General features: G+C 44.4%; 1 protein-coding gene across 1 annotated transcript; it reads right to left on the bottom strand.

Annotated features, from left to right (window-relative positions):
- Positions 1 to 57204: 57204 nt before the first annotated feature.
- GRHL2 (grainyhead like transcription factor 2) lies at positions 57205 to 100056 on the bottom strand. The gene is made up of 15 exons (XM_075828000.1): positions 99991 to 100056; positions 99201 to 99268; positions 97396 to 97783; positions 95337 to 95389; positions 95060 to 95213; positions 86732 to 86843; positions 84910 to 85004; positions 74684 to 74842; positions 73357 to 73414; positions 70753 to 70895; positions 69720 to 69751; positions 65600 to 65688; positions 64094 to 64179; positions 61288 to 61352; positions 57205 to 57322 (listed from the first exon to the last, which is right to left on the bottom strand). Exons 1-15 carry the CDS (start codon positions 100054 to 100056, stop codon positions 57205 to 57207), a joined length of 1686 nt encoding a protein of 561 aa, XP_075684115.1.
- Positions 100057 to 144179: the final 44123 nt, after the last annotated feature.

The following is a 144179-nucleotide window of genomic DNA, read 5'->3' on the forward strand; positions in this document are numbered from 1 at the left end:
ACTATTATATTCAGGGCACAGTGTATAGTACTATTATATTCAGGGCACAGTGTATGGTACTATTATATTCAGGAGTACAGTGTATAATACTATTATATTCAGGGCACAGTGTATAATACTATTATATTCAGGAGCACAGTGTATAGTACTATTATTTTCAGGAGTACAGTGCATAGTACTATTATATTCAGGGGCACAGTGTATAGTACTATTATATTCAGGAGCACAGTGTATAGTACTATTATATTCAGGGGCACAGTGTATAATACTATTATATTCAGGAGTACAGTGTATAGTAGTATTATATTCAGGAGTACAGTGTATAATACTATTATATTCAGGGCACAGTGTATAATACTATTATATTCAGGGCACAGTGTATAGTACTATTATATTCAGGAGTACAGTGCATAGTACTATTAGGCTGGGTTCACACGACCTATTTTCAGACGTAAACGAAGCGTATTATGCCTCGTTTTACGTCTGAAAATAGGGCTACAATACGTCGGCAAACATCTGCCCATTCATTTGCTGACGTACTGTGCAGACAACCTGTCATTTACGCGACGCGTAAAATGACTGCCTCGGCAAAGAAGTGCAGGACACTTCTTTGCAACGTAATTTGAGCCGTTCTTCATTGAAGTCAATGAAGAGCAGCCCAAGATTACAGGCGTCAAAGACGCCTCGCAAAATGCGAGGAGGAGCTTTTACGACTCAAACGACGCAGCTGTTTTCTCCTGAAAACAGTCTGTCTTTTCAAACGTAAAAGCCACTTATCGTGTGCACATACCCTTATATTCAGGGGCACTGTTTATGATAAAGCATAGAGTGTGGCATCATGAGAAATGTAATCTTCATTTATAGATGCGGACACGTTGGAAAAGTGAGGGGCTGAAGAAATCTGAGCTGCAAACTGAAGAAATGGGACGTGCCCGGAAGAAGTCTGGACCGGATGGAGAAAAAAAGAGAAAAAGTACGAAAAAGAATCTGAGACATCACCTGTGAGTCACTCAGTGTAAATGTTTATTCTCCCTGTGATTGATCAGTACTGTAGTCACTGTCTGATCTGCAGCGAGATGACGGATGGTAGCTTTCTTTTTTGTTAAATAGCAACTCCCAACATATCCTAACCATTGTTCAGGCTATACTGGGAGCTGTTTTATGTCGTACAAATTTATACAGCAGGGGTTAAACTGAATTTGCAAATGATCTCTGTACTGAACTGTATTTGTTCTGGTGCTGTATATATGTACTGAGCTCGGTTCTGTTGCTGCATATATGTACTGAGCTTGGTTCTGGGTCTGTATATTTGTACTGAACTTTGTTCTGGGGCTGTATATATGTACTGAGCTTTGTTCTGGTGTGGTATATATGTACTGAGCTTGGTTCTGGTGTGGTATATATGTACTGAGCTTGGTTCTGGGGATGTATTTATGTACTGAGCTTGGTTCTGGGTCTGAGAAGGTAAATATATACACTAAAAACTAAACCCACAAAACCATGGAGGAATCTCAGTTTTTTCCAACTCACCCATTATATGGTACTTTAACCCCTTAAGGACACGGCCAATTTTGGCCTTGAGGACAGAGCAATTTTTTTAGATTTCGCCCTTTGCATCCCGACGCTCATAATTCTTTTATTTTTTGTACGACGTAGTTGTATGAGACTATGGTTTTTGCGTGACGAGTTGTTCTTTATGTAGGTACCATTTTTGGTACAAATACATTATCGTTTAATTTCTATAAATTTTTATTTGGGCGAAATTGCAGAAAAAAAGCAGTTCCGCTGAAGTTGTAATATTTATTTTTTTACACCATACACCGATCATCATAAATAATGTTATACATTTGTTGTACAGGTTGTTACGGTCGTGGCGATACCAAATATGTCTATATTATTTCATGTTTTGGGACTTATATTTTAAAAAGTTTCTGTGTATTTTTTTACTTTTTATTTATTTATTTAGCATACATTTTTTTTACATTCATAAAGGGATTTATCATTTTGATTTTGATTTTGTAACTATAATGTACTGGCATAGATCTATATGCCAGTACATTAGCCTGTTACTGATTGTACACAGGCAGTTGTTAGGGTATACCTCAGTATGCCCTAACAACAGGAAATATGTTCAGACAGCCCTGGGGTCCTTCAATGGACCCTTAGCTGTCTTGCCATATGAGTTGTGGGCTTTGATCGCGTCACAGTTATCTTCTGTGACGCGATCAAAGTGCAGTCCCCCCTCCTTGAACGCCGCGATCAGCTTTCATCGCTGCGTTCAAAGGGTTAACGGCGGAGAGAAGATGTTTCTCTCCTCTCCGCTGTCAGAGCGGGGTCGTGGCTGCGTATTACAGCCATTGTCCCGCTCTCGATCGCGAGCACAGACGGCTGTCACACAGGTCGAGAATGCTCGTCCTAATGCGCGAAGTACTCGCCGCTCAGGACGAGCATTCTCGTCCTGTGTCAGCAACCAGTTAAATGGTGCCAATAAAAACGACAACTCCTCCCGCAAAAAAGTAATCCTTCACACACCACTCCATTGACGCAAAAATAAAAATGTCATAAAGCTCCTGACGACTTTAGTGTCTCAAAATATTCTGCTTTCTCTCTTCTGTATGGCTCATTCTGCTTTTACAGCTAATTCAAAACCGTGCCAGACCTGTGGCCGCCTAAACAAAAATCTGCAAATATATACGGTACAGCGTCTTCAAAGTTCTGTCTTCAGAGTTCGGGGAGGGGCCCAGACTTGAAAAAATGCCCGGGGCCCATGGTACCCTTAATCCGCCCCTGACAGCAAGTGTAATAGCCAGGGATGATATCACTATGGATTTAATGCCCTGAAATGAGAAATGCTCTGGGACGTGGTGAATATCTTAAAGAGGCTCTGTCACCACATTATAAGTGCCCTGTCTCCTATATAAGGAGATCAGCGCTGTAATGTAGGTGACAATAATGCTTTTTATTTTGAAAAACTATCTATTTTAAACCACTTTATGAGCGATTTTTATGCTAATGAGTTTCTTAATGTCCAAGTGGGCGTGTTTTACTTTAGACCAAGTGGGCGTTTTACAGAGGAGTGTATGACGCTGACCAATCAGCATCATGCACTTCTCTCCATTCATTTACACTGCACTAGCGATATAGTTATTTCACTATGTGCAGCTACATACACAAACCCTAACATTACTACAGTGTCCTGATAATGAATACACATGACCATCCAGCCTGGACGTCATGTGTATTCAGAATCGTGTCATGTGACACTTCTGAATCTTGTCTGTGAGATTCCAGCAAGGCAAGCGTAATCTCGCGAGATTACGATGTAACCTGTCATTTCAAACGAGATTACGCTTGCCTTGCTGGAATCTCACAGAAAAGATTCAGTGACTTTTTTTTATCATACAGTGACTACAGTACTGATTAGAGGCAGAATAAACATTTACATTAAGTGACTCACCGGTGACTATCTCAGATTCTAGTTCTTTTTCTCCATCCGGTTCAGACCTCCATGATGAGCCCATTTCTGCAGTGTGCCGCTCAGATGTCTTCAGCTTCTCACTTTTCAAACATTTCTACACCTATAAAAAAAGATAAAGTTCTAATTATACCACACACTACGCCCCTAAATATAATAGCACCATACACTGTGTCCGACACACACACACACACACACACACACACACACACACACACACACACACACACACACCGTGCCCCCTGTAGCTAGTGCCTGCCATAGAGCCCCCTGTAGATAGTGCTCCACATATAGCCCACCCCTGTATATAGTGCTCTACAGATAGCCCACCCCTGTATATAGCCCCCTGTAGATATAGCCCCCCTATATATAGTGCTCCACATATAGCCCACCCCTGTATATAGTGTTTCACATATAGCCCACCCCAGTATATAGCCCCCCGTAGATAGAGCCCCCCGTAGATAAAGCCCCCCCATAGATAAAGCCCCCTGTAGATAAAACCACCCACCGTAGATAATGCCACACACTTTTTTATTAGGATAAAAAAAAAAAATATACAAACTCACCTTAATCCCGTTCCCGCGCCGTCCAGTGGCAATGGAGTTCTGCCCTCTTCTGCGCAGGTCTCCTGGGGTTGAACGACGCAAGCAGGGGGTGACGTGATTGCGCCGCTTGCGTCTATGAAAGGCCGCTGATTGGCAGGGCAGAATGACTAGTATTGTGCTGCTTCACTCGTAGAAAGGTGCTGAATAGCGGAAGGTACCCGGCCATTCATTTCTTTGAATTGTACCTGTGTCCTTTAGACGCCGGTACAATTATAGTGCAGAAGGGGGTGGCGGTGGCTGGTTTCGGTGGCGCCGCCAACCCCTCAGAGAGGCAGCAGGCCGCTGTCATGGACGGTGTGGCCCTGGCGTCCCCCACTAACTTGCGCCCCGGGCACATGACCCGCCTGCCCCCCTAGCTACGCCCCTGCATTATGTATTGTATCACCTGATGGTGGGCACTGCTATGCCGCCTCTTACTCGCACCACTGTGGCAGCAAGAGATAACAGAGCAAGTGAATGCTGTCAGTGAACACTGCTGCAATTAAATGATTGTACTGCTGGATTAAGAAGCAGAACCTAACATTTGGACACGTTAAAACTAAAAACTGCACTTTTCTCCGGCATTTCCAGCTTTTTCTATGGGTGGCAACCGCCGATTTGACAGCCCTTAAATAGGTCAAAATTTGATTGACAGCCTCAAGGGCCAATAGGATTACAATCAAAAGAATACTATCTTTCAGTGTGTTAAAACAAATCTCGTTTTCTACATAGCTTTGTGAGAGGCTCAAAATTATGAAAACTGATCAAAGGAAACAGTGGAATGTAACTGAAATTTACAAGTGTTTTAAATATAAGAATTCAAAGAATTTAAAGAATTGCAAAGCTAGTGCAGATAAGAGAGATATGTGACTATTATTTAATACGATTATGAATATTTATACTGCACTAAATTCAATTTTGTTCTCTCTATATCTAAATTCATTGGATTACGTTTTAAAGAAAAATAAGCCATGGGAGAAATACTTACAACAAAAGTCAGTTGTAAGAAGAGTATTAAATATTATAATTTGTCCCTTGACATATACAAATTCACAGCTAGACGTTATTCAAACCTTGAGTGGAAAGTATAAGACCAATACGACATGTTATAAATCGTCTCACTGATACTGAGAGGTTACTAATACGGGACAAAGTGTTAAAGGGAGATTGGAAGGAGAGGAATAAAAAGGAGAGATTGAGAATTATATGCCATGGCCATTATGGTTGATGGGAAGAAATAAAAGATCGAAGATGGATAATTTGAGCAAATGAATTTGGGAGGACTACTTACAGAAAGCATCCAAAATTGAAACTCTCATTAAGGCCATGAGAATTGATGGAATTCTTCTGAAAGATCCATTGTCTCTCCCTCTTGAGGAGAGCCTCATCCAGACTTCCTCCCCTCATCCCCAATTTGAGTTGACAGATTGCCCAACATCTGAGACTTGTCCAGTCAAGGTGATGACTGTGCTTATAATGACTAGCAATTGGAGTTGGAGTAAAAGTTTTTTTCTGGGCCTGACTTTCTCTCTCATTTTTGTCAAAATTTGTGATGGAGCCAATGTGCACTCTAATCCGAATCCTAAGTTCCCTTGTGGTCTTGCCTACATTTCTGATGCCACATGGGCACTCTGGGCAATACATTACACCTTCTGATGTGCATCTAATATGCTCTCATATGTTTTCCCAGAGCCATGTAAAAACTCTTTTGTAGTTTTAAGGATTCTACAAGACTTGCATAATTTGCACAGAAAGAATCCTGGGGTTGAAGTTGTTACATTAGTATTTGTACAGGAATAATGACTGGAGATAAGAAGGTCAGATATGCTCTTCCCTTTACAATAACCCGAGGGACACTACCTCCCAAGATTTTATTAAGGTCTACATCCGTTTTCAAGACATGCCAGTGTTTATTAAAGATGTTTAACATTACATTCCAGTCATCATGATAGTCTGTAATGAATCCTGGTTAGTTCTTATGGTTATGTTATATGCCTCAGAAGCTGAGCCAGCGCCATCACCGCCGGTTATCGGCTGTCCGACACCCCACTGTAACGGCCAGGACTGGAGCTGGGCTCCGATCAGGCCGATTAACTCCTTAGATGCAGCTATCAAAGCGATCGCTGCATCGAAGTGTCTTCTAGCCTGTCGGCAACCATGATGTCACAGCTGACATCGTGCTCTAACGGCCAGGACCGGAGCTAGGCTCCGATCCGGCCAATTAACCCCTTAGATGCAGCTATCGCTATAGATTTTAAATTTCACGGCATAATTCTCATAAATTCTGCAAAAACCGTGTGGGATCAAAATGCTAACTATACCCCTAGAAATATTCCTTGAGGGCTGTAGTTTAAAAAATGGGTAAGTTTTGGGGGGTTTCCGCTGTTTTAGCCTTAAAGGTCTAGAATTTATTCAAACTTGCATAGAAAAGAGCATTTCTAGGTAGCTTCAAGGGCTGCTATTGGGAGGGTCTTGACGTAATTTGGTATTCAAATGTATTGTCTGTATGGCAGGGTGTGTTCTTTATAGTACCTGTATAAAGACTGGCGGCAATTTAACAATCCCTTATGAAATATGTGGCCAGCATAATAAAGTTACAACGTAATATTTGTAATAATAATAACAAACACACTCTTTAGTAAGTGGGGGTTGGCCAAAATTTTATCAAAAAGATATGGATAACCTTGCCCAATCAATTAAGTTGTATACAACTTGTCGCCATGTATGCCTGACCACTGCAGCCACGGTGTGCATGTCTTTCTTGGTCCAACAGGTGACAAGCATGCTCTTATTCACTGACAATCGAAATGGGACAAGATCCTGCCATGCGAGTACTGTCACACCTAATATGAAAACAAATATATATTAAATTGTGTACCTACAAGTCCCGATCTTCCAAAAGCAAAACATAGGAACCAATCAAATATATTAGAAGAACTACAATAAAAACTAAACTTTAGTGTCAATTGGCTATGGAGGGGTCTAAAGAGGAAGGGACCTCCTCTTCATCTCCAACATAAAGCCCACAGCATGGGACCTTAAGCCAATAGAGCTGCGGAACACAAAAATGCTCCCACTCCCCTCCTTAAAGTACCACAATGCCACAAGTCAAAGGCTCCCCGTTTTAAAAAAAATCTGAAATCTTGCACTTTTCGCTCTGGCCACTCACAATAGACTCACACTTCCTGTTCTGTAGAGATCACTTCTCAGCAGTTATCACATTATCATCACAATAGACACACTTCCTGTTCTGTAGAGATCACTTCTCAGCAGTCATCTCATTATGATCACAATAGACACACTTCCTGTTCTGTAGAGATCACTTCTCAGCAGTCATCTCATTATGATCACAATAGACTGACCCTTGCTGTTCTGTAGAGATCACTTCTCAGCAGACATCTCATTATTATCACAGACAGGATTACAATGAAAGATAACACCTCTATATAAATAACACAGGATCCATCATCGACTATAGGTGATGGACACAGCTGCCCTCCTCCCCCTCCCTGCACAATGACCTCTTCACAGGTCACAGAGCATGCTCACAACACTCTCCCATAAAAGACAATGGGTCAGTTTCAGCTTATTGCTTCCTATGGTTCACGTGGCTGCTGTAAAGCATAACTCTAAATGCTGCAGCTCAGGCAAGATGGCTGCCTTTATAGTCATATACAGAAAACAGACAAAAAAAATCTACAATAAGACAAAAATAAAAACAGATTAGATAAACAGAGTTTGTTTCACAAACTGGTTTTAATTAGTAAAAAAATATATAGGTGATACATTTCCTTTAAGCAACCAGGGATCCCAGCAGTGGCGTAGCTATAGGGGTCGCAGCGGTCGCAGTTGCGACCGGGCCCCTAAGCTTGGGGGGCCCACGGGCCCCCGTTGCCATACAGCATGTTTCCTAACAATCTTCTGTGCCGTGAAGCCGGCACTTCCTGGCTACGGTCACATGGTGTACCATGTGTACCATAGTGTACCATGTGACCGTGTTGTCACGTGACACGACTTCCAGACGGAGCAGAAGAGTCGGTGCGGAGGACTCAAGGTAAGCTGCAGTGTAATGTAATGTAATGTAATGTTATGTATTGTAATGTAATGTATTGTGTTGTGATGCCTTGTGATGTATTGTGTTATTTGCGGTGGAGAGGGGGGGGGGCGTTAAATCACAGCCCCCCCCCCCCCCTCCTCCACCGCAAACGGCACAATACAGTATAGTACACATGACGATGAGAGCGGGGCTGCGGCTGTGTAATACAGTCACTGCCCCGCTCCTGAGTCCTGACATGTGCGCGCCGTCAGGATGATGCGATGCGGCCAGCGTTGCACTAATGATCTGCGGCACTGAAGACAGAACATGGCGGGCGCTCTACAAAACACCCCCATGTTCTGTCTTCAGTGCCTGCACCGCCGGCCGCATCACCTCATGCTGACCGCGCGTGCACTTGTTGTCAGGAGCGGGGCAATGACTGTATCACACAGCCGCAGCCCCGCTCTATAACGGCGTAGATCAGAGAAACCTCTCATCTCCGCCGCTATTCTCCTGAATGCTGCGATCAAAGCTGACTGCAGCATTCAGGGGAAAATGAGAAGGGGGGATGCCCCTGGATCGCGTCACAGGGAATTCCTGTGACGCGATTGAGGGACATACCATATATGGGCAGACAGCCCAGGGTCTATTGACGGACCCCAGGGCTGTCTTACCATATTTCATGTTGTTAGGGCATACTGAGGTATGTCCTAACAACTGCCTGTGTACTATACATACAAAGGCTAATGTACTGGCCTATAGCTATAGGCCAGTACATTGAAGTTTAATAATAAAGTAAAAACAAAGTAATGTTAAATAAAAAAAATACACATTCACCTTTTTTACAATAAACATTAAAAAAAGTCTCAATACATAAAACATACACATAATCGGTATTGGCGCGGCCGTAATAACCTGCACAACTATTTTTTTGCATCATTTATGTGTACTCTGTAAAAAAATAAAATAAAAATTGCTTTCTATCATTTAGGCCCCATTCACACGACCGTGCCCGCAATCACGGCCTGCGATTGCGGGCACGGCCGGCCGCCGACTGCCACCCGCATTTTCGGGCCATGCTCCCATACAAAGTATGGGAGCACGGCCGCAAAATCCAAATGGACGGACATGTTCAATAATTTTCGGAACATCTCTACGGCACGGTCACCCATCCATAGCGCTACGGAAATGTGTCTGCGCTCAATGAAAGTGAATGGGTCCATTTTTGCAGACCGCAATTGCGGTCCGCAAAAACGGAGGTTATCTACGGCCGTGTGCATGGGGCCTAATTGTGAGACGCGAGGTGCGATGATGAATTTAACCTCCATGTGCCTCACATTAATAGTAATTAACCCCATCATGTACCTTACACATTAACCCATTATGACTGAGAAACATGATGGGGTTAATTACTATTAATGTGAGACATTCAAAATTCATCATCACACCTTGTGCCTAACATTAGAAAACGAAAGAACTTTTTTTTTTTTTATTACTGTTGGCAAAGTAAACGAAGTATCGGTATCGATGTCCAAATTTTGGTATCGGGACATCCCTACACTGTGGGTCGCGTCCCCCTGGGGGTTGCGAGTCACTCACCGAGGTCCCGGTTCCAATCAATGCTGGAGCAAGGAGCTGACATCTCCATGATCTAGCATTCCTTGTGCCCTGAGCGGCTCGACGCAGGCAGGCGGGATGTAGCGACATCATCGCGCCTGCCTGCGCTGAGTCACTCATACCACACACTGGAGGAGGCGAAGGATCCTCCACTCGACGTGGGAACGGGGATAGGTAAGTAATTATGCACATATGGGGGCATTATACTGTATGGGGGGCTGATATGTGGAGCATTATACGGTATGGGGCTGTTATGGGGGGGCATTATACTGTGTGGGGGCAGCTATGGGAGCATTAACTGTGTGGGGGCATTATACTATGGGGGCTGTTGGGCACGGCGTCTGGGCATAGGAGCGCGCAGGGGTCTGATGATGATGGTGGTGCTGGGGAGGGGTAGGGGGGCCCAAGCTGAATTCTTGCACCCGGGCCCATGAGCTTTTAGCTACGCCCCTGGATCCCAGCATGAGAGTTAGGCCCCATGCACACGACCGTGCCCGCAATCACGTCCCGCGATTGCGGGCACGGCTGGCCGCTGACTGACAGCCGCATTTTCGGGCCGTGCTCCCATACAAAGTATGGGAGCACGGCCCGCAAAATGCGAAAGAACAGACATGTTCCATAATTCCCGGAACATTTCCACGTCACTGACACCCTTCCGTAGTGCTACGGAAAGGTGTCAGTGTTCAATGAAAGTGAATGGCTCCGTTTTTGCGGACCGCAGTTGCGGTCCGCAAAAACTGAGGTTTTTTGCTGTCGTGTGCATGGGGCCTTAATGAGCAGAAAAGTATATACTTTCAATATACTATAGTGTCCAGAAAGGGATGGAGCATTGCCTCTCTCCACACACCAAGGAGTGACAGGGAGGATTCATATAAACCTACGAAAATAATGACAAAAAACCCGCTATATGACTGCGATGTGTGAATATAGCCTTATAGTTACTTAATTACTTACTGTATGTTGAAAAAAACCCATAAAATTCAACCTTTCTCATATCTAACTCTTTGATCCAGAGTGTGTATAATGCAAAGTGTTGCTGTCATGAAATCCCCCGACCTCTAATGAATTTGAGATAAACCTGCTGACCCTGTCCCAGCATACACATCAAAGCTGAAAGTGACAGAAAACAGGAAATGTCAGGCTATTGTGTCCGATCCAGTGGCCAACGGGAAAAATGTAACATATCCTGTTTTGGATATTCAGTCATTAGTTTGTATTGCATGCAAATTAGTGAAAATAATAACAGTAAGATTCCACATGTAGCAGTTCTATCGTAATTTTGCTGCGATTTTCCTAAAAATTTGTCAAGACTGCAGCATTTTAGCCGCAATTTTCCCAAAATCGAGGCAAACAACTGAAATAAAACCTCAACACTTGACCTCACCTTAAGGGCTTATTCAGACGAACGCGGCGTTTTGCGCGCGTAAAAAAACCACTTGACAGCTCCGTGTGTCATCCGTGTATGATGCCCGGCTGCGTGATTTTCGCGCAGCCGCCATCATAGAGATGAGTCTAGTCGACGTCAGTCACTGTCCAGGGTGCTGAAAGAGTTAACTGATCGGCAGTTAACTCTTTCAGCACCCTCGACAGTGAATGCCGATCACAATATCGAGAAACCTGTTAAAAAAAAAGAAAAAGTTCGTACTTACCGAGAACTTCCCTCCCGGCCGTTGCCTTGGTAACGCGTCCTTGGTGACGCGCCTCTCTTGACATCTGGCCCCACCTCCCTGGATGACGCCGCAGTCCATGTGACTGCTGCAGCCTGTGCTTGGCCTGTGATTGGCTGGAGCTGTCACTTGGACTGAATTGTCATCCCGGGAGGTCAGACTGGAGGAAGAAGCCGGGAGTTATCGGTAAGTCAGAACTTCTTTTTTATTTTACACGTTCATGTATATTGGGATCGGAAGTCACTGTCCAGGGTGCTGAAACAGTTTAACTCTTTCAGCACCCTGGACAGTGACTATCTCCTGACGTCGCGTACCGGAAATTTTTTTGCCGGGTTCGGCCAAAACGAGTTCGGCCGAACCCGGTGAAGTTCGGTTGTCCGGGTTCGCTCATCTCAAAGACACTCCGTTTGGATGTTTGTAAACAGAAAAGCACGTGGTGCTTTTCTGTTTACATTCATCCTTTTGACAGCTGGTGCGCGAAACAGGCAGTTCGCACGGAAGTGCTTCCGTGCGACCTGCGTGGTTTTCACGCACCCATTGACTTCAATGGGTGCGTGATGCGCGAAATACGCGGAGATATTGACCATGTCGCGCTTTTTGCGCAGCGGACAAACGCTGCGCAAAAAGCACGGACTGTCTGTACTGCCCCATAGACTTGTATTGGTCTGTGTGTGGCGCGTGAAAACCACGCGGCCCGCACGGACCCAATACACGTTCGTGTGAATCCACCCTAATAAACATGGATTACCGAACTTCTGATGAGTGGAGTGACGGGTGAACAGTATAGTAAGTATATTCTCTCCCTTAGTAAACAAAGTGTTAGGTAAAAACTCTCTCTCTCCCAACCCCCTTCCTCTAACACTTTGTCAGTTTGCCTGTAGGGATTAAATTAAAATTCAATTTCCCTTTCTGAAAGAGTGAACAAATTGAAGTGCCACTTATACTTAACTGCGTGTGCTTCCAAATGTGGAGCACAGAGCAAGGAAGAAACCCACGTTTCACATTCAATAACTCAGACGGCAGGAAAATGCAAAAATAAATACTTTTGTCTGTATTATAACACAAACGCTTCGGAAAAAACAGGATATTTAAAGTGAGAGGACTACCCACTATAAGATTCCTATGTCCCGCATTTATCTCTTTTTCATTATATACTCCATGTGCAACGGTGTAGATGCCAAAGAGACAGACCATGCGTCTCTACCACTGCAACCAATATACTTATATCATGATCCATAATAGAACTTTGGTTTTCTTTCTTCAGATTCTAAAACTGTAAGAAAGAATCAAACAATAACAGCAGAAGATCTTATTTTATCTTGTGGCTCTACATAAAAAAAACAGGGTATATTCAGATGCTGGATATGGTTTCCTCCTTGGTTTTTACAGCATCCAACTAAAGTAATAATCGACGGCCATCCTCAAGTGTTGCCGCTGTATTACTATATTCATGGTATAGAATTTATTAACGGGATTGTCTCATCAGACATATCCCTATTGTTATTGGAGACAGAAATAGGTGATTTTGCGTGAGGAAGCCAAGGCCAGATAGGAATTTCCCCTGTAGCGGATCACTGCAGGTGAAATGTGGTATTACATGGCGGCCATTCAGATTATTGGCCGAACATCTATTACATAGACGGCTGAAATTTGCCAGAATGGGAGCTGCCTTATAGAGGAGGAGTCCTGAGTTGGGGACGCTGCTTTATAAAGTCCAATAGTCCTTATAGGGTATATGGACAGGGGTTGTCTTGATGAGAAAAGTCAATTAAATAAAGGTTGTACTCAAGTCAGGGGGGTACAGAGAGATCAGGAGGACCCTTAGCAAAGATTAAAATTGGGCCCTCTTCCAGTGCTGGTTAAGACCACCACACCTCTAACCACCTCAGACAGGAGAACACGATGCTTTTTTGTCCTACCCCATTAACGTGGGTTAATTCTCGAAACACTTGTTTGTTAACCATGTAGAGCCTCTGGACACTCTCCTCAGTGGCCTCATATCGGACATGGGCTGACATTATTCCTCGTGCACTATCCTTCTAAAGCATTCCTCCAGAAATAGAATATCTTACTCAAAAGAGTTCAGTCATGCAAGGCAGAATTCACATTCACTGATTTTGCATCTGTAAATCTTAATAATTCTGCATAAGTCCCCAAGAGCATGACCTCTGTAATACAAAAAATTATGTCCAGGACTCAAAGTCAATCACAGAAGCAGGATATCATCGTTATTCAGTGACATCAAACTTACAGATCATATTGAAAGCTGTATATTGCCTACCTATTTTTTTATGCACTTGGTGTGACTGATCTTTGAAGGCTTTCATTGATGCCGTCATTGCTCTCCAGAGGGCCCGGACTCAGAGCTAGGGGGAAGCCAACATGACAAGTTTGTTATAGGGAAATGGAGAGAATAAAAAGTCTATGGGTGGGCTTTTTGAGGCCATAGTGAGGGGGATTAAGGAATAAAAGTGTGGAGAGTAGAAGGGTCTGGAGCCATCATGTGTACCAGCCCCATAGTGAAGAACCTCTCTTGTTTTTAATTTGGTTCGGTTACAGGACGTGGTTAAACATTTGAGTAAAGATGGCAGTCATAGGTGTTGGTCGTTGGGCCCTATCAAAGTTGGAAAGGGGAGAAAGAGCAAGAAACCACGGCACCACTTGGTGTGGATCAAAGAAGGTGGAGGTGAGGAATAAACGGTATATAAATGCTCACCGTGAGGTTAGGAGAGTTGAAGGGTCCACGAAATAGCTGCTGCCAGATCCGGGCCGGTTACCGAGGTGACCGCTTGGGTATGATGAGTGCAAGTGGAGAAAGTTTGGATCTATAATGGCGCTGCTGCGTGGTGTAGACAGGATAAAATCCAGAGGCCAGGTAAACGTAAATGTCTTATTGCTATGCAACGCGTTTCAACGCCGAACTGGCGTTTTCGTCAGGCATTGAAACGCGTTGCATAGCAATAAAACATTTACGTTTACCTGGCCTCTGGATTTTATCCTGTCTACACCACGCAGCAGCGCCATTATAGATCCAAACTTTCTCCACTTGCACTCATCAAAGTTGGAAAGGAAAATAATGGTTTAGAGGTTGAGGGAGGAAGCCACTAAGGGTCTGGGCTGACTCCACGTGATGATGTTTAGCTTTGGATATGGTGGAGGTTGGGCCTAAAGGTCTAGCGGGAGAGGTAATAACCTGGAGACACACAAGGTCGTGCACTAGGTGCTTTCGAGTCAGAGATTAGTGTCCGAAGGTAATTAGACCGAGTGAGGGGTTGAATTTTACTGCCAGTGTTGTGGGCTTCGAGGTCCCTCCCTTGTCTTCTTATTTTTTTTACAGTATTGGTTCATATATGGAATGTTATTGTATGTTTGGGAAATGTTGGGATTGTGGTTGGGTTGTAAAGATCTCATGGAAAAGTGGTCATATGTTAACTATTATGTTATGTATTTAATAAAATGGCTGCTGTGGCCAATTCATTCCATTCAGTAGTTGTGTCATTATTTATGGGGTGACGGGCTGTGAGATGTAAGGAATCAACAATACCCATGTCATGCTTTTATAATGGACATTAGTGGACTTTTTTAGGCATAGAAGCTGCATGTAGAAAGTACTTAGCAAATCAGTGATGGAATCAAAAGCAAAACACAAGGATCTGTTCATTTCTTTACACAAACATTTTCCTGCACCTGTGACTACTAAGAAATGTGAAGCGCAGTGCGTCTAGAGAGTCAAGAAGACACGAATCACTTCCTCCGGCCCCTGATTGGAATTTTGATAGGGCATCTTATACTCTAAGGCTAGGGCTACACGGCAACCTTGGCCCCGTTTTGACCTGCGGGATGCCACCACCGCAACACAACAGATGCAAAAAATCTAGCAGTTTCGGATTTCTCATTTGTCACGGTTGTGGCAACCTGTGGGTCACAACGCGGCCACATTGACTTTCATTACCTGCGATGCAGATGGGGCGACACAGTGATCTTTGGCTGCGTGACCTGTGTATCGGCCAAAGTCACCCTGTAGCCATAGCCTAAAGGCTGTCCATCTGAATGACTACTTTTCTTAAAACGAATGTCCACCTTTAATTGCCATTTAATTTTTTATAATATTTGCTATATTTTATCTATACCTCCGATGGGGGGAAAAAACGCAATGTGGACTGGGCATTAATGATATTTGAAATGTGATAGGGTATATTGAGTAATATTACCTGGTGCCCCCAAGTTACGACCCTCTGCTGTGAATCTGCCATTTTAGGGTTCCCCAAGTGTTGTTCCAAAATGGCCACAGCGCTTCCCACAAACACTTCCTCTGTTGGCCAGAGTAGTCAGAGAAGTGCTGTGGCCATTTTGGGAAAACACAGAGGGGACCCTAAAACGATAGATCAATGGCAGAGGGGTGCATCTGAAGGGTACCAGGTAATATTACTCAATATACCGCATCACATTTAAATTTTTATGCCACGACCAGAGGGTCTCTTTAAGATGGAGATACTGGTGGAGCTATGTCTTTCCTCTTATGACTCAGCGGGTGTGAATCACATACTAGGGCACATTGAGCTCTCCTGTCACCCATATGGGGCATCAGTCAGGCAGCGTGAGGAGGGTGAACATCTCTCAATGTATTGCAGAATTTCTGAAGAGAAGCGTTTACACACAAAGTGATGGACAGGGACCACGCCGACATGAAAATCCAGTACTCTGGATAAAAGGATTCTGCGGCTTATAAAATCTTAGTGAGACTGCGTTGTATGTGAGCAGTGAAAATTCATTTACTGGCAGATTTTCCCTCCAGGGCTCAGCTTTTTAAGCATATTTTATTAATGCATGGCTTCAGAAAATAGTTTAGGGGAAAGGGTTTGGTAAACTGCATGGTTCGTCTGATTTACAGCTCTAGAGAACCACAACTTCCTATTCATAAAGTGATAAATATTTGCACAAGTCATTGTCATTGTATGGTTGTATGCATTAAGAAGGATCAATGGATATACAAATGTTATGTTGTGTAACCCCTTAAGGACGCGGCCTAGTTTGGGCCTTAAAGACGCAGTGATTTATTTCATTTCCTCATTTCAAAATCCATAACTTTATTATTTTTCCGTTGACTTAGGCCCCATTCGCATCACGTTTGTGCTACCCGAGCGTATAGTTTTTTTTCTAAAAACGTGGACCTCTGAAAATGTGTACAAACGTGTACCATTTTCTGTTTACGTCTGTGTTTTTTATAGCGTGTACGTTTAGCGTATACTCATACGTCGGTATACATTTCCATCCATTTACGTTTTTTTTTAAAGTGAACACTGATAGAAAAAAAAAAAAAAAAACGGAAAGATTTACTGTATGTTACAAACGTATAGCATTACGTTTGCATACGTCGTCCATTGAGATCAATGCTAAAAAAGAAACGTTACGTTGCGAATAGTGTAGCAGACTAAGCTTTTCAGTACTTTCAAAAAAGAGTATCCCAATGTAAACCATGGCAAACATAGACCAAACGGATGCTATTTTGGTGTACTTCTGACCCATTATAGTCTATGTATACGCCGAGCTATACGTTTCAATACTTTTTTAGTGTTTAAAAACAAATACGATCGGCGGATAGCACAAACGCAATGTTAATGGGGCCTTAGCTGTATGATGACATATTTTTGGGACGAGTTGTATTTTTTAATGGTACTATTTTGGGCTACATATAATATATAGAATAACATTTTTTGGGGGTGGGCGGACCAGCAGTATTACCATTGTTTTTTTGGGATTTGCTATTACAGCATTTATTGTGCGGTATAAACACAATAACTTTTTTCTGTGTGTCGATACGATTATGGTGATACCATATTTGTAAGTTATTTTTTTTTTTACTGCTTTTGCACAATAAAAACCCTTTTCGAGTCTTAGGGTATGTGCACACGCACTAATTACGTCCGGAATTGACGGACGTATTTCGGCCGCAAGTAGTTTACCGAACACAGTGCAGGGAGCCGGGCTCCTAGCATCATACTTATGTACGATGCTAGGAGTCCCTGCCTCTCCGTGGAACTACTGTCCCGTACTGAAAACATGATTACAGTACGGGACAGTTGTCCTGTAGAGAGGCAGGGACTCCTAGCATCGTATATAACTATGATGCTAGGAGCCCGGCTCCCTGCACTGTGTTCGGTCCGGGACTTGCAGCCGAAATACGTCCGTCAATTACGGACGTAATTAGTGTGTGTGCACATACCCTTAATGTTTTTCTTTTTCCATCGATGGAGCTTCAGGAGGACTTTTGTTGTGCATTGAAAACAGATAAAAAACACGGCGCCAGAAACTGCAAAATAACGATAAAAAGCCCCAGGGGCAAAGTATGGTAAACTGCTCACCTAGGAAGGTGGACACCGGTTAGGATGTCATAAAGGTAGGGGAGCTGCTGCCAGGTCCAAACACAAACAAACCAGTTTGTTGTCGAGAAATAGTATATCCAAGAGAGAAAATGGGACCAAATTGCGGCGCTGCTCAGGAAGGACGTCAGATGAAAGAGGATGTAATAAATAGAATTTATTGATAATGGAGTAGGCTACGCGTTTCGACGCCGGACCGGCGTCTTCATCAGGCCAATGTGTACAATACAATAAAAGCTCCTTTATATACATGAGGGAATTTAACAACAAGATGAAAAAAACCGCCAAAACGGCGGGTCAAAGGTCACACACAGCGTTTTGTCAAATGTAAACAAACAGATTCTAAAAGTTACATAAAACTATACAAATGTAATAACATGATATAAACCATTTGGTAAATATATTAAATATATTCAATATATTACAACCTATCTTAAACAAGAAAAACATAAGATGAATTTTTGTAAGGAAAAGGAGAAACTAAGGGATGGCCGGTGAAATGCAGAGTTGGAACGCAAAGCGGTTCACCACAATGAGTTGAGCCGCAGGGTGGACCGCAAACAAAAGGGGTCGATTTGTGAATGAATGGACTGAAAAACAACAGGGGGTTGGTGAGTCATATGAAGTGTAGGAGAGGACTGTCGTCACAATGTTGGATCGCAAAAGCGACAGGAAAGGAGCAACGGGAGAGAGGAGCCGGTGACACGCAAATGTTGGAACGCAAACAGTTCAACGTAGGGGAGTGAGCCGCAAGGTGGACCGCAAACAAACGGAGTTGATTTATAAATGAATGGACTAGACATCAATGGGTCACATGGGGTAAGGAAATAAGAACCGCCGTTGTGATGTTAAAACGCAGGATTAGAAGGGCGAAAGAACCGGAACACAGTGAGTATTTAAAAGTTTTCCAAACCACTTAAAAGGATGATGATGGGAGAGTGTATTGCGGACCGTAATATTATAAAATTAGTATAAAAATTGGTAAAAAAGTTGGTATAAGAACTTGATATGTCGGTTGATTATTTAGAAAGACCATGAGGATGAGATAATATGTATGTATATATATATGACCACATTTCCGCAAAATGCAATTTGCGGAAAATGCAGTAATGAAGGGAGAAAACCATGAAATTACCATGGGGAAGGGATACCATAGGGAATTTGGAGGAAATATATATATGTATGCGTTGGGAAAAAGATAGGGACAAGAGTATCTTAATCTAGGGACGTTTCTATGAGATCATTAAGGCCATTTGGGTGCAGGGTTTCCAGTTTGAAGATCCAGAAATTCTCTCTCTGTTTGAGTTTGGTAAACCTATTAGGGGTATCCGCAGGAATCTGTTCGATCGGGGTAACAATTAAATCAGTAAAACTACAATTATGTTTGAGAGCACAATGGCGTGACACACTTTGTTTTAAAAAACCTTGCTTGACATTGAATCTATGCTTGTTGATTCGGTTTCTTAACGTTTGGGTGGTGCGACCTACATACTGTAGGTTGCATGTACACTGTAAGAGGTACACAACGTAAGTACTGCCACAGTCTAAATGGCTTTGAATGGGATAATACATATTGGTTTTTAGAGAATGAAATTGCGTGGATTTCTTTGCAATATTATTACAGCACAAACATCTAGCATGTTTACATGAAAAAGAGCCATTTTGTGTTGAAGAATTCATAACTGTCTTATTGTTATTATGTAGCCTGCTAGGGGCTAGTAGATTTTTCAAAGTTTTAGATCTTCTAAAAGTGATTAGGGGTTTCGCGGGGAGTAATGTTTTTAAAAAAGGATCGTTGGTTAAAACGTGCCAATGCTTTCTAAAAATGGACAAAATAATCTTGTTACTTTTATTAAATGAGGTGATGAAATTTACATTCTGTTTGTTAAATTTATTTTTTGTAGTTTTTTCACCATTGGTAGTATTAGACGGTATTGGTTCTTTAATGCATTCAGATTGGGTCATACTTCTTGCTCTTATCTCTGCACCCTTGATTAGGCTCCTGGGAAAACCTTTTTCTAGAAATCTTTTATTGAGAATCTTGCATTCTTTATTGAAACTAATATCATCAGAACAATTTTTTCTTATCCTCCGATATTGTCCAAACGGGACATTTTTTAGCCAGGGTGTGTGGTGTGCACTTGTGAAATCCAGATAACTATTTACATCCACACTCTTAAAATGGGTACTGGTGGAAAAAAGGTTCCCATTATTTTTAATTGTTATGTCCAAAAAATCAATGATAGTAGCTGAATAAGTGTATGTAAAAGTAAGGCCAAATGTATTTTTATTTAAATAATCAATAAAAGCTTTAGCAGCGGATGTGTCCCCTCTCCAGATAAAAAACAGATCATCGATGTACCGTTTATAGTAAATAATATGGTTTTTGAATATATGTTCATTCCAGATGAAAGAATCCTCAAAGGACCCCATGTAGAGGTTTGCATATGACGGTGCAAAACGAGTCCCCATTGCGCAACCCTTAATTTGTTTATAAAAAACGTCCTCAAAAGTAAAAGCATTATGTGTTAGAATAAAATCAATACAATCAATAAGAAAAGTCAATTGCCTATTTGGAATACGGGGATCTAGCGTAAGGAAAGAGGAAACAGCCTCCATACCTTGTGTGTGTGGAATGTTGGTATAAAGCGACGAAACATCTGCAGTAAGGAAACTCAAATCGGATAGTTTATATAAGGGTTGTAGTTGTAATAATTCTCTAATTAGCTGTGTTGAATCTTTTAGGTAAGAAGGTAATTTTAAAACCAAGGGTTGGAGATGAATATCGATATAATGTGATAGATTATTGGTTAAAGACCCTATCCCTGAAATAATGGGTCGGCCTGGGGGATTAGACAGATGTTTATGTATTTTTGGCAGATGGTACATGAAAGGGGTTGCAGGAAAAGGGACCGTTAGAAAAAGTTTTTCTTTTTTACATAACAGATCATCAGCAAAAGCAGAATCAATGAGGGATTTGTATTCTGTTTCGTATTTCGGAATGGGATTAGAACTTAATTTCTCATAAAATGATGTATCGGAAAGTAATCTTAAGGCTTCGTTAACATAGTCTAAACGGTCCTGTACCACGATACCTCCCCCTTTATCCGCGGATCGTATCACTATATTGTGATTTTTTTGTATATTTTTAAGCCCTTTACGTTGAGAGTAGGATAAATTGTCAGATGGTGGGATAAAATGTTCTAACGTTTTGAAATCGTTGCTTATTAAATTGGAAAATGTTTCAATTGCAGGGCCACGGTGATGGAGGGGGTAAAAATGGGATTTGGGCTGTACATTGGTCCTAACAGGCATGGAGATGTCTACTGGGAGAGAAGCCGTAAGGGCCGTGGGGGGGCAGATGGCAAAATGACGTAACAGAGTTATTTTGCGTAAAAATTTATTAAGGTCCATGAAAATCTCGAAGTCATCTGGAGATGAGGTGGGACAAAAGGACAGACCTTTGGAAAGTAGGCTTTGTTCATTGAGGTTAAACGTGTATTTGGAAAGGTTGAATATTTTTATTTTGTCAATCTATATTTGGCGGTTTTTTTCATCTTGTTGTTAAATTCCCTCATGTATATAAAGGAGCTTTTATTGTATTGTACACATTGGCCTGATGAAGACGCCGGTCCGGCATTTTTGTTGTGCATAACAGGTTGAAGTTTTCATTGGTACCATTTTAGGGTACATGTGACTTTATAATAAATTTTTTCCCCTTTTTGAGAGGCTGGAGGAGTAAAAAACAGCAATTCTAGCATAGTTTTTATGGTTTGTTTTTTTGCAGAGTTCACATAACATGATCATTTTATAGTACAGATGCAGCTATATCAATTTTGTATAGTTTTTTTATTATTTTTATTTTTCCTATAACAAAGCATTTTGTAAGGGCAAAAAATGTTTTTGTTTTGTTTTTCACTTGGGATTTTTGTGTTCTTTTTGTACACTTTATTGAGCTTTTTTTTTTTACAATATTCTATAGTCCCACTATGGACCTTGAACATGCAATCTTTTGATTGCTTCCATAATATACTGCACTACTTATGGAGTGCAGCGTATTATGCCTGTGTCATGTCCGTGGCTGCGGGCCATCAGCGCCACTCTCCCCATGACAGCCGCAGCCACGTGTCGGCGAGTGCTATCCCCAGTATCCTCCTAAGGAGACGCCAGCGCTCGCTACCATTCACCTCAGCCGTGAAGCATCAGGCCGTGATTACCCTGGACTATAAGAGGGGTCCAGCCCCCTGTTTCGATGCCTGAGCAGTGTTGTTGTTTCCCTAGTTTGTCTATGCAATGGTCTCCTAGTGAGTTCCTGTTCCTGTTCCCTGCATTCCGTACTATCCTGGTCGAGTACTGTGCTGAGCCAAATTCATGCATTGCTGTATACCACGCCTGACCTGCTTCACCACGCCTGACGTCTACCTGCTGCCTAGTTCCAGCCGAGCCTGCCTTGCTACAGAAGAGGCTGGACGCAGCCGCAGGGTTAAGGGAAGCCGGCATGACCGTCCTGGTAGGGAAAGGGTTAATGAGGTGAGGGAAAGTTGGGTTGGAAGGAGCTGAAGGAGGGACGGGGAGGAGTTAAGGGGGACGGGGGGGGGCTGTTACTGCGCTTCCCGCTGTTTCTCGGCATTGAGCCGGAAGCAGCGGGAGGAGTAACATAGAGTAAGCAAGCTCCCCGTTGCCCGGTTTTTTAGAAATGGCAGAAGCCATTATGTTAGAGCGGCTGCGGGCCGCTGCTGTGCACCACGGTCCCGGATGGCTAGAGGAGACCGTGGCTGCAATAACGAGGATCCCGGACGCCGTTTCGCCACGTCGGGCACGGCGTTCGGGGTCTGTTGAAAGGGACAGGCTCCCCTCCCCCGGCCCCCTTACGAGCATGGCTATGGCGGCGGGGGGGGAGTCGGCAACAACCGCTCCTGCGCTGGGCAGGCAGAGAGCGGTGCCAGGGGTGACGGCGATGCAGGCTGGGTCGACCCGTCCCTCTCGGCGGTCCCGACCTCCAGAGCGCCTCAGTCCGGAGGTAGTCCCGCGGACACGGCGTCGCAGAGGGAGCCCGATCCCGGACGCTGCAGGCCAGGCAGCTGGGAGGACCGCCCCTTCCCAGGCGCGACGGGGTCCGGCGGTAAGCAGGGAGTCGCAGGCTGGGCTCCCTGTCACCCCTCCCCCATCAGATGGAAGACGTGGAGAGCAAGGTACGGCCGCCCCGCATGGTGATGTTCCGGCCAGGGGGCAGGCTTCGTCAGGATCGTCTAGACGGACGCCTAGAGCTGCAGCGACGTCGAGGCAACAGGTCCGGTCGGAAGTCTGGGTCCCGGCGGTCGGGCGGCAGGTTGCCGGCCCATTGGTCAGCGCGTCCTCATCCCCGTTCCGAAGAGGTCGTTGGGAGGGACAGTCGTCGGCGAGAGAAGAACTGGAGGAAGGTGAACTGGACGTGTATCGTCGAGGTCAGGATGGTCCGGCTGACGGGAACACAGCGCCTGTGCAGCCCGGTGAGTGTATAACTCCATCATTGTCTTATCCAGCGATTTTTATGTCGGGTGTCGGCGGGGGGGCTGCTAGCATTGCATCGGGGGCTGGTAGTGGCGCGGGCGGACGCGACGGAGCGGGTTTGGCAGATTTAGTGGGTTGCTTACGGGAGCTGGTGGGGCGCCTGGATAGGGCCGCGGCGCCGGTAGTAACGGAAGTGTCTCCTGCGATAGTTTGGGAAGGCCCCAGGGACGTGGGATCGTTACAGGCGCGTCCTGCGGTGGCGGTTAGAGAGGCGGTCGCGGTGTCGGTACAGACCGAGGCACAGAAGGACGGCGATCGAGTGCGTATGGACGATCGTGCTCGGGGGGAGGTGTATGTTTGTTTTGAGGGTCCGTTGGGTGCGCATTTAAAGCAGGAGGTGCGCGATCGGATCTGGAAAGACGAATATGTTGAAATTTTTTCTCTCTTGCCGCTGGCTAAATTTAATTTGGATAAGAGCAAGCGGGATGAGAGTAAAAAGGACGAGGAGGAACGGCGGCGGTATAGGCTGATCCCGCAGACGTTCGTTAATTGGTCGCAGGCGTTCGCCATATTGGCTAGTGTGATAGGGGAAAAGGCGCCGGAAAATTGTTCGGCGCTGTTTTGTTATTTTGATGCCATTGGGGAGGCTCATAGGGCGTATGGGGGTCAGGCGTGGCTGCGATATGATGAGCAATTCCGTCAGCGGAAGGCGGTTCGGCCGGCGATTCGGTGGGACCAGAAGGATATTGCTCTCTGGTTACGGGTTACGGCTCCGGTTAGGCAGCCCTTTCCCGGGAGCGGTGGCCAGGGAGGCCAGTCTAGTCAGAGTGGACAAAGCGGCGGGGGAAAGGCGGGGTTTTGCTGGCAATTTAATGAAGGTCAGTGCAAGTTCGGGGCCACGTGCAAGTTCAAGCACGTGTGCTCCGAGTGTAATGGTGCATCACACGGGGCGGCAAAATGCCTGCGAAAAAAGAGGTCAGGGAACCAGCACGGGACTGGTCAAGGGGGTGTCGCCGGTGAGGGTGGAACGGATGGCCCCTTATCTAAATGAGTATCCGGATAGGGCGGCAGCTAAGTTGCTTTATGAAGGGTTTCGTGTTGGGTTTGTTATTCCTCCACCTCCTTATGAGGTTCCGGTTACGCGGAGGAATTTAAAATCGGCTTACTTGCATGCGGAAGTCGTGTCGGAAAAGTTGTTAAAAGAAGTTTCGTTGGGTCGCATGTCGGGGCCATTTGTTGAGTTGCCGGTAAAAGATTTAGTTGTGTCCCCTTTGGGTATTGTCCCTAAACGCGAGCCCGGAAAGTTTCGTTTGATTCAACATTTATCGTATCCCAAAGGTTCGTCGGTAAATGACGGGATTGATCACGAGTTGTGTTCCGTAGTTTATACCTCATTCGATAAGGCGGTGGGGTTAGTGCGGGCTGCGGGCCCTGGGGCGCTGCTAGCAAAAACTGACATCGAGGCGGCGTTCAGGTTGTTGCCGGTTCATCCAGAAAGCCAACGGCTGTTGGGTTGTTTTTGGAATGGGGCTTTTTACGTGGATCGGTGCCTTCCGATGGGGTGTTCCCTTTCTTGTGCATACTTCGAGGCGTTTAGTAGCTTCGTGGAGTGGGTAACGAGGGGGGCATCCGGGGTCGACTCGTTGATCCATTACTTGGATGATTTTTTGTGCGTTGGCCCGGGGGGTTCGCCGGTTTGCGGTAATCTGCTTCATGCTCTACAGAAGGTGGCGAGGGATTTTGGGATTCCTTTGGCGCCGGAAAAAACGGAGGGCCCGGTAGCGACGATTTGTTTTTTGGGAATCGAAATAGACTCGGTGGCAATGGAGTGTCGTCTCCCGGCGGATAAGTTGGGTGCTTTGAGGCTGGAGGTTCGACGGGCTTGTAGAAGGAAGAAAATGTCGCTGAGGGAGCTTCAGTCGCTGCTGGGGAAGTTGAATTTCGCTTGCCGGATTATGCCGATGGGAAGGGTGTTTGGTAGAAGGTTGGCGGCGGCAACGGCGGGAGTGCGTGCGCCGCATCATTTTGTGCGGCTCAAGGAGGAGCACCGAGCTGATCTTCAGGTTTGGGATGACTTCTTGGGCCAGTACAATGGTCGCTCGCTATGGATGGCCCCAGCGCAGGATACGAGTGATTTGAATATTTTCACGGATGCGGCTGGGGCGGGTGGCTTTGGAGCTTACGGGGGAGGTCCGTGGTGCGCAGGTCAATGGCCGGCTAGCTGGGTGTCCAGTGGACTCACGCGGAATCTGGCCCTGCTCGAGCTGTTTCCCATCGTGGTGGCGGCTACCATTTGGGGGGACAGGCTCAGGGATAAGAAGGTCCGTTTTTACTGCGACAACATGGGGGTGGTGCTTGCCATTAACAACATCACGGCGTCTTCTCCTCCGGTAGTTCAATTGTTGCGACATTTAGTGTTGGTGTGTTTGTCGTTGAACGCGTGGGTGGTGGCGGTGCATGTCCCGGGTGTACGGAATTGTATTGCTGATGCTCTTTCTCGCTCGCAGTGGGACCGGTTTCGGCAATTGGCCCCGGGAGCGGAACGTCTCGGTTTGGCTTGTCCGGAGCATCTTTGGGATCTGGTATCGGTCCCGTAGAGCAGCTGTTACAAAGATCTTTGGCGCGCACGACGTGGAGTGCTTATGCTGCTTGTTGGAGGCAGTGGGAGGAGTGGGTAAGAGAGTTGGGTGACGTCAATACGGATAGAGACAGGTTGGTGGCACTTTTGTATTGGTTAGGGGATGCCTGGGAGGCGGGGTTTTCAGTAGCGAAGGTGAACCGGTTCATATCTGCTGTGGCGTTTGGGCTTAAGTTGCGGGGCTTGCGGGATGTATCGAAGGAATTTCTGGTATCGCAGGCTTTGAAGGGGTTGCGCAGAGGTAGGGTGGAGGCGGATAGTAGAAGGCCGGTGTCGTTTGCTTTGCTTGGCTCGTTGGGGGGTTCATTAGCATCGGTATGTCGTTCTTCAGATGAAATGGATCTGTTCCGGTTGGCTTTTTCGTTAGCGTTCTTCGGAGCATTTAGAATAGGTGAGTTGGTGTCGCCAAGTACTAAACAGGCAGGGGGGCTGAGATCTGGGGAGGTGAGCCTTTTTTGCAGATCGGCTGGAGGTATGGTTGCGTAGATCTAAAACTGACCAAGTAGGGAAGGGTAAACTGATAGTTTTGTTCGCTCTCCCGGGGTCGGTCATGTGTCCAGTGGAGTGCATGCGGGGTTTTACGAGAAACAGGGGGTCTCCAGATTTGCCTTTGTTACGTCATGAGGACGGGTCGTTTTTGTCCAGGTTTCAGTTTGGAGCTGTATTTAAAAAATGTTTGACGGCAGTGGGGGTTGCGGCAGGCTCATATTCATCTCATTCCTTCCGGATTGGCGCAGCAACGGAAGCGGGGCGCTGGGGGTTGGATGACGAGGGGGTGAGGCGTGGTCGTTGGGAGTCTAAAAGGTTTAAGTCCTATGTCCGCCCCCATATGTTGTAATTTTGTTGTTTATGTTTGAAAATGTTATATGGTGGTGCCTAACTGTGTTTTCCGTTTCAGATTCGCCTCCTTGTCTGGTGTGGTTGATGGGTCATTCGTACGTGCACTGGGGGGCTTTGAGGGCGGACGTCCGCCCGGATGGTCGCCAGTTGCGCATTCCGCGACAGGATGCGGTTGTGCATTGGCTGGGTTTTAGAGGTATGTCTTGGAACAGGGTGTTGGCGGAATTCCAGACATATGTGCGGCTTGATAGGGTTCCGGAGGTTCTAGTGTTGCACGTGGGTGGGAATGATTTAGGAGTCCGCCCTTTTCGTGAGTTGGTGCGGGATATCAAACATGATATGTTGTGTTTGTGGGTATCTTATCCCAAGTTGGTGATAGTGTGGTCGGACATAGTCCCAAGAAAGCTTTGGCGGTTAGCTAGATCGGTGGAGAGAGTCAATAAGGCTCGCATAAAAGTTAACCGGGCGGTGTCTCGTTTTGTGGCAAAGAACGGGGGCATTTGCGTGAGGCATAGGGATTTGGAGTCAGGAGTGGGGAATTTCTGGAGAAGTGACGGGGTTCATCTGACCGAGGTTGGCATTGATCTTTGGAGTTTGGCGATAGCAGAAGGCATAGAAAGGGCGGTGGTGGTGTGGAGGAACTCACAGGCTTAAGGTGGTCAAGGCCTGTTTCGCGGTGGCGGGGGGAGTCCTTGAGGCCAGTCAGTACAAAATGGTGGGGGGGTCGCATCGGGGGTATGCGTCCCCCAAAAAAGGTACATGGTTGAAGACTTCATCGGGTGTTATCCCTTTGAAGTGGTCTTCTGGTAGAAGGTATATCACTTGAAGGCTTCATCGGGTGTTATCCCTTTGAAGTGGACTTCTAGTGGTCGGTATATCACTTGAGGGCTTCATCGGGTGTTATCCCCTTGAAGTGGACTTCTAGTGGTTGGAGCCATCTGCAGAGGTGAACGGTGCTTCCGAGCTGGTTTACGGCTGGAGGTAATTGGTGGTTTGCAGATGGCTAATTCGGTGTGTTCTTGAAAGGAACATCTGAAGGGGCTTCAAGGACTTCCTCTGCTCGGGTTAATGTTAACGTTTAATTGTTATTTATGATTCTGACCCATGTTGGGTCATGTGAATTATTAGGAGGAATTCTCTGGTGGATTCCTAACTAGTTATCCGAATGTTTCGGATTTAAATTGTTTTTATAAAACTGTGAAATTAATAAACGGCTGCTGTGGCCATTTCACATCCAACCTCGGTGTCATGTGTCTTTACTAAATGGGGGTGGGGGGATAGTATGGTCTAAGGTTAACACACGACTCTACCTAGGCAGGTCAAGAAGAGGCTGGACGCAGCCGCAGGGTTAAGGGAAGCCGGCATGACCGTCCTGGTAGGGAAAGGGTTAATGAGGTGAGGGAAAGTTGGGTTGGAAGGAGCTGAAGGAGGGACGGGGAGGAGTTAAGGGGGACGGGGGGGGCTGTTACTGCGCTTCCCGCTGTTTCTCGGCATTGAGCCGGAAGCAGCGGGAGGAGTAACATAGAGTAAGCAAGCTCCCACCCTCCCACCCTTGGTTTGTTACTCCTTAGGTCTTATGTACGTCCGTCTATGAGTGTTGTGTGTTATTTTGTGTGCTTATTTAACTTGTTTTTCTTTTTTCCGGAGTAGGTTCTGTTGTCATGGCAGCTGGCGGGGGGAGTCCTTGAGGCCAGTCAGTACAAAATGGTGGGGGGGTCGCATCGGGGGTATGCGTCCCCCAAAAAAGGTACATGGTTGAAGACTTCATCGGGTGTTATCCCTTTGAAGTGGTCTTCTGGTAGAAGGTATATCACTTGAAGGCTTCATCGGGTGTTATCCCTTTGAAGTGGACTTCTAGTGGTCGGTATATCACTTGAGGGCTTCATCGGGTGTTATCCCCTTGAAGTGGACTTCTAGTGGTTGGAGCCATCTGCAGAGGTGAACGGTGCTTCCGAGCTGGTTTACGGCTGGAGGTAATTGGTGGTTTGCAGATGGCTAATTCGGTGTGTTCTTGAAAGGAACATCTGAAGGGGCTTCAAGGACTTCCTCTGCTCGGGTTAATGTTAACGTTTAATTGTTATTTATGATTCTGACCCATGTTGGGTCATGTGAATTATTAGGAGGAATTCTCTGGTGGATTCCTAACTAGTTATCCGAATGTTTCGGATTTAAATTGTTTTTATAAAACTGTGAAATTAATAAACGGCTGCTGTGGCCATTTCACATCCAACCTCGGTGTCATGTGTCTTTACTAAATGGGGGTGGGGGGATAGTATGGTCTAAGGTTAACACACGACTCTACCTAGGCAGGTCATGTCCAAGCTGCCACAGGTACCCTATACGAACTATAGACATTGACCTGCGCCCTGTTGGCCAGCTGCCATACCGCCAAGGCGGTACGGCCCAGTGGGTCCATAGACCCTACGTGACCGTCTGTCAGTTTTATACTGACAGGTAGCCTATTATGACACACATTATTTACAGGGAGGGACAGGGCGGCAGTACTTTCTATGCCTACATTATTCACAGGAAGAGACAGAGTGGCAGAACTAACTATGCCAACATTATTCACAGGAAGAGACAGGGTGGAAGTACTATCTATGCCAACATTATTCATAGGGAGAGACAGAGTGGCAGTACTTTCTATGCCTACATTATTTACAGGGAGAGACAGGGCGGCAGTACTTTCTATGCCTACATTATTCACAGGGAGAGACAGGGCGACAGAATCATCTATGCCAACATTATTCACAGGTAGAGACATGGCGACAATAATATCTATGCCAACATTTTTCACAGGGAGAGACAGGGCGGCAGTACTATCTATGCCAACATTATTCACACAGAGAGACAGGGTGGGAGTACTATCTATGCCAACATTATTCACAGGGAGAGACAGGGAGGCAGTATTATCTATGCCAACATTATTCACAGGGAGGGACAGGATGGCAGTACTATCTATGTCAACATTATTCACAGGGAAAGACATGGTGGCAGAACTATCTATGCCAACATTATTCACAGGGAGAAACAGGGCGGCAGTACTATCTATGCCAACATTATTCACAGGGAGAGACAGGGCGGCAGTACTATCTATGCCAACATTATTCACAGTTAGAGACAGGCCGGCAGTACTATCTATGCCTACATCAATCATAGGGTGAGACACGGCGTCAGTACTATCTATGCCTACATTATTCACAGGGAGAGACAGGCCGGCAGTACTATCTATTATTAGAGTGTTTTGTAGGCAGGTACTAATCCTTCTAGCAAGATGACCACCACACAATTTTTTTTTTGTGCTATACAACAGCCTGTAAATACATATTTGCTTAAATAAAAATAATATTGAAAAAAAGAGGCAAAACTATTCAGGTCAATATAGAATGTGTGGATTTTAATATAGGGAAAATAAATGCAGGATTTTTTTCTTAAAACGAAACCTTTTCAAAAAGATATACTCAACATTTCTTACCTACTATCAATAATGCATCTGGTCCAAACATAATGCATGTCTCCTGCATTTTTCTATAATCTATAGACCTTTTTGTAACAGTTTATATATGGATGTATATATATGACCATCCATTAAATTTGTTCATTTTGTTTCGTTTTCTTGTAATACCCTTGTCTTCACTGTTAGAACACATATTGATCTTCCTGTATCAGCCATAACATTGCACTTTCCCTGTATGGGGTATTTGTTGTAACAAATTGTGCTACTTTCCTTTTTTTGCAAAAACTACAATAAAGATATTTTGAAACTAACTTTTTCCACCATCATTTGTATGAATCCTTAGATTAGAGATCAGTATATCAATTCTTCATTATCTATTATGAATTGGTACCATGTTTATTAGCTTTTATGTATTTATTTTATTGTAATACATTTATAACACTTGAGTGTAAAGTATTCCATTTGCGTAGACAACACATTATGGGGAGATTTACTAATCCAAAAGATGCTAAACTCTTGCTCAAATTGATATGGGTTTCCTCTGGTCAGTGGTTGCTACAATTTCCTTGCATGTAAAAATGACAGACTTAGATTTATTAGCTTCCTATTAAAGCTCACCTGGAAAAAAAAGTATTCTAGGTACGTCTGATAAAATTGCTATAGTTGCTTTTTATAATCTCTTGTTTTGCCTTTTCCAGGTTTTAACACGTCTTGTTGAATATAAGAAATTCTAGGACTTCGGAAGACCCTACAGGTCCTGGAGTTAAACTTTATTGGAAATTGACGATCCAGACCCTGGATTAGTGGCTTCCTTTCTTGACCAGGAGACAACATGACAGAGCAGCAGGGAGGTGATGAGCTCATCATATTCTGCCCTGGGTGATTTTAATCAGTTCAATGCTGGATCCTACCATCCCCAGGTATATATGTAGGCTTAGTCCCAGTTCTGGGTGTATGTGCAGCGTAGGTTCCCACCTTACAGAGGTCGCCTTGTCGTGGCAGGTGGGCTAACACTTTTTGATCAAAATGTGCACTAAGAACCTCCCTATTTGTAAGTAGATTTAGCTTTAGTGCATATTTATTTATATTTAGTGGTTTAGGTGGCATTAGTGTCGCAGGGTGCTGTCACCATTCTATGTTTGCTGTATATCTGCAGTCATGGGTGTTCCTGCACCTGCATACATTTTGTATCATTTAGTTGGAATGTGCTGTTCAACTTTTTGTTGTGTTTTATGTGATCCATATATGTGGGGTTAGTGACTGCCTCCACTTGTTGTTCTTGCACTCCTCCCATTCTGCCCTGGGTGATTTTAATCAGTTCAATGCTGGATCCTACCATCCCCAGGTATATATGTAGGCTTAGTCCCAGTTCTGGGTGTATGTGCAGCGTAGGTTCCCACCTTACAGAGGTCGCCTTGTCGTGGCAGGTGGGCTAACACTTTTTGATCAAAATGTGCACTAAGAACCTCCCTATTTGTAAGTAGATTTAGCTTTAGTGCATATTTATTTATATTTAGTGGTTTAGGTGGCATTAGTGTCGCAGGGTGCTGTCACCATTCTATGTTTGCTGTATATATATATATATATATATAGGCCACATTCTGCCGCAATTTGTGTGTCGTGATCCCCAAAAGTTTAGAGTTTTGACTAATACAAAACTTATGGGAAATTCAGACTGAATTTGATTTGCATAGAATTGATTCACTCATCTCTCCTACAAAGCACTTGAGGGAACTGGAAGGTGGAGGCCCCTAGGTGGTGGAGGCCCCTGGGTGGTGGAGGCCCCTGGACAACTGTCCCTTTTGCCCTCCCTATAATTTGACCCTGATTACAGGTTGCAGAAAAGCTGTACACTCCATTGACATTTAAAAATAGGAGTTGAAATCTCCTGTATGCAATGATGTCATCATGATGTAAATTATCCAGCATGCCTAGCTGTCAGGTACCTGTCTATGGGTATGTTCACACGGCGGTGGTCCGTAACGGCTGAAATTACGGGGATGTTTCAGCCTGAAAACATCCCCGTAATTTCAGCCGTACCGGCATGTGCAGGCGCTTGAACGCCGCGTCAATTACGGCCGTAATTAGCGCTGCTATTCATTGGAGTCAATGAATAGCGGCTCCAATTACGGCCAAAGAAGTGACAGGTCACTTCTTCTACGCGGGCGTCTATTTACGCGCCGTCATTTGACAGCGGCGCGTAAATATACGCCTCGTGTGAACAGACAAACGTCTGCCCATTGCTTTCAATGGGCAGATGTTTGTCAGCGCTATTGAGGCGCTATTTTCGGGCGTAATTCGGGGGGGCAAAAACGCCCGATTTACGTCCGTAAATAGGCCGTGTGAACATACCCTATATATTATTTTTAGTATGTGTTTCAACACTCTCATGCATTATGTGATCTATGTTTTTATTTATGGGTTGACTTATATATTTACTACAATAATAATTAAAATTCTAGTTATTACAATAAAATAATATCATGATTAAAAAGTATTAAAATGCTATAGTGGAGTCAAAGGTGTGCATCGTTCACTAATCTCCCGGGTTCTTGTTCCATGGCAAAAAAAATTATTGCATCTAGGTATAATAGGTAATGCCTGATCAACCACAGGCAGAGCTGGCTGGCAAATTTTCGTCTGGGGGGACAAGTCAACAGCACTGGCCTAGGAGTATCCTAATCCTGCTTACCTCACCTGCTGTATAAAGGCGGCAGAGGTAACTTTATATCCAGCCGCCCTTAAAAGACGACAACTGGTGGTGTTATTTTCATGTTGGGATCGCACACGCATGTGAAATCCCAGATACATGAATGAGGTGTTAGCAACAGAGGGAGCAGGAACTAAAAACTATTTTGGATTCTGATCCTGTGACAACAAATCCCCCCTTACTATATATTACATGCAGGCTAGAGACCCCCACTCCCTTACTATATATAATACACAGGCTACAAACTCCCGCTTACTATACATTATATGCAGGCTAGAGACTCCCTTACTATAAATTATATGCAGGCCAGAGACACCCCTCCCCCATACTATATATTATATGAAGACTAGAGACTTCCTCTTACTATACATTATATGCAAGCTAGAATCCCCCAGCCCCATACTATATATTATATGCAGGCTACAGACCCCGCTTACTATACATTATATGCAGGCTGCAGACCCCGCTTACTATATATTATATGCAGGCTAGAGACCCCCCCATCCCCCTTACTATATATTATATGAGGACTAGAGACTTCCCCTTACTATACATTACATGCAGGCTAGAAACCCACTCCCCCTTACTAAACATTATATCACGGGCGTAACTAGGAAAGACTGGGCCCCATAGCAAACTCTTGACTGGGGCGCCCCCCATGTGCCACAAGCAGCCCCCCTTATAGATAGTGCCCTCTGTAGAATGTGCCATACAGCCCCCCTATAGACAGTGCCACACCCCACTTGTAGAGAGCACCCTTACCACCCCCTCATAGAGATAGTGCCATACAGCCCCCTGTAGATATGGCCATAAAGCCCCCCCTGTATACAGCGCTATACAGCTCCCACTGTATATAGTGCCACACAGCCCCCTCCCTTGTATATAGTGCCACACAGCCCCCCCTTAGTAGATAGTGCCGCACAGCCCCCCTTAGTAGATAGTGCCACACAGCCCCTTGTATATAGTGCCACACAGCTCCCCCATGTATATAGTGCTACACGGCTCCCCCATATGTGTATAGTGCCACACAGCTTCCCCTTGTGTATAGTGCCACACAGACCCCCTTGTGTATAGTGCCACACAGACCCCTTTGTGTATAGTGCCACACATCCCCCCACTTGTATATAGTGTCACAAGGCCATGGCGCATCCGAGAAAGTTGTATCAGCCAGGGGGATGTCACTCAAACATGGAAAGGTGGGTTTGGAGGCAGGACTATGTGACTATTCAGAGGATAGCAGCGCCGCCCCATGACCCTTTAATGAGTAATTAGCATATAGTGTGCGCCATTTTAAAAGGTGGATTTTAAAGATTTTGCTGCAAGCAAACAACACTGGCTCAGGAGTAGTGGCCCATCCTAATCCCGCTTACATCCGCCTGCCATATAAAGGAGACAGAGGTAACTGGGCTTTATATCCAGCCACCCTTAAAAGACGATTGCTGATGGTGTTATTTTCGTGTTGGGATCGCACATCCCAGATATATGATTGCATACCTCCCAACCTTCAAGTATTGCAAAAAGGGCACATTTTTTTCCCTGTTAAGTCACGCCTCTAACCACGCTTAATCTCTGCCCACACATCCCCGGTTCAGCCCACACAGTACCATGCTCCCATAGTGCCTCCCCACAGTATAATGCCCCTATGGCTCCCACCCACACAGTATAATACCCCATAGTGCCTCCTGCAGAGTATAATGCCAAATAGCTGCCCCCACAGCTGCTGCCATACATTTTAATGCTTCCATAGATGCACCCATACTTTATAAAGCCACACAGATGCCCCCATACAGCATAGTACCCCCAAAGCTGCCCCATGCAGTATATTGCCCACAGATTCCCCCATACAGTATAATGCCCACACAAATTCCCTCATACAGCATAATGCCCCAAAAGCTGCCCACATAGAGTATAATGCCCCTATAGCTGTCCCTATACAGTATAATGCCCCCACAGCTACCCCATACAGTATCATGTCCCCACAGCTGCCCTCTACAGTATAATGCCCCCATAGCTGCCCCCATACATTATAATGCCCCCTTAGCTGCCAACATAAAGTATAATGCACTATAGCTGCCCCCTTACAGTATAAAGCCCCATACAGTATAATGTCCCCATAGCTGCCCCAACACAGTATAATGCCCCCTTATTTGTGACCATACAGGATAATGCCCCCTTAGCTTCCACCATAAAATATAATGCCCCATAGTTGCCCCTTTACAGTATAATGCCCCCAAAGTTGCTGCCATACAATATAATGCCTCCATAGATGCATCCATACAGTATAAAGCCACACAGATGCCCCCATACTGTATAATGCACCCAAAGCTGCCCCCATACAGTATAATGCCCACACACATGCCGCCATACAGTGAAATGCCCGCACAAATTCCCCCATACAGCATAAAGCTGCCAATAACTGCCCACATAAAGTTTAATGCCCATATAGCTATCCCCATACAGTATAATGCCCCCACAGCTGCCCCATACAGTATAATGCCCCATAGCTGCCAAATACAGTATAATGCCCCTTAGTTGCCACCATATAATGTAATGTCTCCTTAGCTGCCACCATACAGTATAATGCTTCCTTATCTGTTCCTATACAGTATAATGCCCACTTAGCTGCCCGAATACAGTATAATGCCCTCTTATCTACCACCATACAGTATAATGCCCCATAGTGCCTAATAAAAAAATAATAAAACAAATACTCACTTATCCCATTTCCCATGACGAGTGAAGTAGATCCCTATGCTCCTACGCTCTGTGCTGTGAGTGGCTCAGCGCCTGTCTGTGCCTGAGCTGCTCATGACTCACGGCCGTTTCACACAGTAAATGCTAAAGCAGGGAGCTGATGATTCCCTGCTTCAGCATGGGATTAAACTGTATCTGCATCCAGAGGAGGACACAGATACGATTTACACTAGGGACACCGGGACAGCGCCTGGAATCCGGGACTGTCCCGCTAAATGCTCTTCAGCTGTTAGCAACAGAGGAACCATGAACAAAAAACAAATGGTTTCTGATCCTGTGACAACAAATCCCCCTTACATACAGGACCCCCATTACTATACATTATATGCTGATACCAATAAGGCAACTCCCTGTCCTATATGGGGGAAATATGCAGCTGAATAAACTAACTGTAAAATCCTCTGACAGGAATAATAGTAACAGCTCAGCAATGCAATATATAACCTAATAAAAATTATGAGTACACAAGGCTACAATGCTGCCACGTGTTGGGGTGGGCGCCAGCGTCAGCATCATGACCTGCCTAGGTAGAGTCGTGTGTTAACCTTAAACCATACTATCCCCCACCCCCATTTAGTAACGACACATGACACCGAGGTTGGATGTGAAATGGCCACAGCAGCCGTTTATTAATTTCACAGTTTTATAAAAACAATTTAAATCCGAAACATTCGGATAACTAGTTAGGAATCCACCAGAGAATTCCTCCTAATAATTCACATGACCCAACATGGGTCAGAATCATAAATAACCATTAAACGTTAACATTAACCCGAGCAGAGGAAGTCCTTGAAGCCCCTTCAGATGTTCCTTTCAAGAACACACCGAATTAGCCATCTGCAAACCACTAATTACCTCCAGCCGTAAACCAGCTCGGAAGCACCGTTCACCTCTGCAGATGGCTCCACCCACTAGAAGTCCACTTCAAGGGGATAACACCCGTTGAAGCCCTCAAGTGATATACCGACCACTAGAAGTCCACTTCAAAGGGATAACACCCGATGAAGCCTTCAAGTGACATACCTTCTACCAGAAGACCACTTCAAAGGGATAACACCCGATGAAGTCTTCAACCATGTACCTTTTTTGGGGGACGCATACCCCCGATGCGACCCCCCCACCATTTTGTACTGACTGGCCTCAAGGACTCCCCCCGCCACCGCGAAACAGGCCTTGACCACCTTAAGCCTGTGAGTTCCTCCACACCACCACCGCCCTTTCTATGCCTTCTGCTATAGCCAAGCTCCAAATATCAATGCCAACCTCGGTCAGATGAACCCCGTCACTCCTCCAGAAATTCCCCAATCCTGACTCCAAATCCCTATGCCTCACGCAAATGCCCCCGTTCTTTGCCACAAAACGGGACACCGCCCGGTTAACTTTTATCCGAGCCTTATTGACTCTCTCCACCGATCTAGCTAACCGCCAATGCTTCCTTGGGACTATGTCCGACCACACTACCACCAACCTGGGATAAGATACCCACAAACACAACAAATCATGTTTGATATCCCGCACCAACTCACGAAAAGGGCGGACTCCTAAGTCATTCCCACCCACGTGCAACACTAAAACCTCCGGAACCCTATCAAGCCGCACATATGTCTGGAATTCCGCCAACACCCTGTTCCACGACATACCTCTAAACCCCAGCCAATGCACAACCGCATCCTGTCGCGGAATGCGCAACTGGCGACCATCCGGGCGGACGTCCGCCCTCAAAGCCCCCCAGTGCACGTACGAATGACCCATCAACCACACCAGACAAGGAGGCGAATCTGAAACGGAAAACACAGTTAGGCACCACCATATACATTTGCAAGCATAAACAACAAAATTACAACATATGGGGGCGGACATAGGACTTAAACCTTTTAGACTCCCAACGACCAATACGCCTCACCCCCTCATCATCCAACCCCCAGCGCCCTGCTTCCGTTGCTGCGCCAATCCGGAAGGAATGAGATGAATATGAGCCTGCCGCAACCCCAACCGCCGTCAAACATTTTTTAAAAACAGCTCCAAACTGAAACCTGGACAAGAACGACCCGTCCACATGACATAACAAAGGCAAATCTGGAGACCCCCTGTTTTTTGTAAAACCACGCATGCACTCTACTGGGCACATGACCGACCCCGGGAGAGCGAACAAAACTATCAGTTTTCCCTTCCCTAATTGGTCAGTTTTTGATCTACGCAACCATACCTCCAACCGATCTGCAAAAAGGCTCACCTCCCCAGATCTCAGCCCCCCTGCCTGTTTAGTACTTGGCGACACCAACTCACCTATTCTAAATGCTCCGAAGAACGCCAACGAGAAAGCCAACCGAAACAAATCCATTTCATCTGAAGAACGACATACCGATGCCAATGAACCACCCAACAAGCCCAGCAAAGCAAACGACACCGGCCTTCTACTATCCGCCTCCACCCTACCTCTGCGCAACCCCTTCAAAGCCTGCGATACCAGAAATTCCTTCGATACATCCCGCAAGCCCCGCAACTTAAGCCCAAACGCCACCGCGGATATAAACCGGTTCACCTTCGCTACTGAAAACCCCGCCTCCCAGGCATCCCCTAACCAATACAAAAGTGCCACCAACCTGTCTCTATCCGTATTGACATCACCCAACTCTCTTACCCACTCCTCCCACTGCCTCCAACAAGCAGCATAAGCCCTCCACGTCGTGCCCGCCAAAGACCTTTGTAACAGCTGCTCTACGGGACCGATACCAGATCCCATAGATGATCCGGACACGCCAAACCAATACGTTCCGCTCCCGGAGCCAATTGCCGAAACCGGTCCCACTGCGAGCGAGAAAGAGCATCAGCAACACAATTCCGTACACCCGGGACATGCACCGCCACCACCCACGCGTTCAGCGACAAACACACCAACACTAAATGTCGCAACAATTGAACTACCGGAGGAGAGGACGCCGTGATGTTATTAATGGCAAGCACCACACCCATGTTGTCGCAGTAAAAACGGACCTTCTTATCCCTGAGCCTGTCCCCCCAAATGGTAGCCGCCACCACGATGGGAAACAGCTCGAGCAGGGCCAGATTCCGCGTCAATCCACTGGACACCCAGCTAGCCGGCCATTGACCTGCGCACCACGGACCTCCCCCGTAAGCTCCAAAGCCACCCGCCCCAGCCGCATCCGTGAAAATATTCAGATCACTCGTATCCTGCGCTGGGGCCATCCATAGCGAGCGACCATTGTACTGGCCCAAGAAGTCATCCCAAACCTGAAGATCAGCTCGGTGCTCCTCCTTGAGCCTCACCAAATGATGCGGCGCCCGCACTCCCGCCGTTGCCGCCGCCAACCTTCTACCAAACACCCTCCCCATCGGCATAATCCGGCAGGCGAAATTCAACTTCCCCAGCAGCGACTGAAGCTCCCTCAACGACATTTTCTTCCTTCTACAAGCCCGTCGCACCTCCAGCCTCAAAGCACCCAGCTTATCCGCCGGGAGCCGACACTCCATTGCCACCGAGTCAATTTCGATTCCCAAGAAACAAATCGTCGCTACCGGGCCCTCCGTTTTTTCCGGCGCCAAAGGGATCCCAAAATCCCTCGCCACCTTCTGCAGGGCATGAAGCAAGTTACCGCAAACCGGCGAACCCCCCGGGCCAACGCACAAAAAATCATCTAAGTAATGGATCAACGAATCGACCCCGGATACTCCCCTCGTTACCCACTCCACGAAGCTACTAAACGCCTCGAAGTATGCACAAGAAAGAGAACACCCCATCGGAAGGCACCGATCCACGTAAAAGGCCCCATTCCAAAAACAGCCCAACAGCCGTTGGCTTTCTGGATGCACCGGCAACAACCTGAACGCCGCCTCGATGTCGGTTTTTGCTAGCAGCGCCCCCGGACCCGCAGCCCGCACTAACCCCACCGCCTTATCGAATGAGGTATAAACTACGGAACACAACTCGTGATCAATCCCGTCGTTTACCGACGAACCTTTGGGATACGATAAATGTTGAATCAAACGAAACTTTCCGGGCTCGCGTTTAGGGACAATACCCAAAGGGGACACAACTAAATCTTTCACCGGCGACTCCACAAATGGCCCCGACATGCGCCCCAACGAAACTTCTTTTAACAACTTTTCCGACACGACTTCCGCATGCACGTAAGCCGATTTTAAATTTCTCCGCGTAACCGGAACCTCATAAGGAGGCGGAGGAATAACCAAACCAACACTAAACCCTTCATAAAGCAACTTAGCCGCCGCCCTATCCGGATACTCATTTAGATAAGGGGCCATCCTTTCCACCCTCACCGGCGACACCCCCTTGACCAGCCCCGTGCTGGTTCCCGGACCTCTTTTTACGCAGACATTTTGCCGCCCCGTGTGATGCACCATTACACTCGGAGCACACGTGCTTGAACTTGCACGTGGCCCCGAACTTACACTGGCCTTCATTGAATTGCCAGCAAAACCCCGCCTTTCCCCCGCCGCTTGGTCCACTCTGACTAGTCTGGCCTCCCTGGCCACCGCTCCCGGGAAAGGGCTGCCTAACCGGAACCGTAACCCGTAACCAGAGAGCAATATCCTTCTGGTCCCACCGAATCGCCGGCCGAACCGCCTTCCGCTGACGGAATTGCTCATCATATCGCAGCCACGCCTGACCCCCATACGCCCTATGAGCCTCCCCAATAGCATCAAAATAACAAAATAACGCCGAACAATTTTCCGGCGCCTTTTCCCCTATCACACTAGCCAATATGGCGAACGCCTGCGACCAATTAACGAACGTCTGCGGGATAAGCCTATACCGCCGCCGTTCCTCCTCGTCCTTTTTACTCTCATCCCGCTTGCTCTTATCCAAATTGAATTTAGCCAGCGGCAAGAGAGAAAAAATTTCAACATATTCATCTTTCCAGATCCGATCACGCACCTCCTGCTTTAAATGCGCCCCCAACGGACCCTCAAAACAAACATACACCTCCCCCCGAGCACGATCGTCCATGCGCACTCGATCGCCGTCCTTCTGTGCCTCAGTCTGCACCGACACCGCGACCGCCTCTCTAACCGCCACCACAGGACGCGCCTGCAACGATCCCACTTCCCTGGAGCCTTCCCAAACTACCGCAGGGGACACTTCCGTTACTACCGGCGCCGCGGCCCTATCCAGGCGCCCCACCAGCTCCCGTAAGCAACCCACTAAATCTGCCAAACCCGCTCCGTCGCGTCCGCCCGCGCCACTACCGGCCCCCGATGCTATGCTAGCAGCCCCCCCGCCGACACCCGACATAAAAATCGCTGGATAAGACAATAAAGGAGTTATACACTCACCGGGCTGCACAGGCGCTGTGTTCCCGTCAGCCGGACCATCCTGACCTCGACGATAGACGTCCAGTTCACCTTCCTCCAGTTCTTCTCTCGCCGACGACTGTCCCTCCCAACGACCTCTTCGGAAAGGGGATGAGGACGCGCTGACCGATGGGCCGGCAACCTGCCGCCCGACCGCCGGGACCCAGACTTCCGACCGGACCTGTTGCCTCGCCGTCGCTGCAGATCTAGTCGTCCGTCTAGACGATCCTGACGAAGCCTGCCCCCTGGCCGGAACATCACCATGCGGGGCGGCCGTACCTTGCTCTTGACATCTTCCATCTGATGGGGGAGGGGTGACAGGGAGCCCGGCCTGCGACTCCCTGCTTACCGCCGGACCCCGTCGCGGCCTGGGATTCCTGCCAGGACGCAGGGCCTGGGAAGGGGCGGTCCTCCCAGCTGCCTGGCCTGCAGCGTCCGGGATCGGGCTCCCTCTGCGACGCCGTGTCCGCGGGACTACCTCCGGACTCAGGCGCTCTGGAGGTCGGGACCGCCGAGAGGGACGGGTCGACACAGCCTGCATCGCCGTCACCCCTGCTACCGCTCTCTGCCTGCCCAGCGCAGGAGCGGTTGTTGCCGACTCCCCCCCCGCCGCCATAGCCATGCTCGTAGGGGGGCCGGGGGAGGGGAGCCTGTCCCTTACAACAGACCCCGAACGCCGTGCCCGACGTGGCGAAACGGCGTCCGGGATCCGCGTTAATGCAGCCACGGTCTCCTCCAGCCATCCGGGACCGTGGTGCACAGCAGCGGCACGCAGCCGCTCTAAAATCAGGGCCTCTGCCATACTAAAAAGCCGGGCAACGGGGAGCTTTGCTTCTTGTGTACTACTCCTCCCGCTGCTTCCGGCTCAATGCCGAGAAACAGCGGGAAGCGCAGTAACGGCCCCCCCGTCCCCCCTAGCTCCTCCCCGTCCCTCCTTCAGCTTCTTCACCTTTCCCTCACCTCTTAACATTAACCCTTTCCCTACCAGGACGGTCATGTCGGCTTCCCTCAAGCCTGCAGCTGCGTCCAGCCTCTTCTGTACATTCAATGGGTATGTTATGCTATGGATGCTGATTATTGTCTGTTACCCGCCTACTCTGTTCATCATTAGTTGCTGGGTGCACATGTATTTTATTTCACTACCATTCCTGTGCACTTAATAACTCCTTAGTGTCTGCTGTCCAGGACTGATTCTGGCTTTTCTCCTGCCTAAGGCGAAAAATTTAAATAGTGCCCCCCAGATATTGATTGACATCCCCCTTGCTGTTCTACATCACTGCCAGCCTCCTCCAACGCTTGCGGATGCGCCGTTGCCTTGTACTCCCCTGGCGTGAGCGGTGCAGCGATGAAGCTGGGCAGAGTACACCTCGCTGCACAGTGTGTACTCAAGTAGTGCAAGGCAATGGCGCATCTGAGAAAGTTGGAGGAGGCTGGTAGTGATGTATAACAGCCAGGAGGATGTCAATCAAGCATGGAAAGGTGGGTTTGGAGTCAGGACTATGTGAGTCTTCAGGAAAGCCGCACCGCCCCATGATCCTTTAATTAGTAATTAACATATAGTGTGCGCCGTTTCAAAAGTTTGAATTTATAGATTTGCCTGCATCTGAAAAAAACATACAGGAGAATGTTTGGAAATATTGTATTACTGCATGGTGGCGGTTCAAGAGGTTAAAACTACCAGACAGGTTCCTATTAAATATATAATGAACTTTAAACAATTCCATCTGCCCTGCAATTTTCTTATTATATATATATATATATATATCCTATATAGTTCCAGCACCAGAACCAAGATCTGACGTATATACAGTACCACAACCAAGCTCAATGCAGATGTATATATACACTACCGTTCAAAAGTTTGGGGTCACCCAGACAATTTTGTGTTTTCCATGAAAACTCACACATATATTTATCAAATGAGTTGCAAAATGACTAGAAAATATAGTCAAGACATTGACAAGGTTAGAAATAATGATTTTTATTTCAAATAATTTTCTCCTTCAAACTTTGCTTTCGTCAAAGAATGCTCCATTTGCAGCAATTACAACATTGCAGACCTTTGGCATTCTAGCTGTTAATTTGCTGAGGTAATCGGGAGAAATTTCACCCCATGCTTGCAGAAGCCCCTCCCACAAGTTGGATTGGCTTGATGGGCGCTTCTTGCGTACCATACGGTCAAGCTGCTCCCACAACAGCTCTATGGGGTTGAGATCTGGTGACTGCGCTGGCCACTCCATTACAGATAGAATACCAGCTGCCTGCTTCTTCCCTAAATAGTTTTTGCATAATTTGGAGGTGTGCTTTGGGTCATGGTCCTGTTGTAGGATGAAATTGGCTCCAATCAAGCGCTGTCCACAGGGTATGGCATGGCGTTGCAAAATGGAGTGATAGCCTTCCTTATTCAAAATCCCTTGCCTTGTACAAAACTCCCACTTTACCAGCACCAAAGCAACCCCAGACCATCACATTACCTCCACCATGCTTGATAGATGGCGTCAGGCACTCTTCCAGCATCTTTTCAGTTTTCTCAAATGTTCTTCTGTGTGATCCAAACACCTCAAACTTCGATTCGTCTGTCCATAACACTTTTTTCCAATCTTCCTCTGTCCAATGTCTGTGTGCTTTTGCCCATATTAATCTTTTCCTTTTATTAGCCAGTCTCAGATATGGCTTTTTCTTTGCCACTCTGCCCTGAAGGCCAGCATTCCGGAGTCGCCTCTTCACTGTAGACGTTGACACTGGCGTTTTGAGGGTACTATTTAATGAAGCTGCCAGGTGTGAGGCGTCTATTTCTCAAACTAGAGACTCTAATGTACTTGTCTTGTTGCTCAGTTGTGCAGCGGGGCCTCCCACTTCTCTTTCTACTCTGGTTAGAGCCTGTGTGTGCTGACCTCTGAAGGGAGTAGTACACACCATTGTAGGAAATCTTCAGTTTCTTGGCAATTTCTCGCATTGAATAGCCTTAATTTCTAAGAACAAGAATAGACTGTCGAGTTTCACATGAAAGCTCTCTTTTTCTAGCCATTTTGAGAGTTTAATCGAACACACAAATGTAATGCTCCAGATTCTCAACTAGCTCAAAGGAAGGTCAGTTTTATAGCTCCTCTAAACAGCAAAACTGTTTACAGCGGTGCTAACATAATTGCACAAGGGTTTTCAAGTGTTTTGTAATCATCCATTAGCCTTCTAACACAGTTAGCAAACACAATGTACCATCAGAACACTGGAGTGATCGTTGCTGGAAATGGGCCTCTATACACCTATGTAGATATTGCATTAAAAACCAGACGTTTGCAGCTAGAATAGTCATTTAGCACATTAACAATGTATAGAGTGTATTTCTGATTAATATAATGTTATCTTCATTGAAAAAAACTGTGCTTTTCTTTCAAAAGTAAGGAAAAAAGCAAGACTTCTAGCTCCACAGTTGCTCCCAGCGGATCTTCTGATGTGTTCGAGGTGAGAGAGATCCTGGACTGCAAGAGGGTAGGAGGAAGGACTTTCTATTTGGTGGACTGGAGGGGGTTTGGTCATGAGGAGAGGTCCTGGGAGCCGGAAGATAACCTCAATGCATCTACTCTCATTAAGAAATTCCTCTCTCGCTCTGGTCCCAAGAAGAGGGAGCGTAAGAGGGGGGATACTGTAGCGTCCATGGCCACGGGCCGTCGGGTTTACTCACCTCCCGACGCCCGCAGCCATGGATTCGTGAGGGCTGGTCCCCATCTCCTTCCTAGGAGACGCCAGAGCTCACTTCCGCTCTGGTCTGCTGTGTCTTGTAGGTGCGCACGCACGCTCGTGCCCACTTTTAAAGGGCCAGCGAGCGCACCTTTAAAACAATCATCAACCACATGGCTTCCTGATCTATAAGAAGGCCCCATCCCTTCTGATCCTTGCCTGAGCGTTGTTAGTATTCCCAAGTCTGTCTTGCAAATGGTCCCTTAGTGTTTCCCATTCCAGTTATTACCTGTGGCCTGTTACCTGTTCCTGTATCCCGTGCTGTGTTCTTGTTCCTGTGCCTACTAGTTGGAGTCGTGTCTACTACACCTGCTGTTGCCTTGCCACATCCTGTGTCATCTGCCTCGTCCAGAGGGATTTACCACGTCTGGTGCAACCTGCGGCACCTGCTGTCATCTGCCACGTCCTGTGTCATCTGCCACGTCCAGAGGGATTCGCCACATCTGGCGCAACCTGCGGCACCTGCTGTCATCCGCCACGTCTGGCGTTACCTGCTGCACCCACCTCCATCCGTGCGAGAGCTGCGGCCATTGTTTGGACTATCCAGGTACCCTTGTACGGGACTTTGTATTTCTGGGGTTCCTGTTGCTTGAGCAGCTGCCTCCCTGCTACGGCAGTGCGGCCTAGTGGGTCCACATACCCACACACCGTGACAAACAGGACATATATACAGCATCAGAACCAAGATCAGTACATAAATACAACACCAGAACCAAACTCAGTACATATATACAACACCAGAACCAAGCTCAGTACATAAATATAGCACCAGAACCAAGCTCAGTACGTATATACAAGACCAGAACCAAGCTCAGTACATATATACAACACCAGAACAAAGATTAGTACATAAATACAGCACCAGAACCAAGCTCAGTACATATATACAGCACCAGAACAAAGATCAGTACAATTATACAGCCCAAGACCCAAGCTCAGTACATATATACAACACCAGAACCAAGATCAGTACATAAATACAGTATCAGGACCAAGATCAGTACATAAATATAGCACCAGAACCAAGCTCAGTACGTATATACAAGACCAGAACCAAGCTCAGTACATATATACAACACCAGAACAAAGATTAGTACATAAATACAGCTCCAGAACCAAGATCAGTACATAGATACAACACCAGAACCAAGCTCAGTACATATATACAGTACCAGAACCAAGCTCAGTTCATATATACAGCACCACAACAAAGTTCAGTACACATATATACAGCTCCAAGCTCAGTACATATATATACAACACCAGAACCAAGCTCAGTACATATATACAACACAAGCACAAATACAGCTCGGTACAGAGATCATTTGCAAATTCAGTTTAACCCCTGCCATATAAGTTTGTACAGCATAAAACTACAGCTCCCAGTATAGCCAGAACGATGGTAAGGATATCCTGGGAGTTGCTGTTTCACAAAAAACAACGATACACCCATCATCTTGCTGCAGATCATACAGTGATTACAGTACTTATCAGTCACAGGGAGAATAAACATTTACATTCAGTGGCTCACCAGTGATGACCTCAGATTGGAGTCATTCTTTTTCTCTTTTCCATCCGGTCTGGACGTTTATGATGACTTCTCCCGGACATGACCTTACCAGGCAGTTAAATTAAGGTTGAATGAACATCTAAAAGCCATTAGAACCTTGCACAGAAAAAAGAAAAGGAAGAAAAGTTATCTACAAAAGAAGAGGTAGAGTAATCCCAAAAATGTGGTGAGACAACCTAACAACACTTTTTTATAAAATGAAACGTAAAGAGGGTATTTGTCACACCTGTGGGGTATGTGGAGCCACTAAGCCGCTCTGCTATAGCGGAAAAGCAGCTGGCCAAAACAACAGTCAGCAACAGTCTCTGGGGTAGAAGACCTGGGAAGATAATCTGGCAGATACTTGGAGAAGCAGGCACATGGTGTAGTAGACACAGATGATGCTTGACGTGGTAGATAACACTGGATGTGGCAGATGACAACATGACTCCAACACTAGATACAGCTCAGGAACAAGCACAGTTACGGGATACAGGAAGTAGGATACGGGAACACTGGGAGCAGGATACAACTAAAGCACCATTTGCTAGACTAACATGGGAATAGAACAACAACGTTAAGGCAAGGAGTGGAAGGGCAGAGCCCTTTATATAGTCCAGGATGAAAGGGGATAGGTAGGGAACATTTTGTTGGTGCACGCGCTGGCCCTTTGAGGGTGGGGATGATTGCGCGGGCACCCCAGAAGCAGGAGAGTGAAGCCATGTGTATTGGCGTCTCCTGGGAGGGAGACGCCAACAAGCCCTCAGTGTCCCGCGGTCACGGCGGTAAGTACAGCGTGTCGGCGGTCAACACTGCGGACACAACAGTATTTATTAAGACTGACGTTTCACACAACAAAATTAAAAAAAAGAAGGTTGGAGTAAGATGCAACACATTTATTAAAGGGCTTCTTTGGCTAATAACAGGTTTATTTTTCCACCGATTAAGCAATGTGAGGGCTTATTTTGTGCGGGAAAGCTGTAGTTTTTATTGGTACCGTGTTGGGATATATGCGACCTTTTGATCACTTTTTATTCCATTTTTTTGGAGAGCTAAGGTGACCAAAAAACAGCAATTTGGGTGTTTTACATTTTTATACGTCGTTCACCGAACAGGCTAAACGACATTATATTGTAATAGTTCAGAGTTTTACGAACGTGGCAATACCAGTTATGTTAACTTTTTAATTTTTTTAACATAACTTTAGGGAAAAAATAGGTAAATACTAATGTATGATGACTATCGTGTCATGGGGGAGCTATGGCACGTCGTAGGGGGCCGCCTCTCTTATTCTAACGCTTTAAAGGTCTTGGTCGCGATTGGCCACAGCTTCTAATGGGTTAAAGTTGATCTTTGAGTCCGCCCGTTGCAGTGAGTATGGAGCGTCACCTACTAAGTATGGAGTGAGCTAAGCCCGCAGTGGTGGATCATCATTAGTGCGGTTCGGGAGGCCGTCCGGGGCCCAAGGCACCCAGGGGGCCTATATCCGCCCAGACCGCACATGACCGCACAGGCCCCCTCATGCCCGGTGGCATTGCTAGCACTGGAGGGGGCCCCGCTGCTCGCGACAGCCACATTCACTTTTATCTAAATTCTCAGGACCCAGATACAAATGAATATTAAAGGCTGCAGGCCACGTTAGGCCTGCAGACTATAAGGCGCTGGGAAGACTCCCTGCACAGGCCAGCGTGATGACGTACTGCGTCACGCGGGTCTGTGCATTCGTCCCACCCGGCGGATGCGCATGCATCTGGCCGGAGCGGGAACAGAGCAAGGTAAGTACAATATATATATTCTTTTTAAGGGGGGAGCACTCTGTGCACTATATACAAGTGGGGGAGCGCTGTGTGCACTATATACAAGGGGGAGCGCTGTGTGCACTATATACAAGCGGGGGAGTGCTGTGTGCACTATATAAAAGCGGGGGGAGCGCTGTGTGCACTATATACAAGGGGGAGGGGAGCGCTGTGTGGCCCTATATAGAAGGGGGAAGGCTATGTGGCCCTCTATACAAGGGGAGAAGCACTGTGTGGCCCTACATCCTATATACAATTGGGGGAGCACTGTCTGGCCCTATATACAAAGGGGGAGTACTGTGTGGCCCTATATACAAAGGGGGGTGCTGTGTGACACTATATACAAGGGGGAAGCGCTGTGTGGCCCTATATCCTATATACAATGGGGGAGCACTGTCTGGCCCTATATACAAAGGGGGAGCACTGTGTGCACTATATACAAGAGGGGAGTGCTGTGTGCACTATATACAAGCGAGGGGAGCGCTGTATGCACTATATACAAGGGGGAGTGCTGTTTGAACTATATTCAAGCGGGGGGAGCGCTGTGTACACTATATAAAAATGGGGGTGCGCTGTGTGCACTATATACAAGGGGGAGTGCTGTGTGCTCTATATACAAGGGGGGAGGGGAGCACTGTGTGGCCCTATATACAAGCGGGAGCACTCTATGGCCCTATATACAAGCGGGAGCGCTATGTGCCCCTATATACAAGGGGGGAGCACTGTGTGGCCCTATATCCTATATACAAGGGGGAGCACTGTGTGGCCCTATATATAAAGGAGGGGAGCCCTGAGTGACACCATATATAAGGGGGGAAACACTGTGTGGCCCTATATCCTATATACAATAGGTGGAGCACTGTGTTGCCCTATAGACAAAGGGGGAGCGCTGTATGCCACTATATACTAGGGGGACCACTGTGTGGCCCTATATACAAGGGGGGGCTGTGTGTGGCGCTGTCCACAGGGGTATGTATGTGGCGCTATTTACAAGAAGGGGAGGTCGGTGTGGTGCTCTCTACAGGGGGGCTCTGTGGTGCTATCTATAGGGAGCTGTGTGTGGCGCTCTCTACTGGAGGGCTGTGTGGTGCTATCTATAGGGGCTGTGTGTAATGCTCTCTACGGGGGCATGTGTGTGGTGCTAGCTATAGGGGATGTGTGATATCTACAGGGGGCTGTGAGTGGCGCTCTTTACAGGGGGCTGTGTGGTGCTATCTATAGGGGACTGTAACACTCTCTATGGGGGGATGTGTGTGGTGCTAGCTATAGGGGATGTGTGATATCTACAGGGGGGTCTGTGTGGTGCTATCTATAGGGGGCTGTTGTGTAGTGCTCTCTTAGGGGGGATGTGTGTGGTGCTAGCTATAGGGGATGTGTGATATCTACAGGGGGGGTGTGTGACGCTATCTACAGGGGGCTGTGGTGGCACTATATATGTGCGGGTGTGATATCTACAGGGGCTGTGTGTGGCACTATGTACAGGGGGCAAAGTGTGTTTGTGGTGCATTACTTTACAGTGTTTGACACAATTATATTCAGGGGTACAGTGTTTGGTATTATATTCAGGGGCACAGTGTTTTGTAGTATTTTATTCAGAGGCGCAGTGTTTGGTGCTATTATATTTAAGGGCACAGTGTTTGACACCATGATAATTTTATTTTCGTTTATAGGTATTTAAATGTTGGAAAAGTGAGGAGCCGAGGACATCTGAGTGACAAATTCTGCAGAAATGGGTCATGGCCGGGAGAAGGAGTCTTGACCGGATGGAGAAGAAAAGAGGGAAAAAAACTACTAGAATCTGAGATGTCGTCACCTGTGAGTAAGTAGATTTATAGAGAATCTGTCACCTCTCCTGACATGTTTATTATAGGAAATCCTTGTATTTCACAAAAAGTCTTTGTGCAGTCCAGGACTGATAGACAATTCCCCTTATCAGGAGGATGTGTCCCTGCACCATGTGATCCTGCGGAATCGTAACACCCATTTGTTAATGCTTGCACAAAAAGGTAGTGTCAACAATAGTTACTGTGCGGGAGGGCGACAGTGCGGAAGGGGGACCAAAGTTTGGATAATAGTCCAGGGCCTATGGCAGGGGCGTAGCTAGGGGGGCAGGCGGGGCATGTGCCCCGGGTGCCACCCGGTGGTAGGGAAGGGGGGGGCGTCGAAGAGCAGCTGATCGCTGCTGATAGGCGCCCCGTATGTCGGACACCTGCAGCAGCTTAGGAAGAGCCAGGAAATTACGGCGTTCTGACTGGAGTCTGTGACGGCCAGGGAGTGGACCAGTTCAGTCACCTTAACTGTCACCTGACCTCACGTCAGTGACAGGAGGTCAGATGACTCAGGTCAGGGGACAGGTCCACTCCCGTGCTGTAGCCTTCAGGCATCTGCCTCTACTCTGTGCTACACACGCCGAGAAGCAGAGAGGAAGCTCCGCCCACAGCCTGTCCTGACCTGTCAGAAAGGAGACATGGTGAGTGTCTGTGTGTGTATGTGTGTGTAGTGTGAATACAGTGTGTGTCTCTGTGTTTGTATGTGTATATGTTACAGTGTGTGTGTGTGTGTGTGTGTGTGTGTGTGTGTGTGTGTGTGTCTGTCTGTGTCTCTGCATGTGTTTGTCTCTTACATCTACTACATTATCTGTACTCAGAGAGTTATCACTGTGTTATCTGTAGTGTTACATAGGACTGCAGGTAACATCTACTACATTATCTGTACTGTGTAGCAGAGCTGAGATTGTAATTTAGCACAATGTGTTATCTGTGGTGTTACATAGGACTGCAGGCAACAGCTACTACATTATCTGTAATCAGAGTTATCACTGTGTTATCTGTGGCGTTACATAGGACTGCAGGCAACAGCTACTACATTATCTGTAATCAGAGTTATCACTGTGTTATCTGTGGTGTTACATAGGACTGCAGGCAACACTACTACATTATCTGTACTCAGAGTTATCACTGTGTGTTATCTGTGTTGTTACATAGGACTGCAGGTAACATCTACTACATTATCTGTGCTGTGTACATATGTGCCTGTGTAACAAACCGGAGAAACAGAGTCCATATATATCAATGTATGAAACTAACTATCTTTATTAAAGAACAAAAATAAAATACATAAAATGACATAGACAGAGAATCCAAAAATAGTCCTAAAACGGATCACAGGAGTGTATATTGAGTCTATATATATATATATATTAGAAAACCCTGATGGTATGCATAGTTACTATGACTCAATATGACTCCAACCTGGGGTGCATAAACATGAAAATGGTATCAAAGTATGAATTTGTGTAAAAAAAGGCAATGTGCCTAACTCTGAAAAAAGTCTATAGTGACTAGAAAGTAAGTAGTTATTGCCTAAAGACAGATGGCACAAAGAGCCAAAATGTACTTCCAGAGTATGCACTTACCCATGTATGGGAGGTGAGATGTGACCCAGCAGTGTAGGATAGCGCCCCGACGCGCGTTTCGCCCGTAGCTTTCTCAAGGGGTGCAGATGTTATTTTGGTGCCCTGTTTATATATGAATCGATAGAGATACTCTAAGTTGACATTCAACCCAGTGGGGTCCTTTTCTGCTGAATTGAAACTTATTTTGAGTCTAGCTTTCGAAAAAGGGATAATCTCCAAAAAGATTCTGGAAGGTCTGACCGTGATTTACCCAAAAATCCCGACTTTTTATTTACTGCCTAAGGTTCATAAAAATCTGACAAATCCCCCTGGCAGACCGATTGTGTCGGGAATTGGAGGACTGTGTGAACCCATCTGTAAATTCATCGACTACTACCTAAAACCTATGGTAGAATGTCTTCCCTCATACGTGAGAGACACGACAGATGTGCTTACTCATTTGGATGAGATTACTTTAGAATCTGACATGATTTTGGTGACGGCCGACGTCGAATCCCTCTATACCTCTATTAGACACGAGGATGGAATTGAGGCGGTCCGCCTCTTCCTGGGAATGAGCAACTGGGACAGCCAGACATGTGACCTTATAGTGGAACTATTGGAGTACATCCTGACACACAATCTATTTGTGTTTAGGGATGTATTCTACTTACAGAAACAGGGCACTGCCATGGGGGCGGCGTGCGCGCCGTCATATGCCAACCTGTTTCTCGGTGCTTGGGAGAGGCAGGTTTTGCATGGTGGCAGCGCCCACGCCGTGGACCATGTGCAGTGCTGGTTGCGGTACATTGACGACATATTATTCATTTGGCAGGGGACAGAGACTCTACTTCTCCAGTTCATGCAGGAACTGAATGTCAATGACCGCAACATAAAACTGACGTATGTGGCCGATACAAAAAAAGTCAATTTTCTGGACATATCCATCGAGGCGGATACCCAGGGGGTGCTGCACCGCTCTAGATGACCAGCGCCCATCTAGAGCGGTAAGCCGCCCAGTACTCACTATAGCAGCGCTACATACGCATTATATTTTGCACCGATCCAGTCCCCAGCACGTCTCAGTGCCCGACGAAGGTCTTATCGACCGAAACGTCGACGTCGCACATGTAGCCTCTGGCATCCATCCAATAAAGATATATATTGCTGTATGTTAAATTTGGTGCATCTTGCAAGACATGTCAGACACTTTTTTCTTTCTTATACCACCTTTTGGTTGTCTAAGTTTCTGAAAAAAATTGGTGCATTTCAAGATACGCCCCTTTTTGAGACTCTTTTGAAATTGGTCTAGTGAGGCACAAACATTTCTTCTTCTTTGCACATGTGCTTCATAAATAGTAACAAAACTTCATGCAACATTATGCGCCACATTTTGGTGCGTTTTACGACAAAGTCCTGGTGCAATCACATTAGTAAATCATCCCCATAGTTTTTTTATTATTTGAATCAGTATTCTCATATAAAACGCTGTTTAACTATTGCCAAGGCTCAGAGAGTCCGCTTCCTCCGCCCACGCAGAGCGATTGACGGCTTTTCCTGTGCGAGGTCGTCAATTAAACAGCTTTTTATATGAAAATACTGAATCAAATAATTGATAACTCCATATCAGTGTATAAATAATACTGCCAAACAGCGCAATCAACACAACGTATATCTTAGAACATATTAGAGATCATATATGAAGACTCACTACACGCATACATGTATAATTGCGCACACAGACACATACAATGACGTTTACCCCTTTTCTGTAGGCGGGCTGCTGTTCCATAGGGGCGGCAGTCTATGCCCTCATCAAATTTGATGGCAGCACCAGTATAGAAGATAGTGCGGCCATTCTGGGGTGGATGTATCACATACTAGGGCTGCCATTCATAGGCTAAGTGGGTTGCTGACATGTAAGCCAGGAATCGAGGTCAATAGTTTTCCACAATGTATCAGTGTAGGTAAAATTATTAGGACTAGTTCACACTGTGTATTTTGGTGCTGTTTTTTGTGAAGAAACCACGTCGGAAACAGTGCCAAAAAACACCCGCAATCGCCTCCCACTGATTTCAATGGGAGGTGGAGGTGTTTTTTTCCCGCGAGCGGTAAAAAAACGCTAGCGGAAAAAAGAAGCGACATGCCCTTAAGTTGGGCGTCTTCGTCTCTGACCCCCTATTGATATCAATGGGAGGCAGAGATCGCGGTTTTCACAGCGGTTTTTGCCTGCGGCGCTCAATTTAAAACGCAGTGAAAAACGAGGCAAGTGTTCTGCCGCCAGGTCAAAATCTGCCTCAAAATTCCTGAAGAAATTTTGAGGCAGATTTTTCTGCCTGCAAAATACTCTGAGTGAACAGGGCCTTAAGGGAAACCGGATCCGTCAACATTGAAATCAACGGTGACGGAAACGGAAACCTCTGGTTTCCGTCGGTGTCAGTTTGTGTCTGCTCAGGGTCTCGTTCTGAAGGAAAGCTCAGACGGAACGTCAGAACGGGACCCCAACGCAGATGTGAACAGAGCCTAATGCTGTATTTAGCTCAAACAGGGAATACAGCGTGCACTAAATGAACCCTTTAAGAATACGCCTCTATCTAAAGTTCTCTTGTCACGTGACAATGACGTATCAATTACCATATAGCACAGAAGGCATAAATAAACCTTGTCAATTATAAGTATTATAAACTCTGCGGAGTGTAAATGACAAAGCACGACTTGTGATGTAGAATAAGAAAAAGATGAAGCTTTATTTTAACGGAAAATGGAAGCCTTAGGGTCCTGCTTCATTTTTGATTAAGCAAAGTTCTCTTTTTAAATAAGTTATATTGCTTTAATACAACAGGAGTGTATCCTACATGTCATACCAATAAAATAGTTCCAAAAGGCTAAAACATTACTTAAAATCCAGTTGTGGGCGTATAGCAATGATCTCCAACATGCATCTCTCTAGCTGTTACAAAACTACAACTCCCAGCATGCAACAGCTGGAGTGCTGCAGCTTGAGATCACTGTTTTATAGTATTTTTAACTTGATTTTGAGTGACCTTTATACCAAGATGGTTTCCTCAGTCCAAACAAAACAGAAACATAATCCAGTAAATGTTACAATTCCATCATTTGGTTTGGAAGCACAGTTATAAAAAAAAATTCAAAAGCAATATATATATTTTAAGAAATAAAAGTAGGTTTGTCCAACTATTTCACATTCACCATAATGATACAAATACCACATTTCCAGTCATATGCTACACAACTATGTACAGACTCGCCACAATGATTGATTTGAGATGAAATTATGGAAGGTATTAACAGCTATCACACACACACACACACATATATATATATATGTGAGCTCAACTGCAGTATGTATATATATATATATATATATATATATATATATATATATACATACATACATATACACACAGACATACATACTGCAGTTGAACTCTATATATATATATACACACGCACACACTAGTGTGTAGTATATATATATAATGATAGCTCCCCCACAGTGACTGCTTGATTGGTATTTTTTATCTTTGCAGAGTCATTGTTCTCTCTATCCCGCCTTTATTCTCTGAGTGGTGTTTTTTTTGTGTTTTTTTTAAGGGATTGTCCACTTTGACCAATTCCTTTTTCCTGAGAGTGTCCCCCTGACAATAAACTGATCACCAGCGATCAGCTGGAAACTGTAGGGGAACCCATCAGCAAGAGTTAATTTCCCTGCAGAAACCAACACCAAGTCCCTCCTGGCCACTCTCACCTCTGAGATGTCGCGGCACCCCCTCTATTAATTTTGAGTTCCCTAATGTATTTGTTAATGGTATTTAATTATGGGTTTTCTAGACCAAACAACCATTACCAGACAAGTTGCCTAGCAACCACTTAGGTTCCTGCCCGGGTGACCACTGCTTAAAGAGGCTCTGTCACCAGATTTTGCAACCCCTATCTGCTATTGCAGCAGATAGGCGCTGCAATGTAGATTACAGTAACGTTTTTATTTTTTAAAAACGAGCATTTTTGGCCAAGTTATGACCATTTTTGTAGTTATGCAAATGAGGCTTGCAAAAGTCCAAGTGGGTGTGTTTAAAAGTAAAAGTCCAAGTGGGCGTGTATTATGTGCGTACATCGGGGCGTGTTTACTACTTTTACTAGCTGGGCGCTCTGACGAGAAGTATCATCCACTTCTCTTCAGAACACCCAGCTTCTGGCAGTGCAGATCTGTGACGTCACTCACAGGTCCTGCATCGTGTCGGCCACATCGGCAACAGAGGCTACAGTTGATTCTGCAGCAGCCTCGGCGTTAGCAGGTAAGTCAATGTAGCTACTTACCTGCAAACGCCGATGCTGCTGCAGAATCAACTGTAGCCTCAGGTTGCCGATGTGTCCTCGCTCGTCTGACACGATGCAGGACCTGTGAGTGACGTCACAGATCTGCACTGCCAGAAGCTGGGCGTTCTGAAGAGAAGTGGATGATACTTCTCGTCAGAGCGCCCAGCTAGTAAAAGTATTAAAAACGCCCCGATGTACGCACATAATACACGCCCACTTGGACTTTTACTTTTCAACACGCCCAGTTGTCCTTTTGCAAGCCTCATTTGCATAACTACAAAAATGGTCATAACTTGGCCAAAAATGCTCGTTTTTTAAAAATAAAAACGTTACTGTAATCTACATTGCAGCGCCTATCTGTGGCAATAGCAGATAGGGGTTGCAAAATCTGGTGACAGAGCCTCTTTAAGTTCATGAAGTTGCTGAAGTGGTCACAAGAAGTTTTATCTACTATATAAGAGGCTGCCTCTCCATGCTGCACAGGCTTGTTTTAGATGCCACCCACTCAGGGAATAGGGAGCATGAATGGATTGTACAATCATGCCGTTCTAGAATAACAACATGAAAGTGCCGGGACAATACAATATGAAGATTACGTGTTATCTGTGTTTGTGGATGGAAGTTTGTGGTAGAGATTGGGGCTCATTTATTAAAATTAACACAAAAACATAGCAACCAGTCACAAAGCAGCTTTAGTAATAAAAGCTGAGCTCTGATTGGTCGCTATGGGCAAGAGTTTTTTCTGTTAGACAATTTTTATATGTTTCCCTCATTATGTACTAAATGGAGAAAGGCTTTAATACCTTTACGATTTCTGATATTTTAGAATGTGGTCGTCGTTATCATTGTGGCAGTAAACAAAGAAAATAATATAAATGAAAATATTATATTGCACTTTACAAAATAATTTGTACATTGTGTTAAAAAAAAATCATTTTTTTAGATTACTTACAAAATACTTTTTGTACATTCAGGTTAAAACAAGTTGATGGACTGCACAAAAAAATGCACAAGACCATGTCATTAGGTCCGCATGCATTCACTACATTGCTGTAGACTTTGGAGATACTGCATAGAACCTTCCTTGAGGAATTTGGAAGTCATTTACATAATCCATAATCCCCATCCTCTTCCAGCATATGGAATTGGAACGTCCTTCTGAGACTCTTGTGCACGTCAAGAAAATGATTCCATCCAAAGAGACTCCATCGTGTATAATATCAATATAAATAGTTATTTCTGTCTTTTTTCCTATAAAGAACATGGATTCAATCTTGCATTTGCTGTCATAGGCACTAAAAACACCTCCTAAATGTCTCTGATGAGGCAGGGATTGCAGGAGAACAGATTTCTACTCTGTTCTGTACATGGACAATCCTTCCCATCAGGCATCGCTTTGGCTTTGGGTTATATTTCCGTCAGTGTGATCTTGAAGCCTTGTTCCACCATGCTTTCCACATTCAGTATGAAGGTGTCCTCATTGGAGTAATGCTCGATTATGTTATCATCCATATTCACCAAAATGCTAAGTAGAGGACAGACAAGAAAAGTACCCATTAGATATACTAGACGTTTGGGTTTATATGGGTCTTCCCATGACAAACGTAGGTTGGGGTCGTACTGCTGAGACCTTTTCCAGACAAGTGTGTGGGTACTTTTAGGCTGAGTTCACACATCACGGATTTGTCGCCGATTTTACACTTTGCAATGCAAAAGGGTGAGATCTGTGTCAGATCCGCAACAAAATCCGCGACAAATCTGCAACGTGTGAACTCAGCCTAATGGAGAGTGACTGCACATATGTGGAACCCCAGTTCTAGGAAATCTATGGGGATCCAAGTTGTTGGACTCTTAATAAGTGGACATTTAGGGCATATTGATCACTATCCCGTACACTCTTTAAGCTTCATCATGCTTACATGTGTTATACTTAAACAGAAACACTACTTTAGGTTGCAAAATGACTCACTAAAAAGGGTTTTTTCAAGGTGTAAAAAGTAACTGCACTTTCACAAAACTTTTGCTATGTCATAGAGACTTTTTTTAAAGTTTGATTGGTGGGGGGGCCGAGTGCTAGGACCCCCACCATCACTGAAACGAAGGTGCACAAACGGTGAACAGCTCTGCACCTTCGGCTGTGATTGGTGCTCTTTGTCAGGCTGAATACGGGCTCATAGACGTTCTCTGTGAGCTTGTCTTCAGCCTAAAGAGGAAAGCAGAACACAGCCGAAGGTGCAGAAGACTCAGCTCAGTGATTCTGCACTTTTGTCTCAGTGATGGTTGGGGTCTTAGCACCTGGACCACCACCGATTAAAGCTTCTGATATATCAAAGAGACATAGAGATATGTCTCTATGATATATCAAAAGCTTTGCGAAAGTGCAGTTAAGGTCCTCTTACACAGCCCAATATGGGACGTGAAAAAGATTGTCGGTCAAAGAAGCAGCTCGTTGATCGGTGCTCATTTGCTCCTTTCACAAGGAGCAACGATTTGTCATGTTTGGGGATGAGCGATAGTTACTATGTTTGCATACCTCCCAACCGTTCTGGATTCAGCAGAACAGTCTCGGATTCCAGGCGGTGTCCTGCTGTCAACTGTATCTGCGTCCTCAGGACGCAGATACAGTTGAACCCAATTCTGAAGCATGAAACCATCAGCTCCCTGCTTCAGAATTAGTTCAGAGCGGAGGAGCAGAGGGAGCTCCTCCACTCGCCGAGGACTCCCCGGGCACAGCGCTACTTTAAGAGCTGTGCTCGGGGAAGACCTTGACGTCACTGTCCATATATGGGAAGAGAGTGTGGGCATCAAAGCAGAACAAGAGAAGCCTCCAGGGCCCAGATGCTTGACAAAGGCTGCATTGAGCAGCTGAAACGTTGCACTGTTTACTGCACTGATGGGAGAATAAATCCACTTTTCTGACGACATCTGTTTGGAGTGCTGCCTCTTTTTTTCTACTTCTTGACTGTCCATATATGGACAGTGACATCAGTGGCTACTCCTTGAGCGGAATCCTCGTTGCCGATGATCTGGCTGGGGATTCTGCTCTTAGAGGAAACCCCTGAGGTCATTGTCCATATATGGACATTGACGTCAGGGGCTCCTCCTGGAGCGGAATCCCCAGCCAGAGTCGGCAACGGGGATTCCGCTCAAGGAGTAGCCACTGATGTCACTGTCCATATATGTCCACATTCTGCAGCGTATATTCCGTCCGCAATTCCGCACGGAACATACGCAGTAATTCCGCTACGTGTGGACAAGCCCTTAATCTGAATATATATGGGGATTATTTATAAAGCAATTTCCTAATATAACTTTATTATCAGAGATGCAAATATTATGCATGGAAATAATAAGATAATTATGTATCTTCTCTGCTCTATTGATCAGGTCACTCTTGATGTACTCGGCTATTTCCGTCAGCCCCCATAGACATTGACAGGAGCGGCAGAGGGCATGCATGTCTACCACTCCATGTAACTTCTCACTGCGATCGTGCAGCGAGGAGGTTTGGGGACTCAGGACGCCCTTTTTAGGGATCAGTGGGGGTCCCAGCGATCAGATATTTATCCCCTATTCTGTGGATAGGTAATAAATGTCCTGCATGGGATAACCCGTTTTGAGTATATAGTAGTGAAATGCTAGGCACGCAATTTCCTAATATTAAATGTGTAGGTTTGCCTTAGAATCACAAACGTGTAAAGTGCTTTTCTATCCTGGTTGGGAGACCCCCTCAAATAGGGAGACAAAAGACTTGCTGCATAGCATCATGGTCTGAAAAGAAGTAAACCAGCCTCATCCTTGTGCTATGAATTGCCTAATCTAATATATATGTGCCACAAAATAGTTAAAATTGTAAACCCAATCAGTAAAGTCAATACATTCTCAAAAACACAGTCGATTATGAAAAATGATGGGCACTGTTCTGTACAATAAATTCCGCTCCAGCTGTGCGGCTTTTAAACCTCAGAGGGCACCTCCCAGGGTCACAGATAGCAGCTAGCCTTTTCTCTGTTGCGAGGATGTTGATAATGGTGGCCTAATGTCATGATCATGAGACTCTTAAGACTCACAGGAAAGGCAGTGGCATTATAAAGTAGATATTTCAGTTCGGACAGACTTATTATTTATACTCCGAGCACTGATATGACCATAACTTTGTACTCCTGTTTAAATATAAAGCCAGTGTTTGACAAACTGCTGTGCTCCACTTCCCTTAATGTATGAGTCATTGTAGTACACTGAGTAGTTCCAGCCCAGTTAAAAAAAATCTCACAGGTTTCAGTTTTAGTGCTTCCACTTCAAAGTGCTATCACTAGAAACCTTGCCATGGAAAAAAAATCCCAATATTCTCTTTAGCTTGAGGCGGTCAATGCCATAGAGGCATGATGTATGACTTCACAACACCTAAAGGGTACGTATAGATTTGCAACAATTTTTTTTATTGCTCATATGCATCTGAAAAAAACAAAACGTAACAACTTTGAAAAGGGTCTTCATTAAAAATCAATTTTGTGTCCACAGCTCCTATGCAGATGTTTTGTGTCTCCATGGTTACAGACTACAAACAAACCCCATGTAGTCTGATCCTGTGGTAATACTTTGTTTCATCTGTCCCCTACTTCTTGCTAACCTACAGAATGTATGCAAACAATAAGTAGGGAGCAGACGAGAGAAAGTGTGACTGCAGGATCAGACTACAAAGGGGTTTGTTTGTAGTCTGTTACCATGGAGACAAACTATTTGCAGAGTTGATTCTTTTTTAATTTTCTATTAATTAGAGCAATAAAAAAAATTGGTTACAAAGATGTAGCAACAGGGCCTTCCTAACAACTTTTTTTTATTATAATCCCGCAGTTATGTTAGTGAGGAAGAGGGCAGTGACAGGAGAGACTTGGCTTCCCTGCTGACGGGGTTCTTAAAAGTGTTTGTCCAGTCTTGTCTGAGTAAATCGTAATCATTGTATACACAAACTATAAATTAGGCAACTTTGTAAAATACTTTATTATTTCAATTCCTCACCATTATCAAGATCTCTGCCTACTGCCAGTGAATATAAACATTCTTGTGTATATTCAGAGGCTGTAAATTCTCATACAACTGAGAATTGGCATAATGTACAGTGTGGGTAACAGCTATCAGCCGGGAGTTCAGATTGCTGAACTCTGTACTGCTGCTTTGTTTAGCTAAAAGAAGATTACTTAGAGACTGCTACAGAGTAACAAATCCTCAGTTGTGCAATCAGGGCTAGATCACAATGGGGGTCAGATTCTGAATATAAACTATGTTACAATTTGCTGACAGCAAGCGGAGATTTTGACAACTGGGAGGAATTATAACACAAAGTATATAGAAATGTTGTACTTTATTTTTTAATAATTCAGCTCATTTATATAAAAGTCTGGACAATCCATGTAATGACGTATTGTTTTAATCAATAAATTTAAATAAATCAACCGAATTGTATTTCCTATCAGCGGTCAATCTTCTTACCCTTTTTTGCTTTTCTTATAGATTTTCATTATTTTTTCCCCAGGAATACCATATTTTTCAGATATCTGCAAAAACAATTATAAATAAAAACAGATCCAACTGAGTATATCGCGCTGGAGAACATTCGCTCTCTGTGGACACGGCTGAATGTGAAGCAGACATCAGAGGATGAGCCGCTCTCCACCCAGACATGCAACAGGTAGTTTACTTTTCTACGCTCCATCAGTGTTTATTTGTTGCACTATACTGCCCTCTACCTGCAGTACATAACATAACAACAATGCATTGCAAGCTAAGGGGCCTCTCATCCAAACATATTTTACTTCAACTGACCCTTTAAGGATATCTTCAGATGCGGCAAATTTATCCACAGCCCAAAAAAAATAAATCTGTGTGAATTTCGGGCCATGCTGTTGCAAGGGTTAAATTGCCAAATTCACAGCAAAATCTGTATGTAATACATGTATAATGCCGTTTCAGGGCTCACTATATACAATTATGTAAATTAAATTCATACTACAGAGCTGTGACTAATATAGTCTCAATTAATAATTTGTCCCGCTGATCTCGGGACTGCAGGGGTGGGGGGATGGGGTGCGTCATTTATTTACGTATGTGCATTCACTTGGGCACAGTATATACATTTAGATTGTGAGCTCCAATGGGGACAGTAAAAGAGGACCTCTGTGCAGCGCTGCGTAATATGTTGGCGCAATATAAGTAACTGAAATAAATAAATAATACATACATATAGATCAATACATGTAAACCAAACACAGACTCTTAGGTCTTATTCACACGAACGTGTCCGTTTTGCGCGCGTAAAAAACTCAGTGTTTTTCCTGCGTTGCGGTTCCACGTGACATCAGTGTATTGTGCTTGTCAGCGTTTTTTACGCGCGTATGTCATCCGTATGTCACGCGTTTTTTACGTCAGCAAAATAAACTGAAGGAGGTGGGGTTTTTTTTCTCATAATTTCTTTAGCAACTGTTGCGTGAATCACGGACAGCACACGGATGTGCGTCCGTGTGCTGTCCGTGATTTTCACTCACCCATTGACTTCAATGGGTGCGTGATGCACAACTATAGGACATGCAGTAAGTTTCACACAGCGGACATACGCTGCGTAAAAAACACTGAATGTCTGAATGGCCCCATTGAATTGTATAGGTCCGAGTGACGTCCGTTGTTTTAACGCGCGTAACACGGACGTGAAATACGCTCGTGTGAATACGGCCTTAGTGTAGCAATGGTCATCACAATAAAAATAAAATAAAAGTGCTCTAGATGTGCTCAGTAATACCCGGTCTATTTACATGAAGCATTTCTAGGACCCCTTTAATATCCCTGATGTTCAGCATAGGTGTGCTGTATTCTTTCCCCATGGAATGGGCTTTGTGTTGTATACTTTCCACCACTTCTGCATCGTATATTGCTCAATTCAGATAGGTCTCTGCATTGTGCAGAGTCCATGAAGAAATATAGTCTACAGTGTAGACTTTCCATCATGGAATGAGCTCAGTATTTTACACTAGTCACTAGGACACAGGGCTCACAGGAAGACAGCAGCAGGAACACCTGCACTTTTAAACCCTTCAGTACCTGCCTAGTTTGGATCTTAAAGCTTACATAAGTAACTTTGCATGAAACAAAGTATAAGCGGAGATAACAAACGTAATATATTTTATTAGAGAAAAAAATCCTCTTTCTTCGCTTATCAGACTCCTTTCCTCCTCCCCGACCCCTGTTTTCTGAACTGTTCACTCACTCAGAATTCACTCATTGAATCCTTAGAGCAGATTGGATACGGTTTCTAAGCTCCACTGAGAGATCAGGTTATAGCTGCCCATAGAAGTCTATGAAGAGGGGAGGAGGAGGAGGGAGCAACCGCAGAGAGAGAGACTAAGATGTTGCAGCTTCTGGTAAGTGTTTTACGGTCTCATCCCAGTGCTGGATTCACAACTACACCGCTCCTTACTGCTGTATAATCTCCTCCATTCTAGTAAGTCCACTCCCTCTCTTAAACAACTTAGATGCAGCAGTCACTATTGACCAAGGCATCAAAGGAATTTATGGCCCGGATCTGAGTTTTTTTCTGATCCCGGTCATTACAAAAGGAGCTCTCAATCTGTTAATCACAGTCGGGGTCCTGTTATCGATTGCACAGACATAACTCCTGTGCCTGTGTAATCACCATGACATACACGTATGTCTTGTAGTCTTAACTTAAAGCAGTCCATAACATACATGTACGTAGAGTAGCGCTCCATAAATTTCATCCTGGTCAAAGCTGCTCGGCAAAGTGGTAACAAATCTGGGACAGAACATAGAGCTAGACAAGGATCCTAGAATGTTTTCCTCATCCTTACTAAGCTTCTTTGAGGTAGCTTCTTCCTCCCGAATGCGTCCATAGGGTATAATGGGCATGAGGTATGCCTAAAGAGTGTTTTTTTGGCATTCAATTGGCCAGTTTAACTTTTTTTTTTACTGTATTGTATAGCGCTGTTAACTATGCTTTTCAATACAGGGGGATCCTGAAAAATAACCTTTACCATGCAGTATATATTTTTCATTTAATTTTTCGTCAATAGGTGACGTTTGAAGCTGCAATGCATACAGTCTCGTATGTCAAGGCTATATGTTCATGTCCTAACGTATATGACAAACGTAATGAAGAACGTAGAGATACGAACGAAGGCTAGTACGTAGCACAATTTGCCTTTTAACTAAGTCCTAACTATAGTCACAACAGCACAAGATGCCGAGCAGTGACACAGGACATAATGTAAATCTACAATATACTCACAGCTTCCAATAATCCCTTCACTGTAGGATACTTTAACATCAGAGCGTCAAACACTTCATCGCTTTCCTTTCTCACATAAAGTAGCACTGAAAACAGCAAAGCAAAAAGTAAAGGTCAAGAATCCATATCAGTTCCTTTATCGCTAAAGAAAAAAGCATATTAAAGCGGATCTGTCATCATACCATGCTGTACTATGTAAGGGCAGCATAGTATGGGGACAGGTCCGATCTCCTATTAGCCAAAATGGCACAAAAATAATATTGTGGCTAATAGCAGCTAACAAAGAATCAGTCCACTGTATTGCATGAGAGAAGTGCTCCGCCGTCCCCCCCTCTCACCATATATATATAGGTAGATGGCAGCAGTCAGACAAAGGGGAGAGAGTCAGGGGGATGTGGGGCAATGGTCCCTATCATAAATACAGGGCAGTAAAGTATGATGACAGATCAGCTTTAGTAAAAGAATGGTTGGTAAAAACGTCTCCATTTAACGCTTTTACTTGTATTGCTCTAGTGCATCTAAAATTAAAAATTAGGGCAACATTGTAAATAGCCTTGATTAGATGTATCCGACTGGCATTTACTTTTACCAATTGTCTGCCGCCTGTAAAAACGGCATTTTTACACTTGTAAGTTAAAGCTTATTGGGAAATGGCCATAGTCTTGTAAAACTAGGCTTATTTCTAGGTTGTTGGGTTCAGGGCTAGGAAACTCAGGGGCGGGAACACCCCTATCCTGTATCCAATCAATGGTGGAGTATTGAAGATAAGTCCACTCAAGAGGCATGCATGTTTTTTCTTGTATTGTAATACACCTAACGATATGTTCACAATGGCGTCAATTCATAATGAAAGTCATGAAGCAGCGCTAGATTCATCATATGAGTCGATGGGGTCTGTTGGGCTTCTGTCTAGGTATTTTCTTCATATTGACATCCAGTATAGCATATTCATTTTTTGCTCAACCCCTAATGGAGGGTCACAATGTCAGTGTGAACAGAGCCTAAGAGATATATTATCATTCATATATCACAGTAGATGCTAAATAGTCCAATTTGTTTTTATTAATCCGGCATAACAAAAAGACAAAGGACACTTCGACCCCCACAGGGGGTTAAATAAATTTATCTGGGTTTTAAAATGATGTGCCATCTTTAGGTTAGGCCATCAATGTGTGATCGGTGGGGACCCCAAGAACCCACATGGATCAGAAGAATAAATGGGCACCGGCGCTCGGCACCCTTCACTGCAGTACCTGACACCCATATTCTCGTGGCGGTGTTTGGTACTGCAGCACAGCCCAAACAAAATCAGAAACTTCCCCCACTCACACATTGATGTCGTATCCTAAGGATAAAATCCCAGAAAACCCCTTTAAAATCGAACGGTGCCCTAATACTGTGAAAGTTTCACTTTTCTGTGGCATTCAGAGAATTCATTGACTGACCCTAGTTGCATTAAAAAACAGTAAATAAATAAATTAAATTTGTTTTATAAGTCCAAATTACCTTTTTTGCTTTCTTCTTTCATTTGCTTAGGTGCAGGAGGCCCAAATTCTTCATCCACAGGCCGGAGCATTCTCTTTACCAGCACACTGCTTCTGTAGGGAACCATAGCAGATATATGTAATACCTGAGATCATCTCAAGGGGGCAGCGCATAGCTAACAAGTGCCAAGCTTCTTGTCTCTCTTGCTGAAGGTCTATATACCATCTATAGATTGTAAAATCCTATGTAAGTATGAACTACATAATAAGAAAAAGCAAAATGAATATATTCTTCAACATTTCTCTGCTTGTATATTGGTCTGTATAACATCCTACTAATCCGAATAGTGGCTGAGAAGGGCTGTCTGCAATAAAGAAAGCTCTCCCTATAGAGGACGGCCCAATGATTTTGACGGCGGCTGTGTAAGGCTTTATGTATCCTGCAGAAATAAGGGCTAGCTGGTAACTTCTCTTGGAGACAGGGGCGTAGCTAGGGGGGGGCAAGCGGGGCACGTGCCCCGGGCGCAGTTCAGAGGGGGGCGCCAGAGCCCCCTCCTCCTGCACTATAATTGTACCTGTGTCGCAAGGACACAGGTACAATTAGAAGCAATGAATGACCGGGCACGTTCCGTGCCCGGCCATTCAGCGCCTCTCCACGAATGAAGCGACTGGTACCTTTTGTACCAGTGACGCTTCCATCGATGAAAGGCGCTGACTGACTGGCAGGGAAAGTCATCCTGCCCAGCCAATCAGCGCCTTTCATAGACGCCGCGTTCAACCCCCAGGAGACCTGCGCAGAAGAGAGCAGGTCTCCATGGCTGCCGGACGGCGTGGGAGCGGGAATAAGGTGAGTTTGAAATATTTTTATTTTTTTAATTGTAATAGAAGTGCGTGGCTGTATCTGCGGGGGGGGGGGGGACTTTGTCTACATGGGGGACTTTATCTATGGGGGTGTTTATCTACAGGGAGACTATATCTACAGGGCTGGGCTATATACAGGGGGACTATATCTACAGGGAGGCTATATACAGGGGGACTATATCTACAGGGGTGGGCTATATACAGGGGGACTATATCTGCTGGGCTATATACAGGGGGACTATATCTACAGGGGGACTATATCTACAGGGGGGCTATATACAGGGGGACTATATCTACAGGGGGGCTATATACAGGGGGACTATATCTACAGGGCTGGGCTATATACAGGGGGACTATATCTGCTGGGCTATATACAGGGGGACTATATCTACAGGGGGGCTATATACTGGAGTGGGCTGTCTATAGAGCACCATATACAGGGGTGGGCTATATAGTATATAGCCCCCTGTAGATATAGCCCACCCCTGTATATGGTGCCCCATAGATAGCCCACCCCAGTATATAGCCCCCTGTAGATATAGTCGCCCTGTATATAGCCCAGCCCTGTAGATATAGCCCCCTGTAGATATATTCCCCCTGTATATAGCCCACCCCTGTATATAGCCGCCCTGTGTATAGCCCACCCCTGTAGATATAGCCCCCCTGTGTATAGCCCAGCCCTGTAGATATGGTCCCCCTGTAGATATGGTCCCCCTGTAGATATAGTCCCCCTGTAGATATAGCCCACCCCTGTATATAGTCCCCCTGTAGATATAGCCCACCCCTGTATATAGTATCCCACAAATAGCTCCCCCCTATAGTGCTCCACAGAAAGCCCACCCTTGTATATAGCCCCCTTGTACATATAGTCCACCCCTGTATATAGTGCTCCACAGATAGCCCACCCCTGTATATACTATATACAAGGATGGGCTATCTGTGGAGCACTATATACAGGGGTGGACTATCTAGTGGAGCACTATAGGGGGAGCTATTTGTGGGATACTATATACAGGGGTGGGCTATATCTACAGGGGGACTATATACAGGGGTGGGCTATATCTACAGGGGTGGACTATATGTACAAGGGGGGGCTATATACAGGGGTGGGCTATCTGTGAAACACTATATACAGGGGTGGACTATATGTGGAGCACTATATACAGGGGTGGGCTATATCTACAGGGGGGCTACATACATGGTTGGGCTATCTGTAGAGCTCTATATACAGGGGTGGGCTATATCTACAGGGGGCTATATACAGGGGTGGGCTATCTGTAGAGCACTATAGGGGGAGTTATTTGTGGGACACTATATACAGGGGTGGTCTATATAGGGGCACTATCTACCGGGGCTCTATGGCAGGCACTATCTACAGTGTGTGTGTGGGACACCGTGTATGGTGCTATTATAATTAGAGGTGCAGTGTATGGCGCTATTATATTTAGAGGCGTAGTGTGTGGTATAATGATGACTTTATATTTATTTATAGGTGCAGAAATGTTGGAAAAGTGAGAAGCTGAAGACATCTGAGCGGCAAACTGCAGAAATGGACCGGGAGAAGTCATCATAGAGGTCTGGACCAAATGGAGAAAAAGAACTAGAATCTGAGACGTCACCGGTGAGTCACTTAATGTAAATGTTTATTCTGCCTCTGATCAGCACTGTAGTCACTGTATGATCTGCAGCGAGATGATGGGTGGTATGATTATGATAGGATTTATTTTTTGTGAAACGGCATCTCCCAGCACATCCTTATCATTGTTCGGGCCATGCTGGGAGCTGTAGTTTTACGCCTATACGGCAGGGGTTGCACTAAATTGAGCTGTTTTTTGTGCTGGGGCTGTATATATGTACCGAGCTTGGTTCTGGTGTTGCGTATAGAACCATATTGCTTGTGAAATGTACAAATAATTTTATGCTCGCGTTACATAAAAAGAAATGACACGTTGATTGGTAGAGAAAACAAACACGACGAGGGGGAAGGAGATGTCGGGAAAGAGGTTGGGGGGGGGGGGGCCAAACTGAATCTTTGCCCAGGGTGCTGGAGAACCTAGCTACGCCTCTGCTTGGAGATACCAGCTAGTCATGGTGGTCACGGTAGAGGGTCCTCCTCTAGCCATCATGTTATCCTCAGGGAACCTTTTAGATGGAAAAGGATTGTCCAAACCAAATCAGTTATAGATTATTTAGAGGTTGTCCAATCAGACATTAGTTGTTATTTATGGAAATGAAGGCTATGTAGTAAAGAACAGGGTCAAGCAAGGTATTGATTATTGATCTTTGGTGTTGGTAAAGACTTTGAGAAAACCATGGACAACAATCCTTGACAAAATCAAACCTAACTATCCACTGGAAGCTCAAATGACCAGAGTGAAGTATTGTTTTATGGTGGATGTGTTTTTAGAAGACCCAGCTCATTGGAAATTTTAATCAGAATGATTGAAGATTAAGAGGACAACCAGCAGCATGATTGATGGTAGCGATCATGCGATCACAGAGATCATTGGGAAGACTCAAACTCTAGGAGGCCCCAGGATTCAGAAATTCAAGATCATTACTATTAAAGGGATTTATGGCATATTCCCAGGAAATGCCAAAAATGTCTGAAAGATGGGAGACCCACCTCCGACCCCCTGTTTCCTAGAAATAGTAGAGGTGGACACACTCTTCATTCAAGTCTCTAGGAGTTATGGAAGGTGCCAAGTAAGCCTAGAGTGACCTGGGACCCCCATTTTCCCCAGGGGTTGGGCGTCCTACCATCAGATATTTATGGCAGACTCTGTGGAAATCTATAAGATCCCTTTAAAGTGTAGCTAAATGTTTGGCAAACTTCTGACATGTCATAGTGACATGTCAGAAGTTTGGATTGGTGGGGGTCCAAGCACGGAGACCCCCACCAATCGCTAGAACGAAGTAGCTGAAGCGCTCGTGGAAGCGCTCAGCCGCTTCTTGTCTGTTCGGCTTTTTCCGGAAATAAATGTATAGGTGTACGGACTCCATAGAAAGTCTATGAGTCTGTACTCCGATACATCGGCTTTCCGGAAAAAGGCCGAACAGAAACGAAGCAGCTGAACGCTCACCCGAGTGCTTCAGCTGCTTCGTTCTAGCGATTGGTGGGGTTCTCAGCGCTTGGACCCCCACCAATCCAAACTTCTGACATGTCACTATGACATGTCAGAAGTTTGTCGAACGTTTAGCTACACTTTAATAATAATAATTAATAACAATAAGGACTGTTTTACATTTTCTATTGAGCAAATTTATGATATATCTCTTACCCTTCTATTTCATCCTCTGTATTGTAGAACACCTGCAAGATAAAAGCAAAAAGTAATAAAACAGGAAAAAGAACATAAATGCATTCATTCCCATTATTACAGCCTATCAATCTATATTGATTTACTCTAATAGGGGGTAATAATCATTGATCAGACATTACCAGGACTTATACAAATATTGGCAGTGAACACATAATACAAGGATATAATAAGGATAATTAAAAAAAATATATATTTATGGAACATCAAGTGGAGCCTAATGTTTTCCTCAAGGTTCATAAAGACAACCCCGGTTCATATGCCCTGTTAGGTTTATGGGCAACGTAGTCATCTATGAGCCAGAACAGGGAGCTGCTAATTAAGAATGGCTTCTCCTTGGTGGACCGGGCCTATGTATTACATGGACAACCATACATTTGAATGGCTGGCATGTAGTACTATCGTTACCCTGCAGTGGTCGCTGCAGGGAAAATTTTGGGCCACAAAATCTTCCCCGTTAATAACAGATGATCGCAAAGCGTTCCAAGAGCCAGACCCTTGGCGAATAGCTGATTGCTATAGCAGCTATATTTAGTGAAAGGGGTTTTCTTTGTAGGACAACCCCTTTAAGCCTCTGTTCGCACCTGTGTCTCAGTTTCTATTTATAATGGGACACAGTGCTGAATCTGTCGAATGTTGGATACCACCGACCACCAATGACTTATAATTGGATCCATCGGGTTACTTTTGCGGTGTCCGTTGTGTCTGCATGCAGCACTATACTTCCCATCAAGTGTGACAGGATCTACAGTATGAACATAGTCTAATACATTTCTATTTATGAATGTTTTAATGTTGGAAGCAATAATCGAATAAAACATTTATATATTGTATTAGCCACATGTTATTTAAATCATTAGAACAAGCAAGTTTATAAAGTGCAAGTACAACAAGGTGCGAAATTTCCGGAAGGGCTCATAGGGCCCTTGTTTCATAACTACTCTTGGTATACAGATTGATCCAAATGTTCTTTAGAGCGCAAACGAATAACAACTACCTGTCCAGTCCTCTGTAAATTTCCAAAGTGAACATCTGGGATGAAGAGGACGGGCTGGGAGTCCAGGTCAGACATGGTTTTGAAGAAGGTGATGTCGCTTTTTTTCTGCAGCGGTAAAGCTGATAACTTAGCATCAGACGCTAGATAAGAATTGACAAGGTGACAGTTCAAAATGCAGAAGAATTTCGGACTAGTAATAATAATAATAATAATCTTTATTTATATAGCGCCAACATATTACACAGCACTTTACAATCTAGAGGGAACATGAAACAAACAATATCAGACATTACATAGTGACGAAGCTGATTTACAATTCAGACAGGAGGAGTGAGGACCCTGCTCGCAAGAGCTTACAATCTATGAGGAAATAAGGGAGACAGTGTAAAAGTGTTTGTTCAGTACAATGGTCCAGCCATCTTATATACACATGGGGTGGTAACATAAAGCTGCATGAGCCGGTCACCAGCCAGTATCCGTGTATGACGGACATGAAGAGAAGGAGTGTGAGGGAATCTTATTCTGATCACTAATCTAAAAGGAGGGCCATGGAAAGGAGTCAGATTAGGGAATGTTATAGGCCTGTCTAAATAGATGTGTTTTCAGGGCACGTTTAAAACTGTGGATATTGGGAATTAATCGGATTGTTTGGGGTAGCACATTCCAGAGGACGGTGCAGCATGAGAGAAATCCTGGAGACGGGAGTGGGAGGTTCGGATTATGGAGGATTTTATTCTAAGGTCGTTGGCAGAACGTAGACCGCGAGTAGGGTGGTGGACAGAGATGAGGGAGGAGATGTAAGGAGGTGCAGCACTGTAGAGAGCTTTGTGGGTGAGAGTAATAAGTTTCAATTTAATTCTGAAGGGGATGGGCAACCAGTGCAGTGACTGGCACAGGGTAGAGGCGTTGGTGTAGCGGTTGGTCATAAATATGAGCCTGGCTGCTGCATTGAGGATAGATTGGAGAGGGGAGAGTTTAGTGAGGGGAAGACCGACTAGTAATGAGTTACAGTAGTCAAGACGAGAGTGAATCAGAGCAACAATGAGAGTTTGGGCTTTTTCCTCAGTAAGAAAAGGGCGGATTCTGGAGATGTTTTTGTGGTGAAAATGACAGGAGCGTGCAAGTGATTGAATGTGAGGAGTAAAGGAAAGATCTGAGTCAAAAATAACCCCGAGACAGCGGGCGTGCTGCTTAGGAGTTATGATAGTGCCACACACAGAGATGGAGACATCAGGTTTAGGGAGGTTGGTAGATGGTGGGAACACAAGGAGCTCAGTTTTAGAAAGATTCAGTTTCAGATAGAGAGAGGACATGATGTTAGAGACAGCGGACAGACAATCACTGGTGTTCTGTATTAGAGCAGGGGTGATGTCACGGGAAGAGGTATATAATTGGGTGTCATCAGCGTAGAGATGGTACTGGAAGCCAAATCTGCTGATAGATTTGTCCAATAGGAGCTGTGTAGAGAGAAAACAGGAGCGGACCTAGGACTGATCCCTGAGGAACCCCGATAGCAAGGGGAAGAGGAGAAGAAGTGGAACCAGCAAATGACACACTGAATGAGCGGTCAGAGAGATAGGAGGAAAACCAAGAGAGAACCGCGTCCTTGAGGCCAATAGAGTGGAGCATGTTAAGTAGGAGTTTGTGGTCTACAGTGTCAAAGGCTGCAAAGAGATCCAGAAGAATCAGGAGAGAGGATTTACCCTCCGATTTAGCCGCCAAGAGATCATTTGAGACTTTAGTAAGGGCAGTTTCTGTGGAGTGTAGAGTGCGGAAACCAGATTGTAAGGGGTCAAGAATGGAGTTGGCAGAGAGATAGCGGATAAGGCGAGAGTAGACCAAGCGTTCCAGGAGTTTGGAGATGAAGGGCAGATTAGAGACTGGTCGGTAGTTGGCAGCGCTGGATGGGTCAAGTGTTGTTGTTTTCAGTAAAGGGTTTATAATGGCATGTTTAAAAGAGGAGGGAAAGATACCAGAGGAAAGAGAGAGGTTAAATATTTTAGTCAGGTGACTAGTGACAGCCGGGGAGGGGGACTGGAGGAGGTGTGATCGGACAGGATCACTAGGGCAGGTAGTAATCCACTAGTATCCTGTGTATTAGTACCATGTCAGATTATTCCATTTTCTGGACAATCAGATACCAGGGGATTACAGATTGTTCTAGTCCTAGACCAGATAGTCACAATCTGTTTTACTTTTACGTCCGGGTGTATGAAGATGTTTTATGAACCCTATGATACAGATTTTGTTTTATTTCCGTGGCCCACAACCATTATTTATGATAATTGCAATAACAAATCCACATGTAGAGTTTATTCATAAGATCAAAACTATATTGCTAACTCTTAAAGGAACACACCAGGAAAAACTGATACAGTGTTATGCCTAGTGCGAGGCCTAAGGGGTGGTGCACGACTCAAGTCATTCTCCAACCCTGCAGACCATGAACTGGGCGTAACACAATTTTGTATCAGGTCTTCCTGAAGTGTTCTTTTAAATTCTGAATCACATATCCACTTCTCCATGCACCATATAGGCCAGTTTTACACCAATCTCATAGTGGTGACTCACAGTTATTTGTGCACTGACTTGCAGGCTGACTTTTTCCTTTTTTTCGGTTTTGCTTTCGCTCCTCATCTCGGATTTTTCTCTCTGCTCCCTAAAAATATAAAATAAATAAAAACATAAATTTAGAAAAAAAAAAGATTTAAAAAAAAAGTATGTTTTATTATTGCATAAAGAAATTAATTGCTCTTGGAAAATTCAGGTAGAGCCCATGTGTGCAGTGTAAATCCATTATGCGGAATATAATTTACCCAACTTTAAAAATGGTTTTCCCACCTTATATATAGCAAATCTTGTGGATATGACACTTACTTGATCCCACAGCACTCCGTGTTTCAAGGGTGCGTGAGTAGGCTTCCACGCCAACGGATAAAAAATGGGAACTCAGCACTCCAAGGTATTATGCAATAAGTGATATTTTATTTCACATATAGCGAAAAGTAGTAATTCAAAAATAGGTTTAATGTTTCGGTCTATACATTCAATCTTCTTCAGACGCGGATTACGTCCGTGGATAAGGATATGCGGCGCTTGCGACCTCGGTTGCTATTAGGTAATGGTGCCAAAATGTACCCCAAAATGATACCAATAAAAACTACAACCCGTCCCACAAAAAAACAAGCCCTCTTACAGCTCAGTCGATGGAAAAATAAATTAGTTATGACAACAGACAGAAGTTTGCCTGCATATGACAGAGATGTGAGAACAAATTTGGAGATATTGACCCAGATTGGTGCCAGTATCAGTACCACTAGGGCATACAGTACGGATGTGATAGATAGGGTCACCTTACCTCTTTGAGACCTAGCGGAACAAGCAACGGCTCTCACTTTGGTGGACTTGAGCCATACATATATTACATGGGGGCTATGCATCTGGAATGACTGCCATGTAATACTACATTTCTCCTGTAGGGTCAGGGTAGCCACGGCTACTCAGCTATAGAGGGTTAAAATGGGGTTTCTGTGATTAGAAAACCCCTTTAAGGTGAAAACCTTTTCTAAGAATCTTAATTTATTCTTGGCCCTCGCCCCTCATGGCCATAGTTTGCAAATCCTTTAGGTTTGTTTTTGTAGCGGCGCTCTGCAATTTCTCATGGATAGCATGTGTAATCACGTAATAAAACAATTCTTTGTTCTGATATAATAATCGTAAATGATAAAATATAGTTTTGTGACATTTCGACTGCACCGGCAGTGTAAATATTGGATTTTATTACTATGATCGGTAACAGGAGCACAGATCTGCTTGAAGAATTAACATCATCTATAAAACATTAAAAGCTCCTGACAGCAGTCCGCCACCGATTCGTTCAAGAAAATAATGGATCACGGCTGTCAGAAGACATCTATTGATAGGTTACCTTATCACAGAAGACCTTGATCTGGCAGTAGGCCCGGTGGATTGGTCGGTTGCTGCGATTATTATAGCTATAGGTGTCAATCTGAATCATGAGCGGAAGTCCTTTCACCCCTTTCTGAGAGGAAAAATCAGTGCTCAGGCAATTCACCGTAATGAAAATCTACAGAAAGAGCAAGAGGACGATGAACAACAAGGTATGCAAATGTCCGGAAATGGGACAATGCAAATAATACATCCTGGTTAAAGTTAAACATTAAACTAATGCATGTAAAGATGTCTTAATGGATTCATTAACTCTTTAAAGGCTATGTACACCTTTAAAGATATATTTATTTTTTTCATAAATCAATATTTTATGTGATTTTAAACAACTTTTCAATTGACTTTTTTTTTTACTAAAATTAACTTTTTAAAGTTACAGCTTCCTGGCATCCTGAATACATAGAAGCTGTATCGTTCTCTCTGTCGATTCCGTCAGTTCGTTTGAACTGACGGTTCAGCTGAGCTTTGGTCCTGCATGTTTCTGACACAGAGGATCCAGGTAATAGCGATCACATCTCAGTCATGAACTTAGATGTGATTGATATTAGCTGGATCTTGTGTCAGAGACACGCAGGACCCTATCTCAGCCGAGCCGTCAGTTCAGCTGATCTGACGGAAAGCTCGGCTAAGACAGAACAATACAGTTTCTATGTATACAGAATAGAAAAGACAGATTGTAATAATGTTTTATTACATTGCACCAATACATTCTATACCTCGCAACTTTTTGGGAAAACAGACTACTTTCAGGCGTGGCGATAGATTTCGCTCATGAATTTGGCTGCAAATCCATGACAAAAAAAAATCTACAGCATAATTCACCGCAAAATCCATGACAGATAGGGATGCTACTGTACGCGCTAAAATCTAGGCTAAATGTTTTGCCACATAACTGGTGGTTTTGAAAGTGCTGTTTACTTGCATTGTACTTTATTGTTGTTTTGCTACACATGACCTTATAATTTATTGTGTAAAAGATCTGTACGCTAGAATAGCTTTTAATTCACACATTACCATCATCTTTACTAAATCATACCCCCCACAGTTTGAGCCACGCCCTGTTCTGCCAAGAAACGCCTACTTTAAGCAAATTTGCATAAGCCCTTCCCACTTTGAACTCCGATTCTTGCCACAATCCCACAAAAAAACAGGATGGTTGGAGGTATTATTAAAGATAGAGACTTTTATGGTGCAAATTGTAGAAAATAATATACAAGAAGGGGTCTAATATGCAGTAATGAACCAGACAGATACTTTCTGTACCAATGTAATGGATGTTTTAGTGCCAATCAGGTCAAAAAGAGGGACATTAAAAGAAGGAAAACAGGTAGTGGGTCAAAAGTAGGGACTGCCCATCCAATACAGAGAAACTTGAGGTTCCTCATCGCTGTACACTAAATGACATCACTCACAGGGGGTTCCTGTCCCCCAGAGTGGCTCGCAGTCTAGTTTCCCCTTCTTTTTTATAGGGTTAATTTAAAAAAGAAGTCCATTAACCTCTGAAGCCATAATTAGAATACAAAACAAGGCCTCATGCACGTGCAAAGTGTATAGCTGCACACGGAGTCCCCATGGTTTAGTATCACGCATCCATAGGCACTCCACGTGCTCTTTATTGCACCATATTCTCCCCTTAGAAGTATTGCTACCTCCGTAATATGGCATTCATTGAAACATACATAGGCGCAGTATGGCCCCATAGATTTCTGGGGGGTGCTGTATGATAAAGATGAATAATTATTACATAGATCAGTAATATTTGCCATGTGCATTATAAGATTCATCCTTAGCAACTATCCTGCTTGTTGATGGTTTCCAGTTTTCAAATTGTTTTTTTTTTCACATTGGGAGTAGAAACTGGCTGAAAAATTAATTTTGAACAGCAAAAACATAATAAAGTTATATTATAAGAATTTGTTTATGTAAAACAGACATAGTTGTCATTTAATATGATGTAATACAAGACATCATAGAACATTTTCTATTTATCATTGTAAAGTTATTTTCTCTAAACATTTTTTTCTATACATTAGTCTATGATTGCTCCACCAGGGGGCGCTCTACCATATTATAGACTGTGGATAACTTGCCCAAAAACAAAATTATGCTGTGGAAAAAGATCGCAACAACATAAGTTGGGCATCTGGTTCTTCCAGAATAATGAAGAAGGCGATGCCCTTCAGCTTCGAGGACATGAGTGCACTTTTATTGGAAAACCACGAACACCAGGTCTATAAAAAGTCACTCCGGAGCAGTAAGATGTCAGTTTTACAGCAATGCTAATGACTCCAGCTGGTGTTTACATTCATTTATTGTAACTTTTAGCCTATACCACACCCAGGTAACCAACCTGTAATCTGCCATTGAAGGACCAAATGCCAACTTTTATATTAAAAGGTAAACAAACCTCGGAATAAAACTTTTTAATGAAGTATTGGCCGTCACTTTTCTTAGGAAGTCTCTTCTAGTCTCCTTTTTCACAGGCCTAACAAGTTACAACACATTATATCTCAAGTAGCCTTTAAAAGGCTATGTACACCTTTGAAAACGGTTTGTTTTTTTTATAAAAATTTTATCAGTGTGATTGGTGCAACTTACTAAATATTGTTTATTAAAAGTTATTTTTACTTTTTGAGATACAGCTGCTTTGTATCCTGTATATAGAGCAGCTGTATCTAGCGCTGAATCCTGAGTCCGTCAAGTCAGCGGGACTGACAGGATCCACCTGTTATCAATCACATGTAACTTATGAACTTAGATGTGATCGGTAATAGCTCGATCCTGCGTGTCAGAAACACCCAGGACCCGCTGACACTGAACCTGTCAGTCCCGCTGACCTGACGGATTCAGGTCTTAGCACGTGATACAGCTGCTCTATATACAGGATACAAAGCAGCTGCATCTCAAAAAGTAAAATTTGTTAATAAAAAGTATTTTGAAAGTTGCACCAAACACACTGATACACATTTTTTTATTAAAAAACAAAAACGATTTAAAAAAGGTGTCCACAGCCTTTAAATACCACCTACCTACAAATCCTACAGGCGTATCTTTTATATGCTTTGTATAGAAATAGCAAATGTGGAAAGTTCTATAATGCAACCCACGCAGGGGAAACACTGGCAACTGTCCTAAGCATATTACAGGATTATGAAACACAACAATATAAAATACATATAAATATAAATGATATAAAATAAAACTAAAATAAAACAAATTTTTTTTATCAGTAAATATAAAGTTGCTGTTCAAAATTCTTTTCATCCATTTCTCAGTTATATTACTGTCTGAGAAAACCGGGGGGAAAACTTATACGACCTTATTATCGCTCCCCAGAAGTGTCAGCCAGCCTACCCACCCACAAAACAGTCTGCCCAGTTCTGCCGCCTATGGGGCGGGGGATGTATTCCTGCATAACTAGGCTGATAGTTGTACAGGACTCTTGGAAAGCTGGATGAGAACCCCTGTGTAAGCAATAATGACAGTCGTATCGCCCGTGTGACGATCAATCACTGCTGCAGTAACATCGTTGCGCACAGTTTGAACACGTAAAGGACCATCGGAGACAATACAAAACTGATAAGATGTATGACAATTTATTTTTTTCACCTTTTAAAGGGGTATTAGTTTCAGCAAATAAAACTATTTTCCAATATAAAGTTTCTGTTTCAATTCCATACGCTCTTCAAGATCTCTGCTTGCAGTAGCAATGTTAATTGTCTACTTCCATAGGTTAAAAAAAATCTACATTGGTTATGTGACAGACACACCGATGCTCAACTCATTACACTAGTTATCGGAGATGAAATGAGGGAGATACAATGTGATTATCTTATGACCAGGACAGATTTTAAGCCTCTGCAAAGAAACAATGGTTTTCATTCATTGACTGCAAGCAGAGATCTTGAAAACAACGAGGAATTGACATAGAAAGCGTATTGGAAAGCAATATAACTTTTTTTTATACATTCTTTAATACTGCGAGATCTACTTTCTGTACAGTGGTAAAAAGGCTCAGATATAAATCATCACTAAGAAGTCTATTTCCTTAGGACAGTCCTGAACTAAAATTCATAATGCATTTATTGTTTACCACATTACCATAACAGTCATGTAAACTGAAAATGCAAATGATATTTCCAGGCGTCCTGTCATATAAATATATCTTCTTTAAAATGCAAAATCTATATGTTCCATACATCCCCAATGGCAGAAATGCATATAATATAGTAGAAGAGCTTTATAAATCAAAGCAGTAGATATAATATCTCTCTCTCTCTCACTCTCTCTATATATATATATATATATATGTCACATAAGTCACTTAGTATATATATATACATATATATATATATATATATACATATATATGTGTGTATATTATATATATATATATATATATATATATATATGTGTGTGTGTATATATGTATATATATACAAAGTGACTATGAGCTTCATATTTCTGTTAGCTATTCATCTAAATGAGTCTCTAAATTTCCCAGACAGTTTGTACTTTAACCCAACACAGTCAATAAAAACACGAGTCCTGGCGTATGATTTTCCAACCATCTATGATTATTATGCTGCGTTTCAGCCCTGGTCATACATACAGCGCTGTCCTTCCTGATTTGAATCATAGCTCAAACAAAAGGTCCTTTTACACCGGCCAATATGAAAACGAGCACCGATCAAACAGACAGCTCGTTGATCGGCGCTCGTTGGATCCTTTCACAAGGAGCTATGATTGGTTATGTATGGGAACGAGTGATTGTTACTACGATCGCTCGTCCCCATGCATTTGCATAATGTCGGCAGCACATCTCCCTGTTTAGACAGGGAGATGAGCTGCTGACAACGATAATATTTATTGCGGATAAAAGATGCGATCAGTCGATGAACGAGCGTTTCCCTGTTCATCGGATAATCATTGCCCTGTTCACACATGGTAATGATCGGGAATGAGTGTTCATATGATCGATCGTTTTCCAGATCATTGGTCCGTGTAAAAAGGCCTTAAAGAGGCTCTGTCACTAGATTCTCAAATCCCTATCTCCTATTGCATGTGATCGGCGCTGCAATGTAGATAACAGTAATGTGTTTTGTTTTTTTTAAAACGTTCATTTTTGGCCAAGTTATGAGCTATTTTATATATATGCAAATGAGCTTTGAAATGGACAACTGGGCGTGTTTTTTTTCGTATGTCCAACTGGGCGTGTATTGTGTTTGTAACTGGGCGTGTTTACTTGTTTTACTAACTGGGCGTTGTGAATAGAAGTGTATGATGCTGACCAATCAGTGACCAATCAGCATCATGCACTCCTCTCCATTCATTTACACAGCACGTAGTGTTCTTACTAGAACGATGTGCAGCCACATACACAAGTGTCCTGATAATGGATACACATGACCTCCAGCCTGGACGTCATGTGTATTCAGACTCCTGACACTTCTGAATCCCCCCAAAAAAACACGTTACTGTTATCTACATTGCAGTGCCGATCACATGCAATAGGAGATAGGGATTTGAGAATCTGGTGACAGAGCTTCTTTAACAATTTGCATTTTAAAGAGGAGAATATTTCTGGAGCATCTTTTCCTAGAGCTCTGCCTTGTGCTATTCCTCTGTTATTCCTGCTAGAAATGTATGAAGAAACTTGCAACTGGGCGCCACTATGTGTGGGGAGGGGGAAAAAAGACTTTGGACTCGGCTAATCTCCCATGAGAACAATGTTGAAATCAAACATGCCGATCCTTCTTTCCTCCAACATCTGCCTTTGGGGGAGATTACGGACATCTGATGTGTATGGCCACCTTAAAGGTTTAGCCTATTTTATACATTTTTACTGCGCAGCTAATTTTTAGTTATTGTTGTCTAGGGGTAGCCATACGGGGCATGGTAGAACTAACTATGGTGTTCCTCAATGGGACTAGTGGAAGGACGTCCAAAATAATACCTGCACACATGATCACTATATTATCCCATGTAAAATTTAGTGCCGAGAACCTCTAGAACCATTTATGCCCATGATAATATTAGCAGCTCCTGCTATAAGCTGATGTTTAGTCTTCCTTTATAGTGTCTCCATCCATATGAGCTCTACACACACTCAGGTCTTAATCCATAGAACCAGGTCTGTACGAAGGTCTGTAGAGGTCCCAGGGAAAATCATTCTGTGCAGTGTCTAAAAATATCATCATTCAATGTGCAATATAAATAATGCCGCCACAATACCCAAACAGAGAGCGATAAAGTGGCTAAATAATAATGCCATACCGTGCCCTAATAATACCAACACACATCTGCGTTGGAGGCATCATTCAGCATCTCTGTCACAGATCCCATCAGATTGAACATAAATCATAGTGCTGCAAGCAGCACTATCTTTTCCATTGAAATGACGGGCACCTGGACGGAACCCAACAGAGCCCAATATTAGTCCATTGGATCAGAGGCATTCATCGTAGGATGGCTCCAGCACGGTGTCTTGTTTTTCGTTATGAATGTAAACAGAGTGGAAGGCTGGGTTTACACCAGCGTTTGGCTTTCTGTTGTTATGCTCCATCAGAGAAGCACAACATCGGAAATACCAGAAGCGCTGGTTCCGTTGCACGACATACACCACCGGCAGTCAACGGAATCCATTGAGTTTAATGGGTTCAATCAGGTTTCCATCGGGGCGCACGGGGTTTACCGCAAACAATAGTACAGCATGCTGCACTATTGTTTCCGGTATTTTCAGCCGGATCTGCGACGGACGCCCCTAACAGAGTCTCCAATACAGATGTGAATGATGTCAGGATAACAATGCTCAGGTCCTGAGTTTCCAAGACTTGTGTTTGCTGTGAGAAGTCTTGTATAGGTCTCTAGATGGTGGGGTTCACATCTGCATCAGGGCTCCGTTCCGTCTGAGCTTTCCATCGGAATGGAGCCCTGACTGACACAAACTGAAACTGTAGGTTTCTGACGGATCTGTAGAAAACTGACGGATCCGGTGCCAATGGTTTCGGTTTGTCTCCGTTGTGCAAGGGTTCTGTCGTTTTGACCGGATGAATACTCTAGTCGACTACGGAAAGCTCCGACGGGTATGTTCACACGGCTTATTTTGGGCCGTTTTTCGGGCCGTAAACGTCAAAAAAACACCTCCACACATCTGCCCATTGATTTCAATGGGAAAAACGGCGTTCAGTACCGACGGGGCTTTTTTTTAAAACGGCCACGTAAAAAAATGCCCGCGAAAAAAAAAGAAGTGCAGGTCACTTCTTGAGCCGTTTTTGGAGCCGTTTTTCATTGACTCTAGAAAAACAGCTCCAAAAACAGCCGTAAAAGAACGCTGCGAAAAACGTGAGTTTGCTTAAAAAATGTCTGAAAATCAGGAGCTGTTTTTCCTTGAATTTTTAGACGTATTTTGTTAAGCGTGTGAACATAGCCTGATAGTTATTTTGTTATTATGACTCACAGCTTCATAATGTTTCTCAGAAGAGCACAAAGTGGTTGAAATTAAACATAATAACAGCAAGTTGTGCGTCTGTGTTGGGTAAACATCAGATCTGATATTTACTCAACAATAATCCAGCGCAGCCGGACAGGGAGGAGTGCAGTAAACAAGTAGAACAATTCCCATAAAGTAGATTCTTGTTACATGCTGGAGCATACTGCTGTAGTCTTCACATTGACATTGCATACATGATCCTTAGAAACCATAAAGAAACGCTCGTCTTATTTTATTACCTTTATTGTCGCTGACACAGCAGAATGGGACAGAACAGTCAAAAAAGGTCTCTCTGTTATACCTGCCTCTGTTTTAGCGGCTGTTCACATCTCGTTTTTTTTCCCTGCCCCTAGCGTGTACATCTATAAAGCTCCCAAGGTATACGCTAGACTTTTCCATAGGGCTTCATTAGCCTGACGGAGCCAAAAGAGAACACTTTTCCACCTCCGTCGGGCTTGCATGCTTCAGGATACATATTTTTTTTTCAAAGTATTGAATAGCGCAGTAGGCCCAGGAAAAAAGCATATACCACACAGTATACGTTTTTTTAACAGGGCGGCAGCCTATGGGTGACAAATGCCACTGTACGGCATATGTCACAGGCATCCCGTAGTGGGCTTTTCAAAAGCTCTTAATGACATATACCGTGAAACAAAGCCCATGATAGTCTATGATGGATGCCACTTAAATAACCGCCACAGTCTACGTTTAATGTATACTTTGAATGCCTTTCCTGGTGTATACATTAAAGATGGGCAAAAAACGAGACGTGACGGGGCCAAACCTAAAACACTAGGACTATTCAAAAGTTATTTCCACCCCTTGTCCATTCCTGGGTGTCCCCCTCTCATAATTATCATATGATACCCATAATTTACATTAGAAGACGCACAGTTCAGTGTATTTATATGTACATTTCACCTTCAGCGGGTGACCCTGCCCAGGGTTGCCTATAGGCACAGGCCAGCTACGCCTATATGTAAATCTGTACATTTAGAAACCTATAGCCACTGCATTATAAGGGTATGTTCACACTGATTTTTACACTATTACCGTGTTGGAATCAGCGTAAAAAAAAAATGGCTTAAATCTTCCTTCCATTGATTTCAATAAGAGTCAGCGGTTTTTGACAGATTTTTCTGCACACTGAAAGAAAAAGCGTTCTACCCTATCCTGTGGCGGATTTTGCTCCAGAATCTCCATTGAAATCAAATGGAGACAGGTCGACGTGGCTTTTGACGCTTTTTTTGAAAAAAAAGAACGCTAGCAAATTTTACAGATGAATAAAAAAGCATAAAAAATCCACCTCAAAAACTGCATCAAAATCTGGCTACATTTTAAAAACCTCCTCCAAGATCCTGAAGGAAATTTAGAGGCAGATTTTTTTTCTGCTTGAAAAAAACCGCTTTGTGAACATACCCTAAAGCATTGTGTAAGGAGCCCCCAGTAAGTCACTAGAACCCCAGATCCCACCGGTATTGATGTAGATCTTGGAAGGTCCTGACAGAGTTTGACAGAAACTAGTAATATATATAGGCACAAGGCAGAGAGGTTTTATTTGGCGTAGCTGCCCCCTTCTGGGATTTTTATGGTCTAAAGTTTGATGAATGATAAGACAAAGGTCATTATGAAAGGGAATGCTTCATTATGGCGAGTCTGAACCAGTTTTTTAACATATAATGATCACAAAATAAAAAAATAAATGACTAAAATTCCGGGAATAACATACCAGTGACTACTATAACCAGGCCGGCATCTTCTGCAGGGTGAAAAGAGTGAGTGCTCCGTAGCAAAGACTAGAATGGTGCCTGCTTCTGAATTCACCACACTCCTTTACCACCTGGGACAGCAGGACATCATCCTTGGCTTAAAGGAGTTGTATGAGATTAGAAAAAACAGCGCCACTCTTGTCCATTGGCTGTGTGTGGTATTGCAACTCAGCTCTGAATTGGGGCTAACCTGCAGTACCTGGCACAGCCCATTAACAAAGTAGCGCTATTTTTTGGAAAAAGGCTGCCTTGTTTTTTCTAATCTCATACAACCCCTAAATTATCCACTCCCTTGTTTACTAACTTTGTAAGGAAAAGGGGATCCCTAAACTGCATGTCACCACCCATTAAAATAATAGATGCAGACAAGCTGGTTTCGGCCCTCCTTCTCAAGGGGCCCAATAGCAGATGGATGGTCACAATGGTACCTAAATCCTTGATATTAGCAGATACCGTAGCTACTGTTGGGATATGCTCCTCGTTCAATACCATCAGGGGAAAACGTTCTATCTCCAATTACTGTATCCATAGGCCTAATGGTAATTATTAATGATCCGACCGTAAATAATGTAACAAAACAGATTTCCGCCATTTTCTTGGTTGTTACAGATTAACAGAAATTGATATGTGAACATTGCTGTATGCATCTAGAGGAAGAAAACCTGTCCTGACTATGTCCTGCTTACACAGGTGCATGGTTCATAAGCAAAAGACAGCTGTGATACACTGTAATGACCCAAGCGCCTGTGTCAATTGAACAGGGTAGGTTTTGGAAGTAAATATTTTACAAGTCATTGACTGCAAGCAGAGATCTTGAGTGGTGAGGTTCATGATAACACTGAATAAGAGCCCTCGCTATGTGCATTTCTGCTTCCTCTGCATACAGACAGGTATATGTAATAATATGATTCGGCAGAATGTTACCTTGGCTTCCTCATTTACATCCCAGGTGAAGGACACGGCGTTGTAAGCGATTTCTTCAATGTTCCCAATGGTGTTAAAACTTTCCTTATAGTCCGCTGTGAAATAGAGTGGAAATTGATTAATGTACCAAAAACGGTACATCCCTGGATGATGGTCTGTATTGGGGGTGAGATGGGTAAAATGGACCACCTTGTATTACTAGGTATGTGGGCGAGACCAGTAGAGGCAGTGCCAGCATAACTAGATAAAAGCGGGGTTTGGAGGTAGGGCCTTCGCCAGCCATGCCAAGGAGTCTAAATCAGCCCCTGTCTCCCCCAATACTCATTGAAATGGCGAATTAAAAAAAGAGGCAGCAGCATTTTTATTTCCTTACAGGCTTTTCCTTACATAGCCTCTTCCATACGCCCCTATATCTAATCCATAGAAATGTCTTAGGGTTTTTCAATTGTGACTTTTGGGCAAAGAGCAGGTATAACTTGAAGTTCTTGGACTCCAATGCAGAATCTGTAACAGGGCCCCACACGTACCATGTGCTATGTAGAGTACGGTGTGTTCTAATGCGGCAGAGGAGCTTTTGGGCCCCCTTAGACACCAGGGCCCAGGTGCAACTTCTACCTCTGCACCCCCTATAGCTACACATCTGGGCAGAGTCTAAACTGGGCTTTGCTTAAAGTAAAAATATTCACTTTGCTTCCCTAGCCCTTTACCTTAAAAGGTGTTTTCCCATCAAAGACATTTTCTGACAAATCCACAGGATATGTCATAAATGTCAGATAGATACGGGTCCCACCTCCGGGAAGAATGGGGTCCTCTAAACCCCGTTTTGTGTTTTTGTGCTCACGCTGCCTCCTGGCCACTTACTGATTACATGGTCGGGAGTTACGGAAACAGCATAGCTCAGTGAGTTATGCTGTTTCCGTAACTCCCGACCACGTTCCGACCATGTAATCAGAAAGTGGTCGGGAGTCAGCGTGAGCACAAGAAGCTAGAACAGAGTTTAGGGGGCCCCGTTCTAGAGATAGGTGCAGGTCCCAGAGGTGGGACCTGCACCTATCTGACATTTATGACACATCCTGTGGATATGTCATAAATGTCCCTCATGGAAAAACCCCTTTAATACCATGGCTAGTGTCTTGTTGGCACCACCCTCTGGCACCCAGTAACAGACGCACATGGCCTGTCAGACCCCTGGCAAGAAGCCAGATAAAATAACTACTCCATATCACAAAAAGAGAGATCAGAGGCACATCACAGGCCAAAAAACATCAAAAAAGGTTTTTCAAAATATTTCCACATGGTGCAAGCAGTGTCGAGCTGTAGCTGCTAAAACTCCTCGGTAATCACAAATACAAGAAGAACCGCCGCACATGTTCTTAGAGTATCCAAAGCAAAAAAAAGCTTTTATTCCACCATAGCAAAAGCGATGTTTCAACCCGATTGAGAAAGACCAACACATGGGTCGAAACGTCGCTTATGTTATGGTGAAATAGAAGCTTTTTTTGCTTTGGATACTCTAAGAATATGTGAGGCGGTTCTTCTTGGATTTGTACTCCGTATGACAGACACTCATAATCCATCAGTAGAATTCTAGTAGTACAACATGACAGACTTAAAACCTAGAAAGATAAAATATGAGATAAAATGTATCACTGAAGCTATATTCTCTCCACACAGACGCTGGCCTGGAGAAAGGGTCTACTTGAAAGGCTCTAAAGCTCCGTGTTTTGGTGGAAATCCTTAAATAAGAGCTACAAACATACTCTTTAATGAAATGGATGACTTTACAGAAAACAGGAAAAATTCATTTAGTAGCAATGGTTACCAATGTCTAGGACGCGCTGCTTCGCAGTGTGCTGGCGGGAGTGCCAGTATTTCCAGTACTTTAATTGTTCATCACGATTCTTGTCCTCGCTAAACACAACCATGATCACACTCTGTGGGAAAAATAATATAAAAATGTGGTTACTTAGTACTTATGTGGTTAATCTCAGGGGCTTTCTGGGGGCATCGTTAGGGTATGTTCACACGGCTTATTTACGGACGTAATTCGGGCGTTTTCCGCCTCCATTTACGTCCGAAAATGCGGCTCGATAGCGTCGGCAAACATCTGCCCATTCATTTGAATGGGTCTTACGATGTTCTGTTCCGACGGTCATTTTTTTTACTACCCGCTGTCAAAAGGCGGGGCGTAAATAGACGCCCGTGTCAAAGAAGTGCCTGTCACTTCTTCAGACGTTAAATGGAGCCGGTTTCCATTGACTCCATGGAAAAACAGCTCCGTTTACGTCCGTAATTGACGCAGCGAAAAAGCGCCTCAACATGCCATAACGGCTGAAATTCCGGAGCTGTTTTCTCCTGAAAACAGCCCCGTAATTTCAGCCGTAACGGACGCTGCCGTGTGAACATACCCTTAGTGGTAGATCTCCTGGTCACATAGGTGGAATTGAGAAAAGAAGGAAGGTGGTGGAAGACCAAATGAAGGAAACAATCATGACCAAGGAACAAGGTATTTCTGACAACTTGTGATGTCCAATTTACAAATTTGCTAAGAAGCACTATATTTATTTCATGAAACACTTGGGTCATGGAATATTATAATATATATATATATAGGCTGGGTTCACACAGAGTTTTTGCAGGTGGAAAATCTGCCTCAAAATTCAGTTTGGATGTTTGAGGCAGATTTTCCTCTGCCTGCACGCCGATTTTCGCAGCGTTTTTCGCCCTCGGCCATTGAGCACTGCGGGCATAAAACGCCACTAAATACACTTTCTCTGCCTCCCATTGATTTCAATGGGAGGTCAGAGGCGTAATCGCGCGAAGATAGGGCATGGGAGAAAGCCGCCTCCCATTGAAATCAATGGGAGGCATTTTCGGACGTTTTTTGGCGAGTTTTGTGGCGCGGTTTCCGGGTAAAAAAACTTGTCAAAAAACTCTGTGTGAACCCAGCCTTAGGCATTAAAGATAATACTGCCACCCTCCTTTTAAATAATCTGGGCACAGATAGTACTGCCTCCTGTCTCTAAATAACTAAAGGGTATTTTACACAGATAAATTATGGTGTCAAATACTGTAGAATTGAGCAAATGCCTGCACTCGTTGGCCAGTGTAAATGCACAATCAGCAAGAAATTGCTAGTTTGTCGTTGATCTAATCTTTTAGGATGACCAACAAATTATCGTTTGTCGGTGTTAGGCTATGTTCACACGGAATATTTTGGAGGAGGAATATCTGCCTTAAAATTCCGTTTGGAACTTTGAGGCAGATTTTCCTCTCCCTGCACGCCGATTTTCGCTGCGATTTTCGTGCCGTTTTTCGCCCGCGCCCATTGAGCGCCGCGGGCATAAAACACTGTGAAATACGCTCTCTGTGTCTCCCATTGAAGTCAATGGGAGGTCAGAGGCGTAAACGCCCGAAGATAGGGCATGTCGCTTCTTTTTCCCGCGAGGCAGTTTTACTGCTCGCGGGAAAAAGACGCCGACGCCTCCCATTGAAATCAATGGGAGGTGTTTTGGGGCCGTTTTTGCCGAGTTTTGCGACGCGGTTTCCGCGTCAAAAAACTCTGCAAAATACTCCGTGTGAACATAGCCTTATAGTCCCTCGTGTTAACAGGCATCTGCTAGTTGTAAATAGAAATGTGAAAATTTAAATTAAATGCTCAAAGGAGGAACAACTATCCGAAATTACGAAAATACATACGATTAATGTTACATTTAAATGCATGTCTTTAGAACGTTAAGGGGTCAATATATATCATAGATCGGCGCTAGCTTTTACAAATGTATTTGCTGTAAAAGGACCCTTACACAAAGATAGTACTACCTCACTATCTTTCTCTATAAATTATATAGGCACAGATAGTACTACCTTACTATATTTCTCTATAAATTATATAGGCACAGATAGTACTACCTCACTATCTTTCTCTATAAATTATATAGGCACAGATAGTACTACCTCACTATATTTCTCTATAAATTATATAGGCACAGATAGTACTACCTCACTATTTTTATGGCCTTTTACACCGGCCGGTGCAACGATATATCGTTGATCGGCACTCGTTTGCTCCTCTCACGCGGAGCCATGGATGTGGACGAGCGGTCGTTACTCCGATCGCTCATCCCCATCCATTATTACCATTTCTATAGCGTCAATGAAAAACGGCTCCAAAAACAGCTCAAGAAGTGACATGCAGTTCTTTTTCGCGGAACAGAAAACAACCGATCGGAACAGAACGCCGTTTTTCCCATTGACATCAATGCACTGCAAAAGGGATTCCTATAGGTAACAAGTATAAATGACTACAATTAAACCCCTACTGTAAAAAAGGGAAATTAGGCTTTGAAAATTATGGTGTGTAATAAAATCTGTAGAATTAGAAAATGAAAGTTGGACAAAGAAAGAAAAATGAATACCAAAATATCCTTTAAGTATATCAACGCAAAAAAACAACAAGGTCAAAACATGTAGGACCCTTAAATAGTGGTAATAGGGAATTGTATTATTAAACACCTATAGATTACATCCAGTAGTCTAAAAATATTCAATCCAGACTAAGGCCCCATGCCCATGACCATAGATTTCGCCCGTAATTACGGACCCATTTACTTTTATTGATCACGGACACCTTCCCGTTTATTTACGGCAAGGTGTCCGTGCCGTAGAAAGGCTCCGCAAAGGATGTGACATGCTTTTTACAGACTGTAATATGGGAGTATGGCCCGTAAATGCAGGGGGCTGTCCGTGGCCGGCCGTGCCCGTGGCCGGTCGTGCCCGTCATCATGGACTGTGAGAGCTGCGGTATAGTTGTATTGACCATTTAGTGTATATTTCTATATTGCTGTATATTTTGCAACGTGATCCCTATGGAGCGGTAAATCTCATGCCTTCCACATAGATTTTTTTTAAATATATATTGTTATATATTAACTACATATATTCACTACAAATAATTACTGAAGCCGCATAGAACCAGAAAATACAGCATTTAAGCGGGTGTTTAAAATGGCAAAATTGCAATAGAAACTTAATTATAAGGAAAGATCAAAATAATTATATTCTTGAGAAGAGATGACTAAGGGGAGACATGTTTAACTTGCATAAGTATTTATTGCCCGTTCAAAATATATGGTGAAAAATTGCTCCATGTAAATTGCGTCAAAAGACAAGGGGGCCCTCCCTCCGTCTGGAGAAAAGAAGTTCCATCTCCAGAGGCGACAAGTCTTCTCTACTGTGAATCTATGGAATAGTCACCGCAGGAGCCGTCACAGCAGGGACAGTAGATGGCTTTAAAAAAGGCTTTTATCATTTATTTGAATGAAGAAACATTAGCACCAGTGTAAAATATAGAATTTTTGTTTAAACGTTGACCCAGTCTGATCGCCACGTGGGAGACGAAGGAACATTTTTCCTTTTTAGGGCACATTGGTTAATGCCTTATGTGGGTTTTTTTTTTACCCTCCCCTGGATCAATAGGTGTAAAACTAATTTCTATAGTTACCCGAACCCCTCCCTTTCTCCCATCCCTTGGTGGCACTTGATGGATACTTTTTCAACCTACTAACTATATAACTATGTAAAAGGTACAAAAGGAAAGTGTGCGTTGCCCAATAATGTTCCAATCTCAGGACTCGTGCACTTTCCTGCACAGCTGCTGTTCACTCCCCTCTCTCCAGTGTCTTTGGTGACAGAATTCTTGTTCATACGTGTACAAACACTTTCTTAAGAAGGAGTTTTTTCCATTAACAGCCACTCCTTGGTAAAATATACAGGTTTTTGCATTCCTTTAATATTTCTTCCCACAGTAGAGACCATTTCCACATTCTTGATAGTGATGCATTATTTCCCCTATATATGTAAATCCCAAAAACTTTTACACAACTAACTTTCTACCATCTTTACACACCTAACCCAATCCCAACCCTGTATTTTTTTCTGCCAAAAACCACCTTTTGTTACCTGCACAAAGCCCCGTTACCTACTCCATCCAGCGCTATTTTAATTCTATGACCTGCTACCACAGAACACAACATACCCAAACCCCAACTATCTTGCAATGGGCCGCAGTAACCCCACATTTGTCGGTCTATATTAAAAATTTCATTTAGAGGTAGTTTTTCCAATGCAGTTTATTTATTGCAGTGGACAATTCACACATCGCCATAGATATGTAAAAAAGAACAGCACTGTATTCCTTTCCCACATTGACATCAAGGGGGTTCAAATGGGTTGTATGAAATACGCATGGCTACTTTCTTCCAGAAACAGCACCACTGTTGTCCTTGGTTGTGTCTCGTATTGCAGATTCATACAATTGAGCAGCACAGCTCTCTATTCCAATTTCCTCTAAAACCAACAAGCATGTTATTGCAAATGTGGGGGGTGTAGGGGGTCGAACAGCTGGCAGACACGGATAAGACAAAACAAAAGGATAAGACGGGAAGGAGGTACAGTCTGTTTCCTCCCATTGCAGCCTGGGGTTCCTCGGGCCCACCAGAGAAGCGGATTCTGAGGGCCCATCCACCATCTATACAGAACATGTGTTCGTCGTCTTTTACTTGCGCTGTAATTGTTGTTATCATTGTACACACAGGACATATCACCACCAATGTCTAATAGGTTATTTGTGCACCAAGTCATGAGAAAGAAACTCTAGGGGCAAGTGATTGTATCCAAAAAATGTTGTCTTCTGCTGGACTTTGGAGTCAATTATTGTGTCAGACCCTGGGCCCACCGGAGAATCCTTTGGCACTCTGGTGAGCCATCCTGACCCTGCTCGCATCCCTTTGAGACAAGATTACCGCCAACAAAAATCTAATGTCCATGGGTAGCTCAAGGCCTAAAAGGGGTCATTATAGTCTATAGTCCCACACCAATTCATATGCAATAAATATTTTTTAATGCGAAAAGCTCTATAAGTTATACCCAATAACCTACGTACAACCATACCAAGAATTAGGTCCAAATATATTGACTCACTATACTATATAATAACCGTAGGCTAAAGGCATAATAAACATAGAAAATGCACAAAATGATGTATCCCAGCACCTCCTTCACCTCCTCCTCTTCTTTGAGCCCATTTGTCTCATTTTACAATCAAAACTGAGAAATATATAACAAAATATGTCCCGGGAGCTAAGCCATTTTTTCTGTTCTCTTCCTTCTAACTGTCCTGTCTGGCTGTGAGACAACTGTCTGCAGCAGGAGCCCCCTTCTGACCTGTCTGCAGAGGGACAAAAAGATTAAGCCCCATCTCCTGGTTGAAATCCCACGGATTTAGCCATTCCCCAGATGAAAACTGAACAGATCAGCCAGAGATTAACCCTTATGTTCTTTGCAGGATTTCCACTGCAAACTGACAAACAGTGGAGACAAATATATCTACGGTTTATTTTTATCATTTACTATGAGGTTTAGTGGTCCTTTAATATATAACAGCACAAAGCCACACTATTCATATCACCTTTGTCAAAATGTTTACCTAAGGTATAGTTCCCTTTTCATATGGCTTACAGCAGTGAGTCTATAGCATAGCTGCTGTCTGAGTACTCTTTCTGTTGAAATTAATGAGAACCCTAAGGACCCATACACACGACCGTAAAATCACCCGTAAGTGCGGACCGTTATTACAGGCCATAATTAGGGGCCCATTAGTTTCTATGGCCGATGGACACCTTCTCGTATATTTACGGGAAGGTGTCTGTGCCATAGAAACTTGCCAAAAAAAAGAGGAGATGTCTTATTTTTTTATTATACGGACCCCGCTCCAATACTTGGGAACACGGCCCTTAAATACTGACTGCTATCCATGGCCGTCCATGCCCGTAAATTACGGGTCGTAATTATGGGCACGGCATGTGCATGGAGCCTAAAAGTTTGAGTTTCAATAGTTAGAATCCTGGGTGCTTATGGGCTGTCATGCGGCTTTATCTAGCTCAATACAGGCATGTCTACACAAAGGTGTATGATTTTGGGGATTACATATACAAGACTGACATATACCAAAAGACGAGAGGGTCCAGAGGGAAAAGCAGGGAAGTATCTCTCAATATTAGTACATAGGTGGGTGACCAATCGACAAAGGCTCAGTCAGTTCAAAATGGCTGTCAATGGCTGCAATTTCATTTTTCCTTTAAAGAAGAAAGAGCAGTAAGCTAAAATAGTGTTATATAATATTGCAGGATTGCTGTTTATGCCAAATACCTCCAACTCAGAGACAGTCTAATGAAAAAGACCCAGACATGCTATAATTTTACCATATGTATCAGTGTTCAAACACTATTGTATTTGCCTACAGGCATCATTGGGAGTATGAAAAGGAATGTGAGCAAGAGCTCAGTGTATATGTCTTTGTATAGCATTACCCACAATTCCAGCTTAAAAGGGAAACGTTATCACCTGTGAAATACAGGTCTGTTATACATAGATTTCAGATGCCCATTCAATTCACTTGCAGATGTCCCCCCAAGGGTTTACTCAAACACCCGTAGTGGCTCCTTTATTGTAACGGGCTACAAAGGGACATTCAATGACAACAGCTTTCCGTTACAGTGCTGAACCAGAGTGATCGCTGTGGCCTGCTGCACTAGAAAAGTGATCATAGAGATGAACGATTCTTGCACATGTGGCAGTTTCTTAAAGTAGCCCTACACTGAAAATTTATTTTTACAAAATTTGATTAATATCTCAATAAGATTAGTTTCACCGTATTCGTTGCGTCTGTATTACCCCCTTGCAGTTCTACTAAAACAAACAGATCACTATAAATCCCCATGGTGATCTAAGTTTAGTTTATTAGAACCGCCAAGGGTCCAGGTTTTGTGACCATAAAACGGACGCTAAAATGTAGTCATATTACGGTGGTGCAAAACCAACCTAAGTCCAGAGAAATGTGTGGAAAAACGACTTGCCCGCTCTCTGCCCTTTATTTGATGCCAATTAGGCCTTGAGTGACAGACTTGAGACAGACTGGTTTCTATGGAGACAACCCCTTGTTATTCAGTATATTCCTAGTAACTTTTCTCAAGTGACTTAGCTTTTCAGCTGGATGAGCACATTGCTGAGAGCAGGCAGAGTGAAAGAAGCTTAAGGCCTAGTTCACACAGAGTTTTTTTGCAGGCAGAAAATATCTGCCTCATAATTCCTTCAGAAATTTTGCGGCAGATTTTGAACAGCTAGCTTTGTTTTAACGCTTTTTGTTCCGCGTTTTTGGCGCCATATTTTGCCTGTGAATCGAATGGCATAAAACGCCCAAAAAACACTCAGAAACTAGCTCTGCAGGTTTTTCTGCCTCTTTATTGATTGTAATGGGAGGTCAGAGGTGGAAACCACTCGAAGAAAGGGCATACCGCTGTTTTTTAACAAGCTGTCCCAGGAAAAAACGCCTCTGCCTCCCATTGAAATCAATTAATGGGCTATTTTTTGCCGCTGATTCGGATGCGGTTTCCACATCAATATCAGCGCCCAAAAACTTTGTGTGAACTGACCCGGACAGCTTCGCGAGCTATGCCATTTCTTTACTGAGTCTGCATTAGTGATCAGATTTTTCTAATTTTACGTAAAGCTTTATGGCCCTTTTACACCGGCCGACACTCAGCCAGTGGAGCGAGCGCCGATCAACGAGACATCGTTGACCGGCGCTCGCTTGCTCCTGTCACACGGAGCTATGGACGGGGACGTGCGGTCGTCGCCATGATCGCATGTCCTCATACATTATTATCGTTGTCGACAGCACATCTCCCTGTTTACACATGTGCTGCCAACAACGCTAATCTTTTACTTCTTTAAAACGATACGATCAGCAGATCATCGAGCGTTTGCTCAATCATCTGCTGATCGCTGCCTCTTTTACACAGGGCAATTATCGGGAACAAGCGTTCTATGAACGCTCGTCTGCCCAATCATCGTCCAGTGTAAAACCCCCTTTATTTCCATCCCCTACTCACAGCAGTTTAAAAATTTGCACTGTGACCAAAATCACGTCAGATCAAAAACCCACCAAGGCTTGAAGGACAGGGTATAAGTATAAAAATGACCAGAGGGGAATGGTTATTTAATTATTGATGATATATAAAGTTTTGCATTTGCAGGCATTGGTATGAAATCCATAAGTACAGCATTGCGATTGGAGGATAATATTTCTTACCCGGACTTTGCTGATGGGATGTCTAAAACACTTGTTGCTTCCAGTTTCGCTCAGAGTAACAGCATAAAACTGTCCTTTGTTCAAGTAAGTCATTGGTCCTTCCCCTTGTTTCTGACGAAGAGACTTTGTAGCTTCTAGAGTATATTGAAATGTGCTGTATAGAGGGAAAACAGAAAAATATCTAGATTACTAAATGTTACAGTCACAATATCACAATTCGATCTTTACATTTAACAAGCTTTATGAGCCATATAAATAAAAAAAACTCACAACATACCTTGCTGTTTGATCGTACATAAAGTCGTCCGCTACTGATGAAGTCCGGTATTTCTAACACAAAAAGAAAAAGAACAAGCTTTAGGTTTGTAGTATATCGATGATGCAACTTTTAAAGTCTTAGAAGTATTTGGATATATTAAAGGGTTGTCCTGAAATATAAAAGAGGCGCTTTTTTTTTTTTTTTATAGAAACTGTGCCACTTTTGTCTATGGGCTGTATTGTAACCCACCCAAATTCATTGCATGGGACTTGAGTTGCAACACCAGACACAGTCCATGGACAAATGTCACGCTGTTTGTGGGTGCCCATATTTACTGCCCACATCTCTTACCCCAGTCTAAGTAATGGAGCTAGTTGGAGTTATTTGCAATAAACATATAAAATGATTTACACCTCTTAATAAATTTGGTGCATTTTCAAATCTCTTACAGTCAGAAAATATAATATAATCTACGTCTGCTCATAAAAGACACAGATTTGCACCATTTTCACTTAGTTTACTTAAAGAGGACCTGTCATTAGGTCATATAAGGTAAACTGGTTTAATCACCTGAATGACGCTGTCGTCCTGATTCCAACGCCGTTTTATTTTTCTTTCTGGTTGTGTTGGCTCCTTCAATGCTATATTGCTGTAGTTAGCCAACAGGGCGTAAGCTCCCCTCATGCTGCCTTGCGCTGATTGGTCCGCCTTAGAGGCAGGGAAGCTAGCTCCACCCCGTTGGCCAACTACAGAAAATTAGCATATAGTTAGTCAATACAACAGTGGGCGATATCTCTGGAACGGGGAAGAGGGGTCCAGGTAAAAAAGAAAAACAGCGCTGGAATCAGGGAGTCACCAATTGAACTTATTTGACCTAGTGACAGGTCCTCTTTAATAAATGTGCCCTACACTATGTCTCATTGGAGTCCATGTCCACTTTTCAAATTTGTCAAATGATGAGAAAAATGTTTTTTTTGGGCAAAGTTTATGCCAAAAACTGGCATTAAAACCGCTTAGTAAATGCGGGCCGCAGACTTCTTTCTAATCCTGGACTACCCTGTCAGCAAGCATCAAGCGTAATCGGCGCTAAACCCCAAACCAGGATATCCCGTCTCTATTTGCAATCGATCCCAGGCAGCCACTTCTCTCAAGGTGACAGCAGTGTCTGCCCAGAAGAGAGCAGAATATAGCAAATTACCTGCCAGGGTATCCTTTAATGTTTGCAATTAAACCAAAAAACATACACATTCTCAAGACTCCTATGAATGTGAACATTGTTTGGTGTATTGACAATTTAAGAATAGACAGACAAACATATTTTTGCAGTGGCAATGTTGCCAGGTAACTTGGAACATTAGGAGTTTACTTTGGCTTTTATAATTTTATATAAAAAGTTATTTAAAGGAGTTGTAAATGTTTCTGGCATCTTGTACAAAGTGTGCTACAAAAACCTCAGAACTATAGACCTATTTGTCCACATGGGACGACCCCTTCTCATGGTAATCCACCAGCGATCACACAGGTCCAGCAGCGGGAACCTCAGGTGGACAGCTTTCATCGGCAGTCCAGGGCAAGCTGCACATCTCTACTGCGGTGACTTCTGGAAATGAATGGCACCCATTCAAACGTATGGGCGGCCATATAACACATGGTGGTACACATGATAAATAAGACTAACTGCTCTGTATACAATGGAGACCAAGCAAGGAAAAGTCTCACTCCAGTCCCTGCTCCTCTTCTAAAGCTCCAGACAAATATGGCGAGAACCAGGAGATGAAGGACCCGATTCTCTGAAAGTCGTTTTTAGGGCTTTTTTTGCAGACTGATGAACAGTAAACGTCTTTTATCTAAATAATTTCTAGGTATAGCCGAGCTTCACTTATTTGGAGATGTAGTCGAAAATCTGACCATGCGCAGGTAATACAACAAAAGCTTCAGACAATCCACAATGCACAGTTAGGAGAATCTCCATCATAGAAAAGGAACAGAGCTGTTCATCGTTTATGGAGACCAAGCACTGGCACATCTACCCTCAGTGGGATTACATATTTTATGGATCTTTTTCAGATATACTTACATCAGAGATGGACTCTTTGAAACTTTCATTGTATGTGCTGTCCGGAGTACTGCGCTGATCATCCTTGAGGTAGTCCGTATGTTGGCTGATGTGAGTTCCATAGTGAGTCTGCTCAAAAATAACCCCTCTTGGTTCCTCGTTGTCTGTCCTGTAAGTCACTGAAGGCGACATGAACACTGGGGTGAATTCCTCTGCTTTTACCACAGCGACCGAGGAAGTTGGAGCAGAAGTTGGGCTTCCAGATAAGCTGCTGTTATATTGTTCTCTCTTGGAGGATTCTACAGGTTCTGTGTTGAGGGAAAGGTTCACCGGATTTGCTTTCAGAACTTGCACCCGATTTTCCCCAGCACACAGGTTACTCTGAGACTCACTAGTTGGAACACCATTCCTGTAGAAAATAAGATCCATTTTAATCCACCATTTCTTTATATTAATAGCATTGATTTGCAATTGTCCAGTTTCAAAAAATGTATGTTATTTTTATTTTTTTGTATAATTGAAATCGAAACACTTTTCCAATGCACCATCTGCATTAATTCCTCAGGGTTTTCAAGATCTCTGCTTATTGTTCTTCAGTAGAAACATTCATTGTTTACTTCCAGTGGATAAAGTTCTGTCCATGGTCATGGACACACAGGTGCACAACTCGTTACAGGGTTATGTTATGGACACATCTCTGATACACATACTGTAACAATCCCAGCACCTGTGTGTCCATCACATGACCATGGACAGAGTTGTATCCACTGGAAGTAAACAATGAATGTTCCAACTTCGATATTTTAAATATATATATATTTTTTTTTTTAATAAAGATATTGTAGTTACATGGAAGATTAAAAGAAGAAAGAAAAAGAAGAAGACTACCTGTAACATTTATGGCTGGTCCAGCACTGTATATGGACTAAACTCACATTTATGAGCATGCCTCCAGCTGTTATCATTACACACCTCTTCATCTTCTTCATTTACATACATAATACACACAATGTCACAATATTTTCCCTTATCGACAAGAGGCAGGAAAGCCTGGAGGTGTTTTATGAGTTTCCTTATCATTAGTAAAGAATGACAGGGAGATAGAGAAGCAATGTTCATATCAACAGGAAAGTGATCTAATCAATGGATTTCCATTTCATATTCTATTAAATAATGTGGCACATCCCTAGATACTTTTCTTTTTTTCACCTTCAGAGCAATATTTAAATGGGGTTTTCCCCATAAAAGAAAAGACCCCTAACATATCAACTAGGAATCCACTGCCAATCTAATGTTGGGGGATAGATTGACTGCCCCTATATACATCTGCTGTTGGGGGGGGGGGGGGTTAAGTAGGTCAATAATCTGTTTACCTTTGTCCTGAAGGTCAATCGTTGTTAAATTAAATATTAATTTCTTAATATATCTTTATAGCAGTCAGAGCTAGGAGCTAGGTTTTTCTGATACAGAGCTCCAAATCCCCTGCACAGACATATATATTTTAATTTTGGCTGTCCGCAGCCATCACTAGGGGGAGCTTAGGAGCTTACGGTTTTATTATTGCGATCAATGTATAACAGTATGCAGTTAGCTCCCTCTAGTGGTGACTGTAGGCAACCAGAATGTTATATTTTAAATCTATGTCTATGCAGGGGATTTATAGCTCTATCCCTGAATAACAGAACATCAACCTTTATAAAGATATATTAAGCATAACAAATCTGCACAGAAATCTGAATCTAAAAATTCATACCATAGAGTATCTGAGATTTAAAACCCTTGTGCCAGACAACAGACCATCACATGCATAAATAAACATGTTTTACCTTTTATCCTGGTCGTCATGGACATCATTCATTTTATTTAAGGGCAATAACCTTTTCTCCCTTGGGACCTAAAAATATAAAAACATTATAAATAACTAAACCAAAACTAATATATTTTCTTCAGAAAAAAAATCCACTGTACACATAAGATTGTATTTTATCACTGTACGTGTCCTGTGATATGAATCATAATCTATTTTTCCTTTAGTTACAAAAATACAATGGCATATTGTTATGAAAGGGGTTGTCCAGTTTCGAAAAAAACAACAATTTTATTTACCCCATTAGAGAATTTGGAGTTTAATTAAGGGGGGTTCTCTGTTCAGGATACTAATTTCTAGGCCAGTGTGGAGAGTGTTTACAAAGAGCGTCTCTTGCTCTGGAGGTCCTGTCCTGTCCTGCATTACACAGACATCCAATTCATTTAAATGAGCACTGTGTAATACTTTATTTCACCTGTGGTGGCACTGCAGAGAAATTGAAGACTTGCTGGACTATATTATGTGATCAGTTTATTGTCAAGGGTTTAATGTCAAAAGTAGGGATTGTCCAAAGCAGAAACAGCACAGGCACCACTCGAGATGTGGTGGATTTGAAAAGTGAGAATAGTCTTACTTGTTATTTTAGCTTTTTTTTAAATTTTTTTTGTTTTCTTTAGCAGCGAACTCCTTTAATTAAAATAAAAGTAAACACTGGATTAATTATTCTTATTTTACATTGAGTAAGAACTAAAAAAAGGGTGTTCGTCAATAGTAGAAAGAGAACTTGAATAGATTTACAGTAACTGTACCTTGTAGTAGTCATATAACAGACCAAGTGCTGCAGCGCTGTCCTCGTCTCCATTTATACTCATCATCGCCTTTGTTGCAGCTGTCAAGGGATTTTCCAAGTATGTCTTCCAGGCCTCATCCTCACTGGTATATGGCCGCCGTGTGTTGAAAGCTGCTTCATTGGGGACTAAGACCACAAGCCTTTTACTATATTAAGGAAAATAATAGGGGCTTATTTCAACATCAGATAACTGGTATAAAACAGATTATCACTCAGGTCTATCAATGCTGAACACTATGGATGTGGTCATGGGTGGACAGATAGGACTGGACACCGCAGTCTGATCAACGCCTCAATAATTCATATCTCATATCCTACACCGGTAATAACATAAGAAAAAAAAAGCCCTTGCACATAACAGGGTCCTCTCTGAAAATTTACATGATTTTTTTTTAGTAGGTTCCATAATTGTTTGGCTAATGAAACATATTTTTCACACTTTCATAGTATGGCTACATTTTAATGTCTGTATTACAGGCTTAAAGAGGACATGCCAGCTCTCCTAAAATGCCTGTTATAGTAAACACATTCCTCATATAATAACAATGCTGGAGCATCTTCACATAGAACTCTGCATTGTGCCGTTCCTCTGTTATTCCTCCTGGAAATGTATGAATACATTTACAAATGGACGTTACCATTCTTCTTGTCAACAGAGTGTGTCCAGATATATAGATAGCTATTTGAAGAAAAAAAAACTGTGTTTTATTATTACTATTATTGTTCTCCCCCTCCTGACAGCCTGTCAGGAGAGGGATAAGTTACAGGAGGTCTGAGGGTCTGGCCGCGAAGGGTGGGGTGACGGGGGGCCCGCAAAGGGGGCGCGAGGAGGTACCCACGAGGGGAGGGGTTAGGGGGCCCATGAGAGCGGGCCGCGACGAGGGTGGCTGCGAGGGAGTGGGGGATGCCACCAGTTCGGTGGGTCCCTTTTTTTCAGCCATGTGGCTGGGCCTCTGGTGGCAGTACCACTAATATTGCCGTGATGGCGGCCCTGGGGATATCCATTGTTTGCTGAACAATTTCTAGGTTGCCCTACAGGTTGTGTGTAGTACTGCAGCTGGGTTCCATGCACTACAATGTAGCTGAGATGCAATGCCAGAAATAACCAATGGACAGGTGTGGGGCTGTTTTTGGAAGAAAGCAGCGATGTTTTTTCTAATCCTGTACAGTCCTTTAAAGAGAATCTTTCACCTCCCCATACATGTGGAGCTGAGTGCAGCATGTAATGGGGAGGGCTGAACAAACCCTGGGGCACTTTACATTTTTTTCCTACCCTCCTCCATTATTTAGATATTGGCGCCATTATTTTTGGTGCCTGATATTTAAATAATTCCCTGAACTGTCAGTGGGGCGTGTACTGGCAAGGGGGCGTGTTACTATGGCTGTGACACTGTCCAATCGGCTACGGACAGTGCCACAGCAAGAGCGAGGATAGAGGAGAGAGTGTGTGCGCTAAATATAACGGGACCGATAGCTAAAATAAAATAAAAAACATATAAAAAAAAAGGATATGGTTTTGATTATGAAAAAAAAAAAACAGACGACACATTCCCTGTACAGAGCATATGAAAAGGAGGGCTCTCTACTAAATAAATGTCCTCTAATATAGCAGGGCATATCAACTATATGACAGATACAAGAAGATAAACTATAAATCTACCCTCTAGGAACGGCTTAGCACTTTTATAGACAAACCTTATTATTCTGTATCCTCTACTTTCCATTATGTCATAATGATTCATATAGATAAATCTTGTGAACAAAAAGATTATGGGCCAAGTGCAGCGACTGTGCTCTGGGAGACGGGAAGAAAACAGTTTTATGATGGGGCTCAATGCTGATTTAATAAAATCCAGAATTAAAACAATAAATCTTTTATGTTGGCCCAAGAGTCTAATTCTGCTATGGACTGATGGGACTGTCACCGGATAAATAAAGATACTACCCACACAATAAAGAAGAGCGTCAACGGACCCATGAAATGACTTTGTATTAGCTGCCACCTTTATTGGCAAAATCCTTTTCCATTATTTTGCAGTAGGGAATGATCTTATGTTGCGTGTGGTGTGTAAGGTATAAGGATGTGTAAGGATTATGCACGTACATATACAGACTCCCATACAATTACATTCAGCAGTTTTCACTTATTTAAAGGGGATGTCGACCTTGGACAATCACTTTTTGTTAGAAGTTGATTTATTTGCAGCGCCACCGCAGGGATAATGAGGAATTGCAGAGTTCCTACTGAAACATATGGTCTGCCTGTGTAATGCATAGACATGTGAACTCCTCTTTGTAGCCACTCTTTGTACTAGCTAAATACAGTGTGTGTGTGTGTGATATATATATTATATATATATATATATATATATATATATATATATTACATACATACAGTATATAAGAAAGACTGAAGTATTCAATATAGAGTAATCTCGCTGCATGTTAATGACAATGAAAGCATGTGGAGGAATCCTCCAGCTCACCTGACACACACCTGTGTGTCGTTGAAAGCGCCCGGTTCCTCGTGTCGGCACACGGGTTGCAAGTAGGAAACAGGGAAAGAAGATAGGATCCAGCGCTGTAGTGCGTTTAAAATGGAAATCGACGTTTCCAAGTTTAATGTCCTGGGTTGAAAGGAAGTCCAGTGGTATAGGTCCAGGGTGTACATGAAGTGGGAAGAGGGTATCCTCTGTGGCCTACGCGTTTCGGACGTCGCTGCGTCCTTAGACTTGGCTGGACTTCCTTTTAACCCAGGACATTAAACTTGGAAACGTCGATTTCCATTTTAAATGCACTACAGCGCTGGATCCTATCTTCTTTCCCTGTTTCCTTAATGACAATGACATATTGTTTATAATATGTATTAAAAGAAGCGATATAGCGATCAAGACATAAGAAAAAACACATATGGGAGATAAGAAAATGTAAGTTTTTTCCAAAAACAGTGCCACTCTTATTCATGGGCTGTGTCTGGTATTGAAGTGAATGGGCCTGAGCCACAATACCAGACACAGCCCATGCATAAAAGTGGCGCTATTTCTATTTTTTTTTGTTACATACCTTTTTAAACCAAATCATGTGCCTGGCCATGTTAAGCTCTGGTCTTACTTGCGTTCTGCGTTTTCCATCAAGCTTTCCCTTATTTTTTATGACAAAAAGATTTGTAGTCCGTGCTACTCTTTGCCGTCAAAAATACCAGAAACTCAACAGAACCAGGGCAGATGTCACTATAGATAATGGGGTTCGTCAGTGTCAGTTTGAAAATATTGGAAAATGAATCCATCACCGTGTCATGGCTTCCTTTATAAAAGGAAGCCACGACACTAGTGTGAAAAGAGCTTAGTGACGTGGGTGAGGCTGTGACGCAACACATCATGGCCCAGTTTATAGGAAACCAATTGACTTATCGGCATGATTTTGGATTGTAGTAGAATACTAGAGTATGAATGACAAGTAATTACACAACACAGAAAAACGCACATGGCTCTATATGAAGAATCGTCTAAAACTCTATAGATAAGAATGATTATGTCTGAGCCAGTTGGCAGCCCATCGTGTTCTCCTCCTCCAGACAGAACGCTTGTCTTGTGCCCGCTCTGGTAACCGCTCACAGTCCACTTTACACTGAATACACTGAATTACGATTTATTTGCCTCCCGTGTCTTATCAAAAGTTATCTCCTGTGAAAATGAGTTTACTTAATAATTTTAACTAAACAAAACTTGGCATTATACATGGCGCACAGCCGGTCTTCTGGACGACTAAACATTTATTTATTTTGAAGTGGTTATCTTTATTTGTATATTGTTTTACACTATTAAATGTTTACAGTCAAAATTCTGGCCACAGAATTATCAAGTTTGGGTCAGGGGAATGACCTGTTTGTTATTTTAATCATCAGCCACAAAACGCAGGATTCATTTACTATGTAACTACAGAGGATGGTCTACGGCCCATTCATATAGCAGCGCTGTGCGTTAGACTAGGGTTTCTTGGGTCCACCAGCGGAAAATATTTTGAAGGGTCCATTGTAATTTTTGTTATGGTTGAACACACAGGACATTTCAATGAGAAGAACTAAGGGTCCTCTTACACGGCCCAACATGGGCCGTGTCAACGCGTGCCAATCAACAAGACAACTCGTTGATCTGCGCTTGTTTGCTCCTTTGACAAGGAGCTGTGCATGGGGACGAGCGTTTGCTCGTTCATCGGCTGATTGTTGCCCTGTTTACCCAGGGTAATGATCGGGAACGAGCGTTCATATGAACGCTCATTTGCCCGATAATTGGCCTGTGTAAAAGGGCCTTAAGAATCAGTATTTAGTGAACTAACTCATAAGAAATAGACAGTAGTGGCAAAAGTTTTGCTCAAAACTCAACTTTGAATGGAGTTTTCTTCTGCTGGGCCTTTGTGGCCCATTATTGTTTCAGGGTCTAGGCTCACTGGAGGATCCTCTGGTGGGCCAGTCCGACCCTTAAGGACCCTCTACGGCAGCACACATAGTCCCTACAGGCATGTATTATGGAGCAATAGGCACCCTGTGTTTCACTGTATTTTGCCTTTGCGGGGCACTGTATTCCTCCCTAGGAGCCGTGTTTCTAGTAGAGAATTACTCTGTAATATGGCAAATATGCCAATAATCTGTGACTATAAATTTGGACGCATATGTACAGTTACAGTATATGTCCATAGCAGGTTAGGGATCTAAGCAACACAGATTCTAAAAACAGCCATGTGCATGATGCCTAAGACAAGCTTTGCACAAGCACTGTACTGAACATTTATTTTCCCCCAAAAAAATGTAACATTACTTTACTTTATTATTATTATTATTTAACGGACTAACATTATTGGCCTGTATGAATACAGCCTAAATGCCTTATACATATGTTTTGCCATATTACAGAATAATGTTATACACATCTTATATGGTATCATGCACCATACAATTATCGCCACGTTATCTGTGCACTTAGAAATCACAATAGCACTTATTATCAATGATCCTATTTTAATGCATCAGTTCTTCTCTCACCTATTACTCCATTATAGGGACATGTCAAAACTATACATATTTTTATTTTATTTTTTAATTTGACGCAACAAAAGATAATGAGGCTTTTAGGGGTTCCCATTCCAGATTCTCATATACTGATATATATATATTATAAAAAGACTTTATAACCGAATGCTATTCCATGAGAAAATGAGAAAGAATCCAAAGTATAGGCCAAATGTACAACATTTATTTAATTATGATACTCAAACTAATTAAATATAATTTAATTAAAGGTTAAAAATGGATACTGATTGTTTTTATTATTATCAATGATATTATTATTATTGTGCAACCCAAGAGCTGATTCACATGTGTACAGAGCATGTGCGGCGGCACACAGAGTCCCTATGTGATCAGATAATGGACCTTTAGGCACTTTATTTGTCTGTGAGACACCGTATTTTCCCCTAGAAGCAATATCCTCCTCTTCCTCTTTCGGCTCCTTCTCCTCCTGGGGCTAGAGTGTGTAAAACTGAACGTCTAGGACCAAAGAATGGGCCTAAGCTGCTCCACTGTCTACAATTGAGACCAAGAAAGCTAAATCCATGCATTCCCCAACTGGAGAGATCAGGAGATGGATTTATATTTTCTGTAAGAGCTGGCAGAAAGTGTTTCAGACAGACAAACTGGTATTTTCAGGGGGGGGTTTTCTCCATCCATTGCAAGTCTTAAGTTCCTCTTAGACGGCTCAATTTGGGTTGTGAAAACAAGCGCCGATCAACGAGCCAGCTCGCTGATCGGCATTCATTTCTTTCAAAAGGAGCAATGATCAGTGATGTAAGGGGATGAGCGATCGTTACTGCGATCCCTCGTCCCCATACATTTCTATCACATCTGCAGCACATTTCCCTGTTTACACGAGGAGATATGCTGCCGACAACGATAATATTTCTTGCTGCATAGACGATACAATCAGCCAATGAACGAGAATTTGCATGTTCATCGGCTGATTGTTGCTCTGTTTACACAGGGAAATGATCGGGAACGAGCATTCATATATGACCACTCATTTGCCCGATTGTTGGCCCGTGTAAAAGTGCCCTTAGTGTCCGTATAATCCAGTGGTCTCCAATCTGTAGATCGCCAGTTGTTGTGAACCTACAACTCCCAGGCGGAGAGCAATGTGAGGGACATGTGTGTATTAACTGGTTGCAATTACTCGGGATGATCTTCCCGGTTTGTTTACTTCTGTGAGAATTTCTCATACATTAGAGAACTGAGAAGTGGACACCCACACTTCAGAGCGCAGAAACATCAGAGAAAGTATAACAGACCAGATGAGATTATTTCTTGCATTCCACACTGTTAAAATGGAAAACCTCCAAAGATCCAACATTTCCCAACCAGGTAAATACATACTTACATGTCTGGAATACAAATACTATAGGTGTGTTATTCATAGTAACCCAAGAACCAGTCATGCTCAAAACAACCTAAATAGACAAACCGTAAATTAATATAGTAGGTAAAAACATTTCCAACGTGACACAGTGTAACATCGGACCCTGACAAAAATACTGCAAAACTGTGGAAGTAGCCTTATGTATATGCAAAGGTAGAGCTTCATTTTAAATTCCTGAATTATAAATAAATATTTTATATACATTAATAGAAATAAAACACTAGCTTACAAAGTTCCAAATCCCCTGCATAACCATAGGCCTGTAGCCACCACTAGAGGGAGCTAAGGAAACAATTCAGACCCCCAGCTGTTTAACCATTTGATCGCCGTGATCACTGACCGCGGCATGATTAAAAGGGATTCCCCTCTTCGACCAGAGACCCAGTGACCCGATTGGAGACTGAAGGAACCCTCTGCACTCAGCCCTGGGGACCTAGAAAGGACCCCAGGGCTGTCTGTTCATTTGTTGCCCTAACAGCGGCCTTTGTCATTGAGACACAGTGTAATGTATTAGCATACAGTAGTATGCTAATACATTATAAGCATAAAAAAACTTATAAAATAGTAATCCCTTTTTTTAAATAAAAACATCAATTAATAAAAAAATAAAAAGTCAGTAGAAATAAATTAAAAAAGTGATTATTTAGTATAAAATACATTCTATTGTGAATATTCTACATGTCAGATATCCGCACAACTTTAATAACCTGAGGAATTCATTTACCAGGTTATTTAGTGTAAAACATGAACATTGTAAAAAAAATCAAAAAAAAAAATGATATTCAAAAAAGAATAACATTTCTCCTAAAACAAAGTATCATAGCCTTGTCAATGAAAAAATAAAAAGCTATGGCTGCTGAAATTAAAAAACAAACAAAATGTAGCTGGCCATTAAAGGAACAGTGTTACCACAAAAAAAATAATTCATATGTTAAAGATGTTAGTGCTTTATTAAAAACGTTTGGATTAATTTGTGTGTTTGTGTGTTACTTTTTCTTATTTTTACACTTTTTCTTCCCTATGGGGGCTGCCATTTTTTTTTCCATTTCTGTATGTGTCGATTAACGACACATACAGACATGGAATACGGCAGCTCCAGTCCCATAGGGACTGCGAACGGGGCCCGTTCCATACACTAACATGTACGCCGCTGTGTGGGAACGGCGCATGCGCCGCTCCCACACAGTTCAATTTGAAATGTGCGCCGTCCGGCGCCATTTTCCTGTAGACCGGAAGTCGCGGCCGGACAGTAAGATTACTACTTCCGGTCGCGGCTTCCGGACTTGTGCACATGGAGCAGCGGCAGCAGACGGAGCGGATGGACCGGAGGGAGCGGCGGCGACTGAAGCAGGTAAGGGATTTCTATGTATGTTTGTGTTCAGTGTGTGTTTACTACTGTATGTAAACCTTCTACACTGTGTGTTAGCTCAAAAAATGGCGACACACAGTGTAGGAGGTTAGCCCGTTCAAACCTCTCGTTTCTCCCGGCACTAGCCAGGATAAAGGAGGGGGGATGCTGAGAGCTCACTAGAGCGAGGGCTTTTTACCCAATTTTGCAGCATAAAGCAATGTGGTTGCTTTACCACATGCAATGCTGCAATTTTGGGAATGGCTCCATCTAGTGACCAGCAATGGGAAATATTATAAATTAGAATCCAATTGAATCCAATTTATAATATTTCCTGACTCGTGAAGAAAAAAAAAAAAAATTAGAACAATGTTTAATCACCTACACACTAATTGTTTAACTAAAAAAAAAAAAAAACATGTTTTGCTGGCAACACATTCCCTTTAAGGCCATTTCAGGCCTGGTCATTACGGGATTAACAATATGCAGTAAACTCCTAAGCTAAATTGCCTCTAGTGGTGATTGCAAGTACTTTAATTGAAAGATTTTGAGGGATTGTCTCTTAACAGACAACCCCTTATTATGAAAGCTACCGTGGCAATCAGCTTTCCGGGGAAGTTGCAGCTTGCTGCTCATTTCCACAGAGAAAGTGTAGTATTACATGCGGCCATTCAAATGATGGATCGGGTCTACTAGAGCAAGAGCCACTGCTCTACATTCCTGCCCATGAAGGGGAGACCCCGCTTTATGAGAACAAATTGTCTTAATAGGGCATTTGAAAAGGGGTTGTTGAGATGAGCACATAATTTTGGCCTTATTTAGGTATAAATAAAGGGCATTCAAGAACTGACATTCATTTAAAGGACAAAAAAAAAACTGCGCCCATAAGGGGTAACATGTTTTTTTACTTGTTTACAGGTAACCTAAAAATCTCTGCTTTTGCAGAAATATTCAGAGAAAGTGAAAAAATGAGCTTTACTAGAGTCAATGCTAAGCGTTGTTATTTTATACTTATCCTATAAATGTCCCTTTGACGTATGTCACCCAGTTTAGTGGCTGGCAGCCCTGTATTTTCTGTAATCCATCCCATTACTGTTACTGTCAGAGTGCAGCCAAGCTCAGCAGCTTTATGATGTTCTTGTTCTTTCCTGTATAACTTCAGATCTGAAACAACTACTCACCACATGAACCACTGAATGGTCCTAAAACTTGATCCTTTCGGGTGTGTTTTTTCTCATAAAGTATTTGGCAGGATAAAAGTTTATGGAGGGTTGTCCTGATGGAACAATTATGCCATATTGACATCATACAAGTGGGTCCTCCGCTTGGGCCCCCACTCTTGGAGCCTGAGAGCAACTCTCGATCTGGAAACCTAGCGCCATTCATGTAATACTACATTTCAACTGTAGTGGCTGCTGCAGGGACCATGAGCAAACAGGTGCAACTTTCCCCGGACCTTCAGCCATCATTTGATCGCCATAGTGGGTCTCAGATTAAAGGAGTTGTCGGTGATAAGACAATTCTTTTAAGGTGTGCTTTGTTAGTACATATGCACCTTGAATAACTGAGCAGTAGTGATCTAATTTTCTAGTATAGTGTCTGTCACAATTTGTTTCCTAACATTTCATTCTAACCATGGATAAACAAGATGTAAGAAAACAAACCCACCGCATTATCCCAAGATTAGGGTTTGAGGTACCAGACGATATTGTAGTGAGTAGTGTACTAGAAAATGAGTGCAAGTCTTGGACACCTATATTTCTAGGCAAAGAATCCAACAGTCCTTAGAATAGAATACAAGTCACTGATTCGGGTAGAAAACAAGATCATTTAATTCTAGACATTTTTTTTAGCAGCAGTGCATGGACCATCTGCATGTGCCATAAATGTGTGATATGTGCAGGTCCATCCTTTAGGACCCACATTTATCTCTAGAACAGGGTTCCTAGACTCCCATGTCGCTAGATCCAGGCTGAGAATAAATCTTTCCATTAATCTCTATGCCAGAGAACACAATGGATAGAGACACGCACATGCATATCCACCTCTCCATTCATTCTCCGACTGGATGCGGGACCCCAATTCTGGAGCTAGGTGCTCAGACATTTATGGTGTATCCTGTAGATATTCAATAAATGTCTATGATGGTAATAACCCTTTAACAATTGACATAAAGTATTAAAGAGACTCATTGCCTAAATAATAAACAGTACATGTGCTCACAAGTGTTCCTTTTCTCTTAGTCTGCACAATATTGTACTTGTTAGAGCAACAGTTTGTGCCCCAGATCCTCCACTTTACCGGGGACAGTGCAAACACAACCATCTATTTTGGAGGCCATGAAGGGACATGCAAGTATACAGACGCTGGTCCGCTGGATTAATACGCCACGAGAAGACACCTCTTTACTAAGACACTGAGACTGTCATCCACAGGACCCTGAAAACTAACAATGCAAATTTCCAATAATGACCATACACATAAATTATAATATATCTCCTCGTACTCCTAAATAAATAAGCATACTCCGATCAACAAGTAATCTCTCCATCTATGACTGGCCTCCAATATTGATGAAGACTATTGATAGACTAATGTCTAAGGCCAGTTTACTTTACTCAAATTACAAAAGCCAAAGTATTAGTATAAGGTAGAGAAGACACAATAGCCCATAAGGTTCAGAAGAATTAACAATGACCTTCTCTTGAGTATTGTTTTAGTCTATGACAATAGCTTAAGATACCTGTAGTGGCAGGAAGGAGGTGAAGGGAAAGTGAGCCCTAATCTACCCACCGCCCTGTCCCTGCCTACTTGCAACGACCCGCCCTAGGCGACGAGGTACAACTGGGCGGCGGTCCCTACGCTGTCTAAGTGCACAGGAAAACAAACAGGGAACATGCAAGGGAAGGGGCAGTAGCCACGGAACGCCACGAGGAAACGGAGCGGCGAACGGACAGTCAGGACCAGGACGAAGTGAGTACACCTAAGCGGGCAAGGAGACAGAAGCAAGCCAGGGGCAAAGCAAGCAGGTCAAGCAGAACAGCAGCAAGGCAGAAGCACGGCAGGAGCAGGCTGGAGCAAGCAGCAGTGGGGCCAGGAATCCAAAAGAATTACAAGCACTGAGGGAGAGAACAGGGCAGGTAATAAAGGACAGGGGGCGGAGCTAACTCCGACAGACCAGGCCGCGATAGGCTCTCCCACTCCTGAGCCTGCCACCCTGGTTGGTGGGAGATGGTGTCAGTCGAACAGGTCTGGCCTCAGGTGTGGATTGATTAATCCCAGGAGTATACCTAGATGAAGTACCTGGCAGATCCCTAACAGTACTCCCCCTTTTATGAGGGGCCACCGGACCCTTACTAAGGGGACCCGGTTTAGTGGGGAAGAGAAGGTGGAACCTCCTGATCAATACCCCAGCGTGAACATCACGGGCAGGTACCCAAGTCCTCTCCTCCGGCCCGTATCCTCTCCAATGGACCAGGTACTGGAGGGAGCCCTGGACCATCCTACTGTCCATAATCTTGGCCACCTCGAATTCCACCCCCTCAGGGGTGAGAACGGGAACAGGAGGTATCCTCGAGGGGGACCAGGACGGGGAGCAGCGTTTAAGGAGGGAGGCATGGAAGACGTCATGTATGCGAAATGATGGGGGGAGCTCCAGACGGAAGGATACAGGGTTGAGGACTTCAATGATCTTATAAGGTCCAATAAATCGGGGAGCAAACTTCCTGGACGGGACCTTAAGGCGCAAGTTCCTGGACGACAACCAGACCAAATCCCCGACGACAAACCGGGGGTTAGCAGAACGTCTACTATCCGCCTGAATCTTTTGTGCGCTCTGGGACGCCTCTAGGTTCTTCTGAACCTGGGCCCAGACAGTGCACAGTTCCCGATGAACATCCTCTACCTCAGGATTATTGGAACAACCAGGGGAGACGGAGGAGAATCTTGGGTTAAACCCGAAATTACAGAAAAACGGGGAGACCCCTGACGTGTTACTGACCCGGTTATTCAAGGAAAATTCAGCAAGGGGAAGGAATGAGACCCAATCGAATTGACAGTCAGAGATGAAACACCTTAAATATTGTTCCAGGGATTGGTTGGTCCTTTCCGTTTGGCCATTAGTTTCGGGATGGAAGGCGGAGGAGAAGGACAGATCAATCTCCAACTTTTTACAAAAAGCTCTCCAAAATAAGGAAACAAATTGTACCCCTCTGTCAGAAACGATATTGACTGGGGCCCCATGGAGACGCAGGATGTGTTTCACAAACAAAGAAGCTAACGTCTTGGCGTTAGGTAGCTTCTTAAGGGGCACAAAGTGGCACATCTTGCTGAAGCGGTCGACTACCACCCACACCACCGACTTGCCCTGAGATGGAGGCAAATCGGTGATAAAATCCATGGAGATATGGGTCCAAGGTCTCTGGGGAATGGGCAAGGAACGTAGTAGGCCCGCTGGTCGGGACCTAGGGGTTTTGGACCTAGCGCAAACCTCACAAGCGGCGACGTAAGCCCTAACGTCTTTAGGCAACCCAGGCCACCAATAGTTTCTGGTAATGAGGTGTTTGGTGCCCAAGATGCCAGGATGACCAGATAGAGCGGAGTCATGGTTTTCCCTGAGTACCCTCAGCCGGTATTGCAGGGGAACAAACAGTTTGTCCCCAGGGACGTTCCCGGGAGCTGCACCCTGATCAGCCGCGATATCAGAAGCTAAATCAGAATCCGTGGCAGAGACGATTATACCAGGGGGTAAAATACAAGCAGGATCCTTCTCGGAAGGAGGATTGGCCATGAAACTACGTGACAGTGCATCAGCCTTAATATTCTTGGACCCAGCCCTATAGGTAACCAAGAAATTAAATCTGGTAAAGAATAGTGCCCACCGAGCTTGTCTAGGATTAAGCCTCCGGGCCGATTCTAGGAAAACCAGATTCTTGTGATCCGTAAGGACCGTTACCTGGTGTCTGGCCCCCTCCAGGAAGTGGCGCCACTCCTCAAAAGCCCATTTAATGGCTAGAAGTTCGCGGTTGCCAATATCATAGTTACTCTCCGTGGGCGAAAACTTCCTAGAGAAGTAAGCACAGGGGCGGAGATGGGTGAGGGAGCTGGTACCCTGGGACAAGACGGCCCCCACTCCCACCTCGGAAGCGTCAACCTCCACAATAAATGGCTCCTCTTGGTTGGGCTGAATCAGCACGGGGGCCGAGATAAAGCACTTCTTGAGGGTCTCAAAGGCCTGGACGGCCTCAGGGGGCCAATGGAGGACATCAGCACCCTTGCGGGTAAGGTCCGTAAGAGGCTTAGCGACGACCGAGAAGTTGGCAATAAATCTCCTGTAATAGTTGGCGAACCCTAAAAAACACTGAAACGCCTTAAGGGAGGCAGGTTGGACCCATTCCGCCACAGCCTGAACCTTGGCAGGGTCCATGCGGAATTCATGAGGAGTGAGGATTTGCCCTAAAAATGGTATCTCCTGTACCCCAAAGACACATTTTTCAGTCTTAGCAAACAGATTATTCTCCCGAAGGACCTGGAGCACCTTCCTGACATGCTCCACGTGGGAGGACCAGTCCTTGGAAAACACCAGTATGTCATCAAGGTACACAACAAGAAAATTACCCAGGTACTCTCTCAGGATTTCATTAATAAAATTCTGGAAGACAGCAGGGGCATTACACAACCCAAAGGGCATGACCAGGTATTCGAAATGACCCTCGGGTGTGTTGAACGCAGTTTTCCACTCATCCCCCTCTTTGATGCGGATAAGGTTATATGCCCCCCGTAGATCGAACTTAGAAAACCATTGGGCTCCCTGAACCTGATTAAAAAGATCCGGAATCAAAGGAAGTGGGTACTGGTTCCTTACGGTGACCTTATTCAGGTTACGATAATCAATGCACGGCCTAAGACCACCATCCTTCTTCCCCACGAAGAAGAAGCCAGCACCTACAGGAGAAGTCGAGAGGCGAATGAAACCCTTGGCCAGGCATTCTTGGATATACACCCTCATGGCTTCACGTTCAGGACATGAAAGATTAAATATCCTACCCCTAGGAAGCTTGGCACCAGGCACCAAATCGATAGCGCAATCGTAATCTCTATGGGGGGGCAACACCTCGGAGGCCTCCTTAGAAAACACATCGGCGAAGTCCTGAACAAACTCAGGAAGCGTGTTTACCTCCTCCCGGGGAGAAATAGAGTTAACAGAAAGACATGACATAAGACATTCATTACCCCATTTGGTGAGATCCCCAGTATTCCAATCAAACGTGGGATTATGCAACTGCAACCAGGGAAGACCTAAAACCAGATCAGACGATAATCCCTGCATCACCAGTACAGAGCACTGCTCCAAATGCATGGAGCCAACCAGGAGTTCAAAAACAGGAGTATGCTGAGTAAAATAACCATTAGCAAGGGGAGTTGAGTCGATTCCTACTACAGGGATAGGATAAGGTAAATCAATACAAGGCATCTTTAGAGACATAGCAAATTCCACAGACATGATATTAGCAGATGACCCTGAATCCACGAAAGCACTGCCCGTGGCAGCCCGGCCAGCAAACGAGACCTGAAAGGGAAGCAAAATTTTATTGCGTTTCACATTAACGGGAAATACCTGTGCGCCCAAGTGACCTCCCCGATGATCACTTAGGCGCGGAAGTTTTCCGGCTTCTTATTCTTGCGCCTGGGACAGGTGTTCAGTAGATGCTTGTCGTCCCCACAGTAGAAGCAGAGACCATTCATTCTGCGAAACTCCCTACGTTGTCGAGGGGACATGGAGGCCCCGAGTTGCATAGGTACCTCCGAGTCCTCCGTGGAGGGGCGAGGAGATGGGACCTCGGGGGGGATCGCAGAAAAGTCAGAGGGGAGCACACTGAAGCGTTCTAGCTGACGTTCCCTGAGACGTCGGTCAAGTCGTACTGCTAGGGCCATAACCTGGTCAAGGGAGTCAGACGAGGGGTAGCTAACCAGCAGATCCTTCAGGGCGTCAGATAATCCTAACCTAAACTGGCACCTTAGGGCCGGATCGTTCCACCGAGAAGCTACGCACCACTTTCTAAAATCGGAACAGTATTCCTCCACCGGTCTCCTACCCTGACGTAAGGTCACCAGCTGACTCTCGGCTAAAGCAGTCCTGTCAGTCTCGTCGTAAATGAGTCCGAGGGCAGAGAAAAAACGATCAACAGAGGAAAGTTCAGGGGCGTCAGGAGCCAAGGAGAAGGCCCACTCTTGGGGCCCTTCCTGGAGTCGGGATATGATGATACCCACCCGCTGGTTCTCGGAACCTGAGGAGTGGGGCTTTAGGCGGAAATACAGTCTGCAACTCTCCCGGAAGGAGAGAAACGTCTTACGGTCCCCTGAGAACCGGTCAGGTAACTTGAGGTCGGGTTCTAGAGGTGAGGTGAGGGGTACTACTAAAGCAGCGTCACCCTGATTGACCCTTTGGGCCAGGGCCTGGACCTGTAGGGAGAGGCCCTGCATCTGCTGGGTCAGGGTCTCAAGGGGGTCCATGATAGCGTCAGCGTAGGAGAAATGGTAGACTAGGTAAGGGCTTGTAATTATGTAGTGGCAGGAAGGAGGTGAAGGGAAAGTGAGCCCTAATCTACCCACCGCCCTGTCCCTGCCTACTTGCAACGACCCGCCCTAGGCGACGAGGTACAACTGGGCGGCGGTCCCTACGCTGTCTAAGTGCACAGGAAAACAAACAGGGAACATGCAAGGGAAGGGGCAGTAGCCACGGAACGCCACGAGGAAACGGAGCGGCGAACGGACAGTCAGGACCAGGACGAAGTGAGTACACCCAAGCGGGCAAGGAGACAGAAGCAAGCCAGGGGCAAAGCAAGCAGGTCAAGCAGAACAGCAGCAAGGCAGAAGCACGGCAGGAGCAGGCTGGAGCAAGCAGCAGTGGGGCCAGGAATCCAAAAGAATTACAAGCACTGAGGGAGAGAACAGGGCAGGTAATAAAGGACAGGGGGCGGAGCTAACTCCGACAGACCAGGCCGCGATAGGCTCTCCCACTCCTGAGCCTGCCACCCTGGTTGGTGGGAGATGGTGTCAGTCGAACAGGTCTGGCCTCAGGTGTGGATTGATTAATCCCAGGAGTATACCTAGATGAAGTACCTGGCAGATCCCTAACAATACCAGCTTGGCATGTGGCTGAATAAACAAAGCAGAAAACAAAGGCCCCAACAATGGATAAAATTATTTGTCCAGTCCAACGGTGGTTTTACACTGGCCAATATTGGCCGGTGCAACGAGCGCCGATCAACGAGACAGTTGGTTGATCGGCGCTCGTTTGCTCCTTTCACATGGAGCTAGTATAGGAATGTGCGCTCGTTACTCCGTTCACTCGTCCCCATACATTGCTATCATGTCGGCAGCGCATCTCCCTGTTTACACAGGGATATGTGCTGCCGACAACAATAACATTTTGAGCATTTAAAACGATATGATCAGCAGATGAACGTGCGTTTGCTCGTTCATCGGCTGATCGTCCCCGTTTACACTGGGCAATTATTTGCAATGCACATTCTGTGAACGCTTGTTTGCCCGATAAATGGCGAGTACAAAAGGGCATTTACACAGCCTGACGTGACAGCCGTTCAACGAGACAGCTGGTTGATCGGCGCTCGTTTTTTCCTTTCGCAAGGAGCTAGTATGGGGATGAGCGCTCGTTACTATGATCACTCGTCCTGATACCTTTCTATCATGTTGGCAGCACGTCTTCCTGTATACACAGCTGCCGACAATGATAATATTTTAGGCTGCTAAACGATACAATCAGTCGATGAACGAGCTGAACGGCTGATCGTTGCCCTATTTACACAGGGCAATTATCAGGAACGAGCGTTCTACAAACGCTCGTTTGCCTGATAATTTGCCGGTATAAAAGGGCCCTTTGGGTCTTCTTACTCTGCCTTATATGGGCCCTGTAAACAAGCGCCGATCATGAAACAGCTCGTTGATCGGCTCTCGTTTCCTCCTTTCACAATGAGCTATGTATGGGGACGAGCAATTGTTACTACGATCGCTCTCCCCCATACATTTCCATCATGTCGGCAGCACATCTCCCTGTTTACACAGGGAGGGGTGATAACATGAACCAGTACCACTAGAGGGGACCTGATTATTTTTTTTGCTATAACCCCCCCCCCCCTAGACTATGTACGTCTCTGCATCTGTTGATATCATGATAATTAAATATACCTCAAATCTGCTATATCTGCATCAGATTAGTCCACCTCAAATTCTTGTTTTAACCAGGACAGAGCTGGATCGCAGTGTGCATGACCAGCCTATAGCCCAAGGTCCAATGAACCTTAAACACTTTATGTTATCAAAAAATTCCAATGACCCCATAGAATGTTTTTGGAGTGTGCTGATAACATGCAAAGGAAAACTTCATAAAAATTCTTAGTGTCTAAAGAGTCGTCAGAATCAGTCAGATCGTTCTGGAAAACATCTGCTTGTAGATATAAAAAAAAAAATCTATAATTATTAAATGGTGGTTCAGTAAATAATCCCCTGTAGTCCACGTTAAGGAAGGTATAGACAGGTCAAGTCATGAGTGTGCACAACAATACAAAACAAAAGCCTGGACGTGATAAGAACAGAGATAACAGCAGGAAAAGAGAGATTAGAACTAATCAAAGAGAACAATTAGGTGAAAAGAGGTAATAGACATACAGAGGAGTGTGAAGTTTAGTACACAGACAATGACAGAGTAACATTTTTTCAGACTGGCTCCGTACGGGTTCTTGTATGTCACTGAAGAAGGCAATCAGGATCCAAAACTGCTTTCATTCCATCATAACAATATGTACTACAGCCTAGAAATACGGATCAATGTATTGCACCAAATAGAAGCATCAATAGAAACCCAGACCAGGTTACAGGTCAAGCAAGGGAGGACATACCATATATGCAATGTGTGCACTGCACAGGGGCCCAGCAGACAAGGCGGCCCACTGCTATTTTAATAAACGGTAGGGAGCACCAGTGGTGTCGCTAGCACCATATTTTTGGCCCTGTGCCAGGGATCCCCAGGTGACTACCACATTTAATTGTATCTGCGTCCTCAACCTATAAGATGCTGGGACATTATCACTGCGCAGGCCTGTGCGATGAAGTTACTGGATCGCACCGGCTTACGAAAGTGTCCCGTTTCAGCGTCTCATATGCTGGAAGACTCAAGACTGTCCATCGCGGGAACGGGGCTGAGTGAGTATATGTTTTGTTTTTTTATTTGGGGGGCACCATCTACAAGGGGCTGCGTGTTTGCCACTATCTACAGAGGGGGCAGCATGGCACAATCTACAAGGGGGGTATGTGGGATTACCCACACTGGACTGCATAGCACTGTCTACAAAGGGGGTGTATGACACTACCTACAGGGGCAACTGTGTGTGGATCCATACAGGGGGGATGTGACACTATATACAGGGGGCATTGTGTGGGGCACGCTCTACAGGTATCTTTGATTATAGCCCCAAGACATAACTTTGCTTGGGGCCCAGAAATGCTGAATTTGCCCCTGAGGGTTAGTACAAGGATACTTACTTCTGGGGCCCTTTTTCTAAGCCTGTCATGCGTGATACTGTCTGCTAGGGACATGTATCTAAGCCTATCATGTGTGATACTGTCTGCTGAGACAATGCATCCAATTCTATCCAGTGGTGTAGTTATAGGAGCCTTAGTCTTATAGATATGCTGTCTCGGAAATGTATATAAAAATATATTTTTTTCAGTGTGGGGGGGGGGGGGGGGTAAGCATATGTCTTGGGGCTTGTGCCCCTGATCTTTTAAGACCCCAGCAATGCCCCTGGGGAGCACTATCATCATTATTATTCTTTTGGATTGCATATTGCATCTAAGTGACTATCTTAGTGATCTCACTCCATTTCTAACAATTACTGGTGGATAGGCAGAACTGTGAGGGACTTTCAGGAGAGCCATGAAGGAGGAGTACTTCGACTAGCACACAGTCTCTCATAAAAATAGCATTTGGAAATGTAGGGTCCCATATGCTTCTCTGCACAGGGGCCGAGTGTTGTCTGCATCCACCAATGAGATCAAGGCAGAGATTCCTCGGAGATTTGTTGTTTTAACTTTCAGAGTTGTTGTTGGGAACGTCATCCTTCATCAGAAAAAAGGCTCCAATCACTAGCATGATCCTCCAACCAATGAAACGCCTTATAATATAAGATTGAGAAATAGTAACCCCACAACTAAGGCAAAATAAAATTCCAAAACTATCCAAAATCTTTAAGCCAAGTGTCAACAGTAGGAGGGTAAGAAATACCAATGTTGGCACATTTAAAACCTATTACAGAAGGCAGTAATACAGATGCATTTTATTGTCTGTATTACGGGCCTAGCACCCTGACCAACTACCGTTATACTCAACCGAACTTAGGTTACCACAGAACCCCAAAAATACATGGTCTTGCCTCTTCTCAAATCTTAACATGGTGTATGCTTATTTACAATATCTCTTAATAAAACATCCAAAGCCCTTCCACCCCCTTTTCGACACTTGTTTCATCAGCACCTAGGGGGTTCGAACTTCCATTTTTGTAGTAGAAAAGTTTCACGTTGAAAAATCTCTTTGTGCAAAGTTAAGTGCATTGTGCAATGCACAATATATCTCCTCATATATGGCTTGATTCTTAACTTGATAGTCAAATTCTGCAAAATTTAAGCTGTGTATGGCCAATTGGTCACCTGAATAGGTTGTTCATTTTTAAAAAACAAAATAAGGACCTTCCTGGCCAAATACAGGAGTGTGGTTCAGGGTTTGTATGTGAAGATTTTTATTCTGGGCTGCAACGCCATAAGTAGAAACGATAAATCATTGACAATTGGTAGTTTGATGTCTACTTTGCTTTGCTCTGAACATAGAGCCTCTATACATCCACCCATCTGTGCTCGCTACGATTTTTAAGCTAATCTTCAATAAAGTGGAAAATATTTCCTTTTAAACCCAGCGCTGGATCGAGATATTTTTTAGTTCTATTGTGATTCAACAAAGTGCCACCTCGAAGATCCGAGCGCAATCGAGGGTCAAACACCAAGACTGGTGAGCTGGAGAAATCTCTCTGTTTCTGAGATTCTATTGCTAACGCAATAGATATGAGAATGTCTCATGTTGCACATCCGACATTTGTCATGACTAACTTTCCACGTATGCCAACAACTCCACCAACAGAGATTGACTTTTCCACAGATATCTGCCAACAGTCGTCATCAGTCATGCTCTTTCTTGTCCTGAAAAGGCTCCAACAATTGTCAGAAAATGGTCTAAATTGTCCTTTACAGCCTTAAAAATGGATATAAATCAGTATCATACGTGCTCGATCATTTGCTGGTCGTATCGTTTTAAAAAAGTAAAATATTATCGTTGTCGGCAGCACATCTCCTTGTGTAAACAGGGAGACGCTCTGCCGACATGATAATAATGTATGGGGCCGAGCGATCAGAGTAACGACTGCTCGTCCTTATCCATAGCTCCATGTGACAGGAGCAAACGAGCGCCGATCAACGATGTCCCGTTGATCGGCACTCGCTGCTTCGGCCGAATATCGGCCGGTGTAAAAGGCCCTTAAACCTTCATTTTCCCTTTGGTGGCGCTGCAGGGAATTTGAAATCTTGTTGCCGGATTCTCTCACAGATTACAGCTGATCGCTGGAGGTCCCAGCAGTCATCAGTTTATCGTTGTGAGAACGTTCTATCAAAAAGGAAATTATCCAAACAGGACAACACTTATAACACACAAAAAGTTTATGACATGTTGATAAATTAAGCTAAGTTTTGTTGGTTACCATTAAATCCCTGCTGCCCAAAAGCGCAGGTCTTTTTATCCTAGGTCTAAAGGAATTGAACAGCTATCACTCCACCATTTCCTTTTAATATGCGTTCTACACTAATCCGAACTTTAGGCTACCCATAGATGGAAGATTTGTATTAATGGAATCAACCAACAGGCTAGGCAAATCTTTGGTCAAGGGCTGCCATTTTCGGGGGAAACATTGGTCAGACAGGAATGACCTATCTCTGATAAAAGCACCTCAGCTGTCTTGCAGCCGCTTATCTCCCATCCCCTATTGAAATAACACGCATATTCAGCCAAGCAAAACATATGTTTTCGGGTCATTGGAGCTTATAACAGTCAACGCTACAGCTAAGGTTTGATCGACTGCTACCATAATATGTATAACCACTTTAAATCTGCTCTTGTAAATAATACAATTCTGAAATAATATAAGCAACACTACTGGTGAAAGTTTCCAGAACAATGTTTGGTTTGCACGCTTGTATGGGCCACGTCATCACAGCTTTCCAATGCCCTTCCCTCTCGAATACTCATATCTGTAAAAATGGTCCATTCATACTTTTCGTGGCTAATTTCCGCAATTTATAGTCACTTGATGTCAAGTCTAGTACATTTACACACACACTTTTATAAACAGGACCCATGTCCTAAGCCCTCACTGCTCTGAGTGTCCATATAGCCACTTTAATACTGATTTAACCCCATCTCCACTTATCTGCTCCCACGCTACATCACCACTCGTATTTATATGATCCAAGACAATAATGATTCGCCGTGCGCCAAGCCCCGTTCTAGATTCAAGTTACAAATCTCAGCATTCACTTACACAAAAACAGAGATATCTTGTTCAGGAACAGGTGTCCTACACAATTTGGAGCAAGGCATGACATAAACACCACATTTCTTCTGATGACTGTTGATGATATGAATGAGACATCCTTCATCTCACTATGAAAATTTTCGACACAATTGTAGTTCTTGAATGACCTGTTCACTTACATGGGAAATGAAAGAATGGATTTACTAATCCATTAGGTAAGAAATTAAGAAAGGGGGAGTGGATCTCACATTAAAATTACCTCTTCCATCGTCAATTATCACAATGATACAGTTTTCATAGAGTTGCACCATTGAGATGTCAAATTATGCATGTGTCTTCCAAATGAGTCAATTGTAGGGTCCCAATATTTGACTTCCTTCATGCGATACTTAGTAGGGTTCAGGTAGCTAGAATATATGAGTAGCTGTTTGATGGGGTCCTTACATGGGAGAGCTACATTGACTGTCCCTGTACTTGCCTGTGGTCACCAACACCTTATTTTTTCCGTAAGAAGCTATTTTGACGTACCCTCAAAATTGACTCCTACTACCCTGATCGGCAGTCCCATACAAGCTCTGCTGGACTCTGTATGGAGAAATTGCTTCTCGGGGAGTATACCTCCATGCATACGAAGTCCAATGGAGCATGCCACTTTTTTTTTCATGTCGGTTTTGTACAGAATCTGACAGATAAAACCTCTGTATGAAATTGGGGGCACACAGATGTACAGTAAAGGCCCTATGTAGCTCTATAGCAGCTCTGTACTGCAGCCGTGTACATGAGCCCTTACACTACATTATGACATATGCACCTCTCATGATGTACAGTACAAGTCACCATTATAACTAGATAACTATATCTAGGAAAGCATTTTAAACATATCCAAACATTTTATGAGTACATTAGTTTTTGGATGTAATTGCACAGTAAGGCCTTATTCACACGAGCATGTTTCTCGTCCGTGTGCTGTCCGCTAAACAACAGACAGCACATGGACATGCAATTCAGAGGGGCTATTCCCACATTTGTGTTTTTAGCAGCGCGTGTGTCCGATGCAAGAAACTCACAGCATGCCCTATTCTGGATGTTTTTGCGGACCAGACTCGCCAATTAAAGTCTGAGGGTGTGTGAATAAAAACGGACAGCACATGGATGACATCTGCGTGCTGTCCGTTTCTCACACATCAGTTGCTAAAGTAATGCAGGGAAAAAAAGGAAAGTCAATCCAGGAAGTGATTGCAGAAGAGAAACATGAACGAGATAAACAGACGACACATGGAAACCACATGGACTCAACACGGACAGTCATATGCATGAAAAACGGCCCGTTTTTTCGTGGCCCCAAATTAGACAAGTTTATGTGAATAAGGCCTAACGTGATGTCCCTATAATAACATCTGTGAAAATAATTTAAATATGTCCAAAAAAATGTATGGGTACATTCGTTTTTGGTTGGTTTTGTACAGTAGGGGCTTATTCACACAAGAGTGGTTCTCATCCGTGTGCTGTCCGTTTTAACAATGGACAGCACACTGACCAATGCAATTTTATGGGGCTATTTACACATCTACTACATTATTTAAGAGTCGCATGTTGCCTGCCAGGTTATCTTCAAGTATGAGGCTACCTTGTTGGCAACTTATCTGCCTCAGTCCTTATCGAGTTATCCAGTCTACATCGATCCCTTTCGAATGTACCACCAGCGTAGAGGCACAACTTCACATAATTATAAAGATCAGAATGTGTCACCCGTTGCTTTGCTAGGCAGCAGCCAAACCTAATAATTCATTACAAAGGGAAACTCCCTTTTTGACTTTAACAATGTGACTGGGATCACTGTGACGCTACTAGTCTTCTTGGTTAAAAGTGAGGAGGCTAAAGGTCCCAGGATTATTGTCATCAGTTGAAGAAAAGAAGACGTAACTGATAGATTTAAAGAGTTTGTACAGGATTAGAAAAACATGGCTGCTATTTTCCAAAAACTGTGCCACCCCTGACCACTTTAATGGAGCTGAGCTGCAATACTAGACACAACCCATGGACAGGTGTGGCACTGGTTTTTGGACAAAAGCGAACATGTTATTGTAGTCCATGAACATACCTTTGAGGCCCTTTTTCACAGGACGAAGATAGAGCAGAGGAGCCTAGCGATCAGCCGAAAAACAAGCAAACGCTCGTTTGCCAGCTGATCAGATTTTTTTTTAACCGGCATTGAACACATCAGTTGTCTGTAACACAACTCCCAATGTAAACGGGGATGTGCTGCCGATAATTATGAAAATATATGGGGACCAAACGATCGCAGTATTAATCGTTCGGGCGCATATAGTACCAATGATCAAGCTAAACTCCAGTGTAAAAGGAGGTTTAGAGCATTAATTGCACCAGTCATCACCATCAAACTGTAGGAGTGAAAACTTGTCCTAATGATATAGTTTTTCCTCCTAGGACAACCCCTGCCCATATACTTTATTAGGGCATATAGCTATAATGGTGCTGCAAAGAGTGGTTTGCCATAAATTCAATCGGCACCAAAAGAAATGTGGCAAGCCTGGCTTTGGCGAACTTAGTGACATTTTTCTCCCAAAGACCTCCATAGGTTTATTTTTTTTGCCTCTTCAATTTATGTGGATCCTTTTGTTTTCCACAAGATCCACCATGATCTCCTTGGTTTGGGGTCTATCATGCACCATTGGGTGCCCACTAGTGCGATGGAAAAATCAATCAGCTGTATCGGCTGTTTTCTGCCAATTTATTTTGCCACCCCCCGCCCCAATATTTGATGACATTTAATACTGGTTACATATGCATGTTACTGGGGGAGATTGGGAGAAAAAGATATGTCCTAATTCTTTAAGGGGGTCATAAAAAATAGGTTTTATTGCAGCACTTGTCTAAATTGTTTAGATCCATTGCCTGAACCTTTCGTATCTACTGTATAGCTGGCCATACACATTCAGTTAAAAGCTGTTGGCTGATATCTTTTATGTTGGATCTTTTGTATGAATGAAATCCAAAAAATCCCCCCTAGGCAATGAGCCGCACATGAGCAAACTTACAGTGGGATGTTCTCACCCAACAAGACCATACACAGAGAACTTCAGACCATGAACAGGGGATTAAATCCAACATGACCGACCAACTTTTCACCAGATAAGTGTTGGACATCATAAGCTATTGCTCACACAATATTTCCTCAGAACCATTAGCCACTCAAAATTGGTAATTTAGTGTATCGGTAGCTTATGGCCTTCGGCAAATTTTGTTCATATGCCCTGTTAGGGCTTATGAATGTAACAGAGGAGAATTCTGCACTCAGTAGTGAGAGCGTCCCTCAGGTTGGCCACACACATTAGATAGCTGTCTGCTGAATGCTCGTTCACTCGACAGCTATTCCACCTTAACCGCCAATACACATGCATGGGGAGAGGGGAGTAAGTTCCTCCAGAACATAGGGATCAAGAATGTTGAAATTTAACTGCCCAATCCTTATTTCTCCCAACACCTGCGGACAGGGGAGAGTAGGGAAGCCGACATACACATAAGATAGTCGGGCGATTCTACTGAAATCGGCAGATTCGGCCAACCTTAATCTAATCTGTATGGCTACCTTTACTGTGGATGACCTGCCATATCCATTGGCCCCTTAAGGACCGGCCTACTTTTGAACTTGAGGACAGAACTCTTTTTTTTATTTTTTGAGACTTTGTGTTGTGCGGGATGAGTTGTACTTTCTGTATTATTTGTCACATTTACATTTTCATTTAAATTTCTATAAATTTTTATTTGGGCAAAAACGCAGAAAAAAAAAAAAATGCAGTTCCGCTGCAGTTTCCATTTATTAATTTTATTACAGCATACACCGATCATCATAAATGACACTATAAATTTGTTGTGCAGGTTGTTACCGGCATGACAATACCAAATATGTGTATAAAGTTTTCGGACTTATATTGAATAAAGTTTATTTCTTGTAAAAAAAACTAAAACGTGCAGTATTGTGTATTTTATTTACTAATATTTTTATTTAACATTACTTTTTTAAATTAATTTTAAAAAAAAATTGAATCTCATAGGGGGATATTTAATTGTGATTTTTCATTTTTAACTTTAATGTACTGGTATATATCTATATGTGAGTACATTAGCCTGTGTACTGATAGCACACAGGCAGTTGTTAGGACATACCTAAGTATGCCCTAACAACAGGAAATATGATCAGACAGCCCTGGGGTCCTTCAACCCTAAACTGTCTGTCCATATAAGGTATGTCCCTCGATTGTGTCACAGGGATTCCCTGTGATGCGTTCAAAGGCGGGGTCCGCCCTTCTCACTTTCTTTTAAATGCCGCAATCAGTTTTGATCGCAGCATTCAAGTGGTTAATGGCGGAGATCAGAGGTTTCTTTAATCTCTGTCATTAGAGTGGGGCTGTAGCTGCGTATTATAGCTGTTGCCCTGCTCCTGATCGTGCGGGCACGCTTGCTGTGCCCATGCGATCAGCATGACTACTAAGCTCGTACTAATGCGGCAACGTCCAGCCGCTCATAACGAGCCTAGATGTCAAGCGTCACTAACCATTTAAATTAACCTAAGTATGCCCTAACAAAAGGAAATATGGTCAGATAGCCCTGGGGTCCTTCAACATACCCTGGACTGTCTGTCCATATAATGTATTCCCTGTGATGCGTTCAAAGGGGGGTCCGCCCCTCTAATTTTCCTTTGAATGACGCGATCAGTTTTGATCGCAGCATTCAAGCGCTTAACGGCGGAGATCAGAGGTTTCATTTCTCCTGTCGTGGCGCTACAGGGGAATTGAACAATTGCTTCCAAATTCCCCCACAATTTAGAACTGATTGCTGAGGGTCCCAGCAGAAAAACTTTGTGATCAGTTTATCATCAGGCTAATTGTTAAAAGCAAACAAGAGGTAAGCGTTATTGTGAAATTGACGATCCCATAGAGTTAATAAAAAAGCGAACATTTTATTCTCAAAGACAACAAGGATAAAATCTTAGCTGCTTTATCTCTACTCTATGTCATGCCTGAGAGGTTGATGTATAACTTGCCTCAGCTTGCTATAAGGAGATGCAGCATATCAGAAGTCCTATGTTGATGCCTGCAGCGTTTTATAGCTGCAATGGGTGGACCCGTTATTGCGATTTGCAATCCCTGGATTAAGTCCAATTGTCATTTTATTGAAGAAAGTTCTTTTACCGAGATTTACATAGTGAACTCCCAAAGAGATATTTTTTTGTGTGTATCTGATAATGGGGAAGGTGATGTTTTGACACCCGTGGAATTCTATGGTAATGTCCATTCAATGCGTCTGTCTATCATTCAATCCTAGGCCAAGAACAATGAAAATGAGGGCATGAGAGGACAATCCTAATAAGAGATGAAAGACAAGATTTAGGAGATTGATTGTCCCAACTTGTCTCCCGAGACATCAGTCTTTTTGCCTGGGGCAAAGGAGCAGTTGTACAAATCTTCATGAACCAGCCAAACGATGGATGACAGAGGATCCCTCCATACAGATCCTATATCAAATAATATTTGAGAACAAAAGTTGCCGAGATCGGTGAACGAGAACTGACAGGACATCTTGTATGGTCCCATATGTCATGCTAGACCAAACATAGGCCACCTATAGTTTCCCCAGCTGTTGTGGTACTGAAGGTCTCGGGATGCCATGACAAGACCTGCTAAAAAGACACCAATCTTGTGGTCTGATATTAGGCAACATATGGCACAATTGTAGACACTCACACATGTACAGACTATACAATCGGAAATATTCAGACTCTAGAACATGGATGGATCCGGAATACAATTACTATAAGAGTAGTGAATGCTAGGGGAAGACTTTCAGCAGAAAAAAGTCAACAAAGTGCTTTTAATCCTGCCTGAAATATACATAATTTATGTAAATTATAATTGTCATAATACACAGACAGCCGAGATGCACCCATTGGTATTTACCTATTGTCAATCTATGTTTCTATGTTGCATTTCATCACAGAACGTTACACACAATTACTACAATAAAATGACAATGAAAACACACAAAAAGATATTCGACGTGTATTTTTTCCAAAAAATTGCACAAAACAATACAAGTGATTAGCTGCACCTCCTCTGCTTCATACAATGAAAGGGTTAATTAAAATAGTGTCACCTATAAGGACGCATTCCATTTGTCTCTACAAGGAAGAAAAAGGTAGAGCAGGTCGTATTAATGGATCTCCCACCAGAGCCCACCTGACAGAGAGCACAGAATACGGCTGTTTGTACAGCAAAAGAAAAGTCTTTTGTTACTTCCACACAAAAGCCAATCTCTCTCCCTCTCCCTTCCTGGGCCCTTTCCCAGCACAGCGGCCTCCATGAGCCTCTCCAGGCAGAGAAAAAAAAAAAAGCAAAAATAAAGTCATAAAAACTTTTTTTAAAGCAACATGCTCGCAGATAAGTTTGTGGTGATGTGAACACAGGTTGGGGGGTCTGCAGAGGAGCTCTCATCAGATCAATCCAACCGCAAGGAAAAGAGAGGAATGAGAAAAACTTTCCCAGCTTCTCACTGCCACCAGATCCCAAAACCAGTATGATCACTTACTTGTCCGTCTCTTGTGACATGTTTGATCCAATGAACTCTCCCTTTATGTTCTCCCTAGCTCCCTGGTGGAACTGGACTTTCAAGTCTGTGCAGGTAAAGGTGTGTGGAAGGGAAAGAGATGGCAGAACAAGTGCTACTGGTAATTCTTCTTTTTTTTTTCCTCTCTACCTTCCACCCCTCCCCCCTCCTTTGACTTTTTTTCTTTCATTCCCAGCCCAGCCAGAAAGGTGAGAGACAGGTAGACAGCTACGCCCCCAGGTCTCTCCTCCCTATTCCCCACCTCCCGTGGAACAGTCACACAGGTTAGTGCTGTCCTATGTCCCTTCCCATATACGCTGCTGCAGGTTAAATCTTTGTACAGTAATATCACCTGTATACTGTGACAGATATCATTATAGCCTCAACCTAGGAAATGCTATCATTTTTTTTAAATGAACAGTAATTTAGGGTAAGGCGCCTGTATGATGACCGCAGCCTTTGTGCAGCAGGAAGGGGATAGAAGAATATACATTGTTCATTATTAACCCATTATTGCACCCATCCAAGGCTTTAAATGGTTAAATGGACAACATTTGCACTCATGCACATAGCACACAGGATGATCCCCTGAACACATCATTTAGTATGGATTTATGCTCTCACAAAATGTATCATCACTAGAGCTCTTGAGGATGGACATGTGCAGTATTGTGATCCCCAGCGATCAGCTGTAATCTGTGGGGATATCTGATAGGAAGTGTTCAATTCCTCTGCAACGCCTCCACAGGAGAAATAAGGTATTACACAGTTTTCATTGAAATTACTGAGCTCCCCGGCGGGGAGAAGCATAGCAAAGGGGATGGATGAAGTGAGCATACACATTTTTTATTTTATGTTCTAGCTGTGACACAGCCAGTTGAATACACAGTCGGGAATGGAAGCTGTATACTATAACATCAGGCTGTGTTGCTGGGCAGGGAAGGGGGAGAAGCTCTATGCTGATTGGACAACGTCATACAGAGAACATTACATCACCCAGTGAAAAGAAAGCATCAGCTCCTATTTGGCTATTAGTTATCAGCATCATAGCACCTATTAGATTAGTTAGGAGATAGGTAATTGATAAACTGGTGACAGAGTCCCTTTAAGTACTATGTTTACCTTCTCAACAAAATTTTTGTTCATTGCTCCACTATATTGTAAATGGAGAATTAAACACCATCAATGCAAATAATCTAGATTAAAAATATCCAATCGTTTTGTGTTTACAGCTCCTATGAAGACCTACGTACCACCACAGTAATTGAGTCCAAACAATCCCTCTGTAGTCTGATCCGGCAGTCATACTCCCTTTTATCTGTCCCCTACTTTTTGCTAAACTATCAAACATAAGTTTGACATGTGTCATGGCATCTGTTCAAATAATCGCCACAATAGCTTTAACGGATCCGTTTTTAAGCAGATCTGAACTAATCTGAGGGTCTGTCAGGGTTTCAGGATTTTTAAAAGCAAGAATATAATGCAAATGGGAACAGAGCCGAATTTTGTCATTACTGCCTATGACATTTAGAGGGAAAAATTATTTTCCCGACAATATGCAGCCACCACTAGAGGGAGCTGACCACATTGTGTTATTACTGAGTTCAATTTCTAACAGTATGCAATAAGCTCCTAAGAGGGGATGTCCAGTTTAGAAAACCCATTTTCTATATCCATTTTTAGTGAATTCTGAGGTAATAGATGGGGGTCCTCTGTTCAGGATCCTCATCTCTTGAGTGGAGAGCAGTTACAAAGAACGTCACTCCCTCTGGAGGACCTCCCCTGTCCTGCATTACATAGACAATCCTTTGATTTGAGTGAGAGCTGTGTAATGCGTAATTCTCCCTGTGATGGCGCTGCAGGAAAATGTAACACTTTCTACCAGGTTTCCCCACAGATTACAGCTGATCGCTGGGCTTCCCAAAAAGGGAACACTTTGAGATCAGCTTATTTTCATGGGACCCTTCTAAACCTCTTTAACTGAGGAAAAACTGATACACTGTTACGTTTAGTAGTGCAGAGAATTAAAGTGGATGGTTTTTCATCTTTGGTGTTCCCTAAATCTCTGAGTCAAGTACCGTCCCTTACGGCCTTGCACTAGCTGTAACACAATGGGGCATATTTACTAAGATTTAGGGTACATGCACACAACCATTGTTTTTGTCAGTGTGCTATCTGTATTTTTAACGGATAGCACACTGACCCATTCATTTCTATGGGTCGTCTTTTTCACGGATCCGAGTGGGGGCCTTGGGATTGGGCCGTAAAAATCAAGGGGCAGGTCCTATTCCTGTCTGTGTTTGCAGCTCAGTCGCGCCCACTCAAGTCTATGGTGACATGACAACCACGGACAGCACACGGATGTCATGTCAGGGAGTTGGGACAAGCTATTAACATAATTTCGTGCTTCAGTTTTTTCTGTGGAACTTTGAATACGGATGATATACGGAGGCAATATGCACCGTGCCTGCGGACATACGGAATGGATGTCAATGACACACTGATAACACACAGACTGCAAAAACGCACCATGAATCTATTGTTTACGGGCCGCAAAATACAAACGGTCGTGTGCATTTAGCCTTAGGCCCCGTGCACACGACCGTAAATTCGACCGTAATTACATTCAGTTCTATTGGCTGCGGACACCTTTCCGTAGGTGTCCGTGCCGTAGAACTGTGCCAGGAATTATGGATCATGTCCATTTTTGCGTGTTTTACAGGCCGTACTCCCATAATTTGTATGGGAGTACGGGCCGAAAATGTGGGCGACCGGCAGTCGCAGGCCATGATTACGGGCATGGCCGTGTTCATGGGGCCTTAGACAGTGTAAACTTAAACCTGGCTGTCAGAAGATGCACCAAATTTATTACAGTGGCGCACGCTGTATGATAAATTTGGCGCATATTGATAGACATGTCAGACACTATTCTCTTATACCACCTCTAGGTTTTTTGCATCAAATGTCGGTGCATTTTCGTGCATTTTTCAACAAAGTCTAGGTGCAACAACATTAGTAAATCTGCCCCAATTTATCAGTTTTTCCTATAATATTCCTTTAAAATGAGGCGGCACATCTAAAAACTCACAATATACACTGTAAAAAGAAGAATTTTGAAATGTAACATCTGGCTGGGAAATTTGTCTCAATCACAAAAGTCATTCAAATGACCTATCTGGCGGGCCCATGCTGTATAAGTATGCCACACTTTGCTGGATCGATGAATACCTATGGAAACATCTCCAGTTTCTGGCATTATGTAAGGCATTCAGGACTTGGCATGGTATACAGTATTTGCAGCCGTCCTTTGTACAGGTGCTTGTTAATAGAATATGTGGTTAATGTTATGTACACTGAAGCCAGGCTGAAATGATGAGTATCTGAGGCTTATGCTTATATAACTGCATCTGATCATGTGATATGTCCGCAGGGTAAAGGAGGCCGTGACATTATAATAGGGCTATTAAGAATGTTTTGAAAATATATTTCCCTGGTTGTAGAGTCGTGGTGTGACATGTGACATTCAGTACTACAGATCGACCACACTATAGTTTTCAACCGAAACGCCTCCCTTATTTTCATAGCAATTGTGGCAGCGCAGCATAGATGACGTAATGTGTTTGCTTTCTCATTATATTCGCTTTTAACCTTATGCAAAACAAAGGTGCAACCTCCATCATGTGCTATAGCATAAAGTTCCGTATTCTGCTTGCCCAAATAATATGTATTTGTCACTTCTATTTCTATTATCAGACAAAGGTCATCTGGTAATTTGTAATGTCATTGGAGTGGGAAGTAAATTGCAAAAAAAATAAATAAATCCTATAGAGAGCAGATTTGTTTTTAACAGGTTTTTCCTAATGGTATGCATAAGTATTCTCTTACACATCCCGACGTAGGCCGTGTTAACGAACACCGATCAACGAGACAGCTTTTATAGGGCTAGGAGCCAGTATGAAGCCGAGTGCTCGTTACTCCGATCGCTCGTCCCCCCATGCATTTCTGTCATGTTGGCAGCACGTCTCCCTGTTTCAACCGGGAGATGTGCTACCAACAACGCTAATATTTAATGCAGCATAAACGATACAATCAGCCAATCAACGAGCGTTTGCTCGTTCATTGGCTGATGGTTGCTCTGTTTACACGGGACAATTATCGTGAGCGAGCATTCTGTGAATGCTCGCTTGCCCAATAATTAGCCCATGTAAAAGGGCCTTAAGACCAAATGTAGGATATCTGGTATACAGATGGCCATAGATGTAGCGCTAATCATTAATAATCAAATATAACTGGAAATCATTAATGATAATTGGTAATGGACCTGGTTCTCATTGTCAGCAGACAGATACAGCGCCAAAGGATAAGGAAAAAATGGGGGCACAAATCTAAAAAAAAGTCAGAATGGAGGGAGACAGAAGTCAAACGCAATAAGGGGCCCAAACCATAGGTAGCAATTCAATTGAGGTACAGAGGGGTCACAAACAAATGTATAGTGAGTCAACCCAGGTCAGACAGGTAGATAGCAAAGAGCAGATATAGTAATGTAAATAACAAGTCACAGCCAGGAAACCACCATAGCGGGAACTAGTAAAACAACATAGTACGTTTTACATGGGACGCCCTCTAGTGTGAACGTGGCCAGTCCCGCCATACATTGAAGGACGAGGGAGGAAGGGCGGATCAGTAAGTCATATATAAAGAAGGCATGGAAGACCTGGCTGAGTAGCAAGTGCAATAAGTAACTTCTGGCTGTTATCACTGTTATGGGGCACCGGGGCTTCTAAAAGGAACCATGCAAAAAATTTACAGCAGCACTATATGCCACATGTTCATGTCCCTGGTTTCCTGGTAAATATTAAAAAAACAAATGGGATCCAAATTAGGTTACATGTAAATCCAACCAATAAAGATTTAAAAAAAACAAGGGATGCTGTGAATTGTATTGCAATAGGAAGGGAGCAGCTACTTCTACATGACCTGCCTAGGTAGAGTCGTGTGTTAACCTTAAACCATACTATCCCCCATCCCCATTTAGTAACGACACATGACACCGAGGTTGGATGTGAAATGGCCACAGCAGCCGTTTATTAATTTCACAGTTTTATAAAAACAATTTAAATCCGAAACATTCGGATAACTAGTTAGGAATCCACCAGAGAATTCCTCCTAATAATTCACATGACCCAACATGGGTCAGAATCATAAATAACAATTAAACATTAACATTAACCCGAGCAGAGGAAGTCCTTGAAGCCCCTTCAGATGTTCCTTTCAAGAACACACCGAATTAGCCATCTGCAAACCACTAATTACCTCCAGCCGTAAACCAGCTCGGAAGCACCGTTCACCTCTGCAGATGGCTCCAACCACTAGAAGTCCACTTCAAGGGGATAACACCCGATGAAGCCCTCAAGTGATATACCGACCACTAGAAGTCCACTTCAAAGGGATAACACCCGATGAAGCCTTCAAGTGACATACCTTCTACCAGAAGACCACTTCAAAGGGATAACACCCGATGAAGTCTTCAACCATGTACCTTTTTTGGGGGACGCATACCCCCGATGCGACCCCCCCACCATTTTGTACTGACTGGCCTCAAGGACTCCCCCCGCCAGCTGCCATGACAACAGAACCTACTCCGGAAAAAAGAAAAACATGTTAAATAAGCATACAAAATAAAACACAACGCTCATAGCCAGACGTACATAAGACCTAAGGAGTAACAAAACAAGGGTGGGAGGGTGGGAGCTTTGCTTACTGTGTGTTACTCCTCCCGCTGCTTCCGGCTCAATGCCGAGAAACAGCGGGAAGCGCAGTAACGGCCCCCCCGCCCCCCTTAACTCCTCCCCGTCCCTCCTTCAGCTCCTTCAACTTTCCCTGACCTCGTAACATTAACCCTTTCCCTACCAGGACGGTCATGTCGGCTTCCCTTAAGCCTGCAGCTGCGTCCAGCCTCTTCTTGACCTGCCTAGGTAGAGTCGTGTGTTAACCTTAAACCATACTATCCCCCATCCCCATTTAGTAACGACACATGACACCGAGGTTGGATGTGAAATGGCCACAGCAGCCGTTTATTAATTTCACAGTTTTATAAAAACAATTTAAATCCGAAACATTCGGATAACTAGTTAGGAATCCACCAGAGAATTCCTCCTAATAATTCACATGACCCAACTATGATGGCAGGAAGGAGGTGAAGGGAAAGTGAGCCCTAATCTACCCACCGCCCTGTCCCTGCCTACTTGCAACGACCCGCCCTAGGCGACGAGGTACAACTGGGCGGCGGTCCCTACGCTGTCTAAGTGCACAGGAAAACAAACAGGGAACACGCAAGGGAAGGGGCAGTAGCCACGGAACGCCACGAGGAAACGGAGCGGCGAACGAACAGTCAGGACCAGGACGAAGTGAGTAACCCGAGCGGGCACGGAGACAGAAGCAAGCCAGGGGCAAGGCAAAGCAAAGCAAAGCAAGTCAAGTCAAGGAGAACTGCAGCAAGGCAGAAGCACGGCAGAAGCAGGCTGGAGCAAGCAGCAGTGGGGCCAGGAATCCAAAAGAATAACAAGCAATGAGGAAGAGAAAACTGCAGGTATAAATGGACAGGGGGCGGAGCTAACTCTGACTGACCAGGCCGCGATAGGCTCTCCCACTCCTGAGCCTGCCACCCTGATTGGTGGGAGCCGGTGTCAGTCTAAGAGGTCTGGCCTCAGGTGTCGACTGATTAACCCTGGGAGTCTCCACAGACGTAGTGCCTGGCAGATCCTTTACAGTACTCCCCCTTTTATGAGGGGCCACCGGACCCTTACTAAGAGGACCCGGTTTAGTGGGGAAGAGAAGGTGGAACCTCCTGACCAATACCCCAGCGTGAACATCTCGAGCAGGTACCCAAGTCCTCTCCTCCGGCCCGTATCCTCTCCAATGGACCAGGTACTGGAGGGAGCCCTGGATCATCCTACTGTCCACAATCTTGGCCACCTCGAATTCCACCCCCTCAGGGGTGAGAACGGGAACAGGAGGTTTCCTAGAGGGGGACCAGGACGGGGAGCAGCGTTTAAGGAGGGAAGCATGAAAGACGTCGTGTATGCGGAAGGATGGGGGCAGCTCCAGACGGAAGGATACAGGGTTGAGGACTTCAATGACCTTATAAGGCCCAATAAATCGGGGAGCAAACTTCCTGGACGGGACCTTAAGGCGCAAGTTCCTGGACGACAACCAGACCAAATCCCCGACGACAAACCGGGGGTTAGCAGAACGTCTACTATCCGCCTGAATCTTTTGTGCGCTCTGGGACGCCTCTAGGTTCTTCTGAACCTGGGCCCAGACAGTGCACAGTTCCCGATGAACCTCCTCTGCCTCAGGATTATTGGAACAACCAGGGGAGACGGAGGAGAACCTTGGGTTAAACCCGAAATTACAGAAAAACGGGGAGACCCCTGACGAGTTACTGACCCGGTTATTCAGGGAAAATTCAGCAAGGGGAAGGAATGAGACCCAATCGAATTGACAGTCAGAGATGAAACACCTTAAATATTGTTCCAGGGATTGGTTGGTCCTTTCCGTTTGGCCGTTAGTTTCGGGATGGAAGGCGGAGGAGAAGGACAGATCAATCTCCAACTTTTTACAAAAGGCTCTCCAAAATAAGGAAACAAATTGTACCCCTCTGTCCGAAACGATATTGACTGGGGCCCCATGGAGACGCAGGATGTGTTTCACAAACAAAGAAGCTAACGTCTTGGCGTTAGGTAGCTTCTTAAGGGGCACAAAGTGGCACATCTTGCTGAAGCGGTCGACTACCACCCACACCACCGACTTGCCCTGAGATGGAGGCAAATCGGTGATAAAATCCATGGAGATATGGGTCCAAGGTCTCTGGGGAATGGGCAAGGGACGTAGTAGGCCCGCAGGTCGGGACCTAGGGGTTTTGGACCTAGCGCAAACCTCACAAGCGGCGACGTAAGCCCTAACATCTTTAGGCAACCCAGGCCACCAATAGTTTCTGGTAATGAGGTGTTTGGTGCCCAAGATGCCAGGATGACCAGATAGAGCGGAGTCATGGTTTTCCCTGAGTACCCTCAGCCGGTATTGCAGGGGAACAAACAGTTTGTCCCCAGGGACGTTCCCGGGAGCTGCACCCTGATCAGCCGCGATATCAGAAGCTAAATCAGAATCCGTGGCAGAGACGATTATACCAGGGGGTAAAATACAAGCGGGATCCTTCTCGGAAGGAGGATTGGCCATGAAACTACGTGACAGAGCATCAGCCTTAATATTCTTGGACCCAGCCCTATAGGTAACCAAGAAATTAAATCTGGTAAAGAATAGTGCCCACCGAGCTTGTCTAGGATTAAGCCTCCGGGCCGATTCTAGGAAAACCAGATTCTTGTGATCCGTAAGGACCGTTACCTGGTGTCTGGCCCCCTCCAGGAAGTGCCGCCACTCCTCAAAAGCCCATTTAATGGCTAGAAGTTCGCGGTTGCCAATATCATAGTTACTCTCCGTGGGCGAAAACTTCCTAGAGAAGTAAGCACAGGGGCGGAGATGGGTGAGGGAGCTGGTACCCTGGGACAAGACGGCCCCCACTCCCACCTCGGAAGCGTCAACCTCCACAATAAATGGCTCCTCTTGGTTGGGCTGAATCAGCACGGGGGCCGAGATAAAGCACTTCTTGAGAGTCTCAAAGGCCTGGACGGCCTCAGGGGGCCAATGGAGGACATCAGCACCCTTGCGGGTAAGGTCCGTAAGAGGCTTAGCGACGACCGAGAAGTTGGCAATAAATCTCCTGTAATAGTTGGCGAACCCTAAAAAACACTGTAACGCCTTAAGGGAGGCAGGTTGGACCCATTCCGCCACAGCTTGAACCTTGGCAGGGTCCATGCGGAATTCATGAGGAGTGAGGATTTGCCCTAAAAATGGTATCTCCTGTACCCCAAAGACACATTTTTCAGTCTTAGCAAACAGATTATTCTCCCGAAGGACCTGGAGCACCTTCCTGACATGCTCCACGTGAGAGGACCAGTCCTTGGAAAACACCAGTATGTCATCAAGGTACACAACAAGAAAATTACCCAGGTACTCTCTCAGGATTTCATTAATAAAATTCTGGAAGACAGCAGGGGCGTTACACAACCCAAAGGGCATGACCAGGTATTCGAAATGACCCTCGGGTGTGTTGAACGCAGTTTTCCACTCATCCCCCTCTTTGATGCGGATAAGGTTATATGCCCCCCGTAGATCGAACTTAGAAAACCATTGGGCTCCCTGAACCTGATTAAAAAGATCCGGAATCAAAGGAAGTGGGTACTGGTTCCTTACAGTGACCTTATTCAGGTTACGATAATCAATGCACGGCCTAAGACCACCATCCTTCTTCCCCACGAAGAAGAAGCCAGCACCTACAGGAGAAGTCGAGGGGCGAATGAAACCCTTGGCCAGGCATTCCTGGATATACACCCTCATGGCTTCACGTTCAGGACATGAAAGATTAAATATCCTACCTTTAGGAAGCTTGGCACCAGGCACCAAATCGATAGCGCAATCGTAATCTCTATGGGGGGGCAACACCTCGGAGGCCTCCTTAGAAAACACATCGGCGAAGTCCTGAACGAACTCAGGAAGCGTGTTTACCTCCTCCCGGGGAGAAATAGAGTTAACAGAAAGACATGACATAAGACATTCATTACCCCATTTGGTGAGATCCCCAGTATTCCAATCAAACGTGGGATTATGCAACTGCAACCAGGGAAGGCCTAAAACCAGATCAGACGATAATCCCTGCATTACCAGTACAGAGCACTGCTCCAAATGCATGGAGCCAACCAGGAGTTCAAAAACAGGAGTATGCTGAGTAAAATAACCATTAGCAAGGGGAGTAGAGTCGATTCCTACTACAGGGATAGGATAAGGTAAATCAATACAAGGCATCTTTAGAGACATAGCAAATTCCACAGACATGATATTAGCAGATGAGCCAGAATCCACGAAAGCACTGCCCGTGGCAGACCGGCCAGCAAACGAGACCTGAAAGGGAAGCAAAATTTTATTGCGTTTCACATTAACGGGAAATACCTGTGCGCCCAAGTGACCTCCCCGATGATCACTTAGGCGCGGAAGTTTTCCGGCTTCTTATTCTTGCGCCTGGGACAGGTGTTCAGTAGATGCTTGTCGTCCCCACAGTAGAAGCAGAGACCGTTCATTCTGCGAAACTCCCTACGTTGTCGAGGGGACATGGAGGCCCCGAGTTGCATAGGTACCTCCGAGTCCTCCGTGGAGGGGCGAGGAGGCGGGACCTCGGGGGGGATCGCAGAAAAGTCAGAGGGGAGCACACTGAAGCGTTCTAGCTGACGTTCCCTGAGACGTCGGTCAAGTCGTACTGCTAGGGTCATAACCTGGTCAAGAGAGTCAGACGAGGGGTAGCTAACCAGCAGATCCTTCAGGGCGTCAGATAATCCTAACCTAAACTGGCACCTTAGGGCCGGATCGTTCCACTGAGAGGCTACGCACCACTTCCTAAAATCAGAACAGTATTCCTCAACCGGTCTCCTACCCTGACGTAAGGTCACCAACTGACTCTCGGCTAAAGCAGTCCTGTCAGTCTCGTCGTAAATGAGTCCGAGGGCAGAGAAAAAACGATCAACAGAGGAAAGTTCAGGGGCGTCAGGAGCCAAGGAGAAGGCCCACTCTTGGGGCCCTTCCTGGAGTCGGGATATGATGATACCCACCCGCTGGTTCTCGGAACCTGAGGAGTGGGGCTTAAGGCGGAAATATAGTCTGCAACTCTCCCGGAAGGAGAGAAACGTCTTACGGTCCCCTGAAAACCGGTCAGGTAACTTGAGGTCGGGTTCTAGAGGTGAGGTGGTGCGCCCAACCCTTTGGGCCAGGGCCTGGACCTGTAGGGAGAGGCCCTGCATCTGCTGGGTCAGGGTCTCAAGGGGGTCCATGATAGCGACAGCGTAGGAGAAATGGTAGACTAGGTAAGGGCTTGTTATTCTATGATGGCAGGAAGGAGGTGAAGGGAAAGTGAGCCCTAATCTACCCACCGCCCTGTCCCTGCCTACTTGCAACGACCCGCCCTAGGCGACGAGGTACAACTGGGCGGCGGTCCCTACGCTGTCTAAGTGCACAGGAAAACAAACAGGGAACACGCAAGGGAAGGGGCAGTAGCCACGGAACGCCACGAGGAAACGGAGCGGCGAACGAACAGTCAGGACCAGGACGAAGTGAGTAACCCGAGCGGGCACGGAGACAGAAGCAAGCCAGGGGCAAGGCAAAGCAAAGCAAAGCAAGTCAAGTCAAGGAGAACTGCAGCAAGGCAGAAGCACGGCAGAAGCAGGCTGGAGCAAGCAGCAGTGGGGCCAGGAATCCAAAAGAATAACAAGCAATGAGGAAGAGAAAACTGCAGGTATAAATGGACAGGGGGCGGAGCTAACTCTGACTGACCAGGCCGCGATAGGCTCTCCCACTCCTGAGCCTGCCACCCTGATTGGTGGGAGCCGGTGTCAGTCTAAGAGGTCTGGCCTCAGGTGTCGACTGATTAACCCTGGGAGTCTCCACAGACGTAGTGCCTGGCAGATCCTTTACACCAACATGGGTCAGAATCATAAATAACAATTAAACGTTAACATTAACCCGAGCAGAGGAAGTCCTTGAAGCCCCTTCAGATGTTCCTTTCAAGAACACACCGAATTAGCCATCTGCAAACCACTAATTACCTCCAGCCGTAAACCAGCTCGGAAGCACCGTTCACCTCTGCAGATGGCTCCAACCACTAGAAGTCCACTTCAAGGGGATAACACCCGATGAAGCCCTCAAGTGATATACCGACCACTAGAAGTCCACTTCAAAGGGATAACACCCGATGAAGCCTTCAAGTGACATACCTTCTACCAGAAGACCACTTCAAAGGGATAACACCCGATGAAGTCTTCAACCATGTACCTTTTTTGGGGGACGCATACCCCCGATGCGACCCCCCCACCATTTTGTACTGACTGGCCTCAAGGACTCCCCCCGCCACCGCGAAACAGGCCTTGACCACCTTAAGCCTGTGAGTTCCTCCACACCACCACCGCCCTTTCTATGCCTTCTGCTATAGCCAAGCTCCAAATATCAATGCCAACCTCGGTCAGATGAACCCCGTCACTCCTCCAGAAATTCCCCAATCCTGACTCCAAATCCCTATGCCTCACGCAAATGCCCCCGTTCTTCGCCACAAAACGGGACACCGCCCGGTTAACTTTTATCCGAGCCTTATTGACTCTCTCCACCGATCTAGCTAACCGCCAATGCTTCCTTGGGACTATGTCCGACCACACTACCACCAACTTGGGATAAGATACCCACAAACACAACAAATCATGTTTGATATCCCGCACCAACTCACGAAAAGGGCGGACTCCTAAGTCATTCCCACCCACGTGCAACACTAAAACCTCCGGAACCCTATCGAGCCGCACATATGTCTGGAATTCCGCCAACACCCTGTTCCACGACATACCTCTAAACCCCAGCCAATGCACAACCGCATCCTGTCGCGGAATGCGCAACTGGCGACCATCCGGGCGGACGTCCGCCCTCAAAGCCCCCCAGTGCACGTACGAATGACCCATCAACCACACCAGACAAGGAGGCGAATCTGAAACGGAAAACACAGTTAGGCACCACCATATAACATTTGCAAGCATAACAACAAAATTACAACATATGGGGGCGGACATAAGACTTAAACCTTTTAGACTCCCAACGACCAATACGCCTCACCCCCTCATCATCCAACCCCCAGCGCCCTGCTTCCGTTGCTGCGCCAATCCGGAAGGAATGAGATGAATATGAGCTTGCTGCAACCCCAACCGCCGTCAAACATTTTTTAAAAACAGCTCCAAACTGAAACCTGGACAAGAACGACCCGTCCACATGACGTAACAAAGGCAAATCTGGAGACCCCCTGTTTTTTGTAAAACCCCGCATGCACTCTACTGGGCACATGACCGACCCCGGGAGAGCGAACAAAACTATCAGTTTTCCCTTCCCTAATTGGTCAGTTTTTGATCTACGCAACCATACCTCCAACCGATCTGCAAAAAGGCACACCTCCCCAGATCTCAGCCCCCCTGCCTGTTTAGTACTTGGCGACACCAACTCACCTACTCTAAATGCTCCGAAGAACGCCAACGAGAAAGCCAACCGAAACAAATCCATTTCATCTGAAGAACGACATACCGATGCCAATGAACCGCCCAACAAGCCCAGCAAAGCAAACGACACCGGCCTTCTACTATCCGCCTCCACCCTACCTCTGCGCAACCCCTTCAAAGCCTGCGATACCAGAAATTCCTTCGATACATCCCGCAAGCCCCGCAACTTAAGCCCAAACGCCACCGCGGATATAAACCGGTTCACCTTCGCTACTGAAAACCCCCCCTCCCAGGCATCCCCTAACCAATACAAAAGTGCCACCAACCTGTCTCTATCCGTATTGACATCACCCAACTCTCTTACCCACTCCTCCCACTGCCTCCAACAAGCAGCATAAGCCCTCCACGTCGTGCGCGCCAAAGACCTTTGTAACAGCTGCTCTACGGGACCGATACCAGATCCCATAGATGATCCGGACACGCCAAACCGAGACGTTCCGCTCCCGGGGCCAATTCCCGAAACCGGTCCCACTGCGAGCGAGAAAGAGCATCAGCAACACAATTCCGTACACCCGGGACATGCACCGCCACCACCCACGCGTTCAGCGACAAACACACCAACACTAAATGTCGCAACAATTGAACTACCGGAGGAGAGGACGCCGTGATGTTATTAATGGCAAGCACCACCCCCATGTTGTCGCAGTAAAAACGGACCTTCTTATCCCTGAGCCTGTCCCCCCAAATGGTAGCCGCCACCACGATGGGAAACAGCTCGAGCAGGGCCAGATTCCGCGTCAATCCACTGGACACCCAGCTAGCCGGCCATTGACCTGCGCACCACGGACCCCCCCCGTAAGCTCCAAAGCCACCCGCCCCAGCCGCATCCGTGAAAATATTCAGATCACTCGTATCCTGCGCTGGGGCCATCCATAGCGAGCGACCATTGTACTGGCCCAAGAAGTCATCCCAAACCTGAAGATCAGCTCGGTGCTCCTCCTTGAGCCTCACAAAATGATGCGGCGCCCGCACTCCCGCCGTTGCCGCCGCCAACCTTCTACCAAACACCCTCCCCATCGGCATAATCCGGCAGGCGAAATTCAACTTCCCCAGCAGCGACTGAAGCTCCCTCAGCGACATTTTCTTCCTTCTACAAGCCCGTCGCACCTCCAGCCTCAAAGCACCCAACTTATCCGCCGGGAGCCGACACTCCATTGCCACCGAGTCAATTTCGATTCCCAAGAAAGAAATCGTCGCTACCGGGCCCTCCGTTTTTTCCGGCGCCAAAGGGATCCCAAAATCCCTCGCCACCTTCTGCAGGGCATGAAGCAAGTTACCGCAAACCGGCGAACCCCCCGGGCCAACGCACAAAAAATCATCTAAGTAATGGATCAACGAATCGACCCCGGATACTCCCCTCGTTACCCACTCCACGAAGCTACTAAACGCCTCGAAGTATGCACAAGAAAGAGAACACCCCATCGGAAGGCACCGATCCACGTAAAAGGCCCCATTCCAAAAACAACCCAACAGCCGTTGGCTTTCTGGGTGGACCGGCAACAACCTGAACGCCGCCTCGATGTCGGTTTTTGCTAGCAGCGCCCCCGGACCCGCAGCCCGCACTAACCCCACCGCCTTATCGAATGAGGTATAAACTACGGAACACAACTCGTGATCAATCCCGTCATTTACCGACGAACCTTTGGGATACGATAAATGTTGAATCAAACGAAACTTTCCGGGCTCGCGTTTAGGGACAATACCCAAAGGGGACACAACTAAATCTTTTACCGGCGACTCCACAAATGGCCCCGACATGCGCCCCAACGAAACTTCTTTTAACAACTTTTCCGACACGACTTCCGCATGCAAGTAAGCCGATTTTAAATTTCTCCGCGTAACCGGAACCTCATAAGGAGGCGGAGGAATAACAAAACCAACACTAAACCCTTCATAAAGCAACTTAGCTGCCGCCCTATCCGGATACTCATTTAGATAAGGGGCCATCCTTTCCACCCTCACCGGCGACACCCCCTTGACCAGCCCCGTGCTGGTTCCCGGACCTCTTTTTCCGCAGACATTTTGCCGCCCCGTGTGATGCACCATTACACTCGGAGCACACGTGCTTGAACTTGCACGTGGCCCCAAACTTGCACTGGCCTTCATTGAATTGCCAGCAAAACCCCGCCTTTCCCCCGCCGCTTGGTCCACTCTGACTAGTCTGGCCTCCCTGGCCACCGCTCCCGGGAAAGGGCTGCCTAACCGGAGCCGTAACCCGTAACCAGAGAGCAATATCCTTCTGGTCCCACCGAATCGCCGGCCGAACCGCCTTCCGCTGACGGAATTGCTCATCATATCGCAGCCACGCCTGACCCCCATACGCCCTATGAGCCTCCCCAATAGCATCAAAATAACAAAATAACGCCGAACAATTTTCCGGCGCCTTTTCCCCTATCACACTAGCCAATATGGCGAACGCCTGCGACCAATTAACGAACGTCTGCGGGATAAGCCTATACCGCCGCCGTTCCTCCTCGTCCTTTTTACTCTCATCCCGCTTGCTCTTATCCAAATTGAATTTAGCCAGCGGCAAGAGAGAAAAAATTTCAACGTATTCATCTTTCCAGATCCGATCACGCACCTCCTGCTTTAAATGCGCCCCCAACGGACCCTCAAAACAAACATACACCTCCCCCCGAGCACGATCGTCCATGCGCACTCGATCGCCGTCCTTCTGTGCCTCAGTCTGCACCGACACCGCGACCGCCTCTCTAACCGCCACCACAGGACGCGCCTGCAACGATCCCACGTCCCTGGGGCCTTCCCAAACTACCGCAGGGGACACTTCCGTTACAACCGGCGCCGCGGCCCTATCAAGGCGCCCCACCAGCTCCCGTAAGCAACCCACTAAATCTGCCAAACCCGCTCCG

Source organism: Rhinoderma darwinii, chromosome 5, assembly GCF_050947455.1.
Source record: "Rhinoderma darwinii isolate aRhiDar2 chromosome 5, aRhiDar2.hap1, whole genome shotgun sequence".
NCBI classification, from domain to species: domain Eukaryota; kingdom Metazoa; phylum Chordata; class Amphibia; order Anura; family Rhinodermatidae; genus Rhinoderma; species Rhinoderma darwinii.

Excerpts from the sequence above, each read along its gene's own strand:
- GRHL2 (XM_075828000.1), bottom strand. The coding sequence starts at position 100,056 with ATGATGAGTATAAATGGAGACGAGGACAGCGCTGCAGCACTTGGTCTG. Across the intron at positions 99,269-99,990 it reads TGTTATATGACTACTACAAG|GTCCCAAGGGAGAAAAGGTT; the intron begins GTACAGTTACTG and ends TTATATTTTTAG. Across the intron at positions 65,689-69,719 it reads ACAGAGGATGAAATAGAAGG|CAGTGTGCTGGTAAAGAGAA; the intron begins GTAAGAGATATA and ends TCCCTACAGAAG.